We start from the raw sequence: 144,179 nt of genomic DNA on the forward strand, positions 1-144,179 counted from the left end.
GACTGAGTGCTAGTTTGACTGACTGAATTATAATGTGTTGAGAAAAATCAAAAGGCAAATTTGAATTAGAAAGGGGGCCATAACTGACCCTTACTCTACCATGGGCACAGAGAAAAAGAAGTGAGATATATGCTATATGTTTGTATTAACATACTAGAGGTGAGGCAGGGAGTACTATTTCCACTTTGCCTCCATTTTTAGATTTTTCATTGGATTTAAGAAAGTGGAAAAGGCACAAAAAGAGAAAGAACATGCCAAAAGGGGCCCCTCAGGCACTTGCAGCAGCTGTCCTGCAAAAAAGAGAATTATAAAGGAAATATCAGCATAAAAGAGATACAGTATATGTCCCATAATTGCAAAACCATACTGAATTCCCTGTTCATTTAAGTCGGGTTTCACATCTGGTCCATATGTGTAATTGGAAATCTCAGAATTTTCATCAAGGAAGATAAAGATGCCAGATGCTTTACTAAGAGGATTTATTTGTTTGTGAGTAATATGCATGGAAATGTGACAAAGGGAAAGCTATGCCTGGAACTGGGATTTAACACTAGTAAGTGAGAAAAAAAACCTCCTCTGTAAGGGGGTATACAAGAAGTTGTAAATTTTGATTTGATTAACATAATTAATTACTGAAGGCGGAAACAAAGCATAGATGATGTACAGTCAATCTAGAATCTTCTGGGACCTTTTGTTAAGACCAAAAATAAGCATGAGGGAAAGTAAAGATTGAAAGTCTGAATTACTAAAAGCACATTGCTCAAATTCAGGAGAAAATTGCCTCCTTAACTCAATGCTTAAACTGAGTGAATCTACATGATGCCAAAGCATTCAGATGGTTGGATAATTAGAGATGAGGATAAAGGAGAATTTGATGAATGGTGGAATTTTTGACTTGTCATCCAGATGTTTTGACCCAATAATGAACACATATTTTATTGCAGATGATAGTAATTTTGATTCAACATATTACATAAAACCATCAAAAAGGTCAATATTGTATACAACAAATATTATATACTATTATAGTCTAACACTCATCCTTATCAACAATTCTGACATTTTCCATGATGAGCATTTTGCTGCCTTCACTTATTCTTGCCTTGAACAGGCAGGTGAAACAGAACTCTAATCTTACTCAGTGGCCACAGGGTGTGGGTATCCTCGAAGAGGCAGGGGCTCTTGCAATGTGCTTCTCACCAAAAATATCTGTAGTTTTAGCCAAATTGCATGTTCTCATTGAGCCTCAGTTTTCTTCTCTTACAAAATAAAGGCATTAGAATTAATAACTATAACAAAAATACTTTGGGCAGCACATAATAGAAAATGAACTAATAGTAACTTAAACGAATATTGGTTTATTTTTCTTACAAAAAATGTAATCTGGAGCTGAACAGTCTTAACACAGGTCCAGTGGCTCCATGACGCCCTCATAGATCCAAGAGTCTTCCAGATTTCTACTCCACTATTCCTAGATGTTTGCTTTTCACCTCATGGTATAACATGGCAGCTATAGCTCCAAACATTGTTCCTACATTCAAGGTAGCAGTAGGAAGGACAAATGGTATTGCCTGCTGTGCTGGCTCCTTATATTAGGAATATATATATATATATATATATATATATATATATATATATATATATATATATATATATATTTTAAAAACAACATGCATTTATTATCTCACAGTTTCTGTGGGTCAGGAGTCCTGACATGGTTTAGTTGAATCTTCTGCTTAGGGCCTCACCAGCCTACAATCAAAGTGTCAGCTGCACTGTAGGAATATATAATTTTTAGAAATAAAATCTTATTAGACTTCTTCTGACATATCAGTAACCAGAAATATGTAACATGGCCATTTCTAGATGAAAAAGGGGATATAAAGGCAAATGTAGACCTGGGCACATTTTTCACTCCAAACCCAAAGTAGTACTATTAACAGGGAGAAATTGGGAAATGACTAGTTTAATGCATGTTTCCCTCACAGGGATTACTAAAGTCCCTTTCAAAACTCTATGATGGGGAAAGTTAGGATAGATAAGGTTTAGTGGAATTGCCAAGCTGGTGTTAAGAAATCATTGTTCAGTCCTTAACAACTATTTGGAGAGTTGCCTGAAACTGAGAAAGAACCCTTGGGTCTTCTCACTTATGACTACAGAATAGAAGTTTCACCAAAAAAAAAAAAAAATTACATGATTAGAACACTAACATAACAGGATAACTTCTAAGTTTTTGGACAGATTATCGGCATTACTTCTAGAATTCATGGGCTTTGTGAGAAAATTCCTACACAACTTTCAATTAACAGTTGTCAAGATGGTGCCTTTTTTTTTTTTTTTTTTTTTTTCTTTTTGCGGTATGTGGGCCTCTCACTGTTGTGGCCTCTCCCGTTGCGGAGCACAGGCTCCGGATGCGCAGGCTCAGCGGCCATGGCTCACGGGCCCAGCCGCTCCACGGCATATGGGATCCTCCCAGACCGGGGCACGAACCCGTATCCCCTGCATCGGCAGGCGGACTCTTAACCACTTGCGCCACCAGGGAGGCCCAAGATGGTGCCTTTTTATATGGCAGCCAGATGTATGTTTTTAGCCTGATTGTACTCATACTTTTTCTGCCTTTCTGAAAATGGAAGTATATATATATATATATATATATATATATATATATATATATATAAATCTGGGTATTTACTAGATTTCTTCAATCTTCTATGTGTGTGTTGTATGTGTATGTATGTGTGTGTGTCTGATGACTGAAAATAAAACTACTTTGCCATAGGATTCTGAATACTGAGCATACAAAAACAAAACTTAGCTAGAGATTTGGGAGGGTTCAGATATCTTAACAGCTATTCTCTTCTGCTGAATTACTAAAATCAAAGAAGCTCATATTACTGTGGGGAACTTTGGAGCATTCATTTATGCGATCAACAAATATTTATAGAGCAATTACTATATCCTGTATGACAGGAACTGCCTAGGTTCTAAGGGTTATAGTAATGAACAGAGTGGAAAACACTCTTGCCTTCATGAAGCTTATACAGGCCTTTCACAAATTAGCTTCACAAAGGGGACAACTGGAGTGGAATCTGAGGGTACAAACATTAGCTCCTACACATTTATAGAGCATTACCAAACTGACAAAGCACTTTCATGTAGTATACATGTACAACTTCTCTGAGGCAAATTTTCTACATGCAACTTAAAAGTTTAAAACTTAGATACTATAATCTATCAACAATTATTTGGGTCTCTTAATAGAAGACTTTAAATGTTTTCCAATTACATCAGCTTGAACAATGAACCAAAAGAGAATATTAGATGGCTTAGAAGAGGAATGGGGAACCAGGAAATTTGAGGCAAAGTCTTGGCTTTATCTCTAGCTATTTGTGTTACTCTGCACAAGTAACACAATTTACCTGGCTCTCTCTTTCATCGTCTTAAAATGAAATAAGAAGTCAGGAAAGACACTATAAAGTCCCTTAGTTTCCAAACCTAGAGATATATAACAATGTTGACTTCCCTTTATAGGAATACAGAGTGTGGGTGAGAAGGAAAAGAATCAGGAAGTAAAAGAAGGTTTATGGATAGACAAGATTAAAAAACCCTATTTATAACTTCCTCCTCTTCCTGTTTGTGGAGGCCCAGATAGGTAGACCCTGCCAATAGATCACCCAGGCTCAAAACTCGTTCTAAGAAGGCCTCACCTGGAGAGTTACTGTGCCTAAAGGTAAAAGATGAGAGCAAAATTGCATCCATAAGAGACTGTCAAGAATTAAAACATGGAGAAGGATGTTGAAACACATTCTCAAAATAACAAGGGCTTAGCAATTCCCAATTCCCCCCTCCCCCAGCCCCTGGCAACCACTATTCTATGCTTAGCTTCTATTAGTTTGACTGTTTTCGATACCTCATATAACTGTAATCATGCAGTATCTGTCCTTCTGTGATTGGCTTATTTCACTTACCATAATGTTCTCAAGGTTCACGCATGTTGTTGCATATTGTTGGATTTTCTTCTTTTTTAAGATTGAATTATATTCCACTGACATGTCTAGAGATAATGATGCTATATTGTACACTTAAAAATCTGTTGAGAGGTTAGATCTCACATTAAGCATTCTTACCAAAATGACTTTTTAAAGGAAAAAAATTTTACAAGGCCTTAAAGGAGACATTAGAAGCTACGTACGGGGGGAAATTAATGAAAAATGTAAGTGAACAAATGTGGGATCCAGGAGTCTAGGCTGAGCAGATTCAGCAGTATTTTGAATTGATATTTCAAATCCATTTACCAGCTTGGGGCATTTTTTTTTTTTTTTTTTTTTTTTTGCGGTATGCGGGCCTCTCACCACTGTGGCCTCTCCCGTTGCGGATCACAGGCTCCAGACACGCAGGCTCAGCGGCCATGGCTCATGGGCCCAGCCACTCCGTGGCACGTGGGACCCTCCCAGACTGGGGCACAAACCCGCGTCCCCTGCATCGGCAGGCGGACTCTCAACCACTGCGCCACCAGGGAAGCCCAGGCATGTTTTTATAAATGATAAAAATGGAAGCGTTAATGTAGTCAGTGTTTTACTGGAACATTTTAATACTGTGAGTCATACTCAGTTTTCAATAGCACAACTTTCAATAAGTACACAGAGAAATTTTCTACTGAATTCAGAAAGGAAATTCATTTATGTTGGGTATATAATAGGCGTGTCTCCCCCCAAATGGGATAAAAACAATAACAATATGCAAAATGTTTAGACATTATGTTAGATAAATATAAAAGGTATTACATTACATAGATTAAATAAAAATATTTGCTATTTGATAGCAAATAAAGTTGAATCTATTGATAATATTTTTGCCTATGGTAGGACTGTAGTAGAGAAGGATACGGGTATTCTTTAAAATGTTTACAGAGGCTTTGCCTACACATCTAAAGTTATTTTAAAAAGCATTAAATTCAGTCAACCAGTAAATATTTTCTAATTCTTCTATAAATTGTTTTGCTGAATCATGCACAAGTCCCCCCAGATTTAGTGTTTGTTGTTGATTTTTAAATAGAACTTTCCAAATTACACACTAAGAGAGAAGCACCTGATTTTGCTGGGCTTATACCATTAGTTGGTAGTTAACTTAAAATTTTAGAATTAGATATTTAGTTTCTACCTTTTACTTGTCTCGTTAATAGACAGCCCATCTTTTAGGTTCTGTATGAGAATGGCAGATTGTCCTCCAATTATAATAGGCTAGAATTCATGATTCTACTTTATATATATTTTATACATAATAGCTCAGTGTTATGTGTGTGTGTGCAGGTATATGTGTGCATGTGTGTTTCTTTTGGAGAGGGGACAGATTGTTGTGGAGGATGAGAACACTTAAGTCCCCATGTGTGAACCTTCAGGCTGCTAGAAGCAGGAGGCAGTGACAGAGAGCCTGATTTACCGAAGCAGAGTATCTGACATTTTGGGAAGTGGATTAGCTCTTATCTTAAAATTTTCATAAAATAGTTTTAACATCATTTTATATTTGGTAAGTGAATAGAAGGTATCATTTTCACAATGAAAATTAGGAGAAATATTTAACAAAGATGTTTGAGAATTACTAAGCAGTCTGCTAAAACTACTCTGGATTAATAGATTCAAAAATATTATATACACATTTCTTGTAGCTTTTCCTCTATGTCACTGTAAAGACTTTTCTTTGTCATTTGTCTTGGTTAAGATTGCTTATTCTTCTATTCTCCATCTCTCTTCCACCATATTAGCAAGTAGAACTGGATGAAAGTTGTACTGGGCAAAATAAACCATCAGTCTTCTAAGAAAACAAGTCCTCACCTACCTCACAGCACAGAGGAAAACGGCAAAACCATGGATTCAGAAAGCCCTGAGTGAATATCACAAATCCACAACCACAATTTAATTGTGCTACCCTGGATAAGTTACTGTCTATACATTTGTAATTTCATATTAAAATAAATTTGATAACTAAATTGAAGGTGATTTGAGGATTCATGAGAAAACTATTTGAAAAGAAGTATGCAGAAGCTCAGTTTCTTTGAAGCTTAAAAAAGCATCTTTGTAATATTAGTAATAACAATAATGGTAATAGTGTTATTATAATAGAATAGTGATAATAATAGAAATAGTAATAGTACTAACAATTGTTATCTGTAGCTGAAGTCACCTTTAGCAAAGCCTATGTTGGTATGAAAAAAATCATAAGAATAAGACAGTTAATGTTAAAAATATGAAGTAAATATATATTCCTTATTTATGAGGAAGGCCTCATCCAGAAAAGTAATCTAAACTGAGGTGCATCAAAATAAACTGTTAAGTATTCACTTCAGTAATATAATCTGGTTCATTACCATAAGCAGAACCAGGGAGAGTTACAATTTTTTTCCTAAATCTTATTTTCTTTATTACCAAATATTTGTGTTTGTTTGCTCTTGGGAGGTGTGTGTGTGTGTGTGTGTGTAAGAGACAAACTCAGGGCTGATTTTTCCTTCATAGTAGAAAAAAGTATTTGAAAAAGAATGTTAGAGTGCTTCAGGAACAAAACTCTCATGCCTCACACATACTTAAGACAAAATTGCCTGTCTTTGAGATAATGTAAGGTGTCTCCTCCAATAATAGATGATAAGATCTACAAAAACAAAGAACAGTTTTCTTCTTGTTTCATTTTGTTGTTGTTTGTTGTCACTTAGCACCCACCACTTAGCACAATGCCTGATACAGGAATTTGTTATATCTGGTGAATAAATAGATGAGATAATTTCAAATGAGTGAATATCCACTAGAGCACCCACCTATGTAAATAGATGTTGTCATTTACATTCATCTTGGGGACAGAATTGAGTTGTTCCCAAGCTTGTGGAAAGAAGTTCTCTCATCTCTGGGGCTAGGAGAAACTTGGATATAAGACATGACAAGACATGACATGAACACTGAGTCTTCTTATTGGGAATTAGCTCGCCTTCAGCTCAGTGAAGCAACAGGGCTTTGGAAGGTACACTGAGGGTGGATTTGGTCTTTATTTCTTAAGTATATCTATTTATAGTAGCAAAATGTTCAACTAATTAATTAATTTGTTTCATAGTCTGATATATACATCAGACTGTATAATTACATATAGTTATATGTAGTATACATAGTATACATATTTATATACATAGTTATATATTTATTTATGCTTTAAAATTATTACCCAAAGAATTTTTGAATACTATAGCCTTGAACTAGCAGCAGTTAACCTGGAGGCACAAGATTTTAGGTGATTTTCCAAGAGTCAGCTCGGAGTAGGATGACCAGTTGGAGAGACAAGTGAAATATAGGATAAAATAGTGGAGTGCATACATGTTTTTTGAGGGGAAATCTCAGACACTGCTCTAGAAGAGGAACTTGGTGGAATCAGAAAGGATTGGACCTTGAATTTATTGAAATTTAGGTATGAAAGGAAATGTCACCTTATTTCTAAATAAAATTTGGTGAGAAAGTAGATACATTCATGACATATATGACATCCCTAGGAAAACATTGTCTGGCATGTGGCAAATCCTCCTAAGGTAATATTGTTACCATTATTATTTTTGTAATTGTTACTGTGATTGAGGGAGTGCCTAACCAAACAATACATAGAGAAGCATTTATTGAATGTCCTGTACTTTTTTTTTTTTTGCGGTACGTGGGCCTCTCACTGTTGTGGCCTCTCCCGTTGTGGAGCACAGGCTCCGGACACGTAGTCTCAGTGGCCATGGCTCACGGGCCCAGCCACTCCGCGGCATGTGGGATCTTCCCAGACCAGGGCACGAACCCGTGTGCCCTGCATCGGCAGGCAGACTCTCAACCACTGCGCCACCAGGGAAGCCCTGCCCTGTACTTTTGTAGATGTGATGGGTGATACCAAAACTTGATAACACCTGCAGTAAGAAATGCAAATTCACCTCTTCAGATAAAGCATTTGTTCAGAAAAGATCTAACCAACAAAGAAAAAAATGTAAAATTTATTTAGTACAAATTTATTTAGTACTAAATGCTAAGGTAGCTCATTCAGTTTCACTTAGTGCTTTGAGTCCTGTCTGAAAGAACTGGTCATGAGATCCCAGAGAGAAGTCATCTTCTCTCTAGTTGAGGCTATGACAAAGATCAAAAGATTTCTTGTAGTAGTTTTGCTGCCCACAGAACCTAAGAGTTAATGGAGACTTAAAGAGTGACAAATTAGAGGCAGGACATGGTTTTCAGGTCTTACATTTTTTGCCAAAGAAAACAGGTGTCATTTTCCTTTTTTTTTTTTTTTTTTTTTTTAACAGAGACACAAGCAATTGTAAGGAAGCTGTCAAGGGATCCAGATAGTGAAAATTCATGGGAAAAGTGAGGTATCTTTTTCAAGGCCCAAGAGTTGAGAATAAATGTGGTTATTCAATGTTCAGGGTGTTTTAATTAGGAAATGAGCTAACAATTTCCTTTTGAGTAGCCCTCTCTATTGCTGTTTGTCTGAAGCAGAAATGTTCAGAGAGGCCAAATCTGTGTTCATGTGCTGTGTGGAAATGACAACACAGGAGATAATATTTTGCCCAATAAATTCAAGCCAAAACAATTTTTGCATGAATTATGCAAAGAGAATATAAATCTCCTCTTTTCCTTATATGTTGGGCCAGCATTCCTTGAACAGAAATGTTTTATTATATCTTTCCTTTGGATCATAAGACTTGTTAATGGAAAGGCAGGAAAGACACTGGAGATACAAAGCTTTAAATCATTTTTTCTGAAGATATAATCAAAGATTGGTTAAGTGGTATTTCTGAAGTCTTGTTTATGCTTATTACCATCCCAGTATAAAAAGGAAAATGAGTTGACTTTCTTAATGGAGGTTTTAAGAACAGCAAACCTTAAAACTGTAAGCTTTAGTTTATAGGTTTCTAAGTGTAAAAAGTATTTTTCTCTGGTACCTAACAGGTGCTTATTAAAAATGCTTACTGTAAGCTAAAGAAAACAAGTTGTATGGAACTAGAAATCGAAAAAGTGAACTTAAGTATAAACCTTGCACTCTGAATTATCAAGGGGTGGGAAAATTTTCAAAGGTCACTCAAGTTAGAAATTTGTATAAGCAACCTAAAAGAGAATAGCAAGCTTCTCCTTCTGATTTAATAGATATATAAAACCTGAACATGAAGGGTTTATTTAAATAGCTAATACGTGGAAAGTACACAATAAAAATAAGAGGTTAATACAAACATTAAGAAAAGTATAGTTTACAATAGGGTAAAGAGAGAAAACAGAGTAGATTATTCATGTATTTATTCATTCACCAAATATATCTTGGCACCTACTAAGTACTTAAAACTATCATAGGTTCTAGGGACCAAACAGTGTGCCAAAATGAAGGGAGAAAATATGAAATTAATCTCTAGGGGAAATAAGCTTTCATAGGCTCTTCCACATCTACCCAAGACCCCAACTGTGGAATAAAATCTGATGAATACAAGAAGATGTGTTGTATAAAGGCAGTCTGTCCTTCTCTTTCATTTGATTAATTAATTAATTAATTAATTAATTAATTTATTTATTTAGGCCACACCACGCGGCTTGTGGGATCTTAGTTCCCCTACCAGGGATTGAACCCGGGACCTTGGCAGTGAAAGCACTGAATCCTAGCCGCACCCACCAGGGAATTCCTGCCCTTCTCTTTTAAACTTGTGACCTACTGGGTATATTTTATTTGCAGGTTTTAGGGTTCTGTGATGTTAAGGATCTCAGAAGAAATGATAAATCAAAACAAAAATCTGGACAAGCTGCAAAGGACAAGTGCTATTTTCTCTTGGCCTAATGCATTGCAAGTCCACTATCAGTGATCTTTGATGTATTTCTGTCAATTCAGAGAACACAACTATCATAGAAAAAAACACTATTATGTAATCTTCAGAGCTACCAAATATACTCCATATTACCTTATGGTTACAGGATTCTTGATGTTCTTCTACTGTAATGTTGATTTTATTGTTACCAGATGCTTGGTCATGTGCCTTGGGTTACCCAGGTCCACTGGTCCAACAAACAAAACAAAATTGGAATCATATTGAGTACATACATCTGATGAAATAATGATATGTAAGAGAAATAAGAAGAAGAGTTCGAAAGGAGCAAAAAATTGAAGTACTGTCTTATGAGGGTAGGAACATGAATGCCAAGAGGTTTTAAGAACTGAACTCAGCAACTAAAGCATCAAAAAAGCTTTAATGTGTGAGCAAACAGTGGCTACCAGGACACAATGTACTTATATGTTTCACACAGCTTTGTTTTAAGGGATTGGGAGGACTGACTGTGTAAGTGATGAAATGCACATTCCCCTCATGTCCTAAAACCCATCACAGGGATATTTGTCAAAGCCTGTCTGCATAAAATCCGATTTGTAATACATTTTAATATTTACATTAGATTGATCTTGGCAGATGTTTTTTAGTTAATCCCTGTATTCAATAAATCATGCTGAAGAACTTACCTTAGAGCACAGACTTCCCTGTGGCTCAAATAAAAAATAGCTGTGTGTTTAGTAACTTAAGAGAACGTTCAGGCAATCAAATTGAACTTGACCTCACAGCTTCCCACCTTTTCTGGTTCCTACATACTAGTATTACTGACTGTTCTTCTATTAGCCCCTTAAGTTCCTACCTTCTGAAAGATGACAGATAGGAGCAATCAGTGACATATATGGGATAATGAAAAAGAATGTGTCACTTGGACCAGAAAACCATAGGTAGAGTAATAGCTCTGCCATTGATGAGGTGTAGGACCTTGGGAAACCACTACCTCTTTATGAGTTTCAGCTTCAGTATTTTTATCTATGAAAAGGGGATTATAATACGTTCCTTATCTATCTAATAAGGTAGGCGTGATGACTGAATGAGAACATGTGTGGAGAAGCTTTGTAAATTAGCAAGTGCCTTACCTTTGCAAACTATTTGCAATGTGTGAAAATAACATTGCATTTTGAAACTTGAAACGTTAGTACATTTGACAGTGCATAATCGATACTTCAATAAATATTTTGGAGACATTTGAACAACTCTTGTCATATCCTTCAATTTATTTTCAATTCCAGCTGACTTGAGAGAACTCTGACTCCTTGTTGTTAAATGCCCATGTAATTGTACATTCAGAAAACACCAGGGGCTAAGAACAAGTGTTAAGCCACTCTATGTTTCCACTGAGATGAATTTCTGGGGAATACAATTTATAACAAAAGCCAGAACTATGGCCTTTGAATTCCTGATTACAGAGACCATTTTCCCCACCAGAACACAGAAAGGTGTTTAATCACTTTTTTTGGTGGTAAAAACCACATAACATTAAATATACCATTTTTAAGCATACAGTTCAGTAGTGTCAAATATATTCTCATTGTGCAACAGATCTCTATAACTTTTTCATCTTGTAAAACTGAACTCTATAACCACCAAACACTAATTTTCCCTTCCCCCACCTCTTAAAAATCGCCTTTCTACTTTCTGTTTCTATGATTTTGACAACTTTAGATACTTCATATGCATGGACTCATATAGTATTTGTCCTTTTGTGACTGGCTTATTGTGCTTGGCATAACGTCCTCACCATGTTGTAGCATGTGACAAGATTTCTTTCTTTTTTAAGGCTGCATAATATATCATTGTACATATATAGCACATTTTTTTAATCCATCTGTCTGTTGATGGACATTTGGGTTGCTGCCACCTCTTGGCTATTGTAAACAATGCTGCAGTGAACTTGGGTGTACAAATATCTCTTCAAGATCCTACTTTAAATTCATTTGAATACATACTAGAGGCAGGATTGTTGGATTATAGGGTAATTATATTTTTAATTTTTTGAGAAACCACTATGTTGCTTTCCATAAAAGGTACACTACTTCACATTCTCACCAACAGGGCACAAAGGTTCCAATTTTTCCACATCCTTGCCAACATTTGTTATTTTCTGTTTGTTTTTTTTTTTGATAGTGGCCATCCTAATGGGTGTGAGGTGATATCTCATTGTATCTTTGACTTTCGTTTCTCTTATGATTAGTAAAGTTGAAACTTTTTTTCACATATGTGTTGGTCATTTGGATATCTTCTTTGGAGAGCTGTCTATTCAAGTACTTTGCTCATTTTATAATTGGGTTTTTTGGGGGTTTTTTGCTATTGAGTTGTATGAGTTCCTTGTGTATTTTAGATATTAACCCCTTATCACATACATGACTTCTTATAAATATTTCCTCCCTTCCATAGGTTGTTTTTTCCCTCTATGTACAGAAGTTTTTAAGTTTGATATTGTTAAAATGTTCACGGCACCCAAAGTTATCTACAGATTCAACACAATCCATATCATAATTCCAATGGAATTCTTTGCAGAAACAGAAAAAAATATATACTAAACATGCAAAAGAATGAAGTTGAACCCTTACCTTACACATTACACACACAAAAAGAACCCTCAACATGGATCAAAGACTTAAATGTAAGACTTAAAATTATAAAATCCCTAGAAAAAAGCATAAAGGAAAAAGTGTAGGACACTGAAGTTGGTAATGATTTTTTGGATAAGACACCAAAAGCACAGGCAACAAAAGCAAAAATTGACAAGTGGCACTACATCAAACTAATACACACTTTAAATTAAAAGTACAATGTAATAAAAATTATGGTATGAAATCTCACAATATATCAAATAACCACAGTAGAAGGCACTCTAAATTATATAAGGACCTGTTGGCAAGGCACTGGGGAAAATGTTGGCATTAGTTAAGTGAAATGGAAGGAGTGGACATAGCCTGAACCCCTCTGTCATGGTTTAGAGACCCGAGATCATATGACCCAAGTAAGAAGGTTTAAGTAGTCATCCCTCGGTATCTGAGGGGGATTAGTTCCAGGACCCCTACAGATACCAAAATCTGAGGATGCTCAAGTCCTTATATAGAATGGTGTATTATTTGCATATAGCCTACAAACATACTCTCATACACTTTAAATCACCTCTAGACCTGAGAACCAGACTCCCACCCAGCCCTACATTAGGCCAATTACCATGGATGCAGAACTTCAACCAACCCCAGCACCAGGCTTCTCCTACAGCCCCAGGTTTCTTGCCTACTCCAGTGCCAGGCTGGCCCCATTGACCTAGACTTCAGATAGTTCCTACGGACACAGGTCCCCACCCAACTCTATCACCAGGCCAAACCCCTGTGGTCCCAGCCTTGAGGCTTGCTCCTACAGACCAAGATTCCCAGGCTGCCCCAGCATCAGACTAGCCCCTGCACACTCAACCTCCAGGTAGCCCCTTGAGCCCCTAAGTTACAAGCCTCATTTTAACATCTATAAAAGAAAGCACAGAACCTTCTTCTCACATAAACTGTTTGTGCAACCAGCTACTATATCTAAAGATTTTTAGAACGATGTTTGGCACTGGTAAGTGTTCAATAAAAGCTGGCTATTACAATTAATTTATCCTCAATATTTTTGTTTCAAATTTAAAAATTTACAGATGCGGGATTATGATTTATAAAGAAATACATATCCACTTTGTTTTTGTTGCTGTCGGAGATTTGATATCTCACTGCAATTTCCTTATAAGAATAGTAAGACTCTTACTCTCTGGAGTGTGAGATTCCTTGGCCCAGAGGTGAAGTAAGAGAACTTGGTACAATATATGAATGCTGAGGCTCTTAGAAGTTGTGAACCATGTTATCGAGAGGAAAATGTCTGGGCCATGGATCTGTGCTGATTCACATAACTTGGAGAAGATAGGAGTGGCACATTCCCTGAATAACAAAGATGTGTGACCACACGGGTGACATTAACATGGATTATGTGGCACAAGGATACCTGGGTACCAAACAGTTAGAAATTGGGCTTTGGGAACTTCAAGGAAAGTTGTAGTAGCCAGCTGGTATGGACAAAGTGGTGTCTGTGGGCAGCATAGAAATGGAACACCAATCCGCAGGCAGGCCACCAAAGCTTTGACAATACCAGTTCTGTGTCAGCAGAATGGATAGACAACTATAGAGCCCCTTCCCCCAAAACGTTCTGCATTGCAAAAGCTCCAGCGTACATGTGTTTGCTATGAATCAGAATCATAGAGAGAGTTTGGGTCTCCAATGAATGTCCTGCCAGGCTTAGGAAAGATTCATTTTTTTTTTTTTTTTTTTTTTTTTGCGGTATGCGGGCCTCTCACTGTTGTGGCCTCCCCCGTCGCGGAGCACAGGCTCCGGACGCGCAGGCTCCGGACGCGCAGGCTCAGCGGCCATGGCTCACGGGCCCAGCCGCTCCGCGGCATATGGGATCCTCCCAGACCGGGGCACGAACCCGTATCCCCTGCATCGGCAGGCGGACTCTCAACCACTTGCGCCACCAGGGAGGCCCAGGAAAGATTCATTTTGTTAAAGCAAAATAATGTGATTTGTTTTGAATCTGAGAATTGTAGAGTATAATTATCCCCTTATATTAACTACCAAAGGGCTCTAGAAAAATACTCTATTAGATCCAGACCAATGTCCTGTTATAGAGTATGGCCTGCTTCACTTCACGTCTGTTCTTTATTGTGGTGATTGGGTAGATGAGTGGAAATGAAACTAATAATACCAAATGTTCTTTCCGCAAACATCAAAAACAGAGATTCGATGAATTGGAAACATGCTAGGTCTAAGGTTATGTTTAATTAGAATGAAGGAAACCCTGGAGAATGAGAAAGACCCCCATACACATGAGTAACTTAAACATTATATGGTCACATGTGAAAAAAATTGACAACACCAGAAACATGTTGTCATATTGCATCAGGAAGGTTTTACCAGTTAGATTTGACAGAGAAATCTAAAGATGACACAGTGTACTTTGAATGTGCAAAGTGGAAGCTGTTTGCAGAATACCAGCATGCCAGAGTGTGGCAGAGTTTGAATCCCAACTCTGCCATTTATTAGTTGTGCATCTTTGGTAAAACATTTTATCATATTCAGTGTCCATTTCTTCTGTAGTAAAAACTGGGATAATAATGGCCAATTGGGCAGAATTATTATTAAGAGTTACATGGTAAATTCACCTAGGAAAGTCCCTCACTCAGTACATGGCACATTTTAGGAGCTCAGTTGGTTTGATTCTGTTCAATTGAGAACATTCAAATCAGGAGTAAATTTTCTTAAATGTTGGTCAAACATCTGGTTACTTTGGTGTTATCTAGACATGCAGGGTTGTTTGAATGGTTTTTAAAGAAAAAAATTCTTGACTTTTAATAAATAAAGTGATCTCTAGCCTGTGAAATGAAACTTCATTGTGAGACAAATAAAATATTTAATATTGAAGACTGTTGCTCATAATTCACCTTGTGAAAATAGAAGAATATATATTCACACACATATATGTATCAGTTTTTACATCGTCAATTTACTGAAGCCAAATTTAGTTGAACAATCTTGAAAAAACAAGAGAAAATGATTATCAGATAAAATAAATAGCAAAAAAAAAATCCAGTGGAATATTTAAAGTGCTAAAAAAATACTGTCAACCTAGAATTCTATACCTAGTATAATTATTTCTACATCTATATCTATACCTGTTTATCTATGAATATATATTCATGAATAGTTTCATTCTTTTAATTTGTAACTGCATAAAGCAAAATATATAACACAATTTTGGTTGGTTTATTTTATACATAATGTAACATATATGAATATAACAACATGAAAGATAGTGGGGTAAATGGAACTCTACTTTGCAGGGTTCCTAATTAACACCTGTGGTAATGCAATATTAAATCTAAATAGGTTTTGATAATTTAAATATGATATTATAATTCCTAGAGCAACCTTTAAAAATAATTCAAAGAGACACACCTATAAAGCAATAAAGGAAATGAAATAGAATCCAAAAAATTGTTCCACACAAATTTTATTCAATACCAAACAGGAAGTAAAGGAAGAACAAAGGAAAGAAACTTATTACACAGATAGTAACAATGTAGTAAGTGGCAGACCTAAATCCCCCAATTAAAGGAATTACTTTAAATTTAAATAGATCAAGTACTCTAATCAAAAGCAAAGACTGCCAGAATAAATGTAAAAGAAGACAAAACTATATATACTTTTATAGTATATATATACTATATATACTTTTATAAATTCACTTTTTCAAAGATACAAACAGTGTGAAGGTAAAAGAATGAGAAAATGCAAACAAAAATATCAGAAGGCTAGAGTGGCTATATTGATATTAAATTATACAGCCTTCAAGACAGGCTGGGCCTCCCTGGTGGCGCAGTGGTTGGGAGTCCGCCTGCCGATGCAGGGGATACGGGTTCGTGCCCCGGTCTGGAGGGATCCCATATGCCGCGGAGCGGCTGGGCCCGTGAGCCATGGCCGCTGGGCCTGCGCATCCGGAGCCTGTGCTCCGCAGCGGGAGAGGCCACAACAGTGAGAGGCCCACATACCGCAAAAAGAAAAAAAAAAAAAAAAAAAAAAGACAGGCTTATTTATTTAGAGATAAAAAGAGAAAATTCATAATGATATAAAAGATCAATACATCAGGAAGCTATAGCACCTAATAACAGAGCTTCAAAATACTGAAGCAAAAACTGACAGATCAAATGACAGAAACACAGGTATCTTGTTATAAGAAGTATGAGATTAAAGAGCATGTGATGAGTAGGAGGCAAATATGGAGAAGTGGGTACAAGTGTAAGTGTCACCATCAGGATTTCTGTGTTACTGTCATTTTCACTGTGAAAAGGATTCGATAATGAACTTTGAGGGTCATCCATTCATTCATTCATTTTATAAATATTTTTTGAGCATTTATGTTTGGGACAATAAAGTTAGGGTGGTTATGTATTGGGGAATAAAATAGACATAACCTGCCATCATAGAACTTGGTGTTTCTTTTGGCAACAAGCTGATTTACATAATAATCTTTCTTCAGGAAGAGGAATTCAAGTTGTCCTAGCCAAAACAGAGGAGAAAAACAGAGAAGAAATGGAGAGACTGATGACCAGACTGGATGAGACCCTGAGCAATTACAAATAGGAAGAAGGCTGGATTAAATATGCTAGAGGAGGGCTTCCCTGGTGGCGCAGTGGTTGAGAGTCTGCCTGCTGATGCAGGAGACACGGGTTCATGCCCCGGTCCGGGAAGATCCCACATGCCGCGGAGTGGCTGGGCCCGTGAGCCATGGCCGCTGAGCCTGCGTGGCCGGAGCCTGTGCTCCACAACGGGAGAGGCCACAGCAGTGAGAAGCCCGCATACATATATATGCTAGAGGACAGGGAGCAGGATAAACACAAATGGGATATAATCTTCTTTGGTGAGGAAATGACAATAGGATCAAGAAGACATGTGACAGACCATAGAGCTGTAAATGTGGTTGGTGTAATATGAATTCATAAGAGGCTATAAAGGAGAGTGAAATTCACAAGAGAAAATAAAATATATATTATGAAATTAATAGGAGAAAATTAAACATATAAATACAAATACATATATGCATATATATGTATATATAAGTAAATTAAATATGTTTCAGAAACAGGCAAAGTTTTGAGTACAGTTTGGAAAAGTGATAGAAAGCAAGAAGGCTTTTCTTGGCAAGTGTGATTAAGTTTAGGGAAGAACATTACAAAGCAAAGCCATGTGAAATTTGAGTAGAGATCTTCCAAGGGTAAATGATAGCAGATATTCTCTGCAGTGGCTGAGGGAACACAACAGGAAGTAATGTGAAATAAGGTTGGAGGAGAGAAAGGGCTAGGAAAGAGCACCTGATGAATGCTGGACAACCAGGTTTTAAGTGGAAGATAGAAATATGAGCAACAGAATAATGCAAGTAAAAGTGATGCTAGAGAAAAATTATCCTTGCTGCTGTGTCACAGATTTAGAAATGAATTATTATAATAATAAAAGTTGATCAAATAACATTTTTGGATGAGAGACTTTGGTGGATAATTTCCTCACCCTTGCAATATGTTTTCATAGTGAGGGAACATCTATTATTGCAATGTTCTGGTCTCCTTATTTACTTTTTTCCATGGAAAAGGAGATGACTTATTTGATTAGTGAAGTTTATAAAAGGTACTGAGCATGCATGACGGAATTCCCTTTTCCCTTTGGTATTCAAATTCTTAAAAGAAGGCCCAGTTCATCTCTGACCCTCCATGACATATGTTTGTGAGAGTAGATTTCTAGGAAGGAATTTGTGTGGGTAGGTATATATTTAAATTTGGTTATAATATTAGACAAGCTACTGTTACCATACTCCATTTACTTGACCTCTGTGTTTCTCAGTATTTTTGAACTTCGATGGGGAATAGGATCATTATTTACTATCTCCATCAAGCCCTAGGATAAAAGAATTAAAAATGAAATACAGGCTATTTCTTAAAATACTCCTGTTTTAGCTACAGTCTTGAATGTCTAATTATTAATTGGCAATACTCTGGAAAGAGGTTAGCATTACTTACATAAATTTGGGATTCATTGCTTATTTTATTCATCCATTTTGTTCTCTTTAGGGAGTCACCATGTTCTAATGGAGGCATATAAATTGTCTAGTGAAGAAATGAACAAAAAGTTGCAAAATACAAAAAATTGGGAATTCACTATGTTAAGATAATATTTAGAGCTATGAGTGATCCCTTTGTCCAGAAAAGAAGAGTGGGAAGATAAGAGGACCAAGGGAAGAACTCTGAGGTTGAAGTCATGGACTGTGGGGAAGGGAGTGAAGACAGGAAGTGTGTATCCATAGAATGGAAGAAGAGTGGGGTGCAAAGGACATGAGTGGTACTAAGGAAGTAAGAGAAATGGAAGAAAAGGTAAATAGGTTAGAAAAAGTAATCTAGGCATTTGCATATTTAAATGTAGACTAAGAGTGATGCTTAGGTCACAGATATGGAAACAGAAGTAGTTACTGGAGTAGAGTGATGGTGACAACCACTGGTGCTGAGGAAGATAACCACTGGTGCTGCATTGATGAGTTATCTCAATTACATCCTAGTAATTCAGGATGACGGCAAGGTTTTGTGTGAAGTGGTTAGATTTTAGCTATATTTAGCTATGTTCTTAAAGAATGATTAACAGTCACCATACCTTAATTCAGTTTTTGCTAAATGCCAAGCACTATTCTAAGGCACTATTGAGTCAACAATAAACCAGGCTGACAAGGTTCCTGATTTCCTTAAGCTTATATTTTAAAGGAAGCATGAAATATTTTGTGAATAAACAAGAAAAAATGTCACACAGTGATAAGTTCCAAGCAGAAAGTTTAAAAAGAATGATGTGATGCAGAGTGACAGTCTGGCTTCTTTAATTGGTACCTAGAGAGGCCTCTGTGCATGTAAGGAGGTCCCTTAGGTTGATAAAAGATAGTGATGGGTTGGACAGAGTGTGGGATGAGCCATAACAGAAGATGGGTTCTGGTCCTCCAGTCCTGCAGTGCCAGGCATCATTCCACGAAAAATGGATCTGCCTTTCCCTTCTGAGAAAGCAACCAGCAAAAGCTTCTTAATTTGGTCTTGCTTAGTTGTGAGCAAGTTTATATACATACCATTACATTCCCTACAGAGTGGAACTAGATGATCAAATACATTTAAATCAAGAAGAGGAATAATTACTCAATCTCTTTGGAATACTAGGTGCCTACATCATAGCAAGTTTTATACTGTAGTTCAAGTTGGGCATATTTTCCATTAACTTTAAGAAATGAGGAAATTGAGCCCTTGAAAAAAAAATGAGTCATTTAAGGCTTCATGTTGATTCTGGGGCTCAGCCCAGGGCAAGGCTAAGCTTTCTGATTCTAGTGTAAAGCATTGGAATAGTCAAACTCCTCTAAGCTGAAGTGACACTCTTGACTAATTTTGTATTACGTATTGAATGCCTATATTGTAGTGGCCACTGGATGGATTGACAAAGAGAAATTAGACAAGCTGTTAGAATATCCAATGGCTGACTAACCCCTAAAATAGATTCAAGGAAAACAATGTCAAATACTCAAAAATACACTATTTGGACTACATTTTAAAGGCATATTGTGGGCACATCTTGGAGAACCAAAATGGCAGCTCATCAAAAGCATACTTATTTGGGCTTTAGCCACAGAGAAAATCTGGAATCCAAAGGCAATCACTCTAAGCACATATGGGTTTGTTTGCTTTCTTCTTTCAAACCCTCTCTGCTTTCTGCTTAGTTATCAAAGGTAGCCTCCACCAGCAAAATCAGGGTTGAAAATACAGACTTATAAAAGAGGGAAACATCAGAATCATGTTTCCCAGATTATTTACAGGTAGTAAAACCAAAGACTATCTCTGTTTCACCAAAGGCAATAAGTGCTTCAGCAAACTTTGCGATCTCCGCTAAAAATGTGGCTTAATTGTTAATAATCTGAAAGCCTGGCAGAGACTTAGATAATGATAGAATGCATGGACTCTTTTTTTTTTTTTTTTTTTGCGGTATGCGGGCCTCTCACTGTTGTGGCCTCCCCCGTTGCGGAGCACAGGCTCCAGACGCGCAGGCTCCGGACGCGCAGGCTCAGCGGCCATGGCTCACGGGCCCAGCCGCTCCGCGGCATATGGGATCCTCCCAGACCGGGGCACGAACCCGTATCCCCTGCATCGGCAGGCGGACTCTCAACCACTTGCGCCACCAGGGAGGCCCTGCATGGACTCTTGATGTTTATTTTTACAGATTACAAAGGGGGCTTGAAATCATTGTATAAGGGTTTTGATGTGTTTGAAACCCCCCCCAAAAAAAGCAGGAAATTGGGTATTACGAAGAGTCCTTCGCTGTCGAGCACAAAAGATTTAAGTAGAAGATATTTCACTTGACTCAGAGAAGGCATCTGATAACCCTCAACAAGAGGAAAGGAGTGGGGAAAGAAACTGTTCAGAAATGTATATAAACACACAATATATTGTGTGTTTATTTGAGGCTCCATAATAAACAAAAACAAATTAGACTTGATCTGTGCCCTTGAGAGCTTATAGCCAAAAGAGAAAGTCAGACCCATAAGGAGATATTTCGAATAAAAGATGGGCATGGGTATAATAGAGGATTGTTGAGGTTGTTAATGGAACACAGAGGGGTCACGTAAACTTAACACAGAGAAGTCAGGGAAGATTTCCTTAGGAGGCTATGTATTGATATTAGCTAGAGTTTGTTCATTTTTCCTCAAATTGTTTTTTTTTTTAATTAATTTTTATTGGAGTATAGTTGATTTACAATGTTGTGTTAGTTTCAGGTGTACAGCAAAGTGGATCAGTTATACATATACATATGTCTGCTCCTTTTTAGATTCTTTTCCCATATAGGTCATTACAGAGTATTGAGTAGAGTTCCCTGTGCTATACAGTAGGTTCTTATTAGTTATCTATTTTATATGGAGTAGTGTATATATGTCAATCCCAATCTCCCAATTTATTCCTCTCTTATCTTTTCCCCCTTGGTAACCATAAGTTTGTTTTCTACATCTGTGACTCTATTTCTGTTTTGTAAATAAGTTCATTTGTACCATTATTTTTAGATTCCACATGTAAGTGATATCATATTATATTTGTCTTTCTCTGTCTGACTTCACTTAGTATGACAATCTCCAGGTCCATCCAGGTTGCTGCAAATGGCATTATTTCATTCTTTTTTATGGCTGAGTAATATATGTACCACATCTTTACCCATTCATCCATTTATAGACATTTAGGTGCTTCCATGTTCTGGCTATTGTAAATAGTGCTGCAATGAACATTGAGGTGCATGTACATTTTCCAATTATGGTTTTCTCCAGGTATATACTCAGGAGTGGGATTGCTGGATCATATGGTCGCTCTATTCTTGGTTTTTAAAAGAACCTCCATACTGTTCTCCATCATGGCTGTACCAATTTACCAACAGTGTAGGAAAGTTCCCTTTTCTTCACACCCTCTCCAGCATTTGTTTTTTGTAGATTTTTTGATTATGGTCATTCTGACTGGTGTGAGTTGATACCTCATTGTAGTTTTGATTTGCATTTCTCTAATAATTAGTGATGTTGAGCATCTTTTCATGTGCTTTTTGGCCATCTGTATGTCTTCCTTGGAGAAATGTCTATTTAGATCTTCTGCCCACTTTTTGATTGGGTTGTTTGCTTTATAAAGTAAGTTAAAATGAAATCATAGTATCAATGAGTGTTTATAATAGGAAAGAATCTTCAAAATCATGTACTGTTCCCAGACTCAGAGAGGTTTAATTCATGAGACCAAGAGTCAATGACAATGGCCAAAATAAATTGAGCTATTACGTGGCATGTGAAGTTCCAAACACATTTTCACAGGCCCCCCAAGGGTAACCAAGCTAACTGCTTAGTAATGTATTTTGTTTGATTAAATTTCATTAATACTATTATGAAAAGTCAGTGAAGCTAGTGAGGAAAGAATCATTTTCCCCCCAAAGGGTGTGCTTTAGATGTTTAATAGGGCAATTTGACTATGCTTAAAATGTAAAATTGTCTTTCTTTTTCCCCCAAGAAAGTCCCTATCTGCAGCTGTCAAAACTGACTTCATTCAACCTCATTTATTTAAATGTCTACTGAATTCCCCCAAGCCTCTCAGTCAACAAATAAATTTGGGGCATAGCAAGACTTTCCTCAAATGATTTTTAGTATAGGAAGAAAGGAAAGTTTTGCATATTAGCTCAGAAACAATTGAAAATAGACATATAAGTACATACGTATTCTCCATATATTAGTTCTCAGAGGATTGTGCCAATCTATTTAGTACTCACATTCCAGAACATACTTGGTATCTGCCCCCTCCTCATAGGAATAAAGGATTCCTTCAACTCAAATGCTCAGGCCCAACAGTTTGTGGAAGATGTGTGCTTATATGCACAAGTAGCCCACTTTGACATTAAATGTACATTTTTGAGTTTTTAGCTGGTTTTTGACTTTTGAAACAATTAAAGAAAAATCCTCTTTTTTCATACATTGTATTGGTTTCACACTGGTGCCATAATGAATTACCAAAAACGTAATGGCTTAAATCAATACAAATTTTTATCTTATAGTTCTGGACATCAGAAATCTGAAATGAGTCTTACAGGGCTAAAATCCAGGTGTCAGAATTCTGTTTATTCTGGAAGCTCCAGAATAGAAGCTGCTTGCTTTTTCCATCTTCCAACCTTCATACCTTGGTTCATGGCCCTATATCACTCCAACCTCTGCTTCAATTGTCACGTGTCTGTCTCTGATTCTGACCCTCCTGCCTTCCTCTTTTAAAAACCCTTGTGATTACACTGAATCCACCCAGATAATCTGGGATAATCTCCTCATTTCAGTATCCTTAAATTAATCACATTTGCAAAGACATTTTTGCCATGAAAGATAACATACTCACAGATTTTGAGTCTCAGAATGTGACCTTCTTTGGAGATCCATTATTCAGACTACCACAGACGTCAAAAGCTAAGTAAGAGAAAAAAAAGAAAAATAAATAACTTTCAAGAAATTAATAATTTTGAAAGCAATCACTTTCAAAGGATTTCTTCCATTCCTTTTTTTTCCAAAGAAAAGAGAAAAAAACCAGACATCAGAGTACCTTTACAACCAGCACAATATGAACATAATACAAAATAATGTAAGATTTTAAGCTTTTTCCAGAAAGTAAATGAACTTTTGCCAAGTAAGTCATAGTTTCTAACTTATAGTGTGGTCAAGGACAAACAAAAAGTTACTTTGCTATATGAGGAAACTAATATACACATAAAGAAGAGCTCATTTTAAAACACATTATCTGCCAAAATAAAATAGCAATTTTAACCTACCAACTTGAAATTACACAGAAATTTCAAAAGTAATTTAGAATTGTGAGCTGGAAGGGATTACAGGCAACGTAATACCCTAAATGTGCATGACAGATGCTTATTTGTGCCAGAGGTCAATGCTCAGTTATATTCTGTATGTCATCAGCTGAGCCAGACAAAGGGAGGATGCTACTGGGGGAGAAATGGATTGAAAGAGGAAGATCTGATATTAAGATACACACACAAAAAAGAGTGAATATTAAATAAATTTTAAGAATCTCTAAAAGAAACCAAAGAGGAAGAGGAAGAAAAGTGAAACAAAACAAACTACCAATAATTTTCTACAGGGTCAATCTCTAAGTATATGAAAACAGGTAAGACACTGGTATTTGCTGAGCATTCTATGATGCATTTGACCCTAATCCTGCATTATTTAATTTAATTCTTTTGGAAGCCCTGTGGGGTAGACTTACTGATGCCCATTTTATAGATGAGGATGCTAGAGAACAAAGATCTATTGATGGGATGAAGGTCACAAAGCAAATTTGGCAGCAGCCAAAGGAAAAAAAAATCTAAATTGGGTCTTTTGCTTCCAATGCCCTTTTTAGCATGCTATTCCTGCTATTTCCTGCTGCTTTAAATTTTCTGGAAAAAATGCTTCTGTATTATGTTTTTTGTTTTTGTTTTTGTTTTTACATTAGAACACACAACTAAGACATAGTATTTTTCTCAGTGTAACTAAAGTCAATATTTCTTTTAACTGTTGTTAGAAATGATATTGTGATGGGTAGATAGGGTACCTAATATGCTGAAAAAGCTAACTTTTGCCTATATTCTCAAAACAAACCCAAAAACTATTCAAGAGTAAAACACATCAAAAATTCCTACCAAGTGCCCAACACTGCTCTAGGAGTTTGAAATCCGATAATGAACAGGGCACGCAGAGCTCATGCTCATGTGGTGCTCACTTTTTAAGTGGGGAGGAAAGGCAATTGATTATATTAAAATTGAGAATAAGGGGAGATGAGTATTATGATAAGACAAGTTTGAGTTATGGTGGGTATGCAGAGCAAGGGCACCTAACTTAGTTTCTAAAGAATCAGGAATGGCTTCCCAGAAGAAATGGCACTTGTCCTGAGACTCAAGGGATAGTTAGGAATTAGCTAGAAGTAAAGGTAAATGTTGGTTAGGGGATATTATCTAATTAAGCTTTATATTTCAAACTTTTAGGTTCAGTGAGCACTTGATAAACTGATTTTAAGAAGGAAATTTAAAACGATGAGTACTATTCATGGTGGCAGTTAAGGTATATGATTAAAACCTGAAGCCGTGATAAAAGGAAACGCAAGTTCTCCCCCATATCTTTCTCAAATAGAACTGGATAGGGCCTGCTACAAGAAACTCTGAAAAAAATCACTTTTTAATGTTTAGTAGCATAAAAGAACTGTGAACTTTGAAACACTATAGACCTTAGGCTCAATAAGACGCTTTACTTCTTTTTAAATTTCCAGTGCATACCCAGCAATTCACCCATTGTTTAATTAGTGTCACTATGGCTCTATAAGGGTGTTGTCCACGTGTTGCAAAGATGGAAACGTTCTATAAATCTGCATTATCCAATATGGTATCCAATGCCCACATGTGGCTATTGAACCCTCAAAAAGTGGCTAGTGTGACTGAAGAGCTACATTCTAAATTTTATTTAATTTTCAGAAATTTAACAAATATCTAAACAGCACAGACCTATAACATGAGGGGATAATAGAACATATTATTTCCAAGAAGAATCTTAGGTGAAAACGTAAAAGCATTCAGATGACTATATAGTTCTATAGCTAATATATTTGATGTTGAGATCAAGGGAACTATCATGTTCTCTCACAATAGATATCAAAGTGTCAGAGTCAAGGACAGAACATTACCTGGGAGACAACACGTATGCAGTCCTGTGGCAATTTATGAGGCCTAATCCTTATCTAAGTGCCAGCAATGTACAGTTGTCTTGGATTAAGCTCTATATAGATCCTTAGTATCTACAGATTTTTGACAAATGTTACAATCTCTTTGAGTGTCAGTGCCCTAACCTGAAAAATGAGGATATTTAGTAACCACAAAAAAATAGCATGTGTTATCTGAGTAGTTCAGTATCTCTCATATATTAAGCCCTTAAGAGAAAGGAGTTGATTACCCTTTCCAGAATCATCTAAGTCATTTGGAAGGAGAATAACTTGATCTTTGGACCTTATTTCATATTGCAGATTCATTTACAAGTACTTTCTGACAAGTCAATGAAACCTGAATAGGAGCGACTATTAAGATGTAGACAGTGAGGAAAGAATAAGACAACAGGTTAATTTCAGACTATCCCAAAGAGCCAAAATGGAACAAGAACTGCATTTATCTATTACAAATCATGGCTGAAGTTAAGCTGCTTTTAATCCTTGGAACTACTCAGACTTTCCAAGGGGAGGAGAAGTTTTACCTAGAAAACTGTGTGTGGGGAAAACCCACACAGCTCTAGGTAAAACTTTGCAACTGTTTACAAGACAAAAAGGAACTCTCTATAGAAACCAAATATAAACAGCATATGTTATTAAACTCAAAACACATGAAAGAATAAAAGAAAGTCACGTATATTTTCTCAATGTGACAGAGTCTGAGGCAAGTCTTGGGAGAAGTTGAATAAGGCCACAAAAAAGGCTTTAGCTTCTTTCAAAGATCATTAAAATAGCCCCCTTCCCCACAAAAGGATTTTGCCTCTTTAATATGGATGCCACTCAGAAGCCCATAGAATACATTAAATTCTTAGAGCATACATTCATTGTATGTGATGGAACGTAACTATAGCTGCACGATGTGAATTTATAACTGGGTAAGGAAGGTCTTTCCTGCTGAACCCCTTGAAATAGATGGGGATTGTGTCCTCGACTTATTTTTCATTTTAAAGGTTTCATTACAGTTTCATTTAAGAGGATGGTGAGTATCATTTATTTTGGAATTAGTCCTCATGAAAAAAGTGTGTCATCCTGTGCATTGGTTTTCTACTGTTACCACAAATTTGGGAGGTTTAAAACAACACCCATTTATTAGTTCAGAGCTCTGTAGGGTTATCTGCTTGGGGGTTCGCAAAGCTGATGCCAAGGTGTTGGCTTATTGTAACCTCATCTGGAGTTTGGCGTCCTCTTCCAAGTTGTTCTGGCTGTTGGCAGAATTCCATTTCCTCACTGGCTGTCCGGTAGGGCCTCTCTCAGCTTTTTAACGCTACTCACATTCCTTCTCCAGTGGTTCCCTCCATCTTCACACCAGTAACAGTGAGTCAAGTGCCCCTCAAGCTTTGAATCGCTCTGATTTCCTCTTTCTACCACTGGCCAGAGAAAACTCTCTGCTTTTATAGTGGCTCATGTGATTAGATTAGGCCCACCCTTATCATAAGATCGACTCTGCCGTGTAATATACGTAATCACCAGAAAGATATATTTATGTATTCAGAAGATTAAGGCATTTCTGGGGGACTTGGAATTCTGCCTGTCACACTGTGTATGGAACTCACAGGATGTCTTCTGATGAAGGCATGTAGTATCAGCAGCATTAAAATACTGCCCACAGAGTTTGCTCTTTTATTTAAGCAAGCATTACAAAATGTAACCCATTTTCCTGTACTACATCACTCCCAGAAAACTGAAGACTAGCTTCTGGGTTAGTTTATCTAATTCTGAATATATTAATTTAATCAAAATCTATTTAGCCACACTAGTGGCTAAGATATATACTGCTTTCTCTAGATACCAACTTGAAGAAGACAAGGTTTGTGGCCCATAAAGAAGTTGTATTTTAGTGCAGGAAATGGATACACAAACCACTATGACAAAATGTGATAAGTGTTCTACTGAAGGTCTGGATGAACAGCCATCCCCTAGCAGCTCTTAATAGGTGAATAACAGTACCTCAGATGCAGTGTGACAGAGTGTAAAAAGCATACACCTTGGAGACCACAGAAGGGATTCATAGACAGTTTTCCCCACTTACTAGTTATTCAGCCTTGAGATATTTGCTTAACAACAGTTTAGTGGAAATTACTAAACATACTTCATGTGTTTGTTAGAGGATTATAAATAATATGACATATGTAAAAGCATGCAAGTAGCTCTTAGCATTTATAGGTTTTTTCATCTTTCAGAGAAAGTCTTTGTAACATCTACCTCAGTGTAAACCACAGAAGTTCAGACAGAAGATGAGTCAAACAAACAGCTTTGTTTTCAGGCTCATCATGATTGTCTAGGGGAAGATCTTCCCCAGAAACTGCCCTACCTTTTCACCCCTCAGGCTTTCATTTGTGGTATTTCAACTAAGATTTGCTGAATGGTGCTCTACAAGTTAATATGAGTATGATATAGAACAATAAACACTTGCATTTTTTTTGCCTTTCAGAAGCTTTCAGATTACTCACAGATAATAACCACCTAGCATGTGATGAAAATTATCTTAAAATAACAAAACACCAATTAACAACACATGTTGGAAAGCGACTTAAAGACAGTTGGTCAGTTCTTGTATGTCAGATATCTCTTGAGAACTCTTATTTGCACTATTGACTTGCTTATCAGATTTTTCTTCACAGGCAGCTAAAAAGATATATGTCACACAGAATCTTTGAATGACTCCAGATTCTAAATTAATGGGGCTTGAATCAGTAAGATATTCATCAGCATACATGTTCTTCCAAGTATTTTTCACTTGGGTTGTTTGTGAAATTTCAGAATTCATCCCACGGAAGACAGGCTCCATGTGAGGCTTAATTCTGAAAATTATGAACTTCCTGTGTTTATAGTAAACACTGGGAATTTGAGAGGACCGAGCTCTTTGTCAATCTCATGATGAGTGACTTTGTAAAGGTGAACAGATCCAAAAGTAAGATAAAGCCAGGAGAGCTGGATCATGTATCTTAGTTGCCTAAACTTTATCAGTCTGTGAGATTTAACTGTGAAGGTTATTCACAGTTAACCACGGCAGGAAGCTCACAGTAACTTGCTGGTCTTGGATTTTAAAAGAACCTCAATTACGAAAAAAAAAAATCTTATCGGATTTCAATGTTTCATTTTTCATTTTAAATCATATTTAAAAAAAACAATTTTTAAGGCAGTATATACATGACATATGAGCTCTACTTTTAGTCTTCAAGACGCCCTGCCCCTCACAGTAATCCCACTGATCCCTTTTATTCTACTTAAAAGGTGATCAATAAGGGTTTAACACAGAGCAGTTGAAGAACATAAGGATGTTTCCATCATTTTTATTACCTGGAGAAGACTGCTAATCCACCCTTCATTTTTCCACAGATAAGAATATATAATATATATTACATATATATGGATCTATATATATGTATGTATATATGTATGTATGTATATGTATATATATATATATATATATATATATGAAATAAAATGGACTTTTAAATATATCTAACTTCTCCCTGATTTTTTAAGGATTAGTCAGTGCTATACCATGTTCCTATTAATTGTCTCTGAAAACGATTATATCTCGTACCTTATTTTGAATTATTTCTTTGTTAGAGTATCTCTTCTGTAATTCAGTAAACTCATCCAGGGTCCATTAACTATATTTAGAATTCTACTGCAAACACATAGCTCAGGGCCTTGATTAGTAAATGTGCATTGAACTGAAATGAAATTATGGTCAGAGTTCTCAGCAGTAAATTTATGTGTCTGAGTCAATCAGCCTGTCAGTATGTACCTATACCTTGATTGGCTTCTATAAGGTCCAACTTACTGATACATTTCTGGGTCTAAAAAAGAAAAAAAAACATTAAAATTGCTAACTTTTATTATAAAAGCCTGGGAAGTATGTTGTCTTAGTTGAAGCTGAATTTTAGAGGAAAATGTCCCAGATTAAAGCAACACTTTGGCATAGCTACTCTCTGTTATCAGAGATTGAATATAATATTCGTGGCTTCCTCCTTTTTTTTTCAACCTCACAGATTGTTACCACTTCACTGATAGGAAGCGTATTTTTCCATAAGTGTCACTACTAGCAAGTATAAATACAAAATGGTAAAAATATAAAATATTTTAGGAAGACAATTCATCAAGTAACAATTAAAATGTACTAGGTAATTTATCTATGATAGGATTATTTAGCAATACCACAGATTCCCAATACATACTGTACAGGGGCAGCCTATTTCCTCATCCATAAATTGTAAAGAGATTGAGTTGTCTGATAGATTTCACATTAACTGTAACTACATATTTAAATAATTATCCTTTTCAGAAAAAAATACCAAGATGTCACTCTTCATCATAAAACTCTACAATTTCAATTCTTGTGTTTTTAAACTAAACCTCATAGCCTTATTTTCTACATTTTCGGAAGAAATTCACTTATCAATAATTATTCGCAAACAGTTGCAACAATCCTTTAGAGTAAGAATTATTAATCTCAATTTTAAAACTTGGCTTGAAAGAGCTGTGATTCCAACACAGCTGTTTTATATTTCAATATCTCTTTTCACTATACCAGCTATCACATGGCATAGCTAAGTTACTAAGCTACTCATAAAGTGACATCCCAGACTTATCAACATTTAAAACCATATACCTACACACTGCAAGCAATTTTTATTTTAGTTTCTTGGAGAAAATGGTTCTTGAGGTAGTTTTCAAAGTTTATATGTCATGTTTAGATTAATTAAACATCCATCCACTAAAGACTTAGAACTGGGTAAGTTGTTGTATATTACTGGGAGTATGTTTTCTTGTTCTAATTTGAATTTTTTAATTTTTAAATTTCTATTTTAATTTTCAACCTAATAAATAACCTTGCAGATATAAGAGACATTGATCATCTAGAGGTACATTAACAAGAGCAAGAACGTCAGTCTGAAAGTGCATGTTACTCTTTGAAATGGAACTAATAAGAAAAGATGCCTTTGTCATAATTCCTGAGTCTTCACAGGGCCTTTTTATGCTATAGGGCAGGAGATGGATCTTGTGGTTTCAAGTTGTGTAAGAGGTGAGCTCATTGACTCCAGAAATGAGGGTGCTAATGGTGTAGAGAGAACCTCTTCATCCTTAGGCACTTGGCATTTTGTCAGTCCAGGTTGGGACTGGCTCCTGTGGAGCTTCAAAGATATGAGCAGGGAGAAGGGGGCCTATTTTTGATGGATGATTGTCCTCCAAGAAGAATGATCCACCCCCACCATAGTTAGGTGGAATAGGAGTTTGTTACATAGATTTAGAACTTTGAACATTTTTATCTTAAAATATTTTTGATATTTATGAGATTTATAAAAGAAGTCGCCATATTTTAAAATCTTTCATAGAAGGTTTATTAGGCAGCTTGTTGAGTTTGAGCATTGTGCAGGAGGGGTTGCAACTCTTTCTCTCTTAACTCAGCCCAACTTCCCATTGCTTATTTTTGAAAAAGCCCTACGGACTCTAGTCATCAAATATTATTGAAACCCCATGTAAAATAACCAGAACATTTGTATTTTGTTTCCCTATGGATTATGCAAGGGTTTCCAAAATAATGCAAAATTTTTTGGCTAGCTTGTTTTGCACTTTGTGAACCTAACATTAAAACAAACCCACAAAATAGTTTTGTTTTGTTTTGTTTTTTCTTCATGACATATGAACCTAGTACACCCCTGGCTTTGTCAATTAGGCCACTAATAAGGAAATGATAGGAAATGAAAGGCCCAAAGAATGGATTTTCTTTACAACCAAACAAAATGCCCATCTAGCAAGTGGAATGATTACAGTCAGAGAAGCGCTTGTAAAACAATGTAGTGTAATCAGTGAAGCATGTGCTTGAAGGCAGACAGACTGGGGTTTCAGAATTGCTTTACCTTTCACTAGCCATACAGCTGACAAATTATTTGTCCTTTCCAAGCGCCGCTATTATTTTTTCAGGTATAAAATAGGAATAATGGCAATTTTCATTCATTTATATTCTACATGTGTTGAGTGCCTATTACAAGCTACATACTCTCTGGAGCCAAGGAAATAGCAATGAAGAAAACAGACAAGAATCTCTGCCCTTGTGAAAGGCACCCTTTATTGGGGGTGAAAAAAAGATAAACATAACAATTAAATAAATGCATAGTGTCCTGAAAGATGAAAAAGAGGTAAATCTGTAAGATAGGCTGTACTAGTGAAAGTTATTTCAAGTAGTGTGGTTAGAAACAGCCTTACTATAATAGTAACATTGGAGAAATTGTTTTGAAGATGAGGGAGTGAATAGATCATAGCCAGGTGAAGATATTTCAGGAAGAGACAATGTGGGTCTGTTTTTTTGGCCACTAAGTTGCTGTTCTCCAAAATAAGAACACTTTGCTCTCATTTGCAGTGTCCCACTAGGATCAACTTGGATGTAGGCTTCAGTGAACCTGGATTCAAGGTTATCCTTCCAATAGGGATGGAGTTAGAGGTCTCTCTAAGAGGGAGATGTTGGAATTAGAAGAAAAATGTATGGCCTATGACCAACATCCATCCTATGTATCATAGCAGAGAAACAGTTCAGAAATGGAGAAATGGAATTTTAAATTCTTAGATTGGCAATTTTCCTAATCTATAAATCAATCAAGAACAGGAAAAAGAAGGGGGAAAAAGAAAAAAAAAAACCTTGATGTTGTTCTGAATGAGTGTTTGAAATTAAACAGAATCACAAACACTAGTCTCCGGTGATTCTTTTTCTTCACAAATAATTTTTTTTTTGATTTTCCAGAAAAATCCATGCTAAAAAAGGCCACATACTGGAAAGTCTAGTTTAATATCAATACTATTAAGTTGAATATTGAGTCAATTGTTAAATATTATTCAACTTAATATCACTATTAAGTTGAATATTAAGTTGATTCTTAAATATCAAATATGGTTAGATCCTATAGGATAACCTTCATTTTTAATTTGTAGGAAAAGCTTATGAAATGCCCCTTGCCTTACTTATAGGCATCCGATAAACTTATCTGGCTATTTCTCCACTGATAATTTAATGGGAACCTGCTGTGAATCACTTTGTAAAACAAATCAAGTGCTCTGAATGCTTAGATACTTATGTGTCGGATTTTTCTAGAATGAGGAATATCTGTTTCTTCAGCAAGAAGGACAACTCAGTGCTATAGGAAAGTAAAACTAGTCACTTTATTTCTTTACTTCACTCTGTCTTGCTCAGGCTAGTTCCTGTGTGGCCCAGGGAGGATCATAGTTGAAACAACCATTAGAATGCATTGCACCCATCATTGGGGAAGTGACTGAGGACTGGCCTGCTCTTTGCTTTGTTTCAGCTTTCTTACCAGTCACCCTGGTGAATGGAGAGGGTGGATTAGCAGCCCAGGTTAAATAGCTCATGTCCAAACCATGACCCTGGGAACACAGAGAAAGCCTGTTCCACCACTCTGTCGCACATGAATCCAGCTGTGTGTGGATTTTGCTCTATGCTTCCCCATGGATTTCCCTTCCACCTGTCCCCAGGATCACTGCTTTTCCTTCCAAAACATGAGTACTTGATCCTGTCCTCCAGCTTAACCTAACTCACTTTCCCTGTGTGAGCTAAATTTGAAGGAAGCTCTACTTGTGTGTGCAAACATAATAGAAGCAAAAGCATACTGGAGAGGGTGTAGAGAAAAAGGAACCCTCCTGCACTGTTGATGGGGATGTAAATTGATGCAGCCACTATGGAGAACTGTATTCAAATTCCTTAAAAAGCTGAAAATAGAGTTACCATATGATCCTGCAATCCCACTCCTGGTATATATCCAGAGAAAACCTTAATTTGAAAAGATGCATGCACCCCAATGTTCATCACAGCACTATTTACAGTAGCTAAAACATGGAAGCAACCTAAACGTCCATCAACAGATGAATGGATAAAGAAAATGTGGTATGTATATATATTTATGTGTATGTGTGTACACACACACACACACACACACACACACACACACAATGGAATATTACTCAGCCATAAAAAAGAATGGAAAAATGCCATTTGCAGCAACATGGATAGACCTAGAGATTATCATACTAAGTGAAGTCAGACAGAGAAAGACAAATATATGATATCACTTACATGTGGAATCTAAAAGGAAAAAACAAGACACAAATGAACTTATTTCCAAAGCTGAAAGAGACTCACAGACACAGAAAACAAACTTATGGTTACCAAAGGGGAAAGGGGGGAGGGATAAATTAAAAGTTTGGGATTAGCAGATATAAACTACTACATACAAAATAAACAACAATGTCCTACTCTATAGCACATGAAGTATATTCAGTATCCTGTAATAAACCATAATGGAAAGGAATATGAAAAAGAATCTATATACTATATTATAGATATATAACTATGTAACTGAATCACTGTGCTTTACAACTGAAACTTACATGATATTGTAAATCAACTATACTTCAATTTTTAAAAAGCAAAGTCTTTCAGTTTTGTACTGGACCATTTGTTGCCCCATTCATATATCTCTCTGTGAATTCATACTTAGCATTTATATCTGGCCACTTTTAACAGTGGATGCACCATAAATAGCATGTCAGCCTGGAAGACTCAGATTTATGTGAGTCATTATGCAGATGCTCAGGCTGCTACCACCTCCCCACATTCACCACCTCCACTTCTTGGTCTTAAATAAGCTACCATGATAAAGCCACATTCTACCTATTGGTATGGTCTCTAATATTTATTTTATTTTTCACTCACTTATAATGCCAAGTTATAAGAATTATGCATGAATGTTATTCTTAAATCTGAGAGCTGTGTTTAGAAGATGTTGTTAGTACTTGCTCTAGGCAGGGCATTTTGTAGCAGTGAAAAGAATTCCTTGGTCAGAGACACAGTGATTCGTAGTAAGCAGACATCTGTGTGTGGAAGTAAATTTGATATGACATGAGTGAGACACCAACAGTTTCTGCCCAGCCTTCTTTCTATCTTAATGCTATTGTGTCACTCATTTCCACCACCACCCCACTCCCCATGCCAGTCCTCCATGTTACCTAGGAACTTAGGAATGCATCCATCAGGGCTCAATACTGTACCATAAACAGAGATGCAGAGAGGCTTCTGTCAGCTTCCTGGACACATTAGTCTCTCTCAGGAGGAGGACAGAGAAAATAATGGTCCTACAAACTCTAAACCCCCAACCCACAAATTGTTTTGATTTGAAACCCTCCTACCAGATCCACCCAATAATCTGTTGGGAGTTGAAGTAATAAAACCTCTGGTGAATTAGAAACAAGTAGAATAAGCACCTCTCTCATTGAAGACCACAGAGGCTGAGAATTTCCTTTCAATACAGTTTCACACAGGCCCCTTTGAAACAATTTCTGGTCAAAACACAGCAGCCGGGCTTCCCTGGTGGCGCAGTGGTTGAGAGTCCACCTGTCGATGCAGGGAACACGGGTTCGTGCCCCGGTCCGGGATCCCGATCCCACATGCTGCGGAGTGGCTGGGCCCGTGAACCATGGCCACTGAGCCTGCACATCCGGAGCCTGTGCTCCGCAACGGGAGAGGCCACAACAGTGAGAGGCCCGTGTACCATACAAAAAAAAACAACAAAAAAACAAAACAAAACAAACAAAAAACACACACACAGCAGCCCATGTGTATGGCACAGTCATAGAGTAAGGTCTTTCGTACTATTTTTAGATTAAACAAATGGAAATGAGAATTTGCATTAACTTTCCAATTCTTTTTTTATTTCTCCTTTCTAGTAAAGTGGGATTGGATAATCAGGGGTCCCTGTTTCCCAATCTCTTGAATTGGCACTGAATGACGTTCTGCTAAAATACTCAAGGAAGCTTCTGTTATTGTCTTCTCAAATGCATCTTAAGTTGACAGTTTATTACTAAAGTAGACAGAACTTTAGAGATCTGAGTTCAAGCCACAAGCAGACTTCAAATCACTTCACCTTTCTGAGGGTCAAGTGACTTATCTATACATGGGAATAAAGGTAGTTTATTCCCTACCACTCTCACAAGGTAGTTGAAAACACTAGATGATATGTTTTATATGTGTTTAAAAACATATATGTGTGCATGTGTGTGTGTATAATTTTATTAGTTCCTTCTTTAATGGTAGAACTGACTTTGTTCTCCTAAAGTAAGTGATTTAACCTCACAGCTACTGAATCTGTAAAATGGATTGGATTAGATCAGTGGTTCTCAACTGGGGCAAGTGGACATTTGTCATCGTCTGAAGACAGTTTTGTTTGCCACAGTTGGAGGAAGTATGTTACTGCCATGGAGCGGTAGAGGCCAGAGATGTTGCTAAACATCCTACAATGCGTAGCACTGCCTCCACAGCAATTATTTAGGTCAAAATGTCAATAGTGCCAAGACTGAGAAATCTTAGATTAGATGACCATTGAAAATGTGTATCAACACTAAGAGCTTTTCTCCCCCCTGATATATTATTGCTTCAATCAATTACAAATATTTGTTGAGTACCAATGGCTTCTCATTAAATTGAAGAAAATCTGAAATCTTGGCCATGACCTACAAAGTTCTATGTGATCTGGCTCTGGCCCATCTCAAGCTACTTTCAGCCACTCTCACTCTGCTCTAGCCATGCTGGCCTCTATGCTGTACCTTCAATATGGCAAACTCCTCAGGGATTTGAATGTTCATTGTACTAGAAATCTTCTTGTCAGGTTTCTGCTTGTTTAACTTTCTCTTTTATTCACATCTCTGCTCAGATCTCACTTTATCTGAGAGATTTTCTCTAACCATCTGATGTGAAATGTCATCATGCTTCATGTTTACCCCCTTATGTTTTTGTCACTGTATTTTTGTTCACAGATTCATTCCTAGTGCCTAGTGTGGCAAAGGTGCTCAAGAAACATGTTCTCAAATTAATAGCTTGGGATCCTGTGCCAGACACTTTTTTTTTGGTCTGTACTATTTCAATTCTTTTTTACTTTTAAATACTGGTTTTAATTTTATAATTGTAACATGGAAGATGTCAGACATTTTTTAATACAAATAAAATTTAAAGGAAAAAAGATCTTATAAGGATTACAAAGATTATTGATTTTCTCCTCATGGAGGAAAAAAATAGCAGTTCTTTTCACATAATTATTATATCTACAAGGGTAATGTTGGTTTAATTAACATTGTAGGAAAAAGTTCAAGTTTGTATTTATTTTGGAGCTAGTGATTGACAGAATAATACTTTTCCGTGTGCTTATTTTATTTGTTTTATTTTGCTTTGGTTTGTCTCAGAGTGCAAATGTTTCTCTCTCTCTCTCTGACATAGTATGTGGAGTCCTGACTTCTGTGAGAGCAGGGCCAGATCTTAGTTCTGCTTGTGTTCAAGTTCTCGTCTCTAAGGCAAAGATTTCACAGCATTCATTAATTTGATAATCTTCTGAATCAGTATGATTCATTTGGTATTTTCTTTTACTTGCCTCTTTATTTACGTGAGCACAGTTAGGAGCTGCTGATAATACATGAAGAACTTCCTAGGGTGTGGTTAATAAAATAGTCCTAAATTATACTAAGAGTCAAAAATGACTTTTTCTGGAGATTTTGTATATCCTCTGGGGTAATAATTTGTGTGCCAGAAATATCTAATTGTCTCTATCAGCTTGTCTATAGATATTAAGAATGAATAATTATTAAGTTTACTTCTCCAGGTTTAACCTGACCTACCCTATAGTTGCAGGAATATTCTTTTTTATTCTGAGAGCTCCTAGTTTGTCTATGTGTCTGTCCTGCCTGAAGGAAACATTACTTGGCTTTCTGTAAAGTTGAGGGTCCTTTAGTGATAGACCAGATAACAAGCCAATTACCACGGAGGACATTTTAGGTATCAATTTTCCCATATAAATTATCTATATTACCCAAAATTTCTAAAATAAACCCATGTTTCTTCTACACATAGAAAACATATATAAAAAATAAAGATCAAGAGAATGAGAAGACAAGTCACAGACTGGGAGAAAACGTTTACAAAAGATATATCTGTTAAAGATTGTTATCTGAAATATGCAAAGAACTCTTGAAACTCAACAATAAGAAAATGGACAAACTTGAGTAAAAAATGGGCAATATCTCTGAAGTGATATCTCACTAAAGAAGATATACAGATGGCAAACAAGCACTTGTAAAGATGTTCTGCATTATATGTCATTAGGGAATTACAAATTAAAACAACAATACAATACCACTACATACATATTAGATTGGCCAAAATCTAGCACATTAACAATACACAAATGTGGAGCGACAGGAACATGCATTTATTGCTGGTGGGAAAGCCAAATGGTAGAGCCACATTAGAAAATAGGTTGGCAATTTCTTACAAAATTAAACATAATCTTACATCACACTATCCAACAATCACCCTCCTTAGTATTTATTCAAATGAGTTAAAAAGTTGTGTCCACACAAAAACCTGCACACAAATGTTTATAGCAGCTTTATTCATAATTGCCAAAATGTGGAAGCAATTAAAATGTCTTTCGGTAAATGAATGGATAAATCGACTGTGGTACATCCATACAACATAATATTATTCAGCACTAAAAGGAAATGAGCTATCAAGCTGTGAAAAGACATGAAGGAAATTTAAATGCATATTACTAGGTGAAAAAGCTACATACTATATGATTTAACTATATGACATTCTGGAAAAAAGCACAAGTATGGAGACAATAAAAAAATCAGTGGTTGCCAGGGGTTGGGGGCCCGGGAGGGATGAATAGACAGAGCACAGAGGATTTTTAGGGCAGTGTAACTATTCTATACGATACTATGATACTATAATGGTAGATACATGCCATTTTGTATTTGTAAAAATGCATAGAATGTAAACACCATAAGCATATTCTAATATAACCTGTGGATTTGGGTTATAATGATGTGTAGGCTCATTGATTATAACAAATATACCACTCCAGTGTGAAATATTGATGGCAGGGTAGGGTGTATGTGGGAGAGGGGAGCAGGGGACATAATAGAAACTCTGTACTTTCCATTCAATTTTGCTGTGAGGGCTTCCCTGGTGGCACAGTGGTTGAGAGTCCGCCTACCGATGCAGGGGACGCGGGTTCGTGTCCCGGTCCAGGAAGATCCCACATGCCGCGGAGCGGCTGGGCTCGTGAGCCATGACCGCTGAGCCTACACGTCCGGAGCCTGTGCTCCGCAACGGGAGAGGCCACAGCAGTGAGAGGCCCGCCTACGGCAAAAAAAAAAAAAAAAAAAAAAAATTGCTGTGAACTTAAAATTGCTCTAAAAAATAAGTTCTGTTAAAAAAAATTAAGCATAGAAAGATAAAGGAAAGGTATAGGAATGTTTCCCCACTCTGGGCACAGCATTTGGGAAAGAATAGCTACCATCCATTGAAAAGTAATGCAAAAGGAATTTGGCAAACAAAAGACATAAGGAAAAACAGGTTCTGGTAAGATCTCTAATTAAGTGGTAAATATGGTCACTTGAAGGAGTATATTTTCACTGAGGTGGTCTACTAATTGAGCAAAAGACTTAATTTTGAATCTTTTCTTAAATATCAAGCCAATACCCCAAGTTATCTTTAGCTTCTCTTCCATTCTCGAGCCAGGTACATGGCATCCTCCAAATGGAGGCTAAAGACTGAGCTGCTTGATTTTTCACAGCGACTGAGTAACAGGCTTTCTGCAAGGGTGGATTGATTTCTGGGTCACTTTCCCCACAGGCTTAGAGTAATCCCTTGCACACAGTAGAGACACAATTAATATTTTTTTTAAAGTGTAATATAAATTTATTCTGTGACATTTTCCTCATTGAAGATTTTTAAAATAGATTAAAATAATCAGTGTTTCATAAAAAATAAATACATCAGAGGAATTTAGTTAACACCTCTAACATAGATGGCTTGACTCTGACTATCTACTTTTGTTTTCATGTCAAACATCATTTTTAAAAAAGTAATATAAAAATGATAGATTGCTGCATTCTACATGTCCTGTGTCTCAAACATTTTAAATCAACTTCCAGTTTTTTTTCTCAACTCTGTATGTTAATGGCATTTGCTCCTGTTTTTAAATGGGAAGAGTATCCATTTTTTTAACAGAGATATTTAGGTCTTCTTTTTCTGAGTCTTCAAGAAAATGCTTCATGCCAAGTTTGAATAGTAATTGAGGGTCTGGTCCAGAAAGCAGTAGGCAATTACAGAGAGCCAGTGGTATGCATCTATCAAAGTGCTCAGCTCAATTTCCATGAGAAGGGTGTGTGCATAACCATTCTGGAAACTTGGGATGACCATGGAGGCTACCTGCAAATTTCATCTGCTGCTGAAACACTGGACTGGCTCTGACATCCACACAGACTTTGCAGCAAACTATAGTCCAATTTTGTCAACTTCAGCCTCTAATATTCTATTGTTCGATCAATCAAACATATACTCTTGCAATGAAGACTTTCTCAAAACTGCCAAACTATCTCAAGGATAAATGGCTCAAATCACTGTGTGAAAAATCAAACCTAAGAAATCCAATAAATCAATCAAGCTGGTCTTTTATTGCAGCCTGCCCAAGTACTGCATGTTCTATTTCATAGCCCAGAAGGAAGAAAAGTTGATGAATATCAGTTACACTATGTAAAAGCTCAGTGAAGATAAACATTTGTCCATTTGGAATCACACAGGAAGTGCTGGCTCAGCACATATACTAAAATTGGAATCACAAAGGCATTTATCGGGGGAATCAACCACATGAATAATCTCAGAGATCCCTAGGATATCTTTACTGTGCTCAGTTAGATGATAAACCACTTCTTGTCCTTAACAGTGGTATTGGGTGTTTTTCTTTTTCTTTTTTCTTATTTTATTGGCGTATAGTTGATTTACAATGTTATGTTAATTTCTGCTATACAGCAAAGTGATTCAGCTATATATACATATTATTTTTCATATTCTTGTCTTTTATGGTTTATCACGGGATACTGAATATATTTCCCTGTGCTATACAGTAGGACCTCGTTGTTTATAAATCCTATATATACTAGTTTGCATCTGCTAATCCGAAATGCCAAGGGGGAAGGGTGTGAGGGAGGGAAAGATTGGGATTTGGGGCATCTTTCTTAGTTAGCATATCATTTTAAAATTCTTCTATCCATGTTTCATGTTCCAGTACTGATAAAATTCTGAAATGTTCTTTTCCCGATTATAGTAGTTTGCTCTTTTCTATGACTGGACTTACCTCCAGCTGAGTAAAATAAAACAACTGCAAGTAGCAATCCAAGTAATAAATTCTAATTTTTGTCTTCCTTATACTTTCTTTAGATAGTTCCTTCTGATTAGGAGGAAGTATTTGCCACCATTTCCTTATTTCCCTGAATACTTACAATGATTACAAGTAGTTTCCGCACTCGTTTAAGAATTATCAATAAGAGAGGAATCGGACAAGTTGAAACTGTGACATGTGGAAACTCCTGATGTCTCTTATGGGAGAACAATTTGGAGGACACAATATTGAAAGAACAGGGATGAACACAACTTCTTTTATCAGTAGGCTTGAAAAAGAGTCATTCTATGAAGTAATTTTTGTGTAGTCATCCAAATTCCCTTAGTTTTGGTACTCTAGAGGCATTCTGTTCTTTTGTTATTGAAAATCCTATGGAAATAAAAGTTTCCAAGCAGAAAAGTCAACTTATCACACTGATTTATTCCCAGGCCCTGATACTGACTTACTATATGGTTCATTTGCACTAAATGGCAGTCTGGTGAGGTTACAGCTAGTGTGTTACATTTTCTCCAGTTGGTCAGCGAATTAAATCAGAAGAAAACACAATTTCTATTAGCAGACTACAATCCACAGATGAAGCGTTTCTTTCTTTTGCTTGATTTATCCTAACAGTGGCAAAAGTGATGAGTCCCTCAAATTAGTGACTGTGTTTGTTTATTTGCTTTTCTGAGTGAGTTAGTAAGCTTTGCAGTTGTCTGTATCTTTTTCTCCCTTACTGTAAACTCAATGAAAGAAAGGATTTTGGCTTGATTCCCATTAGAACACCAACACCAGACACAATACCTGCAAATAATAGATGCTCAGTCAATATGTTGAAGGAAAGAATGTATGAACAAGCAAAGCTGTTTTTTTTTTTTTTTGCAAATCTGATTCTTGAACGCTCATTAGAGCACTATGGTATAGTCAATTAGCCTTGAACTAGAAATCAAATACTCAGATTCAAGGCACTATTCCATCCGTTTTTATTATCTATCCTTTCATAAATCTTGAAAGCTCTGAGACTCAATTTCCCTACTTGAAAAATGAGTAGAAATCAATCTGAACAGCTAATTCTACTAAGACCTGGAGACTCTATCTACATAAAGCCAATGAAAGCACTGTGAGTTTTAAGCTGCTGTATAAATGCGTGATCAGACATGGCGTGTCACACTGACATCAATCAGGGAAATAATTTACAAAGTGAGTGGGAAGTGTCAGGAGGTGGAGAATGCTTAATTTTCCAGACTTCTTAGGGCAGTATGGTATATAGTAGGAAAAAACATTTGATAAGCTACAGGAGCTGTAAGTGCAATCCCTTACCACTCCCATTCATGTTCCACTTTCAAATAATGCCCAATAAAACTTTCTTGTAAGAAGAAGTTCTCCACTGGACTTCCCTGGTGGCACAGTGGTTAAGAATCCTCCTGCCAATGCAGGGGGCACAGGTTAAAGCCCTGGTCCAGGATCCTGCCGCGGAGCAACTAAGCCCATGTGCCACAACTACTGAGCCTGTGCTCTAGAGCCCATGAGCCACAACTACTGAGCCTGCATGCCACAACTACTGAAGCCTGTGCACCTAGAGCTCGTGTTCTGCAACAAGAGAAGCCACCGCAATGAGAAGACAGCACACCGCAACAAAGAACAGCCCTGCTCATCTCAACTAAAGAAAGCCCACATGCAGCAATGAAGACCCAACACAGCCAAAAATAAATTAATTAATTAATTTAAAAAAAAAGAAGAAGAAGGTCTCCACTTAATTGCAGATCTTTCAAATATAGAGTGAAGTATAAGTATGGAGCCAGAGGTATGTTGCTTGAGGCACAGAGGGTGAATTTTTTTCTACAACTTTCCCTAGAAATTAATCAAAGAGACAAAATTTTATTTCTTTAAAGTAAAACTTTGAGATGATGGCTGTCTACCAAAGATGCCAAATCAAAAGGCTGCCTGGGATGTACACATATTGTAATTGTCCAACCTCATATATAATCATGTCAGAATCATATTGGACGATATCAGACCTAAAGAAAATCTCATCTTTGTTCCATAAAGTCAGAATATATTAATGTAGGTGAGACCAAGCTCAATCTTCTTAGCCAAAAAGTTAATCTCACATGGTAATGTGGAGACAAACCCGGAGTCAAAATCCAGTATTCTACCTCATGCTGTACGAAATGTTTTACAAGTGATTATATTTTAAGTATTGATTCAAAAGCATTGAACAGATCAGTTCTTTGTACCATGTTTTTCCATTCCTTTTTTTCCAAATGGATGGCCTACATTTAAACTAGGCCGATGAAAACTGGTAACAGCTTGCTAATGGATGTCAGAATCTTAGCTCATTTTATTCAAGTGTCCCTTCATTTATTCCTTAATTCATCAAACATGTATTAGATGCCTAAATGGTCCAAGCATCTGGAGTTGCATAGGGAATTACAGTAAATACAAACAAACATTGGGTGTATGTGTGATCTGAAATGTTTACTAGTTACGGTCTGAGATAAGAAACATACCAATAAGTAAAACATTTGGCTCTTGGGCTAATTTCCAAGACAAGTTCGAAAAAATGTCTATTTTCTGTGTTCCTTCTTCACAACTGTGTTGAATCTGGAATATAAAGCCACTAGAGATTTAACCACAGTATTTCATTTCTCTTATACAAATTCAATAGAATACTGACATTCAAATTATGCCTACTCTCACTTGATACATTTCCAAGATTACCTGAAAATTTTAAAACAGTTTGAAACAGACTCTCCAATACATTAGTTCATTCATTCAGCAAACATTTACAATACCCATTATGTGTCTGGCACAGTGAATAAGTACTGGGGGGTTAAAACACAAATGAGACTGCTCCAGAAGAACTCCTTATTTGTAAAAAATATGGCTAACCTAATTTAGAATTTACTATATGACTACAAAGATAAAATTGGGAGGATGTTTTGAAATACATTTCTATGGCTATGAAAAATTTGTCCAAGATCTTTGGCCCTCCTTACAATTTTCCTCCCTAGCAGCTTATTTTCTAATAAGTTTTCTACCTTTCCCCTTCTCCTTCTCCTTTCTCTTCCCCTTCCCTCTCCCCTTCCTCTTCCTCCTCTTCTTCTCCTCTCCTTCTTCTTTTTCTGCTTCTTTTTCTTCTCCTCCTCCTTGTCTTTCTCTTCTTCCTTCTTCTTTTCTTTTTTTAATGGATGACCCTCTATGTCTATGACTATATATGAACTGGACCTTCATCTGTGAGTAGATTTAGATCTGTTTCCAGAATTCTTTGGAGCTTTTCATGGAGACTCCTTGGGGATGACTAATCCAGTGGCATTCCAGGCTCACTTTCTTCGCCTGATCTCTGGCAGGTTCACAAAGAACTGCTATTTAAATTGGGGCTTTGAGAAAGATTTCATTTGAAAAAAAGGGTTCTTAGATATCTTTAAATTTTAAAGTCACTCTCTTTCTTGTCTAATTTTCATCTTTGGAGGATAAACTGAGGCAAACAGAGGAGAAGTGGTAGTATCAATACTATATAGCTACCTAGAGAGAACTATATTTGAACATGGGTCTTTCATTCTCAGATGCTGAGCCCTTTAGGTTATTCCAGGCAACAGTTCTCCTCTGCCACATTGCCCACTGCAGAGGTAGAAATCTCTGTCTGGACTTGTAAAGACAAGAGTGTCACCATGTGCTGTGTGTTTCCCCTCAGGTGTAGACTTAACTACCTCTTAACTTCCTTTTAGCTTTAATCAAGAACACTCTGTCCATAATTTTCAAAATGTAATTCAATTTAGAAGACATGAACTATGAATTTACTAAATTGACTATGCTAGTCTTGTAAACACTAGGTTAATATATATATATAATCCTTGAAAAGGAGTTTCTTATCAACTTCTTTAGGGATTGGGGACACAGATATGCATACATCTTCAGTGAAACCAGATCTATATTAGTGTCTTGTTGTTATGAGTTGAATTGTGTCCCTCAAAAGACATGCTGAAGTTCTAACCACCAGTACCTCATAAAGTGGCCTTATTTGGAAATAAGGTGATTGCAGATGTGACTTATAAATTAAAGTGAGGTCATACTGGAATAGGGTGGGGCACTAATCCAACATGATTGGTATCCTTATAAGAAGATGGCCATGTGAAGACACAGAGATACAGGGAGAACACTGTGTGAAGATGGAGGCAGAGATTGGAGTGATGCACCTATAGTCCAAAGAATACAAAAGACTGCCAGCTATCATTAGAAGCTAGGAGAACGTCATGGACTAGATTTTCCCTCAGAGTCCTCAGAAGAAACCAAACCTAATCTTGACTCTCAAATTTCAGACTTCTAGCCTCCAGAACTGTTAAACAATAAACTATTGTTTTAAGCCACCCAGTTTGTGGTATTTTGTTACGGCAGCCACAGGAAACTTATACACATGCTCAAAGTTCACAGATGAGGAAGCCGTTATCAACTTTGCCATGTGTCTGGCACTCTGCTGGGAGAGGGTGACATTTGAGTTGGGCACTCAGGAGGAAGTCGGAGTCGGCCAGAGAGAAAAGGGAGCATGTGTGTTTATAGAACAGAAGAAAGCAGGAGCAAAGGACAGGATTTGGAAAGGTCTTGGTGTTTGAGTAATGCTGAGTAGCTCTGTATAGCTTCAGTGTGGAACATAAATTGCTTGGTGCTTGGGCAAAGACTGATGCAATGCCCTTTTGCAACAAGAGAGTTTACTTAAATCAAGAAAAACTTCAAGTTTTGGAATCACTGTGTGTTTTTATCTCTCTGTGTGTGTGTGTGTGTGTGTGTGTGTGTGTGTGTGTATGAGTTTAAATATGTACTTATCCCCAGATGGTTTTTCTTTCTTTCTTTTAATTTCTTTTTAATTATGGCAGCTATTCTCCAAACATGTTTTTGTTTATCTCAAACTAAGTATACAGTTTCAACATATGGAGCATATTTTGTTTTACTTCAGTTTATCTTAAGAAATCAGCTTTCCTAACTCTTGTTGGCAGTGAACCCAAATGATTTCTTACTTTTTCTTTCCCTCTCTACTTTCTCCTTTTTTCTTTTCTCTAAGTTACAATTTATCTCAATCTCCCTCACTCTCACTTTCTCTCCATTCCTCTCTCCCTCCTTTCGTCCCTTCTTTCCTTTTTTCCTTCCTTCCTCCCTGCTACCTTTCCTCCTTCCTTTCTCCCTTCTTTCTCTTCCTTTTCCTTCTGGGAGGTCACAAAAGATTTCCCATGTTGATGAACCAACTCATTTCGTGGCAGAAACCAATAGTTCCTTGGCTTGTGGACATTTAATCAGCCTAGAAAATACATAAACTGGAAATAATGTTAATAAACAAGTCAGGGATAGTATTTGCTCTTTCATTTATAATATTATGAACCTGGCATTCTAGTCTGTTCATAATCTGAGCCCAAACTATTTTATCACTCTAGTTTTGTAGCTTTTTTTTTTTTTTTTTTTTGGCTGTGTTGGGTCTTCGTTTCTGTGCAAGGGTTTTCCCTAGTTGCGGTGAGTGGGGACCATTCTTCATTGTGGTGCACGGGCCTCTCACTATCGCGGCCTCTCTTTTTTGCGGAGCACAAGCTCCAGACACGTAGGCTCAGTAGTTGTGGCTCACCGGCCCAGTTGCTCCGAGGCATATGGGATCTTCCCAGACCAGGGCTCGAACCCATATCCCCTGCATTGGCAGGCAGATTCTCAACCACTGTGCCACCAGGGAAGCCCTCACCCTTAGTTTTGCATGATGTGTTTTCAAACCTCAGTGTATTTGGATCTCCTGTTCTTCTTTTTCTTAGGAAGCTTATTTTCATCCTCTCAGCCTACTGCACTCCACTTACCCTTCAAGATCCAGCTCAAATATCCCTCCCTTTAAACACATTTTATGATGCTCACTGGCAGAATTAATCTTTTTCTCCCCTGGATTCTTCTAGAGCTTTGTTCATTCCTCTATTTGCTTTATTATGATTGGTATTTATTTTCATACATGTCTCCTCCATTAAACTGAGGTCAAAAATGGTTTCTCATTGTCGCAAAATCTGCTATGTCCAATAGGCACAAAGCACTTCATAAATTCTCACTGAAGACATGCTTGACTGGGAAGAGATTGCTATCCTCATACAAGAAGCAAAAAGCTTGTCTTTAATATCCATGCAACTCTTCCTTAAAATCATTTGCAAACTTCCCAATGTGAAGAGCACTAGAAATGTCAGAAACTGGGCATTTGAAGAGAAAGCCACTTAGAAAGCTGAGTATAATATTGATAAGGAAAAATAAAATAAAATAAAATATTGATAGTGGAACTTATCCTTTCTTGGTGTGTATATTCATGTAGCAGAAACTGGGCATTCTAGTGGACTTCAAATACAGTGTAGGAGCTCAGTGATATATTCATGAGTGTTTCTGCAGTGTCACTAGAAGAAAAAGTTTTACCACTCATACCAACCCTGAAATCAGTTACACTATGCTGAGATAGTTTACGAGTGCAACTGTGCTGTAAGCAACTCATGAGGTCTGCCAGAAGAATGAAAGTAGAAGTAGGGGCACATGTGTCATGTATACTTAATGTCTGTACTCCCCAAAAACAGAGCCTATGTCTTTCTTCTTAAAACCCCCAGCACATTACTTGACACATTGAATATGATCTACAAAGGGTTTTTGAATGAATGAATGAAGATTGTCTAACCTGATACATAGCAGGAATGCAAAGTCACAATCTTCATGGTTGCAGCTCTATAATTCCTGCATCTGTCCATTACTATTAGCATTTTCAATGACTTTGTGATATAAGAAACTTTTAAAATTATATTGCATGACCCTTAATTTCAGCAACTTATTTCCAGCATCAGTGACCTTGATCATGACCTTATCTGTCCTTTAAGCATTACTTAATGGAAGTCTGTGCACTGAGTAGGGATAATGGTCCATGGACTAAGTAAGCATAGGTTCTGACTATGTTACTTACAATGACTGTAGTCCCCTATCCCTAACCACCTCCTTCTAACAAGGGCCTTGGAAGTCTCAGTAATATAAGCTGCTAAGGGGAAAAATGTGGAGAGGATAAAACAGATGAGGTGGGTTCTGGTCCCAAGTAGGGAGGTATAATGGACAGTAGCATGTGTGGTGGAGGGTCTGATAGAGGAGGAGGAATAGAGGTGTAGTGGTGGTGTACAGGGACCCATAGGCACCATGGATCAGCCTCACCACACCACCCCCTGCAAGTCACTGTTCCCCTCCCTGGGGTCCTCACCTTCATTTCTCATGGGCAAATTGAACAGTTTCTTATCTTAGAGCAGTAAGAGATATTTACATGAGTATGACACATTATCACTGAAGAGCTTGTGTTAGGGTGTGTTTCTGCCACATGAGGACAATGAGATTTTGTTACCTGGGAAAAAATTGTAACTTTCCCGTACCTGGGTGTTCCCATCCTCATTGGAAAGGTGATGTGTGAAGGAATTGAGATTACAAATGAGGAAGAGTTTATAGAATGTCAAATGCTACAGAAATACATCTTGATTATTATCTTGATATTGTCCTTAAGGTAGGATAGGATTGGGAGATTGGGACTGACATATATATACTATTGATACTATGTATAAAATAGGTAACTAATGAGAACCTACTGTATAGCTCAGGGAACTCTACTCAATGCTCTGTGTAATTGACCTAAATCAGAAGGAAATCTAAGAAAGAGGGGCTATATGTATATGTATAGCTTATTCACTTTGCTGTGCAGTAGAAACTAATACAACAAGGTAAAGCAACTATACTCCAATAAAAATTAATTTTTAAAAAAAAGGTAGGATAGGATTTCTTAAATGAGGAAACTCAGTCTCAGCCAGGTCAAGGGCCAGAGATGAAGGAGCACACAGTATACCAGCAGCAGAGTTCTAGAACCTGGTCTTGCTACTTTCACCCCAGTCTGTTTATATTTTTGCTTCCCCCATGCTCATCCTCAGAAATCAGGTTGTCTCTGATGTAACAATGTATGAACTTTAGTTAGGAGGTGTTTTTTCATTACAAAAGGGTAACCTTACCTGTTACATTCATGATCATTTAGATAGCTTGTTTTCCTTTAGTTTAAACCTAAAATTAAATAATCTAAATAAGGAATATATTTTTATAGTTAGAAGGGAATTTTCTGGTTAAACGTCTCACAGAGCTGGATCCTGAGACTCTGAGTGGTTGATAAATCGCTTACCTGGTGACAAATGAACTATAGTGGTAGCACCAGTGCAATAGCCCCTTGCCCATGCATGTCACCAGGCCCCGTGCTGCCTTTCCTTTACAGAGCGCCAAGTTAAATCAAGAGAAAACAATCTTCAGAAGCAACATTAAACACTTCATGCAGTACCTGACAGTGGACTCCTAAACCCCCGACACAGTCAAGCCAAGAGTCTTAAGAAGTTTTACATACATATTTGGAAGCTGTATTCAGCAAGCAATTGTTCTTAGGTGTTCTGAGTGAAAGAAAATAGTTTTGATCGGGAAGGAAATGAGTCGCTATCCCCATATCGTGCATTGGAAAGAGGGTGTGGTGCAGTCCTCACTAGAAGGCAAACCTGGGAGGGAGGTGGGCAAGACTCCCAGGAGGAAATTTTTTGTCTTTGCTGCAGGACCACTCACCTACCAACCCATCAGTCATCAACTTATATGTTTCTCTCCACTGCTTCCTTCACTCTCCAGTGGGGAGAATTCTCCTCTGTCCTCTGGCTCATGAAACAACCTGGGTTTCTCTGACTCTCCCCACTTCAGCTAAGAAGCCCACATTTATGGTTAATCAAACTACAAATGCAGAATTGTCAGTCTGAGGGTGGCTTCTTTAGAAACAGCCAGGGGTTGCATATTTGATGCTTTGAAGCACATTTTCACCCCAGGAGTTAAGCTAACGTCTGTTGAGAATTGTCTCCAGCTCTGTCACTGTTGAAACAGAAGCTCCTCCATAAACCCCAATTTTATGCCATGAAAAGATTCCACTCTATGCTAAGACGTTAAGAATAGTTTGGGGGAAAAGTTCTAGTCATTTAAAATAAGAAATCAACAAAACTTCCACAAACCTTCATGTTAACATAGTGATTCCTAATTTACAAAGCACTTTCTCCTGGCTAGCCTTGCCCCTGTTTGACTTTAAACCACAGAACAACTGCATTGGTTAGAAAAAGTTTGTTGTGTAAATCTCCCTTACACTCCATCCAGTTCCAATGACAAAACTCGGGTCCTTGAAAAAGCCATGCTCCTCTCACCACCAACATCTGCTCCCACTATTTTCTCTTTCAGGACTTCCCAAGGGAAACTTGCCCACCCTCTCCCCCTCTATCCCTACTCCAAACATTCCTTATGCACATAGGAATGAAACATAGACTCATGTTTCTATCTTCCAGAGTATCTGAAATCAGTTTCTGGTTATTCATTTTTCAGTATGATTATTTTAATATTTGTCACCCTATAAGGTTACACATCGTTTCTGTGCTTAGCTTACTATTATATCTTTAGCATATGTCTAGTATATAATAGTTCAATAAATACTTCAGAATGAAATGAATGACCACCACCCACCTTCCTTTTCAACTGAGAAGTCTGAAGCTCAAAGCAACATGCCAAATGTCATGTTACGAATAAGGGTTTTTGATGTCAGAGAGACATGAAATCTCCAATTTCAAATTTTAGCATTGGCATTTACTCATTTGGGTGATTTTCTTTAAATCTCTGGTTCTCTTTTCTTTTATCTGTTAAATTCATATAATAGAAACTAAAAGGATTGTAAGTTCTATAAGAAATAAATTCCATATAGTGTTTGTGTACTTTAATATACCCTTAATAAATCCATTCATATCTTTTAAGTCAATTAGTTGGACCACTGATCCTAGGCTATGAAGCTATTTCTATATATTTCAAAATCATCAATATCTCTTCTTACAAGAGGAAAATCTGAAGCAGAGGGCAAATAGTCAGTGCTAAAAGCAATTGTTTCTCTTTATCTTTTCTCTTTTAGCTCATAATGCAGTGACAGAAAAGACTGTGAAATAAAATTTTCAAGGCAATAGAAATGGAAGCAAAACTAATATTTATTTAGTTTATTTAGCATCTTCCTAAATGCCTGGTATAATGCTTGTTGCCTTGTCAGTTATTCACATTAACAAGGATTGTTTGAAAGACAAGCCCAAGATGGAGATGTTTAGGAGAAAATGAAGAGTTCTCATGGTAAAATCAGAGAGTGAAGTCAGTGTTTTTACTGGCAGATTTGCTAAGGTATGGAGCTAAGGAAACAGCCAAGATATTAGTTAAAGAAGTTGTCTGAAGAGAAGGCTTATGCAGTTTAAAACCAAAAAAGGAAAGAAAATGAAAGAACAAAAAAAGAAAAGAAATAAAGAAAAGTAAGCATTAAATATCTAGAGATGTTCCACTCAAGTTTCTTGACACTTAATCTTGTGTTTGATCCACCAGGCCACCTGTGTTGCTCTATAATATTATTATGTCCAATGTATAATTTATATTTTCTGTATTGTATTCCAAAGCTATTAAAGGCAGAACACAGACCAAAGATATATATATATATATATATATATATATATAAATCTCAGCATAGAAATAGCAAGGGAATATAAAAATATTACCCTTCAAATATCCTATTTCAGGCTGAAAATGAAAGAAGGATATTGGAAAACCCACACGTATATGACTTAATATATATTATCTAGTTCATTTAACTTCAAAACTGCTTTAATACAGCTACATTAGAAGCAGTAATTATACATATTTAAAACTTTGGCTGGAGAGAGCTGACTGAGAACATTGACATGGGTAACAAGACGTTTGTGTAAGAGAACCTGCAGGGGACTTGGAGTCAAAAGGAACTGGGATCAAATTCTAGCTCTGCCACTTATGATCTCTGTCATACTAAGGTTAGAAAATGAAATCTGGGGTTAGTAATGCCTACATATTAGGATAGATATGATTAAATAAGGTTAAAATAAGATTGAAAATAATAATTATTGAAAATAATATGAGTAGCTTCTATATACTAATACTTGTAATACAGTCTACATTTAATAAATACTGTCTTTTTCTCCCAAAAGAATTTGTTGATTTTAAATAGGAGAGAAAAGATAAAGTATCTTTGAAATACTAAATGATGTGCAGCAGCCATGCTGCTGGAAACAAGAAAGTAAATGTGCTTTGCTTATCAGAATGGTGCCACTGTCATCTACCATGCACCTGTTTCTTTCCTTCTCCTCCACCTTTACCTCAACTATTGAAGGAAAAAAATGATGGAGGTGTTGTCAAGGCCGACCTTATTCTAAAGGAGACTGAGGTCATACAAACATGTCCAAGCAAGCTGGTGATCTTCAGGAAGGAAAAGAATTCAAGCATTTTTTATTCTGCATATATAGACACCAAAGTCATTATATTTTTCTTGACTTTTTGCACTGGCTAAAACATCTATTACAATATTGAATAGAAGTGACTGAGTAGTCTTCTCTGTTCCTAACTTTCAAGGGAAAGAATTTGGGTTTTTTACCATTAAATGTGGTGTGAAGTATATGGTTTTCATAGATGCCCTTTATTAGACTAAAGAATGTGACTTCTATTTCTAGGTTGATGAGACCTTTTTTTTCAGGAATGGATGTTGGACTGTGATACATGTTTTTCTGCATCTACTGAGATAATCATATTTTTTAGCCTGTTAATCTGGTTAATTAAATTGATGAAGTCAAATATTAAAATATTAAGCCAGTCTTACATTACTGGGATATAACAATTTTGATCATGATGTATTATCCTTTTATATATGATTTGACTTAAGTTAGAAAAACTATATTAAGAAATTTTAGATGCATATTCATAAGGAATATAAATCTGTAATTTCTTTTTCTTATAATTTCTTTGTCTGGTTTTGGTATTCAGAGAACACTATCCTTATAGAAAGATTTGGGGTGTGTTCTTTCTTCAAATTTCTGGAAGAATTTTTAAAGAATTGTGCTTTTTCTTCCTTAAATACTTGATATAATTCACTATTAAAACAGCATGGCCTAGAGTTCTCTTCGTGTGAGGTTTTTCACTATATTTCAATTTTTAAAATAAATATAGCGCTATACAGGTTATTTATATTCTGCTTTCATGAGCATTGGTATTTATTGTCTTTCAAAGAATTTTTCCATTTCATCTAAGTAATTGAACTCTGCAAGCATTTTTAATTACTAAATGTAAAAAGTAATTATGAAAAGCAACCCAAAAGCTTTTGAAATTTTATAAAGAAATAGATTATGGTACTTTACTGTTTAAATCATCCTAATACTTTCTATTGAGCTCCCTACTGAATTCAAATTTCATATAAATCATGTAATGCAGCCCATTAATTATCTTAAAATTTGAAGTTTGCATGACCTGCAAGTTCCTCTGTGATCTTATCCTTTTTCCCTTGGCACTCGGGCTTTCTGTTTCCCATACCTACAAAGTTATCTCCCACAGCAGAGACTTCACACAGTCATTTCTTCTGCTGAAATATTTTTTCTATGATTATTATATGGCTGGCTGCTTCTCAACATTCAAGTTCCAACTCAAATATGACATCCCTAGGAAGACTTTCTTAGCTATGCTAGTTAGAGTTGTGGGCTTACTATGCACTGAAGTAGTAAGAATTCTAAGATGACCCACAGTTACCCATACCCACGTACAACCCACTCTTTTTGAATGTGGATAAGACCTGTGAATATGTTAGAATATCACTGTCATGATTTATGCCATGTTGTTTGGTACAAGTGAATATGCAGATGTTATTAAGGCTCCTAGTAAGTTGACTCTGAATTAATCCAAAGGGCCATTTTCCTGGGTGGTCTTGACATAATCAAGCAAGTCCTTTGAAAGCAGAAATATTCTTCTGTTTATATAGGAGAGGTAAAAAATCATTTTGTGAGAGAGTCCACAGAGAGTCATATGGCATAGACCTCAGGATGGCCTCAAGATGCTGAGATTACCTCTGGCCAATAGCCAGTAAGGAAACAAGAACTTTAGTCCTACAATTGCAAGGAACTGAATTCTGCCATCAACATGAATGTGCTTGGAAGAGAACCCTGAGCTCCACATAAGACTATAACTCCAGTTAGCATCCTGATTTCAACTTGATGAGGCCTTAAGCAGATGGCCCAGTTAACTCATGCCCAGACTCCTGATCTAGGAAAACTGTGAGTTGATAAATTGTTATGCATTAAATTGCTAGATTTCTGGCAATTTGTTATGCAGAAATAGGAAATGAATACACCCAAAGCCACTCTCTATTACACTGCATTATTTTATTTTCTTTATAGCTTAAAACTTTGAAGTTATATATTTTCTTGTTTATATCAGTATTTACCCCAGAATATACATTCTACTAGAAGAGCAATTTTGGTTGTCATTCTGCCAGGTTGATTCTTGCCATTCTGGCTATTTGAGAGGTAGATTGGAGAGAATTATAAATCTGTTTCTGTTTTTCTGTTTAAAAAAGAGAGGCTAATATATACTGCATAATATTGAGATTTTTCTCAGTGGGACAAAATAATCTTTCTTTGGTATTCTTCAATTTACTAAATAATTAAATATGAGGGAAAGTCTAAAAATTCTTCAAAATGAGAGAACCAAGCCAAGATTTCACAGAAATCAGAGGCATGTAGCTCTGTTATTTTTCAAATAATACAATTGTTTATAGAAGCCATGCAACATTTCAGAACAGAATTTTATTTTGCATAATGAATATACATAAATTTTTTTTTTGGATTTTTCCCTCTGTTGTTATTGTGACCACATGTGGTGATGGTGCCAGAACATTCCTCCCTTGTGTGTTTCATGCCCAAAGTGATCCTCATACTCAGGGTTTCCAGCATATCTGTCTGTTTTGTGAATTCTTGCTATTGTTATCCTGAAAAGGTAATCACAACCGCCTGAGCCAAAGAGGAGGGAGAGAGAACCACATGATTGCCTTTTATCCTCCTACGGGAAGAATTTAACTCCTTTACTTTTACTGAACTAGCAAGCAAAAAATACACTGATTAATTGTTCTTAAATCATCATACTTCCAGTTAATATATCCCTTTGGGTAAAAATTCAAGTCTAGAACTTTGTGGCCCATTATATTCATATTCAAAATCTTATAGCTGAACAAAGAAATGTTGCATTTGTTATCACCTTGAATTCAAATGTACTGAAACATCCAACCTGTACTCTTCCTGAGTGTCTAACATCTGTGGCTGTTAGCAACTGCAAACTTGTGAAATAAGCAATATCACCTTCAAATTCCAGGTCTTCAAAATGTTACTAGATTATATTGGATAAACATGTTTTGCCTTCAGCTGGTCAAGCTGCTTGGTAAAAGCCCTAATCCCCAAACTCTCCATTTAAACCAGTTTCAGTAACATCATCAGAAACCATTCCAAGATTTCAAACATGGCAAACATCTTCAAACATATGTCTACAAGTACTAATATCTTTTTTGTATGAGTTAAAGGACTCTAGAAATTACTCTATTCAAAATAAATATATTTCCCATTGATCCTCATTGGTACCTAAAATATTACCATTAAATTAAAAAAAAAATTTTGTGCTCAATACTTACTGCTTACAAAATGATGGGAAAGTAATACACCAAGTACCTTGTGTGTTTGCAATTTGTCCCCTGAAACAGAAATATAGCTTAATCTGGTAGGTAGAAAAGCATATTGGGAAGGGAACAACCAGGCAGTCCAGGTTTAAATCTTGTATTCATTTCTTACTGAAATGAAAACTTCTGGACCAGAGTATCCTCACATGTTAAAACCTAATTCAATAACGCATCTTACAAGACTGTCATGAATATGTTACATAATGTAAGAAAAAGACCAAAACAAAACATGATTATTAGTAGCTATTATTGTTTTTATTTTAGGTGACCTGCTAACATTTATTGAGTGTTCTCTATAGACAGTCTATACATACATAGAGATGGAATAGGTTTGTTTTATGTGAATTCCAGGACAAAATAAGAATCAAAGAAGAAAACCATAGGGAGAAACAAAATGTACTTCATTCTAAAGAAAAGAAAAAATAAATTATTATTAATCATTTTAATATTGTTGTTATTACTTATTGACTGACTCCTTTCTATAGTCAGGTTATTGCATTAATTGCTTTCATGGATTATCCTATTAAATTTTCACAACCCAACATTTATTACTATTTTTTGGAGAATCACACTGACTAAGTTCACAAGGAACTTTGCAGCTATGATCTGATCTCACGTATGTTGAATTACAGGAAGGTGTTGACCGGAAACAAATAGACTGCCAGATATTTCTCCAGCAAAGACAGGTTTATTCATGATCAGCAGAGAATTGCAATTTGGGGTCTGCAACCATGAGACACAGGCAAGTCCTCCACACAAAGGAGAATGTTTTTATACAGAGGAAGAGGAATTTGGGAAGTCTATCTTAAACAAAGAGCCTATGGCTTTTCATTGGCTGAGTCCTTGCAAAGAAAGAAGAGGAGTCTTTGCTGTAGGCTTTGCTATGTTCACAGGGTGTGAGAGCTCCCCCTTCTGGTCTCCCAACCCTATTTAATTGAGGTTTCTTTTTATTAATTTTTTTCCAGGGGATAACAATGGGATCTGTAGTACAGCTAACTTGGAGGTACAAGGTAACTCTCAATTAGACTTTATATAACCTCACTTAAGTTGTTAAAGATTTATTAAAGTACAGAGTCTAGACTCAATGTCATGGAGGTCTTACTTGACACCAGGACATTTATTTCACGGGGACATTTGGAGAGTATTGGGGATGTCATGGTAATCACATGGTGGTAAAAGTTGGGAGTATTTTGTGATATTGTGATTTATAATAAGAAATGCTTATTTGGTCTTTGTCCCCTCTTCTGGCACAGACCTCCATAAAAATCTTGGAACTTCCTAAGTGATAAGAACAATAAAAGTGTCTTTTGTTATGTTAGTGAGGTGGCTTTTGGAAAGAACTTAAGGATGAGAGCTGGTTGCCAGTGGATCCAATCATGTGATTATAGGGTTGGAACTTTCAATCCCATCCCTCTGACATTTAGGGAGAGAGAAAGGCTAGAGATTGAATCAATCCCTAATGGCCAATGATGTAATTCATCATGCCTATGTAATGAAGGCCTATAAAGACCCCAAAGTATGGGGCTTAGAGAGCTTCCTGGCTGGTGACTCTGTGGAGATGGGGGAGAATGGTGCACTTAGAGAGCGCATCGAAGCTCCATAACCTTTCCCCGTACCATGTTCTGTGCACCTCCTTCATCTGGCTAATCCCGAGTTATATCCTTTCATAATAAACCTATAATCTAGTTAGCAAAATGTCTCTCTGAGTCTTGTAAGCTGCTCTAGCAAATTAATTAAACCCAAGGAGAGGGTTGTGGGAACCTCAAATTTATAACCAGTTGGTCAGAAGTATAAATAACAACCTGAGCTTGGGACTGGTGTCTGAAGTGTGTGGGTGTGGGCAGAGGGGCTACTGAACACATAACCTGTGGAATCTGATGCTGTCTCTGGGTTGGTAGTATCAGAATTGGATTGAATTCTTGGACACCCTGCTGGTGTCCCAGAATCGCTTATTGGAAGTGTGAGGGAACCCCACCACCACCATCATATGGGAAGTGGGTCTTAGAACACCAAAATAATTTGCAAAAATAATTGAAGACAATAAGAGAAGGACATAGCTGTGTATCAGAAGATGACCATACATACCATATGGACCATACCATATGATGACCATACCATAAATACATATCTAATGACGTTTAAAGAATACCATGAGAAGATTAGTTTTAAAATGACTTAGAAAGTATAAATAATATTATAGGAACTGCAATAAGTCTCTAATAGAGTAGTTACATTAAGGAGATAAATAGTATATAGATGATAATTTTTAAAACATGTCATGTGGCATGAGATCTAGAGTTACATGACTTGAATTTGAAAATTTATTTTGCTATCTATGTTATGCTAGCTATACTATGCTGTATCTATTTTACTCATCTTTGTGAACTTAGACAATCCATTTCACCTACCATGAATAAGTTTCCTTCCCTGTAAAATGAAAATATTATCTTGACTTATTTATGTAATTACTGACCAGGGTAAAAAAGAAAACAAGATAGCATATATGAAGATACTTTATAAATAACCCAGTGATCTGCAAATTTATGGAGTGCTGAAGATGTTGATGATCATGGTGGAGGTGATATTGCTACTGCTAATGGCCAAGCAATTCAGATCAGCATGACCCTATAAATAAGTTTATTGATCTGCAAATTGAATCATCTATCTATCTATCTATCTATCTTATCTTATCTACTTATCATCATCATCATCTCAGGGGCCAGAAAGGCCCCTATAATTGTCAAAGATTGGGATTGATTCTGTTCAGCAAGTATTTAGTTAAGCTTTAGTCAACTATATCCATAGAGGGCAAGAGATCACCCCTGAAAACCTGGAAAGCTGGCTACAAAAGTTAAACTTGATCGAGATGACTTGGGTACTTTTCTTGGTGGACCTGGTGAGTTTTTGCACATCTGTGTAGATTGGGCAGCTGCCCAAGGGGTGTGGCTTTAAGAGTACCAACATGAACACATGTCATGCAGATAATTTTCTGGTCTTTTGAAATGGTGGTATTGAGACGATATTAACGGAACTTCAATATCAACAGATTTGCTTGATTGTCCTTCTGGTTACAAACATAGAGATTTAATTGTTCCTTTCCAAAAACAATTTTTAAAGAGAGAGGAAAATGAAAATCTTTAGTAGAGAAGAGAATATTGGAAGAAGGAGTTAACACTTTCAGAATGTAAATATAGGTTGCAAAGCAGGAATTAAGTGGAAAGAAGATACTTGAATCAGACAGCAATTGATTCAATTCAAGGATTCACTAGGATTTAAATTCCTGAATTTTAGCATTGTTTTGGACTAGATAATCCATCAGAATAAAAATGTCCATATTTTTAAAATAAGTAATCATAGTACATACTTCACTGAATTGGTGGAGATCAAAAGAAATAGTATACGAGAATTGCCTTCTACAAAGTATTGTTTATCCTGCCTTACCCAAAATAATTTATTTTCTTTTCAATTCTTCCAAAGTCCCAGAAATTATTTTTGTGGGTCTTACATTCTTTTAACACACAATCTTAATTAGGTTATTAATTTTTATATTTATAATAAATATATTTTATTTATCATATTTTCCTATGTTAATATTATTTTATTTTTATTGCTATCATTTAATTACTAAGCATTTATTGATCCCATTATTAGGAATTGTTGCATTTGTATTTGAGTTTAGGATATGAGAACAGGACATAAAACCGGAGATGTTTTGGGAAAATGTGTTTTAATTTGATGGTCAGATATTGATAATGACTGAACAGTACTCTTATAGCTTACATTTGACATTTAGTGGAAGAAGAGTCTAACATGTATTGTTCTTCCAATATGACACTTTTTTTGCATGATCTGTGAAAACTTACAAAGTCATGAAATTTTAGGTTTTAAACCTGAAAGACACTTAGGGAAACAGTTTGTGTAACCCCTCAATTTATAGGTGAAGAAACTAGGGCCTTGTATTTATAGATAGTGTCTATCATCCAGGTTACAAGATAGAATATATAGTATGATATGTACTTATGTATAAATAACCATAGATAAAAACAATCTGGAAGATAATATGCAACACACAGGGAGATCAGCTTGGTGCTTTGTGACCACCTAGAGGGGTGGGATAGGGAGGGTGGGAGGGAGGGGATATGGGGAAATATGTATACATATAGCTGATTCACTTTGTTATACAGCAGAAACTAACAAAACACTGTAAAGCAATTACACTCCAATAAAGATGTTTAAAAAAAAAAAAGTAATATGCAACATGTTTCTTGACCCCAAGGCTATCATCAGGAACATTCTTCCTCACTCCTCCTTTGCATTCTTTAAGTAAAAACCAATAGAAAAAAACTTCTTCTTACTTAAGATTTCTGCTCAGTTGCCCTTCCTTAGAGAGGTCTCTGAACCTTCAATCTACATTTAATACCCACGCCTTTGCATGGTCTGTGGAATGGAATGCAAATAGGACTTCTCTAATGTCAGGTTTTACATGTTAATTTAAAAAATAATTGTGGAAAGAACACAACCTTCACACCGACCTTCTTAGTAAATATTTAAGTGTACAATGTATTATTGTTTACTAGAGGTATAATGTTGAACAGCAGATCTCTATAGCTTATTTATTTTGCTTGATTGAAATTTTATGCCCATTGATTATAATTTCACCTTCTCATGTATTATTCTCTCATTAGTATATGTATCCCCACTAGACTATATGCTCCAATAGAGCAAGGGCACTGCCAGGTGTTTCTCACCATTGAATTTCCAGTCTTGAACATAAATATTGGCTCATTGTAGATGCTTGATAAATATTTATGGACTTAACAATACATAACAATCAAAATACAATCAAATGCCATTTTGAAAACATCCTAAAAATTCTAGAATTTCCAGAGCAATTTTTCTGACTACATTTGTCATTCTGATGGTCTTTAGAATCATGTCAGTCCCCAGTTTATTCCTAATCATAAATAATTCTGAAAGAAATCTGAGATACCTTTTCTGACTGTATTGCAGTGCAACTGTGCACACATGCATGTGTGTGTGTAAGTGTGTGTGCTGAGAAAGAAAGAGAGAGAAAGGGAGAGAGAAGGAAAAAGGGAGAGAGAGGGAGGGAGAAGAGGAAGAGAAACAAAGCATTAGGAAGCAGGGGTTAACTTTTTGCAAAAAAGGGAACAAAATAAATATCACTTATGGTAAAACACTAATATTAAAGACATTACAACTTAATGTATGGGGAATATGTGGATAATAGTCATTAAATTTAGCCTCACATATATAATATATATATGAACCTATATAATATATGAAAATGGATGTGACAATACAATTTCCCCCCGCTATCCGAAAGTAGAGAGTTCCTATGAAACCTTTCCTGAACCAAAATGGCATAAAGTGAATAAGCAATTACCTTAGGACACCCCTTGCTAACGAATTCACAAAATAAATTGAGATAAAGCACAAATGCCCAAAGACACAGCTTAAAGCTGTGGCAGCTCAGTGCTGAGAAGCTGAGCGTAGTTCCCCGGGGAAGGAGCTTGGCGGGACCACTCTCACTGCGTGGGGTTTGCGCTGCCTCTATAGCAGCTCCCTGCAAAACAAATGCTGAACACTATTTTCACTTTTTGCCTTTTGTTTTTTGTAAAAGTGAAGATGCCCTTTGGATGCCCTTTCTTTCAGTTAGTGAAAATAGGTGCTAATGCAGATATTTCATAAAAACGAAGTGATGTAAAGCAAACCTACAAAAAGAGGGGGATACCTGTGAAACAGTAAGGAAGAGAGCAGGGCACAACCTTTAAAAGAATGGTACAGCCCTAGGCCATGACAAAGACTGGTTAGAACCAGCTGGGTCCGTGATGGCAGAAGATTTTTCTTCCAGTAGACCTTGAGCCTCATTATACACTCATTGTAATACATTAGCATGCTAACTGACACACCCACCAGTACCATGACAGTTCAGAGCTACCCACAAAAGGCCAAAAAATGGGCAGTGGCTCAATTCCTGGAAATCCCTGCCCTCTTCCCCGAAATAATTGGAATAATCCTCCCACTTGCCTGTGAAATTATCCAGCCCATAAAAACTAACCACACCATAGTTTGAGGCTCTCTAACCTCCTGAGATGGCCCACACTGTCTGCGGAGTGTGTTTCTCTCTAAATAAATCCACTTCTTACTTATCACTTCATCTCCGAATTCTTTCGCAACGAGGCAAGAACCTTAAATTCACCGAAAACACCTGTAACTGCTTTGACAAATATAACAGTAACTACTATATTACTTTTTGAAATTTACTCAAAGATGCATGTCCATTTTCTCATTCAAATCTCTATTCTTATTAACCCAATTTCAAAACAATAAACTAAGGGTAATAATAACTTATGCAGTGCTTGCAATGTAGTCATATACTCTTGCTAAAGCATATTCATGTATAAACTTATTTAATCTTCATGAAAAATCTTACAATATAGGTATACTTCTTTTCCTTAGCCTGAAGTAGGAACTGAATCTTAGCTAAATTTAGTTTAATGCCACAAAACATAGTTGCTTACCTTAATACCCTTTTTGCCTCCTTCCCACCTCCTGTGGGAAATGTAGAATGGCAACAGTGGAACCAGCCTCTGTAGAGCAGAGCCAGGGCACAAGTCTGGATCCTTGGATAACCTTGTGAAGTGGAAACATTTACTCACATTGGACCAACCACCTAATTTGGGGCTGTTACATCTAAGGGAAAGAATTTTTTTATCTTATTTAATCCACTGTAATTACAGGACATTACTTTGTGCTCTAACAACAACAACAAAAAAACATGGCTTCTACCAAGTATTTTGGGGAAGGCTAAAAAGTTCTTAAACCAGATAGAACTGAAGTTTCAGCTAAAAGAAAATCCTCATAAGCAACATCATGTTCTTGTCACAACAGCAAAATCCTGGCTTATCATTTCTATAAGGAAAAGGTATATACTCTACTGAATGTACCATGTCTCAGAATCTCAGTATTGCAGGCTCATATATCTACTTTTGTCATCATCACACAAAGAACAGACACATCTGTTGAGATAGATTAAAATGGTCCAAGATCATGAGATTGGTGTATAAAAACAATGTCAATTTTTGAGTTTACAATGTGAAGTCACTGTCACACAGAGACACTTGAGACACTTGAGTTCATGTAATCAATTTATTTTCTTTGTAGAGTCAAGATAAACAGGATGCCAAATTGTAATCAGAAGCTACTGCACAGTTTTATGAGAACTGGATATACTCAAAGTCTATATAATCAGCCCCATGAGTCCCTGTAGGCAGATGTACACCGGAAGCCAAATCTTAATCAGAAGTTGCTTCGTGAACATGGAATCAGATGTAAGGAGTTTGATGATTCAGGCGTCACGTGGTATATCTCTCAATGTGATTCTCTTGGCAATAGGAGCAGATAAGCTATGGTCCATCTTCAGCTAAAATCATTGTGACTATGGTAATCTATCTCCACTTCCAGATTTGGAGTGGCTTAATCATGAGGATAAAAAAAACTCAAAGTGAAAACAAAGGCTAACGATTTCCCTTCACTTCTACACTGTTTCCACGTCATGTTTTTTGCCTCCTTTTCCTTTGATTCCTCTTTTGATCTACTTATTCTATTTTTAGCTCTTATGTTACTTTGAACTAATGTCATACTTTTGCTACAGTCAAATGAGTTGATTTACTGCTTAGTTATCAAAGGGCGATCTTGTTTCAATCATTTCTGCATCTGGAGGGCCCATTAATAGAGGGCCCAGGTACTCACAATAAAAGAAAGTTTTTCAGAAGTTATTTTTTTTTTTAACTAGGGTAAAGTTGCTTTACAATGTTGTGTTAGTTTCTGCTGTACAACAAAGTGAATCAGCTATATGTATAAGAGAAATATTTAGGTCAGGTACTATGAATTACCAGAATTTTATCACTCCTTCTTAACCCTATTCTGAGATTTAACTTTGTTTTCTTTTAGCTTTCTTGTGGCATTTGACTGTGTATTGCTTTATAATTTGGAAATTTTTATACCTTTATACCTTTATACCTTTCAGTTTACAAGTGGCTTAAGGGGAATGGCCATTGGTAATTTAACATTGCAGTTTCTTCAACACTTAAGACAATGTCTTAAAAAATAGGTTCAATTAACATTTGAATAATTAATTCAGTTAAAAAGTTAAAAAGTTAATAAAAACAATTGAGATGAAAAGTGTGCTAAGTTCTTTCTGTCCATATCCCATAACTAGAGGAGCCTGGTTAACAGGATAACAATGTTTCTAAGTCAATACATATCACTTTATACAAATGCTGCAAATTATTCAGAGGATAATAAAAATTCATATGATTATGCATTACATCATCATATGTTAACATTAACATCATGATAATGGACTAAAATGAGCACCTAAAATATGTATTATCTCAATTATTTTCCCCAAATGTTTTGAGGTGTAGTATTATTATCCCTCTTTACAAATACAGAATCCAAAACATAGAAAGGGAAAGTCATACAAAATCCTGTAACCTGATATTTCTTTCTCTTTTTTTAATTGAAGTAGAATTGACCTACAACAGCTATGTTAATTCCAGGTGCACAACATAGTGATTTAATATTTCTATACATTATAAAAGGATCACCACGATAAGTATAGTTACCATCTGTCACTCTACAAAGTTTTTACAGTATTACTGACTGTCTTCCCTATGCTGTATAGTTCATCTCTATGACTCATACTTTTTGTAACTAGAAGTTTGTATCTCTTAATCTCCCTCACCTATTTCACTCATTCCCCTCACCCACCTTTCTTCTGGCAACCATCTGTTTGTTCTGTGTATCTGTGTCTGCTCCTGTTTTGTTATTTATTTATTTTTTGTTTTTAGATTCCACGTATAAGTGAAATCCTACAGTATTTGTCTTTCTCTGTCTGACTTATTTCATTTAGCACTATATACTTTTGGTCTATCCAAACTGTTGCAAAAGACAAGATTTATTTTTTTATGGCTGAATAATATTTATATATGTATATGTATTATATGTGTGTGTATAGATGTATATGTATGTGTATATATATATATATATATATATATATATCACATCTCCTTTATCCATTCACTTATAGATGGGCACTTAAGTTGCTTTTATATCTTGGATATTGTTTAAAAAAATGCTGCAATGAACACAGGTGTGCATATATCTTTTCTAATCAGTATTTTTGTTTTCTTTGGAAAAGTATCCAGAAGTGGAATTGTTGGATCCAACGGTAATTTTACTTACAGTTTTTTGAGGAAACTCCATATTGTTTTCCATAGGGGCTGCATCAATTTACATACCAACCAACAGTGCCTGAAGGTTCCTTTTTTCCACATCCTCAACAACACTTGTTATTTATTGTCTTTTTGATAATAGCCATTCTGACAGGTGTGAGGTAATATCCCATTTTGGTTCTGATTTGCATTTTCCTGATACGTGATGCTGAACATCATTTCATGTGTCTGTTGGCCATCTGTAAGTCTTCTTTAGAAAAACGTCTTCTCAAGTTCTCTGCCCATTTTTTAATCAGGTTGTTTGGATTTTTGATGTTGATTACATGAGTTCTTTGTATATTTTGGATATTAAACCCTTATTGGGTTTATTAATTGCAAATATCTTCTCCCATTTGGTAGGCAGCTTTTTGTGTTGTTGATAATTTCCTTTGCTGTGAAAAACCTTTTTAGTTTGATGTAGTCTCATTTGTTTATTTTTGCTTTTGTTTCTTTTGCCTGAGGAGACAAATCAAAAAATAAAATTGCTAAGACTGATGTCAAAGAGCATAGTGCCTATGTTTTCTTCCAGGATTTTTATGGTTTCAGGTTCCACATTTAAATCCTTCATCCATTTGAGGTTCTTTTTGTACATGTTGTGAGAAAGTGGTACAGTTTTATTCTTTTACATGTAGCTGTCCAGTTTTCCCAACACCTTTTATTTGAGAGGCTCTTTTCCCCATTGTATGTTCTTGCCTTCTTGCCATAGATTAATTGATCATGTAAGTGTAGGTTCATTTCTGGGTTCTCTATTCTGTTGCACTGATCTATGTGTCTGTTTTTGTGCCAGTACCATACTCTTTTGATTACTGTCACTTTGTAGTAGAGTGGGAAATCGGGGAGTGTGATATCCCCAGCTTTGTTCTTCTTTCTCAAGATTGTTTTGGCCATTTGGGGTCTTCTGTGTTTCCATACAAATTTCCAAGTTATTTGTTCTAGTTCTGTGAAAAAATGCCTTTGGTATTTTGATAAGGATTTCATTGAATCTGTAGATTGCCTGGGATAGTAAGGTCATGTAAAAATATATATTTCTGTACATAAATGCAGTCTCTCCACCAGAAAAACACCTCCTTTTCCTGACTTCTTAGCTTTAATAAAAAGCATTCTTTCTGCCATATTAAGTTGATTTCTTGTTTCATTTATTTTTCTTTTGCTAGATTTTAAGTTTCATGAGGACAGGATAAGATATTTGTCTTGTCTGTTGTTGTTTCCCTGAAAAAAAAAGATCCCACAGTGCCTAAGGCATATTAGTCACCCAATAAACATTTGTTGAATGAGTCAATAAATTTAGAGTTTCAGAAAAGTGTAACAAAGAATATTTTATCCATTTAAAAATTGAGGTGGAAAGAGAAATAAAATGATGTAATAGATTTTTATATTAGTGGTTAATATTTGTGTTAGATAAAATTCTTCCATAGGGGTTTAGGAATATAAATTTACATTATGAGTAAGTTTGATTTCTCATAAAATTATCATACTAGATTATTAAATTTAATTGCAGGCAAAGAATCTGAGAAGAAATAAACTGCCTTTAATCTTCTAGTCTCTCAAACTCTGACTCTCACAGTGGCTGGAATAAAAAAAAAAAAGAGAGAATTTCAGACAGTGGTGGATATTATCAGATATATTTTCCCAACAGGATACAGGTAAACACGTTTGGAAACTTCAGCAGGAAACCTCTAGCAAAGATTTGCTGCCATATTAGACCTGGGAAAGAGGATATTGGGCTAATCCTTGTCTGATATTTATGTGGGTGTCCTTAAAAGGGAGGAAGGAAATGGACTTTTTCCACAGCTGAATTCCAGATGTATCCAAAGGAACACATTTTACTCCTACTGATGTCAACTGTCTCCTAACTCCTTTCACTAATTATTACAGATTGGGCATTGTAAACCCATGTCATTTCAGGTAACCACTCTCAATGTTCTTGGTGTATGGTGTCTCTCTGATCTCTGCTTCTTAGCTTAATAATAACAAGAATAGGAAAAATAACTGCCATGTAATGGGCACCTACTGTTTGGCATGTCTTTGCATACATCACCTACAGTAATCCTCATGGCAAACCTGGTAGTAGTTACTACGATCTATATTTTACAGATGATGAAATCAGGGGCCAGAAGTTGTTTGTGTTCACAGAGTTAGTGACTCTGTGAACTGTTTAGTTCAGTAGAGTCTCAAGCTGAGGGTTTCTTGTAGCAGTGTTTCCTACAAAACCTAAGAGAGAAATCCTTAAAGAATGAAGGTCAAGATTAAGTGTGAGCATGTTAATTTCAGTTTTTTTCTTTCCAGTCTCTGTGTCTATGTAATGTTGAAGCAACAGCTCCATTCAAACCAGCCTTTGGACAACTGAACCATCCAATTAAGTGATCAACCAACTTAAAAATAAATGAATTGTCAGTTTGATATTTAGAGTCAAAACATACAGTTTACAAACAACATATCCTTGGTTTCATTGGTCTTAGCATTGCAGGTGATACATAATTATTACATAAATTAGAATTACCATGACTTTTGTGCCTTCCGTATCTTATTTGGTCTTCTTTACATGACTTCAGAGATTTGATGGTTAAAAAATAGATATTTATCTTGTCCAGCCTAAAATGTGTTTTCTAACCTGCTATCTAAGAAAGGTTTCAGACCTAAGAGGCAAGGAGATGGCCAAATCAAGCCTTCTTTCAAATGTTTGGGTTTTGAGACAGCCAGTGCTACTTGCCAGCTGGAATGTAATTGGATTTGGGAAAGGATAATTTTCACCATGAAACTTGAATAAGTCATTACTTTAGCCTTCAAGACCCCTGATAGAGATCTAATCCCAAAACTCCAGAGAAAAAGAAACTGCCTCTTCTAAAAGGAGAATGTATTCACTGGAGATCTGATTTCTCAAAGAATGTGATTCTAAAGGATTGATTAGTAAGACACAGGTAATGCCTTATGCCATGATGATTCTCTAACCATTGATGGACAACTGTTATTTTCATCCTGCATTACTCACAGTATAAATCTCTGCCTGGTTGCCAGTCCTCACTTTCTACTGTTTTCCAAATCCAGAACAATTTCAGCCTCACTTGTAGGCCTGACCTGTCTTTAGGGATTTTCCTAACTCAAGATAGAAGAGATATAACTTGGGACTCAGCCTCCAGTTCTGATTGGGTACTCAGTTCTACTATACTTCTGAGACATGGTCCATATTTGTTCCTCATATTTGGTAACAAGATTCCTCTTTTGTATCTTGTACTTGTTTTTATATTTGGGGACCTATACCTCTAAAACTGGGATCTGAATTTATTCTTTTCAAGCCAGCTTCCAGGAACTAAAGCTCTGGCCCTCGTTCCTTGCCCATATGCCTAAGGCATTTTTACTCAATTGCAGATTTTCTTTGATACCTACCAAGCTACCCAGATTCCTCACAATTATTTGCTCTGCATTCCCATCCCCTCAGTAAACCCCGCTATATACTTCCTCCAATCCCTATCTCATAATAAATGCTTCCTGAATACCATTTTTGTAATTAACTTTTTGCATCTGTGGTTATGTTGATGGACTGGACTTACTCGTGGTACATGTGGCTGCTCTCTTTCCTGTGCCCATCTCTCCCAGAGCACTTGTGTTTGCCCTATTCCATTGCATCACTCAACTTTGGGTAGACATATGACACATAGGGTCCCATAAATCCTAACTGCTGAATATGCAGACAAATATCCCATCCTGGTCAGTGTGTGGGATTGCATAATCCCACATGCCATATAGCACTGCTGGCACAGTTCTTGCAGGAACAATTCCTCTTCCTGGAAATAATCACAACCAGAAGCATTAAATTTTGCAACACCTTGGGAAACCACTTGAACTATTCTGTGAGAGTGAGGAAGATATCAAGTATCAGTCCTGGAATCAACTTTTCTTAGAACAAAAAAACTGTGTTTGTGCTATCCTGATCACAGCAATTTTTCCCTGCATATTTTGAAAAAACACATATGCTTATATTATTTTATATATTTAGGTGTATAGTGTCTAAATTTCCAAATTCAAATTAAGAGGATATTTGAGCAATGGAGGTGCTTGCTTCTCCTGAGGTCTTTAAAATTGGGATAGGTACACACTTATTTGCGATTTAGAACAAAGGCAAAAATTCTACCCAAATTTCTGGCCCCATATCAAGCCCTGTATCTGTAGGTTGCATTTTGTGGTGTTCATTTTGGCTCCTGAAGGTCTATTTTACATATAGAATTTATCATTAAAATTACAAAAATTATAAATAAGTTAATATATGTAATATATAGACACATTTATACATATATATATACAAATATGTGTGTGTAGTCACAGAACATTTTACCAAGTGCATTTGCATATAATATTTCATTAAAAGTCTCAAAATTCACTACAAATTAAATATTATCTCCATTTTATATATACAGAAGCAGAAATCTTAAGTGAGTTGATTAAAATCTCTAGCAAAACCAGGAGCTGATTTCAGGTACCGTAGTTCCAAATCTCCCATTGTTTCCTCATATTCCACTTACCAAGCTTATTACCTTAGCATCACCTCTCCCTATTAGGGTCACCAGTACACAGCATGTTACGCTTTGAAATACATGCTATAAAAGGAAGACTCAGACCAAATCTTCAACAAAGCATTCAGTCTGGTAAATTGTAATATTTTATATTTCAGCTATCCTTGAGAAAAAAATTATTAACTGCCTAGATAACCTAGGATGGAAAATTTTATTTTTTCCCCTTACTTAGAATGGGAGAGGAAAGTAGCAGAATCGCCAAACATCTGTTCTTGAAAATGAAGTACTGACATTTCATTTCTTTTTTAATTTAGTTTTTCAGACAACACATTTTGATTGGTCATTTATTAAGTATTAGGCACAGTGATAGAAACTGAGAATACAAAGATAAGAAAAGGACAGCATCTCTTCTGCGGTTGTTCATAGTTTAGTGGTGAAGGTTGTAATGCTTTTAATAGAGGGGTCCACAAAAGTTCTGAAAACTTCAAGGGGGAGAATGCCACTCTATTTTTGGAAGTATAAAAAACTGAATTGAGTAAAAAGTCACTTAAGAAAGGAAAAGAAGAAAAAATATAAATCTGTTGAGTAAGGAATTCAGATTGAAGGAAGTCCACATATTAAGGCTTAAAATAATGCAATTATAAAGAATATTCTGGAACTGGTGTGTTATAGAGAAAGAAGGATTATACATCAGTCTGTAAGTTAGTTTAGGCCAAGAAGAATCACAAATATCATCCTGAGATTTTTCTACTCATTCCAACAGTTCATACATGGAAGCATTGAAGGAGATCCTGAAATCTTCTGGCCAAGTCCCTAAATTTGATTTCCCTCAAAAGCAGAGCCCGAGACAAGGATTTTGTTACAAGTAATTTATTTGGGATGCAATCTCAGGAATCAAGGTGAGGGAATGGAGAGGGGAGAAAGGGAAAGGAAGAAAGCCATTAGTGGATGACAAAATGAGTTGGTTACCACTGTGGCATAGGGGCTCAATCTGGCTTGGGATTCACTGGGAGATGCAGAATAGACCATAATGTTGCCCTACCAAGCATGAGGAATCTGGAACATTCATCTACATTCTCTACTCTTCATCCACTGTGGGTAATTCCTAGGGCATTAACTTCCCAGAACTTCTGGCTTGACCTAAACTAAGAGCATTCTCATTAGATAAGCCTTTAGGTGGAGAGATAGAGGACATGTTAGCTCATAGGAGAGCCGTGCATAGGTGATCTCTTAGGTGGGCCTGTAGTTTTATGGGACTACAAAGAGGATCATATTTATTTCATTACAAAGTGTGAAACTAGCCTATTCTATCTGGGAAGCCACAGTGAAGACCCCCTTAAAGAGGCTGTGAATTTTATGTCATTAGGGTTTTCTTCCTTGTCATCTCCTTCAATGAGTCTGCCTCCATGGTAAATCTGAAACATGCCCAAACCATATCATCCATGATAGAATCCCACTGCCTGCTGAGAAGGTTAGTTTTTAATATCTGGGGTATCCTAATTGCAGTCAGCAGGCTTCCTTTGAATGCCTATGGGGCCTGGGAAAGCAAACTGTGTTTGTTATTTGTCCTCCTTGGGATATACAGTATCAAGAAACAAGGCCCACCTTCCAAGGCTTCAATCTCTTTTCTTGCTCCAGATTGCAAATGACATCCTTGTGTGGGATGCATTAAAATCCTTTGTGTCCTGGTATCAGCCGGAGGCCTGCTCAGTGTACACCCTGGCAGCTCTCATAATGAGGAATAATAGGCAACATGTTTCCTTAAGATTTGTTATCTTTTCTCACTCAGCCCCAGCCAATGGGTCTGCTGGGCATTTTCTGAGCCCTGCTTTGGTGCAATAATGTAGAAGGCGAGATAGTAGAGCAGAATTTGTTATGGGATTCCAGCTGTAAACCTAACATCTGCTGAGTATTCTGTAACTTTCTTTGAACATAATTAAATACAATCACCAACCTTCCCCTTGGCCTCCCACCATAGACCCCATTAGAAAAGGGGAGGAAACTGACATCAAACGTATGTGGAAAATGCTGAACAATGAAACTAATTCAACCTCAATTTACCCATCCATTTCTGCTAAAGAAGCATTTGAATCATTATTGTCCTGAAAGCTTTTCTGCTTTGCTCCTTCCTTCCTCCTTCCCTTTCTCTCTCCTCTCTTCTCTCTCTCTTTCTTTCATCATTTTCCTAAACAAATATTTATTCAGTACATTCCAGTACCCATGCAAGATAGACATCTGCCCTTATAAGTTTAAAGTTATTTAAAACAAGTTCAGAAACATAGTATCATGATTAGTGGGAAAAGCATTGACTTTGGAATCAGATGTACCTGGGTATAAATGCTTCTCAACTATTTCCTAATTATTTCAATTCCCTGGGTCTCCTTTCCTCATGTATAAACTGGCAAATGTTATTTTTTTAAACTCACAAGGTTGTTGTGAAGTATAAACTAGTTAACAAACCATAACACATGAAGCAACATATTACAGCTTTTCTTTTTTCTGCTTGTCTCAGAACAAGTTCCTTTGTTCTTTGAAAAGAGTTAGACACTCCTTGTTTTCTGAATAAATGAGGAGGGGAATGTTAATCTTTTAACATTTTAAGAATATATGACTCTCTCTGGCCAGAAGAATATATTCCCATATTCATAGAAACAAACAATTTCAGAGTCAGAAGGGACTTTTACTCTATATAGATGAGAAAATAAACAACTTTAACGAATATGCCTCAAGTCATACAATTAATTGAGGGTTGAGAGTTGGCTGAAACTCAGGTCTTATGGCTTCTCTCCCAGTACTCCTTCAACTCGCTGCTCTAGAGAGTCAATTTGAGAATATAGGCGACTGGCCCAAGGTGGAAATGGAGGGTCTGTTGTAATCTCTCTCATATCTGCTACTAGATTCCGTTTTCTTTTAAAAATATGTTTGTAATGTAATTATGACATTTTTGTGGTAGAGAACATTGATTGCTCATAGAGCAGTCATCCCCAACCTCTTCTTTTCTGAAATAGCCTTCATTCCATATAGAAGCTAAAAAGGATAGCTTCTTCCTTTCCCAGTCTCTTCAAAAGCTAAGATATGGGTATGAAATTAATGTCAGATGATGGTACATGAGGGGATGGTTGATGCTGCATGGGGGGAATGTGTTCTGTTACTTACAACTTACAAACTGTTTATTAAAAATATATATGCAAAAATAGTAAAATTAATCTATAATGTTAATATTTCTATTTTGTTACATTTGTTTGCATGTCTTTGCATATACACACATCTATGTGAGCTCAAACATGTACATACATATATATACATGGTCACTTGTAAGTAGTATTTCAAAATATTTTTTGTATGGTATTACCAATTTCCCATACAATTTAAAATTCTTCTACACTATTATTTTGGCTATACAATACTCTAACTTATGACTAACTGGATGTTTATTTAAGCAGCTCCCTACCGTTGATCATTAAAATTATTTCCAACATTTTATATTATAAACAGCATCTTCATGACTATCCACGAAACTAGAGTTGTCATTCTTTCCCATAGCATATTAGTTTTCTCAAAACTGAATTTATAATGGCATTACTTTACTGAGAAGCCTGGAAAGAGCAAGTTACTTTGGATAGTTTTATACTTTCTAAAGTGCTTTTATATTCATTGTCTTTTGACCCTCACAGTGATCTGTTGAAGGTGATTGGGTAGCTATTATTAGCTCTATTTTTTAGGTGAAAAAACTAAGGATTACTGTTTGATTGGCTTTCTTAAGAACTAAGCTAGCATGTGGCATGTCATTAAAGGTTTTTTTGACTCTAAAGTGTAGTATCTTCTATATTTCTTTTCTTTTTATCTTCTTACCTGTCTGCTTTCCTCCCTTTTTATTATTTTTTTGACTAAAGAAAACATTATCTCTGCCCTTGAGTTGCTTATAATTCACTGGGGGAGAAAGGCAAGTAAATTGACATTTACATTATCTTGTGAAAAATGCAACTATGGGAGAATGAAGGAGTAGCTCTTAAATCAAACAGGAAAAGCTTCCTAGGAAAAGTAAAATTTAAGGAGAGATACTCCATATCAAACTCATAATTCTCATTGAGGTGTTTAAAATTCCCTCTAATCAATTATAACCTCACTTTAAAATCTCCACTTCTTTGGAATTACGATATTACATTCAAATAAGGCAGAGTCCCTCCCTGTCTTTGGCCATCGACACTGCCCTCATCCTAAACTCCTTGACTATACCAGCCCTCCTTCATTATGTATACAATCTGTTGTCTTATGAATACTTATTCCACTTAATATAATCTTCCCAAACCACCCCCCTCTCTAAATCCTACTCATCACATGAAACCCAGTTCAAGGTTTATGTCTTTCATGAAACCAGAATCAACACCTATGGCTGTGCCTGAGAAATACAGAATTCTCATATAGTTGGAGAAGACTATAACCTTCATTCTGTAAAATTTTCCATTCTCTGACCACAATTAAAGAAACACTAGATTGCCTACTATTATCAGTTTTTGTGCCTTGGACCAGGGCTACAGAGATATTTAGGGTATGGTCATTTCTAAGAGAAGGTCATTGTAATAGTCCAAGGATAGTGAGATGGTAACCTTCTGAGAAATGAGTTCTATATGTGTCCCCTTTTCTTCCCTTCTACAGATTTCTGTCTTTCTAGTTTTTTGATACAGGCAAGTATTAAATAATAGTGGTCTTGCATTTGAGTTTTCATAATCTTCTCAGAAGCTTAGAAGAGCTTCACAACTAGGACAAAATATCAGAAGGCTGAAGAGATGCCACTCAGAGGAGATTGAACAAAGCTGATATAAAAGGAGGCTGCCTGAGAAGGTGTTGACTGACAAAGACGTCCATTCAATGGACTTTGCCTTTGGAAGCCACTTCCCCTGGATTCTCAGAGATCTCTTTTTTTTTTAATTTAATTTTATTATTATTTTTATATGGCATTTTCTTATTAGTTATCTATTTTATACATATTAGTGTGTATATGTCAATATCAATTTCCCAATTCATCCCACCCACCCCCCACTTTCCCCCCTTGGTGTCGATACGTTTGTTCTCTACATATCTCAGAGATTTCTGATAATGCTTGGCAACACTGCTTTTGGAAATGGTATTTAGATTTATGTTAATAGACCTCACTGTAATTAACATCTATCAAAGCATTCAGGGGAATTTGGAAACTTTACCTTCTTGGCATGAGATCAATGCAATAGAGAAAAGGCATTTTGGTTGACAACTAAGCCATAGTCCCAGAAATATCACTCAAGAACTCGGGATTTTGGCACTGAAAACAAAAGTACATAAATATATTGCTGAGAGCAATCTCCATAAATTGGATCTGAGTTGCCAAACAATGACAGAGGGCCAAAAGATAGGCAAGTTATGCAGACCATTAGAAGTTAAGTGGGCAAATATAAATTTAAAAAATTGATTACAGAAATACTTTGTTTTCTGAAGAACCTGACCTGTCCACACAGAGAAATGCATTTAATTTTATAATAAATACTTGCATTAGTAATCTATTGTTGCAAAAAAAATTACCACAAATTTAAGGGATTAAAACAACACAATTTTACTATTCCAAAGTTTCTGTGGATCAGGAGTCTGGGCACAGCTTATCTGGATTTTCTGCAAGGCTGTAATCAAGGTGTCAGCTGGGCTCCATTCTCATCTGGAGGAAAGACTGGGGAAGAATCCACTTCTTCCACTTTGTGAAGAAGTTCACACAGGTTTTTGGTAGAATGTATTTCCTTTTGTAGGATTGATGGCCCTAGCTTCTTGCTGGCTGTCAGTGGGAGGTTGTCCTCAGTTCCTAAAGGCTGCTCATAGTTCCTTGATATGTGGGTTTTTCCAACTGGCCTTTTAATTTATCAAGTTGACAAGGAGAATCTCTACAGCCAGTTGACTAGTAGAGTCATATATTTTAACATAATCATGGGAGTGATGTCAGATTCATCCCTTTTGCCATATTTTATTGATTAGAAGCAAATCACAGGTCCCTCCCAAAATGCAATAGGAGGAGATTGAACAAAGCTGTAACCACCAGGAGGCAGAGATCATGGATATCATCTAGATCCGTCAGCCACTATAAGGAATAAAAGATTCATGGTTGCGTATGGATACACTGAGCTCTAAACTCAAGCATCATTTTTAAATCTATACCTTTCCTCTCTGGACTACTGCCACAGTTTCTGAATTGGTCTCTTAGCTCCTAATTTTACTCCTAAAAATCATCCTCCAGAGAACAAGGTTTATTTAAAATCCAGTTTTAACATATCACAGACCTGCTGGTTGCTCTTCCCTCTCTAGTTCCCACCTGCCTTCAGATTAAATCCAGAATCTTTAGAATGGAACCATAGTGAATGTATACAGTACATCTCTTCAGTTTTACTTCTAGTCTCTTCAGCTCTGCTTCTTATCACACTTCTTATATTACCCTGCCTGTAGTATGCTATTTCTCTTCTTAGCCTTTGCATATGATCACTACTTTCCCTCAAATAACTTCCTTACCTTCCCTGGCACTTCCTTCATCTGGAAAATTTTAACTTGTTCTTTAAGAAAATGCTGGCTTCGTCTCCTGTAAGAGGCCTTCTCTGTTATTTCCTTGCAGTTTCTCAAATTTTTAATACTCTTTGCATAGCTGAACAGTTTAGTACCAACCCACTATGTTATGTTGATCATTTTGTTTTTCTGTCTCCTCCAACTTATCTCTAGACAAATTCAAGGAAGAATTATGTTTTGCTCACTTCAAAGTTCTGATATTAGCATTGTACAATGTCATTTGAATGAATGGATGAATTAACAAAATAGTCCTTGTCAGTAAATATATAATGTCAATCTTGGCTTCAAGATTTTTTTTCTTGAATGCACATCCTTTGTGCATCAGTATCAGTATGTTGTAATTTTAGTAGTAGCATTTTTCCACGTTATTGGGTGTTTGAATTTCACCTATAGTTTTAGAAAAAATTTTAAAAGCCATGAACGTTGGATTTTTGAGATACAAGTTGCAGATATTCCCCCTTAATTTATCTATCATTTAATTTTGCCTATTATGTTTGACAATAGTTTTAAAATTTTTTATGAAGGTAAATATATTCTTTTGATTATTTCCATGTTGTTATCTTCTCTGGTTGACACAGAAAATTAAACAGTTCATGTGCCAAAGTGGAAGAGGGAAATTTACTCATTCTTTGGTTAACACTGATACCATAATCAGAATAGACACATACGATGTAGTGGTTTAAATAAACATATCTTACAATGCCTTGCACACATCAGGTGTTCAATAAATATTAATTGTGTTCCTCCATTATTTTTAGTCACACACAATACCCATGTATTTGTAGGCAAATACATACAAACATTGAACACAAACTCACCTATTCATATATTCTTAATTCAGAAACCGATCATGTTTAGGGGTTTTCTCAAAATATCATATTTTGCTTTTCAACATATATGGCTTAAAACAACAACAACACATGTCTCTCCATTCAGTGGGATGGGTCTGCTGAGTGGTTCCTCTGCTGGGGTCACCTGGGGTCACATATGTGACTTCAGCCATCTGGTTAATTACCAGGAGCCGGATGGTCCAAGAAGGCTTCACTCATATGTCTGGTGACTGGGGCTAAGTGATGTCTGGCCTCTCTCTCCACATGGTCTCACTGTTCCAAGAATGCAAGTGCAGAAGATACAAGGACTCTTGATGCCCTTCTCAGAAGTTGTACAAAATCACTTCCACTGTATTCTACTGGTCACAGCATATCACAAGGCCAATCCAAAGTCAAGGGCTGGGAAAAGAGACTTCTTGTGAGGAGCTGCAAAGAACTTGAGGTCAATTTTGATCCACCAAATTGTATAGTTGGATTTTTAGACCAAGTCCTAAAGGGGCTCTATTCAGTCACTTGAACAAGTATCAGAATATAAGAGGAGCTTAAATACAGCCCTTAGTGAGTCAAGGAAACTCCTTAAAAAGTGAATATTCTCCTGTTCATTAATCATTATAAAATGTTTTGTCGTGTTAGGTGCACCCTACACATATGGGGAACACTTGGAAATCTTAGGTTTTACACCCCACCAACTGGTTTCCTTTTAAACTCCTAACTTTATGTATAGATATGTAGGTACTCATATACATAAAAATATATAAATGTGTATTGTTTACATATAAGCATACTGTTATTCACAAACTGTATATAAATGTATTCCCATAGTTAAAAATATTTTAAAGTTTCAATCCATCTCCTTTATTGTGATTACATAGAGGGGAAAGTAATTTATATAAATACAGCCTGAAAGCCTTTCAAAAATCCCCTATAACATGGTTTTTGGCTTCTCCCATCATTTGTTGATATGATGTGTATGATAAAAGGCCACACAGGATTTATATCTATATATTTTTTTAAATCACATAAAAAAATAAAAGGAAAGGTTGGACGCTTTTTGCCAAAGTGCCACATTATGAGATATTTCAGTGTAGGGTATATTAGCAAAAACACGGAGTGCATCTTTGGGTAAAAAGAGCACAGATCAGTATGGAAAGACTTTAAGAGTTATGATTGATTTTTTGGAAACTTCAGCCATGTGCATTGCTAATCCTTTGTAGTTTTAATTGACCCTCGCCCTATATCTATCTTATTTCAACTTCCTGTATCCCTAAGCGTGGCTGCAAAACATATTGGGCTGGCCAAAAAGTTCGTTCGGGTGTTTAGTAAGATGTTATGAAAACCCGAATGGACTTTTTGGCCAGCCCAATACTTTGATCTGTATATACTTTCTTTCTTAAGGAGCAACTAAGCAATCCTGTTAGGCCAGAGAAAATCATAACTAACAGTGAGATACAGAATGACATTAACAGGAGATTAACAAAGAACAGAAACTATTGTTTATGATGCAACCCTTAATTTAAAAAGCATTCATGAAGAAAGAGTTTTAAAGAAAAACGAGATGAGCAAATCGACCACTTTTGAATTGTATCTATCACAGACTGTATATGTCAATATATCACAGATTGTAGTGTAGATTCCTCCAGCTTCTAGGGCAACAGTTGGCAAATTATGGTCTGTGTTCCAAATACAGCTCACCCTCTGCTTTTATAAATAAAGTTTTATTGGGACACATTCATTTGCTAATGTTTTCTCTATTGCTATTTTAGATATACAATGCCAAAACAGAATAGTCTTGAAAGAGATCACGTAGCCAGCACCACCTCAACAATTTACTGTCTGCCTCTGCATGCAAAAGTTCACTGATCCCTGCTGTAGGGCCTTGGATTTCTTCTGGCAAAGTGAATGAGAATCAGAAGCTGCAAACAGGGCTTCCCTGGTGGCACAGTGGTTGAGAGTCCACCTGCCAACGCAGGGGACACGGGTTCGTGCCCCGGTCCGGGAAGATCCCACATACCGTGGAGTGGTTGGGCCCGTGAGCCATGGCCGCTGAGCCTGTGCATCCAGAGCCTGTGCTCCGCAACGGGAGAGGCCACAACAGTGAGAGGCCCGCAGACCACAATAAAAAAAAAAAGAAGTTGCAAACAAAAGCAGGAGGCATTTGTGGTTTACTGGGAAGAATATTTTTTATCGATCATTGTCAAAAGGTTTGGGTTTGAATTTTGGTTGGCTATCTGTTGGCTGTGTAACTCTGGACAAGCTATTTAACCTGGGATTCTTCTGTTTCCAAAGTCTCTGCTACTTTATCTCTAACCTTAAAATGGACATTGATAAACATCCTGGAACAACTTTCTGAGCTGTAAAAATGCTGTATATATGTGAATTACTATTAATTATAGTAACTATTTAATACTGTTGACCAAAATATTTTTCTTTCATAAGCTTTGTAAAATGGCAGTCCTCTGTCTTCCCAGAGTAAGGTATGGTTGCAAAGGTGGTTTTTGCCAATGAAATAGGAATAAAAGTATCACTGTGTCCCTTTGAAGGAGGAGTCATTTGGTAGGATCTTGGAACATATTAACTAAAAAAGAAGAAAATCCAAATTAGGTGTTAACTTTAGTTAGTAATAATGTACGAATATAGGTTCATTAGCTGTGCCAAGTGCATCACACTCACGAGCGATGTTAACAACAGGGAAAATAAGGTGTCGGCTATATGTGAACTCTGTCCTACCTCTGCAAGTTTTCTGCAAATACAAACCTATCCTCAACTCAAACGTTTCTTGAAAAGATTATCTTGACCAGAATTCCTAGGGACTCATACATTTTTTCTCAATAATCAGGGCTTTCGGGGTCATGCCAAGGTTGAGAATAAAATATTTCCCTTGCCCTTCACATATGTGTTAGCTTTATTAATTCATGCAAATGTATTAATTCAGTCAAACTAATGGATACTGTTAAATAGCTGCCTTACAACAGACCACATAGCAAACACTGCGCCAGGCACAGGAGGCATGGATTACAGAGTTTAATCGAATTTTATTTTTTTACTTGTAAAGAATAATAATCCTTGGGTCATTCTGAATTGTACTTGTTTTTCTTCTACTATCATTACTATAAAATATTTAGAAAGTAAAATCCTCAGTTTTTAAAGGGTATACGACTGGGTCTACCAGTTTTTAAAGGGTATTCTCTGTAACAGGAAGAGTTCTTAGATTTTTTTCCTGCCAAAAGGAATGGATATAAACTTCAACCAGTCATCCTGGCTCAAAAGCAGAACAGAGGGGTCATTGTTAAGAGATGAAGATGTAATGCAGAAAGAGAGAGAGCAGATCAGTGCAGCAGACACAAGTAAATGCAATTCCCTCGTGATAAGTAATTGGCAGCAGACATACTGCCGAATGTACTGAAGACAGAGAGAACCTTCTTAAATTCAGTGAATTTTAAACAAAGACCCCAGAGTAGTTAAAGACAGAGAATGAGGACTGAACTTCAAATGATTGCAAACTAGGGGATTAAGTATTTTCTGAAATCCCTGATATGTGCTCTAACACATAAAAACAGCACTGGAAATGCAAAAACAACTGAGGCATAAGGAAATGCAGCAGAATGTGCAAAGTAGAAGAAGATAAATGGGTTACAATTCTTAGTGCTGAGCAATTTGAAACTGTTAACACTATATATCATTTATATTTTGTTTTGTGAACACACACACACACACACACACAGATTAACCCTATAGAGGACTTTATAAAAATCTCAATTCATAGTGTGAAGTTCAATTAATCTAAAGTAAAAAAAATCTCCCCATGAAACATACTGTGTATATACAGGCTTGTTGGGACTCATCTGACTGTTCCCTTTAAAGCTGTGATTTAAGTTTTGCCAGATAACGTGCTCTGTGGTTTTTTATGCATTCTCACCACAGCACTAAGAGTTTGGAATTAGGAAACCCCATTTACAAATGAGAATTCTAGTTCACATAAGTAGATTAAATTACCAAATATAAGATAGCAAATTAGCATTGGATCCAGATTCAAACCCATCTTCCTAACAGGTATGACCAAAATTCTGATGGTCAGAGTAGGCAAAATTAATTCTGATCCCGTTATCTCCTATATAATCTGCTTTAGCCATAATTGTGCCTGTGTGGTACACTGAACGAATACATATAATTCTCACCAGTGAAACTGATCACAATGAGCTGGTTAGAAACAGTAGAGTGGAGAGTCTGATTATTTGCCATGGTTTCTCGTGAAACACTAATGTCGTTAACCTGGAATGTGTGGACTGGGGCTGAGTGGGATGACGGGATGGCTGGGCCAACAAAGAACTTTCTTGAGAGATAGCAACTTCCTCGAGAGATAGCGCATCCTTGAGAGATAGCACAATTGAGTTAGCACAGTGATGCTTGCATCATCTAGTCGGATATATAAATGTCTTATCTTCCCAATCTACTACTTGTGTTGTCCTTTCTCTTCTCCAGCTTACTGATTTTGGGGGCATTTTTATATTGAAATATATCAACAATTTAAAAGCATATGGGACTCATTTGAATGGTTAAATAATAATAATAAAACAAATACTTGTATAGCCAATACCAAGCCAACAGTTTTGTAGCCATTAAGCTATCTTTACCCATCTCTTTTCCTCCCTACAAGAGGTAACCCTAATCCTGAATTTTGTCTCAATCTTTTCCTGGCTTTTCTCTGTAGTTTTACCACTTACTATGTATTTGTGTTTAATAAATTATTTAGTTTTGGTTGGTTTTAACCTTTTATGTAAGTAGGATAGTCTTACACACTTATTTTAGCCATCGTATGTTTGAGATTCATTTCTGGTACTAATGTATAAATTCCTGTTTCCTGCAATTACTATTTCATTTCACGAATGCTTCAGTTTATTTACTCATTTAGCAGTGCTAGGCAGTTAGGGTTTTCCCAGTATTTACTAATAATGACACTGTTGCTGTGAATATTCGGATGCCTGGCTCCTGATCCATGAAAAAAATCTCCCTGCAAGTTTACCCAGGATATGTACCAAAGAGAGGAGCTGCTGTGTATCATGGCATGTACATGTTCAAATTCACTAGGTAATTCCACATTTTCCCCAGAATAGTTGTAGCAATGTGTGCCCCACTAGCAATGGGTAATAGTCCTCCATTGCTCCACAGCCTCATCAACATTTTCTATAATCCACTTGCATAGTTTTACCAAATTGGTCCATGTGAAATACTGGCTTAGCGGTTTAAATTTTTTATTTCTCTGATAATACAATTAAGCAAAATTCTGTATGTTTATGGTCATTTGTGTTTCTACTTCTAAGGAATGCCCACTTGTGTCTTTTCTCATTTTATTTTCATTTCTTTCTTTCCCATAAATTCTTTGCATATTCTGGACAGGAGCTCTCTGTCAACTATATGTATTAAAAGTATCTTCTTCCTGTATGTGGCTTTATCACTCTCTTTGTGGTAACTTTTGATGATTAAGAGTTTGTGATTTAAATTTAATGTGGTTAAATTTATCAAGGTTTCCCCTTATGTTTTATATTTTTATGTCCATTATAATTTCTTTCAATATCCCTTTCGGAGGGTTGTTTCTGGTTTGTAAAACTATGTTCCTCTATTGCGTAGGTAATATTTATAGCTACCGAAGCCTACTTAAACTCAGTATTCAAGTTTTCCTTTCAGTTTAATCCTTCTCAAAAATTGTTCTGACCTTCTCTTTCCCACTTTCCTGTCTGAACCTTCTTTGTGAAATATTACCATAACTAATTGAAAATTATTCTAAATACCTCTAGAGTCTAAATTAAGAATTACTTCATATTGGCTTAAATATCAGCTTCTTTCCGCCAACTATCCCTCACATCCGGTACACTTCCTGAAAGGTCAGGAACTTCAGGGTTCTCCTTTCTTCTGAAATCATAGCAATCAGGCTCCATGAGTTCCTTCATCTTGTCTGTGGAGGAATATTTTATTTTAAAAAGAGAGAGAGAGTGAAAGAATGAAAAAAGGTTTTCTTTCTAATCCCACACAGAGAAACATTCCTTTTTGTAGCCAGATCCACATCAAGATGCAATCATTTGTTCTGGTTTTTAATCACACTTGACTGAATTGTTTACCTTAAAAATGGTACAATTAAAGATATTTTCAGGTTTCTATTCAGCCATGCAATGTGGCTCTCAGCCCAGGCTTGCTCCTAACCACAAAATCTTCCACCAAACAATAGATGTGCAGAGATGTTTGAAATACTGATAAAAGATACAAATAATCTTCCACATATTTTTTTCCTTGTTATGAAGTGAAGAAGCAGTACTCTGGAGAAGTCTTTGGGTTGCAATTTAGAAGATACATACATTCGTCCTTCAGTATCCATGGAGGATTAGTTCCAGGGCTCCCCTGGATACCCAAATCTGCAGATGTTCAAGTTTCTTATATGTAAACTGGCTCTGGTTTCCATGCAGAGTGGTTAAATCCAGGCATGGAACCCACGGATACTAAAGGTCGACTGTATTCTACCCTTAGTTCTCATGTTAGAATCACTCTCTGTGCCTCACTTTCCTCATCTACCAAATGGGAGTGTCGAAGTAACAGTTTTAAAGTCTTTTGTTGATGTTGTTGTTTAAATATGTACTTATTGTTTTAACTCTGTTTCTGGAAGACCCCATATTTTCAAATAGTCAGTCACTATATGTCCTTCTTATTAGGTAAGCAGTTTTATTAATGGATGAGGGGCAGTAAAGCCCTTCAGACCCCTAGTATTTGGGAATAGGGTTGGAGGCATTTCATCAGGTTGACTAAATATAACCAGGCATAGTATCTTACTCCAGAGCCTGACCTCCTTTACTGCCGTGGAAGAAAACAAACTTAATTCTGTCCAGCTGTTTTTATTCTAGCCATATTTTCGTTGTCAGTGAGCTCAGACACAACTTACAATATTATTTTCAATATAAGTTGGCCTTGACTATATATTGGTACACCAAATTTCAGATTCACTTCCAAGGAAGAAAGCGTTTTGATTAAAACATGTTTGAATTTCGACCTTTTTACTAAATCTTTTTCTTTCCTTTTTTTCTCCTCCACACAAATATATAAAACAAATGTTCAAGTCCAAGACAGAGATAATTCTAAACTTCTTTTTTTCTATGTGGAAAGTATAGTGTGAATTAACATACAAATGCTTACTACGGGATAAGAGCTTAATAAATAGCTTCTTTAGTCATTCATCTAAAAATTTTTATTGAAGATTAATTTATGAAAATTGTGGCAGGCTAACTTTTGTCCCAGCTATCATAAAACTTCTCATGGGAGACAAAGACAATAAACTGGTTTTAGTGGGCATTATTGCTAAGTCTAGAGCTGTCTAAGAAATAGAACTTCATTTTCTAGAGCTTAATATTTGTTTCCAAGTCCCATTCTGCTGGAAGAAAATGGCCTCAGTTCTTCCCAGGGTTTTATGTCTCTAGAGTTATGTCACTGATATTTGGTCACTGTGGGGACAGCACTATGGTCCTCAGCCCTGGTCTGGGTAGCTCGAGGATTACCATTGTCTGAAATTTATGGCACTTTTGGGGTTTGTAGTTTTTTTTTCTGTTGCTTCTGTACTGTGTTTGGCACGAAGTAATGTTTTGGTAGAGTTCCCATTTGCCTGGTCATTCTGTACAACCATTTCACTCACTGAGTCTTTATTGTTTCCCCAGCAGAGCTGCCAGGAAGTGGTCCTCTGATACCTCTTCATCTTGCTACTCACTTTCCCCACACAGGACCTAAGAAATAGGTCAGTTGGCTGGAATTTCTTTCTACTCTTGGGTGAATTTTTCTCCTTTCCTGTTTCCAGCCAAGACACCTGTTCTCTAAAGAGATCACATTTGAAACTAAAGAAAGAAAAGTGTTGAGTCATTCACAAATTGAGGGAAAAACATTTGAGTAGGTTCAGCATGGTCTGGTTGTGTTTGGAGAATTATTCTAAATATACACTTTCAATTCTTCCTTCTAATGTTCCCATGAGATGAGCACTTATAATTTTATTGATTAAAAATTAAAGCTCACTTTGTTAAGGCATGCCAAAAGCTCTCAGCTAATATACAGATATAGCCATTTTAATTATAAAAAATCATAAGATTGAAAAGAAAAATAGGTGGGATAGGATAGAGTGGGGAACCTGACCTTGGAGGAGAGGAAGAGAGTCCCTGAGAATAGATATATACCTGAGTCTTGAAGAATTGAAGAAGCAGCTGAATGAACAGTTGAGAGAAAAGCTTCAGATTGAGAGGATATTGTGTGTGAAAACCCTTATATGATAAAGAAGTGAAATGTTTGAATTCTAGTCATTAAGAAGACTAGAATTACACCATCAAGCATGCAGGTGAGTGGGCCACAAAGTGAGCCAAAAGAATAAGGCAGCAGACCTACCCTTCAGACAAGGATGAGGGTTTGGAACTTCAGATGGCTTTATGGTTACCTTAGTATATGATTCTAACTTCACCATAAAGCTAACACACACACACACAAAAAAAAAACCAAGAAGCAGAAAAAGAAGAAAACCTGTATTAGTTTCTTATTGCTGTTCTGATGAATTTGCACAAATTTAGTGGCTTAAAAGAGCACAAATGTATCTTCCAGTTTTTGAGGTCAGAAGTCCAAAATTATGTCTTTATGTGATTAAAGTCAAGATGTCAACAAGACTGTATTTCTTTTGGAGGCTCTAGCTAACAATCCATTTTTGCCTTTGCCTGTGTCTAGAGGCTGCCTGCATGCCTTGACCCATGGCCCCCTGCCAACAATGACATCACTGTGACATATGATTCCACTGTCTTGTCATCTCTTTCTCTGACTCAGCCTTTTGCCTCCCTTTTGTGAGAGGCCATGTGATTGCATTTAGTTCACTTGGATAATCCAGAATAACCTCTCCATCTCAAGATCTCTTTTACCATGTAAGGTAATAGTCACAGGTCCAGGATTAACTCACAGGCATCTCTGGGGGACTATTAAAATACCTACCACAAGGCCTACATAATTATAAAGATTTTAGAAAAAAGACTATTTATAAAATCAAATATATTATGTTGTGTTGGTATAATGTTAAAAGCTAAATAAATGGACTACTGGAACGCTATTCAGGGGTAAAAAATATGGACTGGAATAGATAACAATGAACCAGATCTTATTTTACATAATGATTTACTAAAATATAAAGCATATACTGAAGAATGAAAATGGGTTAGGTGACTGAGGGTTGATTAAAGACCTTTATTTTTTCTCCCATAAACAAAACTATTTAGAGAAATAGGATAGTATCAAATGAGAAATACTTACTCCTTTATTAAATAAAGAAACCAGATAAAAGAGTGATAATTGATTTAGCAGATGTATTGGATGTCTTCTCTTTGCCCTGGAAAATCTACTTTCTACCTCTTCCCACTCTGATCTCTATTCTAGGACCTGACTTTCAGGGACTAAATCAAAGAGTGTCCTTGTCTCCTGACTTCTGGTAGGGCTCATCCAATAGGGAGCCTCAGAAAGAAATTTTTAGGGTTAGGGGATTTATTTTCCCTGGCACTGTCCCTGTGGGGTTGCTATGGGCTGACTCATTCCTACATCAAAGACAACCCTCCCTAAAAGCCTCTCTCCTATTGGCTTCTCCTCATTACTCTTTTCCTCCATTCCATTGGGTCTCGCCTATCTTTTGTGGTTCTTTACACTGTACCCACAGCTTTGTTAATTTTATTAGATCCTCTTCAAATGATCTAATTTTTTTAAATCCATCTGTTTCTTGCTGGGTCTCTAATAGATGCAGCAGAGCAGCATATATGTTGGCTTTTCAACCAACAGAAATTCATTTCTTACAGTGCTGAAGGCTGGGAAGTTCAAGATCAAGGCACCAGTCCATTCGATTCCTGGTGAGGGCTCTCTTCCTAGTTTGCCAAAAGACTCCTTTTTCTGTGTCCTCATGTAGCAAAGAGAGCATCTCTCTCATGGCTCTTCTTGTAACAGCACTAATTTCATTCATGAGAGCTCCATCCTCATGACTTTATTACCTCCAAATGCCCACCGCCAAATACCATCACACTGGGGATTAAGGCTTAAACATATGAATTTGTGGGTGGCATCAACATTTAGTCCATAACAAAAACTGACTGAAAGTAGTTCACAAAAGTTCAGCTGTGTTTAGAGAAATGACATGATGCCCTTGCCCAAATCTAGTCTTTTCCTAGTCTTCACTGTCTTAATAAATAGCACACTATTGAAACCATGCAACACAGATTGGGACTTGAACCCGTGGCCTTTTAACTGAGATCACACACCTGGTCTCTGGACTTAATGAAGCTCAGTTTCTTGATATCTTGTCGCAGAAAGAATTCAGTGAGAGACAAAGTGATAGGTAAGAAGTGAATTTATTTAGAAAGAAACACAGACAGAGTATAGGCCACCTCAGAAGGCGAGAGCAGCACCAGGGTATGGGGTTGTCAGTTTTTATAGAGGTGGGTAATTTCCTAGGCTAATAAGTGGGAGGAGTATTCCAGCTATTTTGGGGAAGGGGTGGGGATTTCCAGAAATTGGGCCACCGCCCACTTTTGGCTTTGGAACTGTCATGGTGCCAGTGAGTGTGTCTTTTAGCTTGCTGATGTGTTATAATGAGCATATACTGGGGCTCAAGGTCTAGTAGAAGTTGGCTCAACCACCATCTTGGGCCTATTTGGTTCTAATCAGTTTATGTTGTGTCCTCGGGCTATGTCATTCTTTTAAAGGTTGTGCCCTGCACCCTTCCCTCCTGTTTCACTGTTATTTATTAACAAGTCATAAATAATTTTATTTATTTATTTATGTGTTTGATTACTGGTATATTTTCAATCTAGCCTCTTAATATGTGTCCTCTATGGGGAATGATACCTTATTTCTTATGTTCCCTGATGTTATACAATAGGTATCAAAAACTCTTTGCTGAATAGAAAAGTAAATATGGTATTTTGGTTTCATGAGTGCCGAGTATTTCTCTCTTTTCTATCTTCCCTGTGGCACCATGGGGGGTCAGAGCAGTCTTGATTGACACAGCACTCCTGTGCAGATAATGGGCCCTTTTTCAAAAACTTCTCTCAACCCATTGCTATGGCTGTGTCCCTACTTCTAATCATCTCTATCCAGAGGGACAGAAAGGTACCTTTATTAAAGTTTCAGGGAGTTTTCAACTGATATCAGTGTTGAAATGTGAAGAATTGATTGAAATGAAAAATTTTCAGCTCTTAGACATAGAACAACTATTCTATTTATCAGTGGCTATGTAACAAACCACCACAGAACTCAGTGCCTTAACACAACAACAACTTAGTATTAGCTTTCATAGTTCTGGAGGTTTGGAGGCTCAGATGGACATTTCTCATTTGGTATTTCTCATGCGGTTCCAGGGAGGTGGCAGATGGGTTTGGGGTCATATGGAGGCTTCTTCACACACATCTGCTGCCTGAGCAAGGATGCTAGACAGCTGGGGCCTGGTGCAGCATCTTTCTATCCATATTCTCCACTTTTCTAGCATGGTGGTCTCAGGGTTCCGAGAAAGAATGTTCCAAGGAAGTGGAAGTTGCCAACATTTAAGGAGTTTGGCTGGAAACTGGCCTCGTGCCATGTTTATAATATTCTATCGGTCATAGCAGTCATAGATCTCCCCCAGATTCAGAGTGGGAGGAGTGTCATTACAGTTGGATTCTGATTGGTCCCACCAAAAAAAAGGGCAATCTGCAAATGAATGTTTACTCATTGTGTGGAGCACATGTTGGGGGGAAAGGCAGAGGCTGACAATTAGCACCTGATGAGGTTAAGTATTTGTGTTTGAATTTGAAAATATCACCTAGGAAATCAATGAAATCTTGGTAGTTAAATTCTCAAGATATGAAGGAATTATATTTGAGCCTTCAAATTATAAACACAATAGACATTTAAACAGAAATCTATCCATTGAGACAATTCAAAACCTGACATGTCGAGTCCATTAGGTTTTAATACCTTTAATTTTCAGAAATCCAATCTTAGCTGATGTGTAGTGGAAGAAATAAAATACAGTGCTTGATTTGAACAGTTCAGTTATCAAATTATCCCAAATAAAAAAGTCAACTTGTATTCCTGAGTTATATTCAAACAGCACTCTTCTCTTTTCTCAAGGTAATTTGAGAAGATTTTTCTGTTGAGAGCTGAGAAAGATCTGCTCTCCAGTACAGTCATAACAGGCAATGTTATTGGTTGTAAAATGTTCATTTAGAATGGCTTGTAAAGAAAATATTTATGTATCTCAATACATAGACTACATTTCCTTGTAAAGTTATCTTTGAATGTTATATAAGGAAGCCTAGAGTGACAACCAAACAGATATTTTACATATGGGAAGGCTGAAGAATTGTTAAATGCTGACCCAGAATGGTCACTCTCTCCAGTAGACACAAAAATGTGAGATTATGAAATAAGCTATGGAAGAAGAGACCATTTGAGTTATTGGCAGGAGCTGAAACAACTTATTCATTGGCAATTATACCTGGGAAGTTCCAGTATCCTTCCTGCCAAGCAGCTCAAATAATCTAAGTATTCAGTTGAGCAACTATGAGTTACCACTGTTGCTGAGAAGGAGGTAACTTCCAGTGGATCTTGACATTGGACCTGGAAGATCTCTCCAGTGCCAGCCCTCTAATTCAAATTTTAATGTGTATCTGACTTATTTGGGCATCTTGGTAAAATATAGACTCTTTCTTAGTAGGTCTGGGTTAAGTGCTGAGATTCTGCATTTCTAACAGGCTCCTGGGTGATGTGGGCACGGCCAGTCTGTATACCACATTTTAAGTAGCAGGACTCCAGTCAACATATCATTTTAATGAACTGTCACAATTGTAAGTAAAGTTGAGACTGAAGTTATATTTTATGACTCCAAAAGTCTTGTGAATCGAGACAGTAAGCATCATTATGGAGGTTAAATAAATCATAGATAAAGTTCAGAGTTCTAAAGTTCAGAGTTCTAAAGCTGTTAGGGATTCCTTGCAAATTGTTTAATAGCTTAACTGAAATGGAGAAAGATGATCCAGCTAATCAGTAACGTCACGCTGTGCAATGTATTTGTGTTCTAGACAGCCACTAGTGATCTAAGATGGCTCAATGCTTTGAGAAGGGATTATCAAATTGTTAAGGACAAAAGGACTGATGACATCCATGAGTTTTCCATTAGAGCTGATCATAAGTGTAGTGATAAAAATGTAGGATCATTACAGTGATATATTTAGAACCTTATGGCATACTTCACTCTGATTATAAGAGCTCACTGTGTCATTTTTATGATAAAGATCTCATTTAAGAAAAAAGATATCACATACCATTCTTGTTTTGGCAAGCCACCCATACTGCTATTAGAGGAGAAAAGTTAGTGTGAGATAACAAGTCTGCACATAACCATGCGTATCTGTCAGATTCTTTCTCATACACACCCTTTGTGGTGGGTTGAGTATAACATAGCCTCAAGCTATCTATCACTCTGCCCCTTAATTAGACAGGAAAATTGGCGTGTACATAAGAGATAGTATAGGATCTCACATTAAGATGTGTGCTGGCACATGCGTGAGTGTGTGTGTGTCTGTATGCATACGTATCTATGTATTAATCTATCTATATATCTTCCTATATTTAAGGCTTATATGGATATATAGAACCTTTTTTTAAAGAAGGCTCTGTAATCTGAATTAGATCACAATAAATCAAGAGAGGTGACGGAGAGACTTTTCAGGATTGGCTTAGGGAAAAGGAATTTTTCTGAGAAATTTTATGGAAAACTCAGTTATTTGTGTGAGTCTGTTTTCCCAGAGAGAGGCTGGGGAAATAAACCCCTAACTACTCAAGTCTATCCAGAATGATCCTCAGCTCTGGTTACATGAAAAGGATCTGATCTCAGGACTATAATTTCAAAGTGCAGGAAAAGGAACTTGTTTCCAGATACTTCCTCTTCTATTACTAATGCTAATCTTTCATCTCACATTAAGAAACAAATTGTAAATGTCAACACCCCTCTTGCTAATTGACTTATTTTACTTCAAAAATTTGATTTAACTTAGTATTTCTGAATTTATTGAGGAGTACAATGTGTCCATTATTGTTCTAGCTACCGTGGAATAGGAATGACTAATACATGCACTTTGCCTAGGTTCTCTAAAAGTAAAGTTCAGGGCAAGGATAAAAGCACTGATGCTACATTTGACAGCAGGACCCAAGCTCAATTGATAGGTGTTAAAAAATAGAAGTGAAGCAAAAAAAGATGAGAATAATCCATTGAGTTAAACTGCCGGCTGCTTCCTTACTATAAACCTCAAAGAGAAACCACTGGATTCTATGAGGCTTGTTTTCTAGCACACAGAACTTTGTCTGGAGGGGCTACATAGAAAACTGCATCTAGGAGTAGTTCATAGAAGGAAGAAGGAGGAGGAATTTCACTGCCTGGATCCTTCCTGTCTCCTGTTTAATGTTGGTTAATGTTTACCCCATGGAGATGGGATTCCCTCAGACCTCCAGTTCACTTCACCTGAACCTTCAGTGACCACTCAGTAAGGCAGATCCCACGTTCCCTAGTGTCACATTTCATCCAACTCCAAAGAAGAAGGGTACGTGGTGCCAACAGAGCTCAACCTGAGGCTCCAAATTAGACTCCACCCAACTAATTTGGGAAGCTCAGTTAAGGTGCTGGAACAAGCGGCAGTGGTTTAAGGGTGAGGGGGGCGGCAGGTGATGCCCGGTCCAAATGAAGCAGTCAAAGATATCAGAGATGGAGCAAAAGGCTTATGATTAACACAGTTGTCTCCTTAGGGTACCACATCTCATTCCTTCCAAAACATCCAGCTACTATACTACAGTATCAGACATCCTTTTCATTTATTCATGTTTTATTTTCTGAGAGGGTGAAGATCACTTTTGCTCCTTCCTTCAAAAGATAATTACATGCCACATCAGATATAGAATCTCCTTCAATATGTTACCTAGTTGTCATGTCCTGGAAGCCAAAGGTGGAAAAAAACAAACAAATAAACAAACTATACTGCCTGCTACCGAGGTAGTTTTAAGGCTGTCATTGGCATTTATTAAGTCCCTCCTCCATTACCCATTTTAGATTCTCCTCACCCTCAGGCAGTATTTGGTATTTACCATATCCTGAAGGAAAGTGCTCTAAGCCAGCTGATTGTCCTCCAGCTGTGCCTCAGCTGAACCACCAACAAGCTGTTTTATTATTCCATCGGACCAGCTGTTTCTGTGTGATTGGGTACACGGTCTTGGGCCCAGAAGTGAATTTCCTTATTAATAAAAGTGTACCTTGGCCCAGAGCAGCATTACGTATGAGAATATATTGATAAATAAGGCATTTTGTAAGTCTTTCAATGGTGGAGGCATTTCAGGCAAAGAAGTACCTGTACGTGAAGTATAAATTGAATTCTCTAACAACAAATGGCTCCGCACTCTAAAGCCATTCTATTTCTGGCTGCTTCCTTTGAGGAATGTTGTAAGTCTCTGCTGATGTCTGGTTGGGCATTTTATAGTTGCCATAGTGATGAGTGGATTAAGATGGCATGGAAGTCTGCACCATCTGCTTATGCATTTATTGATGCCTTTCAAATACCTCAATATATACACTATTATCTCAAACATATTTCCATGGCATGATGGAGTTGCTGCTGTGCAGACTCAATGTTAGGACTTAGTGGGTCTAAGAGCTCTTAGGTCACTTAGTCATTTAAATGTCCATGGTCAGGTGCTCAGTCTCTACTAGCACATCAGGAGCCATATTTCAAATGGAGAGTGGTTTCCTACTGTAGAAAGCATGACGTTGATGTGGAATCCTATAGGTTTGCATTATGATGTTCTTATTGGGCCTATTAAGGACCTATAGCATCCTTATTCAGCACAGACACCTCTTATACTATCACACCTGTTGGATCATACTGGTTAAGGGGTAGAGCCAACTTCAAACTAGCAGCTTCTCATGTTACCCAATGAAGCATCAAATATTCTCCCAGAGTTCAGTTATCTTTTACTTTTAAAATATAAAAGGTCCACCGATGGTGGCAGGAAGTATAAGGTATGGCAATTCATACTTTCGAGAGGATTGCTGACAAGCCCCAGACCAAAGAACCCCTAAATTTTTAATTAGCATAGAATGTATGTCTTACCAGAACATCTAAGGATTCAATTATCCTGATATCTATATATGACCAGCTTGAGATCCTAAAATCATTTGACCGTAACTTCTCATTGGACAAAGATTTTGAAGGACGTTATTAATAAAATGAGTAAAATCTTGTTGTGTCTATGCTTTGAGATTTTTTTTGTTTCCTGTCATTGGCTTGGAATTATTTTGTTATTGTGTCTAAGCTTTGATGAGCTCTCAAACTGGGCAAGGAATAAAATCTATAGGGATAACTTGATCTAGGAATCAAGACAAGGTTTAAGAGAGTGTCTAGAATCCAGTGACAGAAGACTGTGTGCACACCCTGGCTATGGGGCATCTCTGAAGTTCTATGTACCTCACACATTATTCATCAATAAAATGAGACTACATGATCTAATTGACCAGGTGGTAGGGTTCATGTTGATCGCAGGAATAAAAGTATTTGAATACTTAAAACATGGTAAACATGCAAGAGATTAAATTGGTTACTAAATAAGCTGTGTTGAATTTCCCAGCTATCTCTTTGTCTAAGAACAAACCATCACTTGTTCTGTGAAGGTATTTCTTGGGATACGTAGGATTAATGCGAGGTTATTCAGAAATGTCCACGTTGTGGAGGCCACATCACTTTGACAAGATAGGTGACTTCCTGAATGAGAAAGTCATTTGTGCCATCAATGTTCTGGATAGAGGTAGTCTTCAAATAGAAAACCTGCTCTAAGATACCAATCTATTCATAGGCCACAGCAGGAAAAGAGAAAAACACTGAGGTATTTAAATGTTCAGGGAAAAGGTCCCTTGTTCTAAGGAACTACGTCTGCCATGTGGAAGGTGACCAGGACCTATAAAGTAGTGATAGATCCAGACGGAAGATGTCATGCTGAAAAGTAAAGTCAATGTATTTATGTTCATTGGCTTTTCTTCTCTATAGTTATCTTCGCTTCCAGTGCTGTCCTAAGATAAAGATGTTCAGATACAAAAAGTGGTATGCAAAGTCAGAGGATAAGCTGTAGACAAATTAGAGAGATAGGCACATCTTCTCTGTTTCTCTACACTAAGGACAGGCTGATCTCTTAAAGCTGGGGCAAAGTTTACTAAGGGGGTATGTAGTCCTCAATGTGGAGTCTGGAAGATTGTGAGAATCAGGAGCCCTCTGAAAGTTCTTTTTTTCACCCTTTGAATAGAAAGTCATCCCTCATGGCATTAACACTAGCCTTTTACAAGAATTTATCTCAAAAAAGGCAGTAAAGATATTTGTTTTGGGCCCTAGCCATTGACTAAAACATAATTACCTCACCTGATAAACCATTGTATATTTGCCAGGAAGTCATATAAAAGATAGCAGTAATGAATGATGAGTTTTATTTTTTCCTCTATGTATCTCAGAGTTGGAAAGATATCTATTGATGGAGGTCCAAAGGTTGTAAAGTTCTGGTCAAGGCAGTCTGATGTAAAATTGTGAATACCCGATTCCACTTCACGTGCCCATTATATTTTTGGAATCCACAGAAGAGTTGTGTAATTTCATTCAAAGTTCACCACATCTCTCTATTACTCCCATTTTTCAGATGAGTGAACCAAGGATCAGGGAGAGCCACTGACTTGCCAAAGTCAACTAACTCTTACATGTAGAACCAATCAAGACCCTAAGCCTTCTGATTCTGGATTTTATGACTTTCCCGTATATATCAGCTATTTCCACAGTAGTAGCTGGGTGGAGAATAAGAGATGAGACCAAAGTCTGTGCTGAAACTTAGTATCAATATAAACATTTCCCTAATATGGCCTTAGAGACTCACAAGTCTCTAAGTCACACACCACAAGCAATTTTTCCCTGTTGACTGGAAACTATGTGACATATAAGAAAGAAAATAGAGCACAAAGGATCTATAACAGAAATCCAAGCACTGACACTGAATCCAGAACTCCTACTGTACACAGTCGAAAACCATGCCTAAAGTATATTAGAGACACCATTTCATTCCCCTCCCCTCTGTCTCTTGTCCTCTATGTATAAAATAGTCAGTGAGGGAAGCCGGGAAAAGGGGCTGCCTTCAGATTCCCTTTCAATCTGGAATGAACATTGTACAAGTCTGTACTGGAAGAACTGTGAGGAATCAGGGTGGGGAACTGAGAAAGGGAATTTGTCCTTGTTCTGCCAAAGCAAGGTGAGTTGTTGACTGTAGTTTGTTGGGGCTCCACTAAAATCCAGGCTGTGCTGGTGTGTTGGCCTAGTGGATGCCCACGTGCTTTTCCTGACACCTGAAGGAGGACACTGGAAACATAGCAGAGGAACAGGAATCTGTGCACAGATTAGGTTTGAGCCAGTGCCTGCCTATGGCAGTCGTTCACAGAAAAGACCTACATGTCATGCAAGAGAAGCTTGAAGGGCCCTTGGCTCTAGGTCAGAGCAGCAAGGGATGCAAATGTTTGGTGACTAGTTGGAGTAAATAAAATCTTTCTTGTAGGAAAAAAAAAAAGTATTTGGCAGATCCAGTGCCCACAGGATCTCAGAGAAAAAAAATGTGCAGTTAATCAGACAATTCTGAAGCAGACTCTAACTCTGGCATTGACCCTAAAATCAATGCCATCTTGTTTCCCCTCTCAATTCCCTCAACTGCCTCTTGGATGTAAATTCACTGAGTATATGCATCTTGTTGAATCGGGATTAGCTAATTTGTATTTTTATGTTACTTTAGCTTTGAAGAAAACATACTTGGGAACCTAGTAGGAAGATCAGGGTTGAAAGTATAGCCAGCAACTAGCTGTTTTAGATGAGGTATTTGAGGACCATGGGTGTGAAAGACTATTTCCAAGGTCATCTAGACCATTAGTGGCTGAGCTAATAATAAGAGCTACATGCATAGGGTGTTAATAGGCACCAGGGCCTGCAAAGCACTTCACACAATGTTCTCTTAAAATTACATCACAATTCATCTTCTGCAAATAAAGAATATGAGAATTAGAGAAGGGATTTGCCTAAGTGACAATAGTCACAGAGATGACTTTCAGCCCCAAGGTGTGATATGAGCCAGCCATGCTCAAGCCTGAGTATGAACTGAGTTCTAGGTTAGATTTCCAAAGCACTCAGTTTGCTGACTACTTTTCAAGAACAGAACTGGAGAGGTATGGTCCCATAAGAGATTGGTTACTGGGTAAAATTAATAGTTAGAAAGAGAGAGGAAGAAAGACTTCCCTTCTCAGTTTTGCTTTTCCTTTCCCTCTCTCTCTCTTCCCCTGCTATGTATCCTCAAGCCAGCTGGCTTGGATAATGATTAAGTTAAAAAACAAACAAAAAAAAGCATATTCCAGGTGTTGGAATTCTATTTTTCAACCTGTTTAATATTTTCCCTAACTTCATTTCGTTTGGAACCCTTCTATTTTTTTATATGATCTAAGATTATTAAACATCAGAAAGAATCTTACATTTTCAGGACTTCCCTGGTGGTCCAGTGGTTAAGACTTCACCTCCCAATGCAGGGGGTGCGGGTTTTGATCCCTGGTCAGGGCCCACATGCCTCGTGGCCAAAAACCATAAGAAAACAGAAGCAATATTGTAACAAGTTCAATAAAGACTTAAAAAAAAAATGGCCCACATCAAAAAAATCTTAAAAAAAAATAATCTTACATTTTAGAGCTCTGCATTCTCTCAGCTCCTGGATCATTCTTTGAAAGCATAGCCTCTGTTATGTAACTCCTCTACTAAATAGACTCTCTCCTTTTCCTTTTGATCTCCAATTTAGTGCACTACTCTTAGCCTACATTTTAGGACCCTCCATTATATACACTCATCCTCCTTCTCATCTGGATCTTCTAGTGCCCTGTGACTAGGTGTTTCACATAGGCTCTCTGAACTTTTCAGAATTACATGTCTCATTACTGATCTCTGAGACCTCAATTATGCTATTTCCTCCTAACATACAGTTGGCTCTCCATATCCAAAATTTCTATCCGTGGTTGGTTGAATCTGAGGATGGGAAACCCGTGGATAACGAGGGCTGACTGTATTCATTGTACTAACCTGTTATATATAAGGGACTTGAGCATCTGCGGATATTGGTATCCATGGGGGCTCCTGGAATCAATACACAGAGGATACTGAGGGAAGACTAATAATAAATACTTCTTTCCCTACTTTCTCTTCCACATTCTCTTTCAGTTAGACCCCACATATACATCACACCACAGCACAAACACCATCTTCCACAAGCAGCTTTTCCTGTCTCATCTTCCCAAAGTGGGATTTGCTAACTTCCTTTTGTGAATTACCATAGAACTTCTTTCCCTGTTGAATTACCATTGGTCAGGTTCCCGGATAAGCAGAGTCTGAGATGGGGACATCCATGAAGGAATTTTTCTGGGGAGTTCTCTAGGGGTCAGCAGGCCTGGGGAAGTGAAAGAAGAGCATTGGGCTGTAATAGTGTCTCTGCAAGGGCCACAGCCAATCCCTTGGAGAACTTTGGATCTATGAGGACACTTCAGAATTGTTCTGAATTATTGTAAGAGGGCCATGGCCCTAACATCCCCCTGGGGCAAGGATCAAGGGCAGTGCCAGATAGGCAGGTTTAGTGTGAACTGTGAACTCCTCAGGGAATGAAGGCTTCTGCCTGAAGAGGAAGGGGGAGGGGTAGAAATATCAGTGTCACACACACACACACACACACACACACACAATCCAGTACATCAGTTTCTGTGGAATCTAGCATGCTCTGCTTTGCAGGCCATGTCTTTGGGTCTTGGAAACTAGAAATTGTGTCCTAAATACCTCTTGAATGCCTTGCAGCTGTTAGTTTAGTACATAAGAGGTGCTGGATAAATAATTTGCTGAGATGAACTTATTTTGTGCTCTTCCACAGAACTTTCACTTTAGAGACATATTAATGAGGTATTTCAGACATGTACTATCTCTACTTTACACAGGAGAAAATTGAGGCATAGAGTGACCATTGAAGTTGGTCAATGGCACAATTAATTAAAAAGTTTGAATAAACCTAGGTCTCGGGGCTCTCAGGCTGATTGTCTTTGCAAAAAAAAAAATTTAAAAATCAATTAACAAAATATAAATAGTAGCTCAAAAAGGGCTACAATCAGTTCAAGAGTTAATAAACTTGCTACCTAAATGCCTCAAAAATTTCTGCTTCTGGACCTCCCTGAGGTGCCTCAACTTGATAAGTTATTAGACTTCCTTTTGGCACATGTTCACATGGAAAGAGCCAGAACTTTCAACTGAGATTTAAAACAACTTTGGCCTATTGCCCAGGGTTCATACTGTGGAGAGAACAAAAAGCATCCTTCAAGCCTCTTTAAAACAACCACAATGAGGAAGATGACCCAAAAGCACAATTCCCGAAATCATTTTCAAGAGACTCGCTACAGTCATAAAATCAGGTGAAGTCGTAAAGAAGCTTTCCTTAAAACAGCAATATCTCTTTCCCTCTCCCATTTCTGTTCCCTGCCCCACCCGCTATAACTACATTATTACACCCACCCCACCACCATAAATCATAGCTTTAGCAGAGAGAGACACCTGCAATGTAGCCTATTTCTATGAAAACACTGGCAAGCACCGCATTGCCGGGCCCCAGCCATGTGCATGAATCTGTTTATGTTGCACAGATGTGGCTTGTTACTTAGAAGAGTTTCTCTTTCATTGTCATGCCTGAGAACCCCAGATGATTAGGGCCAAGATCAGATCTGGCTCTGCTACCTGCAATATCAAGTTCTGGGCATTGTCACCTTGGCTGGTTACCTCCTTTTCTCTGCATTATTGATGAACGGACAGAGACATGTACATAGAAATCACATATAAGCACTTGTGCCCTGGCCTTATTTTCTGAGTTGTTAGAACAGTTCTATTATTCCATTCAATATCAGGCCAGGGGTCCGTAAGTGAGGCTTTTTCCATGTCATACCCTTGCTCAAAGGCCATCAAACACTCCTGACCATAAGCATAATACCAAATCCTTAACCTAGACCTCCTGACCCTCCACAAACTAATTTCAAGCTGCTCTTTAAGTTCCATTGTCTACTTCTCTATGGTCAAGTTCTACATTCCAGCAAAATCATCCTATGGGTTCTTATATTAGAAGCACGTCCCAAGATTGCCAGTTCAGGTCTCCTCAAAATACTCTGGCCAATGGCATGCACTTCATGATTCCCCAAACCCTGAACATGCAATTTCAGAAACCAAAGTCTGTATTCTGTCGATAGAGACAGTTCAACAGATTTCAAACTCTTGCTTCTCAATTTACTGATATGTTTCAGTGGCAATTAATGCACATGCTAGAATTGGAGATGCCACTCACAATTTTCTCATCAACCATATTCATAATTTATATTTCCATGTAGATCATACACACACATATACACACACACCTTACATTTTCCCACTTACATGGCTTTTCGATGCTTTTTTTTCCCCCTGCAGAGAAACCACTTCTTACCTACCCTGGTCGAAATTCTACTGAGACTTCAAAGTCCAACTCAGATGCCATCTCTTCCTTGAAGACTCCTGGTGGCCCGCTCTGTGGTCCATAGGTGGTTTACATGACTTTCTGCCTTGTATTATTGTTTGTGCTACATCTCATGCTGTCTCTGTTAAACACTAAACTGGACAAGGGCGGAAGCCTAATGTCAACCATTCTTCTGTTCCAACAATATCTGGCACAATTCACTGGACGAAGTCAATGTTCAATGAAAAGTTGAAAAAGCATTAGTCATATCTTCTAATAGTCACTGAAGTATATACAAAACAAATTTGGGAAATACTTCAAAATATTTTTACCTATTTATTGAAGTTTAACAAATGTAAAATGTACAACTGTTAAGTATATAGGTTGAAAATTTGCAGAAAGTGGTGAAAGGCTTGTAACCATCTCTATGATAAAAATGCAGAACATTATTTACACTTGAGAAACAGCCACCTCCCCTTGGCCCACAGCAACTCCCCAAACTAATTACTATCCTGATTTCTCTCACCTTAAAAAAATTTTTGTCTGCTCATATGAGTAGAATTGTATGGTATGCACTCCTCTGTGTGTATTTTTTTGTTTTGTTTGTTTTTAGCACATTATTATGATTAAAGATTTTATTCATTTTGTTGCTTTGTATAATCTTATCCTTTTCATTGCTAAATGATCTCCTGTTGTATGAATATGTAATGATTTAATGATGTTGATGGACATTTTGGCTGTTTCCAGTTTTGGCAATTACAAATAAAGTTGCTCTGAACATTTGTGTACATGTCTTTCAGTACAACATGTATGCATTCTGTGACATATTTGGCAAGGGCTGAAATTGCCAAGGCACTGTGTATGCATAAACTCAGCTTTATTGGCATTAACTTACAGTTTCCAGAATGATTTTACCAAACTGAACCACCATCAACATTGTGTGAAAGATCCTGCTGCTTTATTTCTTCACCAACAGGTGACTGTCAGATTTTTTAAACTTTAGTCATTCTGGGGAGTTTATAGGGGTAGGTTAGCATGGTTTTAATTTACATTTCCCTGATGATAAATAATGATATGGTATTCTCTATGACCACTTGGATAACTTTATTTGTGAAACGCTTATTTAAGTCCTTTGACCCATGTCTATATATATTGTACTGTTGCATTTGTTTCATGAATTTATAACACTTGTTTATATATTCTGGATACAATTTCTTTGTCAGATATATGATTACAAATGGCCTCCTCCACTCTGTGGCTTGCATTATAGCTCTCTTCATGGTGTTTTCTTGATGAATAAAAGTTATTATTTTAATTAAATCTAGTTCATCAATCTTGCACTTTATGATTAGTGATTATGCATGTATGCATGTCTGTTTGTGTGTGTGTGTGTGTATGTGCTCTCATTCAAGAGATCTTTGGGAAATTTATGATAGTGAAATTTTTCCTCTATATTGTCTTTTAGAAACTTTCTAATGTTACCTTTCAATTTTAGGTCTAAGGTACATCTGGAATAAATTTTGGTGTATGGTATGAGAAAGGTGTCAAATTAACTTTTTCATAAGATATACAATTAATCTTGAGGTATTTATCTAAAAGACCACTCTTTTTCCATTGCTCTGCCACAGCACTTTATTGTAAATCAATGGATGCTTGGGTCAATTTTGGGGTATTATGTTCCATTTGTATATATGTCTATCTTTGTGCTAAAATCATAGCTTTAAAGTACTCTCTTATTGTTGTTTTATTTTTAGATCTGTTAGTGCATGTCTTCCAACACTGTTCATCTTTTAGATTTCTTTGATATTTTTAGTCCTTTGGATTTCTATATATATTTTAGGATTTAGTGTGCCAATTTCCACAAAAATAGCCATATGTGATTTATAATTAGAGTTTCATTGATTCTATAAATCAGTGTAGGGAGAATTGATATCTTTTAAATATTACATCTTCAAATATATGAATCTGATATATACATCCATCTATGTAGATGTTTAAAATTTTTTCACTTAGTAATATTTTATAGTTTTTAGTGTAGAAGTATGGAATGACTTTTGTTAAGTTTAGTCTGAGGCAATTCTGGTTCTATCATAAATGAAATGTTTTCTAATGTTCAATTTCTTCTTGTCTGTTATCAATGAATAGAAATGATAATTGAATTTTAATGTCACCTTATATCCAACAACTTTACATCCAGTTATTACATTTGGCTTTCTATCTGTAGAATTCCTTTGCATGTTTAATATATACAATTAAGTTGTGCATGAATAATGACAGTTATATTTCTTTTCAATTTTCACACTGTTAATTTATTCTTGCTTTGCTGAGCTTGTAATGATATAAAACTATTGACTTGATGTGATATTACCAGGTATCCATATCTAGACTTCATGGATATCTTTAATATTTAATAATTAAATAAGATCTACAGGATTTTTCTTTTGGCAGCTCTATCTTATCAGATGATTAAGGGAGTTTCTTCTTATTTCTATTTCTATTTTGTCATGGATTTATCATTGGTGATGAAATTTATTAAAGGCTTTTTACATATCTATTGAGATCTTCATATGGTTTTTATCTTTTTATGTTAATTTATGATTTATTCTCAAATATTAAACCAACATCTCATTCCTGAAATAAACTCAATGTGATCATAATATAATATTATTTTTCTGGATTTCTGGATTTAATTTTCTGAGACATTGTTTAGTTTTCCTTGCGTGCATGCTCATGAGATGTTGGCCTATGATTTCTTTCACTTTTTTGCATGGTTTTTGTCAAGTTTTCTGTTAAGGTCATGCTGGGCCCATAAAACAAGTTTGCAAATGTTTCTTATTTTTTTGTCCTCTGGAATAGTTTGTTTAAGACTGGTGGCTTTTTTTTTTCCCTTAAATGCTTAGGAGAATTCACCAGTGAAGATATTTGACTAGATTTATTTGTAGAAATGTTTTCAATTAAGAATTCAACAATTTTGTTCATATTTTCTATTTCTTCCCATGTTTGCTTGAGCAAATTTTTAATCTAAATTGTCAAATGTATTATAATGAAGGTTTCCCAATAACTATTTTATTTTTTAAGCTGTCATATATGTAGTGATGGGTTCTTTTTCATTCTTTAAATGAATAAACATTACGAGCAGTTTTAGGATTACAATATTGAGCAGAAAGTACAGTGAGTTCCCATATATTCCTTGTCCTCACATGCATACAACCTCCTGCAGCATCAACGTCCTGTGTCAGAGAGGAACCTTTATTACAGTTCCTGAACTTACATTGACACATCATTATCACTCAAAGCACGTAGATTACATTAGGGCTAATGCGAAGTGTTGTGCAGTCTATGGCTTATGACAAATATATAATGACATATATCCACCACTGTCGTATTATACAGAATGGTTTCACTGTCCTTAAAATACCCTGTGCTCCATTTTACCCCTCCGTCCCCTCGAACCCTTGACTATCACTGATCTTTTTACTGTCTCCATAGTTTTGTTGTTTTCCAGATTGTCATATACTTGGAATTATAGAGTACGTAGCCTTTTCAGATTGACATCGTTCACTTAATAAGCTTTAGGTATTCCTGACAGAGAGAATAGCATCATATTTGCCATTTATAATATATTTTTCACTTACTTTACCTTTCTTTACTTTCTTTACCTTGGCTTACTGTCAAAAATATAGCCTCCAAGATAAATCTGGAAGAGATACCATCACTCCCTTTTTGACAGATGAAGAAATAAAGAATTGAGTGTCAGATACAGTAAGTGACATAACCAAGTTTACATAACCAGTCAATCAACAGATCAGGGACTTGAACTTGTCTGTGTTTAGGACTGTTGCCAGAACCTCCAAGAAGGTCTTACTGGTGCAAGGCAGGGAAAGCAACTTTGTTGATGGTCATGAAAAGCAAAAACAAAGTACCTCAAGGTGTTGAAATGCTGTAAACAAATCTGAAATTAACAGTAATTAATAAATAGAATGATGAGAGTAATAACAGAGGGTGTTATATGATTTTAGAAGACTTGATTGTCACTAAGTCTGTGATTTCAGGGTTTATGACCTTAGGCAAGATCATTGTATTCCTTAATTATCAGTTTCCTCCTTTGTGGGATGGTGACAAATGACATCAGCACCACCAACAAAAGCAAAAAAACATGGATTGCTCTAAGAAAAAAGTGAAACTACATATGCAAGAACACTTCAAAATTATAAAAAATGTCACTCAATCCCTAGCTAATTTTACGCCAATTATTGTCCCTCTTAGTCTTGCCAAAATTTTCATACTTTAAAAAACAGTTGTTTCTTGTTTCTATAAAACAGATTCCTATATAATAGGAGAAGTTTGACTTTATATCTCTTTGCTTATTTTCGGTATTGACTGAGCACACGCGTCCATGGGCCACAGACTGGTGGAGTAATAAACCTGGTGCTTGAAGAATTATGATTTCAGGTGGGGAGCATGAAGCAACTGCACTGACATAAGTCTGTGTTCCTCCAAATATCCTAAATCATAAATATTGTGGTGCTGAAATTCAGCAGAGACATTACATACACTCTATGCCAAATTACTGTTCAAAATAATTTCCCTCTAGAATTACTGAAAGTTAACAATTGAATGAGCTAAACTATTCTACTGCTATTATCATCTTTTAAATAATAGTTAAAATAGCATTAATGTAATATAATGAATCTCACATGAACTCATTTTATTAGAATTAGTCCTGTTGACAAAGAACATTAAAACAATATTCAATAAGGACTTCAATAAATGGAAACCTAAATAAAATTTTTCTCCATATTTTCCAATTTAGGTAGTAGAAGAAATAGGAGGGAAATAAAAAAGAAAGGAAAACAAACAAAAACCAGAAAAAGAATGAAGAAAGAAAATGTTGATTTTTTATGGAGGATCCATGATAAGAATCTGAGATTGGATGGGCTCAAAATTTTGGCACATATGAAAAAAATATTCTGAAGCAATAATATGAATGGCAAGTGTTTTCCTCTTTATATAGAATTGGGCAATCATTGTTGAGTTAAGAACAATAATTTACAGGAGATATTACAGAATCACAAGATTGGACAGGAAGAAGGAGGGTGCCCTGCATGAGAACAGTATTAAAAATGCTTTCTATTCATTAGATCATTTAAACCTTACAATTACTCATTTTGAAAGTTATTATTTAACCCATTGCACGGATGAAGAAATGGGGTCCTAAGAAGTTAAATTATCTGTCCAGGGTATGATGGAGCCAGGATTCAAATCCATCCAATTCTGCTTGAATGTAAGTTCTTGCTTGTTTGTTGATATCATACTGAACTAACAAATGTAAATATAAAATTCATAAAATTTAAATGGAAAGGAGTTTGTGTTTTTTCACACTGAATGCAATATGAAGCCATTAAAGGACTTCAAATAAAAAAGAAAATTACATAAATTACTAATATCAGTCAAAATGGAACCTAGGATGAATTAGGTATTCTATTTTATAGAAAATAATGTTATTTTTTAAATATGAATTATGTGTAATGTATGTGTATGTATGTGTAATGTAGCTAAATGACCGGAAAGGAATAGGTAAGAAGCATGATAAAAACAAATAGATATTTCTAAATTAAATTCTGAGATCATCTCAAAATGGATGAATCTGTGAAAAAGAGGGGATTGAAATCATATTAGCTTTCTCGACTTAGTGAATTAGATACAATAGAAAAACATAAGTTGAAATAAGTTTGTTACTTCTCTTAAGATAACTAGTAAAGAAAATAAATAAAAATATAAATTTCATGTGCTTACATGAAAATAAAATACAGAAAACTTTATCAATCCAAAAACATGTGAAAAGCAAGATAAAATACTAGAAAAAAAATGCTAAAATGCTAAAAAGCATGTCAAATAAAAATCGTTAAATAAAATGGCCAGAATAATTTCAACTATGCCAATAAACAAATTAAAGGTGAATGGATTATCTGTTTAGTAAAAATAACATCACACTAGTTAAGGAAACAATATTCAACTGTATCCTATATATTGTATAAAAGATAAAACTAAATAAAAAATTGTAAAAAAGAAACATAAAGGCTGAAGATAAAGGGATATATATTAGTCAGTCTGGAATGACTTGGTGGCTTAAGCAACAGAAATTTATTTACCAAAGTTCTGGAGGCTGGAAGTCTCAGATCAGGGCACCAGCCATGTTGAATTCTTGTGAGACGCCTCTTCCTGGCTTGCAGGCAGACACTTTCTCCCTGTGTTCTTCCATGGGAAAGAGAAAGAGAGAGAGAGAGAGAGAGAGAGAGAGAGAGGGCACTTTCATGCCTCTTCTTATAAGGGCACTAATTTCATTATGAGGACCCCAACTTCATACTTCATCCAAATCTAATCATCTCCCAAAGACCCCACCTCCAAATGCCATCACATTGGAGGTTAGGGCTTCAAAATATGAATTTGGAGGGGACACAATTCAGTCCCTAACAGCATGTAAACAAGTTATACTAAGGGTGATATCAGTAATAGTATCAGTCAAAATATAATTCAATATGAATTAAAATAATCTATGTTAGGGAATATCCTATCATTATTAAATGATATAGCTCCTTGTTATTAGAAATGAAAAATATTTGTGACATGTTTTTAAGAGAAAAACACAGGTCATACAGTGCAATGTGTAACATGTGGTTTGATTTATATACATAGATATGCATTTATTATTATATATAAATATATAAACATAGTTGAAAGGCACACCAAACTGTTGACAATATCTATATGGCTGGGTCCTGGCAGGAACTGATATAAAGTCCCATTAGTTTCTGTATCATCACGAGGTGATGTCAATTCAGTCACATTATCTCCTAGAACATAAGCTTTAACATAACTTAATCACCACCCGTACTCTTCATATATAATAGCTGGAAAAGTGGGACTTTAGAAACAAAATAACATGTTAATTCACCGGTTCTCTCCACCTTTTCCAGCTGGTATTAGGCTTAAATTGATAATTATAACTTCCTTCTCCTACCACTTGTTTTTTTTTTTTTTTTTTTGCTGTACGCGGGCCTCTCACTGCTGCGGCCTCTCCCACTGCGGAGCACAGGCTCCGGACACACAGGCTCCGCGGCCATGGCTCGCAGGCCCAGCCGCTCCGCGGCACGCGGGATCCTCCGGGATCGGGGCACGAACCCGTGTCCCCTGCATCGGCAGGCGGACTCCCAACCACTGCGCCACCAGGGAAGCCCCCTACCACTTGTTTTATATCTCCTTTCCCCTCTTACAGCACCTCAACTAGTCAAAGTTTCTTATCTGGGGTTGACCCTAAACTTTACTTCCAAAAGATGCAAATCCTGAGAGGTCCTATTTCTATTGCATTAAGACAGTTTCCACCAGACCATTATTATCATAGGCACCACAGCAAATCACCTGCATGCCCCCTGCGATCCTCCATGCCATACCATGTATGAGCAACTTACTTCCTCTTGGTAATTGGGATCAGTCACCCAGTCCTAGAAAGTTATCATTTCTTAGACTATTAGTTCAGCAGTATGCCAGAGATAGTCCTCACTTCTACTTTATTAGAAAAATGGCAGTTAACCCTGGTGCAATATCCTCCTTGGAAACAAGAACCTCTGAAAGTATCATTTACCAGAGCAAGGAAAGAAAGCAAAAACAGTAGAGTATCAGGTGAAATAATGAAAGTGGCCCCTCCTAATTGTATCCCTTTCATTTTTTAGTGTTATTTTTGAATTCAATGTTTTATATCCTTTGTTAGGCACATAGGGTGAGCATTTTGAGGTGTTTCTAATGTGTTTTTAATATCATTAGAAAGCACAAATTTAGGACTTTCATAACACTTGTGTGGAATTTGAAACGTTTATCCCAATCCCTTCCTGGTGAATTATTAGATCATTTTAAAATAGTTCCATTAAGACTAATGCTCCAGCGAATAGCATTCTACATAAATCTTTATATATAATAGGCAGTATTTGGTGTAGAGAAGGTGGCAATTGATTGTAAGGGAAAAGAGTACTAGGAACAAAGCCATGAAGGCAAATGTCATGATACATTTCGGAAAACAATGATTCTCATGTGTCTAAAGTTTGTACAAGAGTGTGGGACTTAGCCTTGCAAAGAATTTGCACTGTGAGGGTGATAAAATGGATTTGTGAGAGTTCATATGTCATAGTGACAGTAATTAGAACAGCTGGATTGAATCTCTGGCCTCACCATTTACCAGCTGTGTGAATGTCGGTGCATTCATTTTCCCATATGTAAAAGGTAGGAAATTGTACTGACTTTATTGGGAATTTATGAGGTTAAATGAGACCATATAGGAAAAGTGTTAAATATCTGCCATATAGAGAGCTATCAACAAATGTTTGCAATGATTATTATCATTATTATGAACTTCACCATTGTTATGTGTCAATTTTACTATTGATGCCCACTTAACAAGTTTCATGTCCAAAGTTTCCATTAGGCTATGAAGAAAAAAATAACGATAACATTGTTAAAATAATTTTTGCTTTGATATCTGGTAGATTCAGTATCAAATTACTCACTCTGTGGCGATGGACGTCTTATTCAACATCTCTGAAGTTCAGTTTCTTCACCTGTAAGATAAGGATGTAAACATCAACCAACATATGATTGCTCTGAGAATAAAGTAAGGTCCTTATTAGAGCACCTGATCTAATAGACACTTGATAGATTATAGTTTTGTTATTAAAAATATTATTAGTATTTTTGCAGTTGTTGCCTTTGTGTGTGTATGTGTGGTTAGCATGTAAGTCTTCCTTCAATACAATGATTTCAGTGTAATCAGGACTCCAGAAATCCCAGAAGGGTCTCCACTAACAATCCATCTTTATTTTACAATGAAAGGCTCAGAGGAGAAAAAGGGCCAACACTCCAGAATTAATATCTCTGAAGGATAGTTTCCCTTCAGTCAATTGAGAGTCAGTTGTAATAAAGGAAAAATGGTTACTTTCCTGAACAGTTTTGCTAATCATCACAGACAGATGGAACATCAGGAACCCTTGCAGGGAAAAGAGCAACGGTCAGATGGGGAAATGGCGGCTTTCGACACTGGCTGCCAGGGCCACCTTGCCTGAGATTTAGACCTTTGTTTGTTTGTTTTCCTGCCCACCGGTTTGAGAGTGTGAGTCGGTGATATTTTGGCCTCCTTCAATCAAACTTTCCTTCCACAAAAATGGGAATGACCTGAAGACCATCTTAACTACCCCCCCAAAATTCCCTAATCAGTTTCTAGATAAAGTATCTTTTCCCGGCTCCCAGTTTCCTTTGTTATCTTCCAAAGAGGCAAAAACATATGCTTCATGAAATCAACAATTAATTCCCACTCTGTGGCTTTTTATTGTGGGACTAGATAAAAAAGGGAGACAAAGTCAAGAAATCAGTCTCAGCTGAACATCGTCCAGCCCTAAGTGGAAATATTTTCTACCTGTGTGTAGGAGGCAGATCTCACTGCTGTGGGCATCAAGAGATCACCAACTCGCAAGAGGAACAGCTTCTCTCCTTTTATTACAGCCTCTACAGAGGTACTTGTGACAATGTTCCATTTATAAAGAAAGTGTTCTGTGGATATTTGCATATTCACTTGTAATAGTAATAATTATAATAACGGGTAACTGTTACAACACTTTCTATGTAGCAGCCTCTGAATTAGTGTTTCCTAAGATATCTGTGATAAAGGATCAGATTTTTTACCAAATTAACTTAAATTAAATAATATAAAAATGAAACAAAAAGACATTCAAAATGCATTTTGAATTATTAGATTTAACATACATAAAATTATCACCAAACTCATTAAAAATTTCTGAATGTTTATTTAAATTTCCACACTTTTCATGGAATGGTTACAGATTGTGAACCAGCTCTATTTGTGAACCAGCTCTATTTGTGAACCATGATTTGGTGGTGCTGCTCTAAACAGAGTGTGCATATTATAACGTGATTAATCCTTAAACTACCTTATTATGTAGGTGCTTTTATTTTCTCCATTTTACAACCAAGGAAAATGAAGCATGAGGCATTAAATGACTTATTCAAGGTCATTCATCTTATAAATGTTAGGCAGAATATGAACTCAAGATCCAGAGTTTACACTCCTAACCACTATACTATATTGCAGAAATAAAACTTTCTGATATGTTTCTAATACCAAATAATCAAAGACAGAGTTACCGCAGTTCTGTATATTTGTGTCACACCCTGTACTGTCTAAAGTACTTTTATGTATATTTGATCATTTGATACTGACAACAGTCCTGTGAGTAAAGAAGACAAGAATCATTTTCTCCATTGTCATATGTGGACACTTGGGTCCCTGAGATGTTAACTGACTGGTCTAAGGTAAAAGACATGATTTGAGCTGAATGTCCAGACTCCTCATCATCTGTTTTATAAGAATCATACAGTAAGGAATGTGTGGTTTAGACAAGAGAGACTAAGGCACCAGGAACCTTTCCTACTAAAAGTAGCAAAAATCTGTATGGTGGAAATAATGAAACATAAGATGCATGACTGTGATTATAAGAAAAAGAAAACAGTTGCTAGAAATCAGAATAAAGATGTTACTTAAAAGTAGAAAGCTAGGCATGTGACTTGAGGCTCTGGCTGCCTTGGTGCATTTACAGTTGGTTTACTCTAGAATAACTAGAAGTGGAGATAGAAGTGAAGCCTCATAGATAGTTAAAGCATGGGTATAACTTTAAGACCTTTTGTTTTCTAATATGATCTTCAATCTATATAGCTTTTGCATTCATGTCAATTAATTTTTGCAAAAGCAATATTAATTAGAGTGACTATATCCATTTGAGATGAAGATACTGAAAATAACAGGGTTTAAATAGATCGCCAAAGCTAAGAAGTAAAAGGGTTGGAATTGAGTAGTTTTCTTTTGGCTTGAAATCCCAGATTCTTTCCTATTTGTAGCAGTGTCTACATAATCTTCCTGTTTTATAGATACTTCTATGATTTCCTGGGTCATAAACTGCAGGGACAATGGAGGTAATGTATAGGGTGGGTAGAAATGGATTAGTAACCGTTTAAGGAAAAAGAATTTAAATAATAGAAATGTCCTTTACAAAGAATATGAGAGCTAGGTTATAGCACAAGTTTTACTATCAACTAATCAAGTAACTGTAGGCTAAATTTTAATTTTTTCATTAAAAGAAACTTGAGAGCTTGTTATACACAAATACTGAGATAGGACAGGAGGATAAGCTAAATGGTATAGGGCCTTAGTTTTTTCATGGGATTCATGGCCTATTGCAGTGGGTTCATTAGCCTTTATGAATAACATACTCCTTCAAGAATTTATTGAAAACTTTGGATTCTGTCTACAGAAAACTGTAGAGGTGACATAGACTTGTACATACAATTCTGCTTACAATTTCAAGGGTTTATAGATTGTACCACTTTCTGAAATGAAAGGCATCCACAGGCGCTCTAGGAAGCTCTAAGCATCACCCAGGTAAATCATTCAGTTTGAAGAGGTGGAAAAGAAAAAATGTGTAAGCCAATTGGTAATATTAAAGTTATGGATTACTAGATCCAGCAGTGGCCTACAGAGGAATGGTGAGCTCTGCTAACAAGAAGTCGGGAGCAGCTTCTGAAAAGTGGAGATGCTTGGGCTAGATCCTCAAGAATGAGCTCAGAAGTCACGAAGTCTCTTTGAAATTTCAGATTCTTAAGTTGTAAAATACAGGGTTAGAAGATCTCTGAGGTTTTTTTCTAGCCATGATATTTTATAATTTTATGGGGTTCAAAAGATGCTCATAAACTGATGTCCTCCCACCCACTGACACCTCTTGACCCCAATCTTTAACACCACTATTATGCTATGGTCTTTCTCCCAAAAAGGCATGGTCAGAACTGGTTTAGAAGAAAAAGGAGATATGCTATAAGACTTCCTTACATGTTTGCAAGAAAAAGTCCACGACTCTTGAATAGAAACAGGAAAACCCTCTTTTTCTCTCCAGTTCCTGTCTTGAGGAGGCCTCAATTGGCAGATCTTTTGCCAGTAGGTAAGGGAAAGCTTCCATCTATGCTGCTGGAATTGTGGGCAGGATCACCAGAGTGACCACGTAGGGCAGGAACACATGAAAACATTTCTCAGAAAACAGCATTTCTCCCTTCTCAATTAAGACAATGTTTTGTTTTTGTTTAGGAAACATAGAAACTGAGAATGAACAAGATGGATTGGGTCATCTAACCTTTCCTCCTGGGAGTAGACGAGTTGCTGCAGCATATTCATTCAATTCTTTTCCAATTTCACATGGAGACTCCAGGGGGGGTTTTCACCATACTCTCTGGACGATCACTGTGTGCTCTAAGTCAATATTGCATGAGGATTGTTATGACATTGGAAGGAAAAGTGAAAAGAACCTCCAACAAAAACATTTGTTGAGGGGGCCAATTTAAAAGGAGTTAACTCTGTACATAGATGTTAAAACTGAATAAGCATAAGGGGCACTATATTTCCCTATGCTGAAAAAAGTAGTTTCATAATTTTGATTAACCAAAGATAAAAATGTAATTATGCTTCTGTTTCTTAATTGCAAGTGCACTATCCTGTGTGTCTCCAAGACTGCAAAATTATTGAACTTTGTAAGTTTCTTGATTTTTAAAAAATTTTGGTTTTTTTAAACATACTGAATATGATAATAAAGGCTTTGAGCTTACAAGGAATTCATTATCATGTGTATGTTCTAAAAGGTTACATGTATCTGTATTCTGAGTTTTGTTGAATATTTGCTCTGTGCCAAATTGTTATGTTAAGCATTTTACATGAATTTTCTATGTCACACCTCATAAAACAGTGTGATGGATTTTATCCCTTTTCCAGGTAAATAACAAAGAAATAATCAACAACTGAGCTTTACAAAAGCTAACCAATGTGCTCAATTTCGTAACTACATATGGCTAGGTGGAGTTTTGAGGTCAGTTCTGTCTGATTCCAAATCTCTGAGCCACTGTCTTTTACTTTACATTCCCCATTCTACCTAGCAACACGTTAAGTAATTATCAGGTATTTAAAAAATGTTTTTCAATGCACTGTTCTTTTAGATAGAGAAGAGCATCATTTGCTATTGGATTTTATGTTTATAGGGACCTTGCTTCAGTTTAGAAATATATAGAGTGTATATTGCAGGTCCCCCCCCATGACTGACTTGTATACCTGCTCCCTTTCTTTGACCTTAGGCATGTCACATAACACTTATGTGTCTGCCTCAGTTTCCCATCTCTAAAATGGAAATTGAGTACATCTTTCATGAGGTTGTTGTGAAAATTTAATGATTGGATATGTGAAAGGCAGTTAGAATATGGTTTAGAATTAACATAAAATTAAATATTAATTACAATATATTTTATTAGTACATAGTTATGGTTATACTAATATCTTCATTAATGCTTTCATTGTTCAGTATATGCTTACTATTTATATTATACTATATCCATGTACTTTATTTATATTAATTATTACTATCAGTACATATTTCACCCCTGATCATTTGATCTGAAATCTCTTCATACCTGTGTATTCCTTTAGATCCTAGAATCTCTTTAGTTTTGTACGGTCTGCTAATTGAATGGAAATACCTCTAAGAGGAATATTAGTTTAGTCTTTATTCGCAATCTAATTGTGCATTAATATATCAAGTTGTGTCCTTTTCCACCCAGAGTCTGGAGAAGGAATTCCAGATGGATGAATTTAGCAGCATACGGTAGACACTTGAAAGAAGATGCAAGGGGGAAAAATGGGCTAAAATTAGAACAAATAGGCTGCCTAGGAAAAACGAGCCTTCCTTCTTCACGGTTTGGTTTGTGTATTCCCTGGATTAACTGATAATTAATATGTGGGGTGATTGTCCTTTCACACATGAGAACACAACTTTCACTCATCCCCTCTGAGTACAAGTTTTTTGGATTTTTTAGCAACTTCAAGGATCAGGCAGTTAAGTTAATAAGCTGACATTAAAGTCTTTTTCAGCTGGAATTCTATAATTATATATTGTATCCTATAATTATATATTGTATACATTTTCAATATTATTTGAAAAATAAAATTTATTTTTATTAAAAATGAAGTCATATTCAATATTAGTACTTAAAATTTATGCTCATAATGGAGTATTGGGAAAATGCATTAAGTGGAAACAAAGGAAAATAGTCACTTACAGTGCCAATATTCAAAGACAACCACACAACACTTTTTTGTATTTTTATTTTATTTTTTTATTTAAGTATGAAGGTTTGTCCTGTTCTCTTGCTCTGTTACTTTTTTATACATATGATAATTTTGTATTTTTTTCACATATTAAATATTATACACATTTTTCTTATTGTTACATAATGTGTAAAACAATTTTAATGGCTGCATAAACTTGTCCAGTAGACGTGGTTTCCATATTTTATTTAACCATTTTTCTAATTGCCGCACACTTATTTTGTATGTAGTTTATATATTATTTTGATTTATTGTACTTATAAATAATACTATGATGAGCATTTTGTGTATAAACAAATGTATTGAGCCCTGAATATGTGCTAAGTCCAGAGCCTGGCCCTGTGGGATCAATGCTGAATAAGTCATGGTCCAGCCTGTGAGGACCTTATAATACATTGGGAAAGACTGACAAATAAATCAGTAAACACCTCTCTCTGTGCAACTTGGTAAGAGCTTTAATCTGATGTTAAAAATTTGCTTTTGAAGCATAAAGGAAGAGCATTTACCTCCAGCAAGGGCTTGAGACAACTACCTGGATGGAGTAATGCCTGAACCAAGATTGAAAGTTGAGTAGAATTTAACTGGAGAAAATAGTGGGAACAGACTAACTTTTTTTCAAGAGGAAAAGAGATTGTGCAAATGTACATAGCTCTCTGAGCAATACAGACTAGCCCAATATGAAAAGAGAAAAAAAAATAACTAGTAATAGGTTACATATCTTATTTGCTAGATGCTGTGTTAACCACTTTACAATCATTAGCTTATTTAATCCTTATAACATCCTTCTGTAGTAGATACTATTATTATCTCCATTTTTAGATGAAAAAACTAAGGCTAAATCAAATTTTGTAACTTGCTCAAACAGATACAGTGAATATGCAATGGATCCTGGATTTTACCCCCACAATCTAATTCCAGACACCAGGTTCAACCATCATTTAATTTAGTGGTTGGAGATAATATTGTGAAGGCCTCAAGCATTAAACTGTGTCCCCAAAGCAAAGAGAACAACTTAAAGATCTTCAGTAATACAGTAGTTGTCAGTAGATCTTTTGATTTAGAAATATTGCTAGGCAATTATAAAATTTATATGGAGCATGTAAAAATAAATGAATGGGTCTGAAATTAAGGAAGAGGTTTTTTAAATATATAGGAGAAAGTTTAAAAAGTAAGATAGAATTTATTGGGCTTAGTTATAGATTGGCCATGGATGTCTAAATTCATTTCTTTACAAGAAATTCCTAAAATACATGTGTTTGTTCATAGGGTACACATATTTTTGAGAATCTTGAGTGCATTTTCAGAGGTTGCGTGTATGTGTATGTGTGTGTGTATGCCAGTTAATAACCTAGTTTTTTCTCAGCCAAAATCCCTTTTATAATCTGCTTTGTGATGCTGGGTCTGGTTCTCTATAAGCCATATTCCTCCTTTGCCAGCTGGATTTCTGTAAGATATTTCACCCTGGCAGGAATGTCTGGTTCTAGTATTCAGCATCTGTGGTGTGTTTTAACTCCAAGAACCAGCCTCACTGCACACTCTGAGAAGTAACAGCACCAGGTGGGTTCACCTGTTGTCTTCAGTCTGAAGGTCAGCTCTGTAGGGTGTCTTCTCCAAGTTTCAATGCCCCAACAACTTCTTCAATTTGTCGCCAACTCTAGGAAGGGTAGTACATCTTTCAGTTCCTTATCTCTGTGCTACCCACAGTATATTTTTTTTGGCATTTGTCATTCTCCACCTCTTTATATTAAATATGCTCTGATAAAATAACTGGTGTGAGTTTTATATTCCTGACTAGATCCTGACATACTTTTTAATTAGATGGTGACTATTTCTCTATTAGCAGCAACATATTTCTGCATTAATTAAAGAAAAGCTTATCACAAGTAAAATATTTGTAGAGGATGCTTTAAAGAGAAAAGTCCTCATAAGAATTCTATCACCTTCCATTTTTTCCATTAGTCAATACTTAACAATGAACTAGTATTCTTACCAATCTATTAACTAGAAAACATTTACATAGCCTATAGCTTAGAACCTAATCTGTTGATTTTTATTTTAGTGGGCCTTTAAATTTGCATACATATCATCCAGACATAAAAATCAATTCACTTCTTTGATTTATTAGGTTTAAAAATATTTCCAAAATCAAAGTTGTTTGGTTTGGAATTACTAATAGTAAATTTGCCTTTGGTGAAAATACAGAAGATAAAAAGATGTTTAAACCTCTAAATATTATAATAGAATCTGAAATTATGTTAAAGTGAATGATAAATTTAAATGAATCAGAAAACTAGGAGAGATATTGATAAGTTTCTGTTCATTTAAGTACTTCAGCTGGGTCTAGAAAAATTTAAGATAGATAGCAGAGAGGCCATGGGTATCATAGAATAGACAAATAGAGCTGCAGAATGTTAAGAAGGGAGTTAAGCTGCAAAAAAATACAGAAAACTGTATTTTTCCTCATTTTAATATTTTAATACTGGTAAGTGAATTATAATTTATATAATTATTTAATATAGAATTTCTTTATTTTCCTTTAGAACATATTATTAGATTGCTGTTGCATTTTAACATTTGAATGCATCTTAAAGTCAATGACATGTGATGAAAATGAATATATATATTTATGATCATTTATCCATCATTTTGTATATATTTAAAATTTTGACTACCCCCTTACTCTTATTGATATGAGTGATTTATTAATAGCACATATCATGTTATCTTTTTTCTACCTATGTCTTCTACAGTAAGAAACTAACCTAACTCAAGGAAAGAGATGAAAAACTAAAAAATAAAATAAAATAAAAATGTTAAGGGTAGGATATAATTTGGGAGGGTATGAATATATGTAATTTTCCATGAAGGCTGATTTTCTATAAATGTATTTTCCCTTCCCAGTTATTAGGAGTTAAGGTCCTTGAATTAATCATGCTAAGTAAATTGCATTTGAAGAACTAAAGAACATCTAGTGAAAAGTATAAAGAATAAGCTAAAATGTGTTTAAGTAGATTTTCTAACATTTTCTTCCTTCGACTTAATTATTTTCAAATTTTCACATATCTCTGGGATGCAGGCACCTCACCTTGGAGACCATTACATTGCAAAGATCATGAAAAGATTAGTATAATGATTTCCTTTATATTATGACTCTTGCATTAACAAGACTTTGAGTTAGTTATTAATATTTTTTTTCCCTTAGAACTGATGTGGAGGAAAATTTGGGATAAAGTTCAGTTGAGAAGAATGAAAAAAATGAGTAAAAAATTATCTCTGCTTTCTTGAAGCCTAAAATCTAAAGGAACAAACTGACATGAAAACACTGGAGTATAAAAAAGGCTTAATAGAATATACAAGAAAGAAAAGAACAAATAACTTGCTGTATGAATATAAGGGAGGAAGAAAATAATTCTGCCTGGAGGCCCAGAACCTATTTCAAAGAGAAGTGCCACATTTTCCCACAATATTATCAACCCAGTCCAATCCATACACTACTGTCTAAGTTGTTAGCAGTAGATCCTAGGACATTCTTTATCAGAGACATGACATTTTGATATTCTGGAATAATTTAAAAGGAACCAAATATGTCAGGATCACAGAATTTTTGTTAATTGTATTGAAAAATGGAAAGAATCAGCCCAAGAGTATTTTTACATAAACTAGAGAAAATCCTTTCTCTCACTGCTATATTTCACAATATCACTTCAACCTCAGCCTATTCTGCAGGACATCATGATGGGAGAGGAAATGTCTGAAACCTAAAGAATAAATCTCAGTTCTACAATGTAACGGCAGTAAGGAAAAGTGAAGAGTTAACTTTGACCAAAGGGGTTTTCTAGTGCCTCTCAGTTCATACCATGCAGTTAACTGTCAAGCTCATCTAAACATTTCAATATAGAAGGAAACAGACATTTCTGTGTATTTAATAAGAAAGTGGGAAATGTCCATTTAATTAAACAAATATTTATAGAATCCAAAATATGCCAAGAACTCTGATCAGAACTACAATGAAGACCTAACCCTTTTTCCAAGGAACTTAGAATTTACCTGAAGATGCTTCGTATCTAGAAATCATCTGCCTGTCTATATCTATATTCCCAGGAAAAATCAGTATGGATACTTTAACTTCTGTTTTAATTGTATTGCAAAGTATTGCTCATTTAAGTGCCGGCTACACTTATAGACCCACTCCAGCCAAGAAGAATACTAGGGGGGTAGGGAAACTGACTCTAAAAAAAAGGGGGGAGCTTCCCTGGTGGCGTAGTGGTTGAGAGTCTGCCTGCCGATGCAGGGGACACAGGTTCGTGCCCCGGTCCGGGAAGATCCCACATGCAGTGGAGTGGCTGGGCCCGTGAGCCATGGCCACTTGAGCCTGCGCGTCCGGAGCCTGTGCGCCGCAATGGGAGAGGCCACAACAGTGAGAGGCCCGTGTACCACAAAAAAAAAAAAAAAAAAGAACAGCCTAATAAAAGATGTTATTGAGTCCCAAGCAAAGTTATAATTCTCCTGAGGTCTAGCTGTTTTGATTTTCAAAAAGTTTTCTTCTTGTTTTTGACCTCCCTGTATATTCTTGCCATAATCCTCAGTTTGTTGTGAACTAGTTCTTGCCAATAAATAGCTTTATAGTTAAGAAATGACTTGCTTTGGGGCTCACTCTCACTTTGTTGTCTTTGTCATGTGATTTTTCCTCTCCTAAGCTCTGTTTGTACTTGATTTTATGGAAGAAGATCCAGAGCAACTCACATTCTCTTGCCTGCAAGAGATGGAGGATTTACAAGGCTTGCTTCAGTCAGTCAGAGGAGAGGTATCAATTGGCCGATTGCTTCTAAGCCATTTTCAAATTGAAATAAGAAATAGCCTTTACAAGTTATTGTGAAAGCTTCTGCTATCCAAGGTTACCACTCTCAGTATTTAAATTTGCCCTTGAGAGCACATCTGTCTGGCTTTTCTCATAAGCCCCATCCCTGTAGCGCTAATGAGAACCTCATGCCTTCTAGTCTGAGAGCAGGATTTGGAATCATTTCTCCCTTGTTAATGTAAAGCATGTCAATCTGGGCCCTATGCAGCATGATTGGCTTTTCTTGCTGCTAAATCTGGCTCGTAGGTGGTTTTGTATCATCTACAAAGTTTCATATCTTAGTATCATATTGATTCTTAATTCCCTTAATACTAAGATACTAAGCTTCTTCTCATATCCTGGTGAGATCTGTAAGAGATAAAGGTGAGCTTTAAGAAAAAGGAAAAGTCGTTTTCCAAATGCCAATCTTTTCCTTGGTCTTACAAATGATTGTGTTTGGTAAGAGATTAAAGTTGGTATGGACAGCCGGCAAACACAGGAGTAGATTTATAGCCTCTAAAACAATACTTTCAAAGATTTCCTTTCAGAGAACATAGCCCGGAGGCACCCCTTTGATTTTTCTGAGTCTCTAAGGAGTTGCTTCAGAAGCAAAGACATTATTCTTCTTTCCTAAAAGATTTTGATATTTTATGGCTTTATATGAAAATATTGAGCAGGAATAAATAGTCAAGGATCTTTGCAGACTTTCCTTGTCTGAATTGTAGGCATTCTTGGCTACAAAAATAAAAAAAAGTAACATCAGCTACTTTTATTCTTGTGACTTTACACAATTCATTATCACAGTTTACTGTGTAAACAGCCATTAACTGCATACTTTCCTGTTCTCAGGAGAAAAATGAGAATTTTTCATTTGGGAAATTTTTCATGTGGGAAATTACGTATACCCACATTTTGGGAGGTGATAACTTAGTAGCAGGGAGAAATGAAACCAGTCATCTACTCTTCCCCTAATATCAAGAAAGGTAAATAAAAGAAAGGTGTCACTTGAGGAAAGCCTTTAAGTCTTTAATATTTTAGGACTTTGCCTATAATATTTTTACTAACTCTATGTAAAATTTTGAAGAGGTGCTCCAAGAAGAGGTGCAATTTTTGAAGTGTTCTGGACTGTTCAGAAAATTCTAATCACTGAAGGAAATTCCTTATGCAACACTGCCTTCCTATAATGTAGACAGTTATCTGCTTCACCCTCTAGAATGTGATCTCTATTAGAACAAGAAGCATTTCAGTTATTTGATATTATCTATAGTGCCTAACATAGTGTGTGCCAGGTAAATAGCAAGTTTAATAAATTCCGGTTGAATTGAAAAATCCTTGTTCAATTGTTGATTTCTTTTTGCAGTATTAAACAGACACAACTTTGTTTCTCTCTATATGAATAATGAATCTAATTCAGTTCTCTGTCCTGGTCACCTATCTAACCAGAGAATGGGGGTGATGGGCTATGCTTTAATGCTATTTTTCTGTGATTGTTGTCTCCACCACAAATTGTGGTTTTCTTGAGTGTAAGAACAATGTCTGTTTCAACTTTGTGTCCCCAGCATTGAAGAAGTCCATGTAATACTTGTTAAGTGAAGGAGTGGAATGATCAGATAGGATAAAACCATGGTTCTTACACAGGGATTAAACTACTGATACACGCATTAGCACAAAAGTCTAAATAATAGGCAGGCACAGTAATAGATATGACAGTTATGGTCCATTAATTGGTATCTCATACAAAATAGATGGTATCATGGATCTATATGGTCCATTTTATAATCCATTGTCCTTGACCTAAACTCATCTCTGAAGTGTTTCAATATTAATATGCACCTTGTATAAGAATCAACCAGGGCTTCCCTGGTGGCGCAAGTGGTTGAGAGTCCGCCTGCCGATGCAGGGGATACGGGTTCGTGCCCCGGTCTGGGAGGATCCCATATGCCGCGGAGCAGCTGGGCCCATGAGCCATGGCCGCTGAGCCTGCGCGTCCGGAGCATGCGCGTCCGGAGCCTGTGCTCCGCAACGGGGGAGGCCACAACAGTGAGAGGCCCGCATACCGCAAAAAAAAAAAAAAAAAAAAAAAAAAAAAGAATCAACCAGGCTCAGCAGCATGAGAAGTGCATGCAGCAAGCAATGAACAAGGCAGAAAGAAATTGCCAGTGGCTGATATTTTTTCTAGCTCTGTGCTGTTTACCTCAACTGTTCTCTTCTGAGAAAGATCCTTCTTTTCATGGTGAGAATAGCTATTATCTGTTGAGTAATTACACTATATCTGATGATATGCTGAGAACTTTACATGAACACCCCTGTGTAATTCTCTTCTCATTCTTACGAGATAAGTACTATTATAACCTCTTTTCAAGAGAAACAAAACAGAAGCTTTGAGTATTCAAGTATCTTATCCATTGCATAGCAAAAAGCAGGCTTGGACTTGAAACACTTTTATTTTTCTGATGTTATAGTGAAAACCCCTGAGTCTTCTATGTTAAATTCTGCTGATGGGGAGGTAAAGCCTGTGCTGTGTGATCATAACAAGTATAACTAGGGTCAGTGCGTGAAAGTTACAGAGGGAAAAGTTCCACTTCAAAGAAAGATATTTCCAAAGACTAGAGCTATCCAGACTAGGTTCTCTTTCTAGCATAATGCCTGATGCGTCATAGGTGCTAAATAAAGATTGATCACATGGGGCAGGTCACCTCCAGATGCAGTGAGATGAGTCACTGTAACTCTTTAAATTGAAGCTGAACAAATCTTTTAGAAGATATTGAGGAGGGGGGCCTTGCATCACAAGATTAAAATTAAATAATCTCTAAGTGGTTTCCAAATCTGTGATCTAATTAGCTTACAACTACATGATAATCTAGATTTTTTTTAAAAAAATGAGAGGAGGGAGGTTGAAAAAGAGAGGGGGGAGAGAAAGAAAAAGAGAGTTGCAAGATCTAATATTCAATTATTTCTAGGAACCAGGAATAAATAGCCTAAATTCTTACAGATTTGCCAAACGTGTTTTGATGGGTCATCCTACCTTGAAGGGAGGAAGCAGGAAATATATCCTCGACTTATACAAGAAGTTGAGGCAGTGATGGATGTAGTCAAGCCTCCCACGAGTCCCCCAAATAATTCATAATTAGGTTCTCCACAAACCCCCTTTCCCTATTGCCACATGTAATGCAATGAAAGCCAGCGCACAGCTTTCTAACCTCCCAGGGTCAGATTGCCCCATCCTCATGTAAAAGAGTATTCTCCTGGTGGAGTTCTTCAAGAGTTTCAGAGTTTAGAAACCAAGTCAACTGTCAGCAAACTTTCTCAAATAGGTTTGAGGTTATATTCAGCAAGCCAGCCATTTGGACAACTGAGAATCAGTGTTCACTTTGCTGTTCCTTTGCCAGTTTTGTGTAACATACACCTGCTTCTGTGCTGATCAAGGTTGACAATTATTCAGTGCTGTTGGATCTTCTTCCAACAGAAGAGGGTCTAGACTATTTCAATAAAATTAATTAAGCTGGCTAATGTGGCATACATTCTAAAGTACTATATTATTTCTGACTCAGCCAATTCATTGGCTGCTTTTCTTGTTTTGATTTGTTTTGATTAAACTGCCTTCACCAGAGAAGAGTCTCTTTGATTTAGATTTTTGAAAAGAGACATCATTCCCTCTAACTTGGACCTAACTCTAAGGAACTTCCAACTTCTTAGCATATAACGCCACTTCCCTTTAACTGTTATCTTTGTTGCCAGCCAACTGTGAATGTCTTGATCATGATTGATTTCTTTGGGACCATGAGTTGATTAAAGTTCCAATTGCTGAATGATACAGGCAGGGAGGCCTTGTCCATTGACTAGCAAGATGTATGATGTGGATACGAATCTTTCCCCAACTCTGGGGAACTTTGCTCCCACAAGACAATTATAAACGTCCAATGATCTAAGAGCTAAAGTTCAGAACATAACAAAAATTTCGTGTTTGGGTAAGAATATGCACACCAGTATTGAAAAAAAAATAAAATTTTTGAATAGTGGAAGCTAATAGATAAAACTGAAATTTTTACTAGTTACTGAACGGCTATCACTTGCAGGGTGCTGTGGTAAATGCTGTGATGTGACACCCAGATCTCCCTTTAGCATGAAGTGCCTAGCTGCTGTGAGTATAGGCTGCTGATAACTCATAGCTGATTACTTCCCTGGGAATTGCTTTAGTGGAAGGAAGATTTCTTGCCCAAGTTTGTAGGCTGTCCAGTAGGCCAGGCCATACCCAATGAATGGACCATGCACGAGTATAATGGGCTGCTCCCTTTGTCTCAAAGTGGGCAACTCTGAAGCTTATTTCTAGAACACCCTGGGTGATGAGCGAGGCCTCCACTGCAATTGTGTGTCATAGCTCAATAATTTCCCTCTGGCCAGCCTTGCTCTCCTACTCCTTTAGAGATCTTGTTGCTAAGACTCTTGCCCAATAATCTCCTGCTTATAAATCTCCATCTGGGAGTTGTTTCCCAAGGAAGCAACTTGATCTAAGAAAAATACTCTTCTTGGTACTAGATGGTAATAGAGTTGGTTTTGCTTACAAAGGTGGATACTGGTGTACCTCTGCTTACTTACAATGGTCTGGAATAGATGAAATGATAAGTAACTATTCTATAAAAAAGAAGCCCACTCGTCCCCCTGCAATGCAGAATTCTGCTGTCCCTTTTCTTTGTTTCCATGGTTTTCCATGCAAACTTATACTTCTATTCTATTCTATTCTAATTTCATTTTGTTGTTGTAAGTCTCTTGAAAAAAGTTGTGAGCATTTTGGAGGCAAGGATTTGTCCGGCATCTGGAATGCTGCCTGCAATATGGCAGGTGCTAAGCAATTTGTGTGGAATGAGGAATGAATCAATGAACAAAAGATAAGTAAGACAATTTGAAAGTTGAATGCAAAAAATATGCATACAGAATGATAAAAATTCAGAGAAGAAGTGGAATTTAGATTTGGCCCTGAAGAAATTTAGCAGTTTGGGGCATATGGGTATTTCAAACTGAGAAAGCAACATTGACTGTCACACAGAAATAGTGATTAAATTACACATTTGTGTCATAATAATGAGAGCCTATTCAAGCTAATTTAAGGAACAAGGCGTCTAGAGACTAGACCTAGAGATTGTCATACTGAGTGAAGTAAGTCAGAGAAAGAAAAATACCGTATGATATTCCTTACATGTGGAATCTAAAAAGAAATGATACAAATGAACTTATTTACAAAACAGAAATAGACACAGACTTAGAGTTGTACTTATGGTTACCAGGGGGGGAAGGATGGGGAGAAGGGATAGTTAGGGAATATGGGATCAACACATACACACTGCTGTATTGAAAATGGTTAACCAACAAGGACCTACTGTATAACACAGGGAACTCTGCTCAATGTTATGTGGCAGCCTGGATGGGAGGGGAGTTCGGGGGAGAATGGATGCCTGTACATGTATACATATGGCTGAGTCACTTTGCTGTGCACCTGAAACTATCACAACATTGTTCATCAGCTATACTCCAATATAAAGTAAAAAGTTAAAACAAAACAAAACAAAACAAGGAGTCTTTACTGAAATACAAGTATTTCTTGGAACCACCAGCCAGTATTTCAATAGCATTCCATGAGGGCTTAGAACCAGAAATTTTAATATCAGAAATATCAGTTGCTTTGATTGTTTCTCTAGAAAACAAGCTCTCCATCTCTTTTGCCTGCTTACTCTTTTGTTTCTTTCCAACCCTTTACCTTCAGGCCACTTTGACCCCTCCATTCAAGAACTGAAAAGAGATTATATGAGGCTGTGACTAGGTGAAGAGAGATAATTGCTCCAGCAGTGGCCAGATAACAATTTCTGATTCAGTTTCTGTGGTCCTCAGGGGTGGTGGGAGATGCTTTGGAAATGGAGCATAAGCTAGTGTATGATGGGCAGAGGAGTGGATATGACAGATGAGGAATTCTGGGAGGCATTTGCTAAGGTGCAAAGCTCATCATGGTTAGAAGAATTTCCATTCTAAATAGGTAATCATTATGGAATTCAACAACAGTTTGCTTTGTCAAATTTTATAGTCCAGGGTGTGTGTGTGTGTGTGTGTGTGTGTGTGTGTATGTGTGTGTCTGTCTGTCTGTCTGTGTAACATCTTGGATTAAATATTTAAATTGTGGCAGCAGACTTCTGTTCAAGATTATGTTTAGATCAAACTAACATTACAACTATTCTGAGTTCCTTGAGTGCATTTAATGCTAGAGAGGCAAAGTCATGTTAAACAGAGGACCTAGCTTTGTAAGATTACCTTGTCCAGGCTAAAGAGTTGCCACATATAATCCTCAAAATGGACAAATTTCAAAACAAGCAGCATCTGTAGAAGCTTTATATGTGCCAAGACCCCAAAATATGAGAGTGAATAAAGCATCACTTTTTATCTTCAAAAACTTAGAGACTAGCATGTGTCAGTGACAGAAGCTCTAGGGGAGCAGTGACACATAAACAAAATATTACAATATGCTAAGTGACGTGACAGAAAGAACAAAGTGCTCTGGGAGCGACTCTCCCTGTAAAGGTCAAAGATGTCTCAACAGAGGAGGTGGCATTGGATCTTAAATAACAAGTAGCATCGGCCAGATGGAGAAGCGGGGGGGAAGGAGAATTCAACAAAGGGAACAATATGTGCAAAGCCAGAGCATCATAAAACATCATGAAATGTTTGTATAATAAAAACAATTTTTCTGAAAAAATTTAGTAGCAAAAACAAAATAGGTTATTTTGGTGTGTGTGAGCATAGTGAAGAACAGGTAGAACAGTGAGACAAGAAGGAGAATGTTGCCAGAAGCCACTGAGAGGTTGTAACTTCCAGTTGACCCACAAGCTGGACCCCGGCAATTGGAGGCTTCTCATCCCCTGACCTGTCCTTGGAATATCTGCTCTCCCTACCATTTCCACAGTGGGAGGTGTCTCCAAGGATGTGGTCTTTCTTTTTTTGGCTGCACCCTGTGGCATGTGGGATCTTAGTTCCCCAATCAGGGATCTAAGCTGTGCCCCCTGCTTTGGGAGCACGGAGTCTAAAGCACTGGACCACCAGGGAAGTCCCAACAAAGACATAGTCTTGAGAGAGTAAGATGTTGTTGAGACCATCAGGAAAGTGTACATGGTTGAACTTTATAATCTATGCCAAACTAGTCAGCTTAATTCATTTTATGAAAAAAAGTCTAGACCTTCTTCTTAGCCTCTATATAAACTTTTAAGATTCTGATAGGCAAATGCAGAGATCCGTTAGTCTTGTGGCTGGCTGACAGAGACAAGAGCCATGTACATAAGTTCCCTTGCTTACTAAAACTACCACCCACTAATCTGGAATGGTTTGCCTCTGTCTTTGGCCTCTCTCTGCCTCTCGTGTACAAGGGCCAGCGTGTGAACCAACAAGAACTTTGAGAAGTTTGGAAGGACAAAAGAATTCCCGTACATCATCAAAGCACTCTGGATGAAAGTTTTGAGGTTACTGGATGCCAATAAGAAGGAGGAAGGAGGAGGGAAAAGAAGGAGAGAAGAGAAAAAGAGGCACAGGGAAAGATTTCCAGTGTGAAACCATTTAAAAGAGGACTAAAAGTGAAAAATACTTGAAAAAGTCTGCTCATTTCCATAGAGCAATAGGAAACCACTCCTCTGCAGTATGTGAATCTCCTTGCTGCAAATGGCAACTCAGATTCTTGTTTAATGATATAAATCAAAGGAAATGTATGCATTAAAAACTTTATCTATAGGATGCCAAATAGTCTGGTCATATTTTCTCATTGCCTTTTCTTTAAGATCTTAAAAATAAAAATAAAAACAAAAATTAAAAGTTAGCTCAAATGTCCTGTGTGCATAATTCACCCTGAACACAATTCTTTTCAGAAGGGAACAAGTCCCTGTGTACCACCAAGGGGCAGCCCGGCATTGTGGAGAAGGGCATGTAATCTGGAGCCTTAAATCCTGGGTTCAAAATCCTAGTTCTTCTCCTTTATCTTCCCCTTGTTGCTGTTGTTGTTGTTTGTATGTTATTATTATTTTTTGATGTAGAATTGACTCACAATATTACATTGTAAATGACTTGATATTGTTATAGATTATGTACACCATAAAAAGTTATTACAATATTAGTAACTATATTCCCTGTGCTGTACTTTACATCCCTGTAACTTATTTATTTTATAACTGCTAGTTTTACCTCTTAGTCCGTTTCACTTCTTTTTTACAATCACCTGAGCAACATATTAGTCTCTCTGTGCCTCAGCTCCTCATTTATAAAATCAGAATAAGAGAAGAACCTCTTTCCTGGGCTGTTGGGATTAAATGAGTTAATATATGTGAAGGGTTTGGAGCAAAGCCTGGCACATACTAAGTGTTAGGTAAGTTTTCTTTATTATTCTAAGGTGAATTTTATTTTATTTTTTTGCGGTATGCGGGCCTCTCACTGTTGTGGCCTCTCCCGTTGTGGAGCACAGGTTCCGGACCCACAGGCTCAGCGGCCATGGCTCACGGACCCAGACGCTCCGCGGCATGTGGGATCCTCCCGGACGGGGCACGAACCTGCGTCCCCTGCATCGGCAGGCAGACTCCCAACCACTGCGCCACCAGAGAAGCCCTATAAGGTGAATTTTAAAAAGCTTTTATTTCCTGCCTTCTTTTCAACATCACTTGGAGTAAGTATAGTTCTTTGTTTCTCCCTTATTGGTTTCTCTGTGTCTTTCAAACAAACCCTATTTTGGGAAGAAATCTTCCAGATAAATGGCTCCTGACTGACTTGAAGAATGTCACTTCCTGCTGGGGAGACAGGACTATTCCTAGTGAGTCACCCTCAGTGACTCTCCTTCCCTCCTAACAGTTCTCAGGTTGCAGCCAAACCTAGAAGAACAAAAGGTTTAAGGTCAGATGGTTGGAAATGCTAATTGTAACCACTAACTTTGGCACCTCCTTGTATATATGGCTTTATACTCTTCATTAGACATTATCCATATGCAGGTCTTGTCTTCCCAAAGAATGTGAAATTTTTCACAGGCAGATTCCTCCCTACTTTTCTATTTGCCATCATACCTGTCAGCCTGTTGGCTGAAAGCAGGTGTCCAGCAATACATGCCAAATAACACTCAATTGTAAAGCTTTGGAATGGAGAATCACTAGTTGACCGATTTATACAAATAGCATATCTATATCTTCTGTTGCACTGCCCGTTTAAACGTTTCAAAGCCCCCAATTTCTTTTAACCACAAACTTAAATTTCTGCATTTTCCACAGTCTGCATAATCAATTCTACTGCACCTATAGTTTACTATAACAACAACATAACAGCTAATATTTATTGATTGCTTACTAGGTGGTGAGCCTTTTTCTAAGAAATTTATCTTAATTTTGTTATTTATTACTCACAATGAGCTTGTGAGCTAGGTAATATTATTACCCTCACCTTATAGATGAGAAAACGGAGGCACAGTGTTTTGAAGAAACCTGGCCAGTTCAGTTACCCAGTTTAGCAAGTAGAGCTGGGATTTGAAATCTCCCCAACCCCCAAAGAGTGATTCTGGTTTTCCCCAGTAAATTACTATCCCAGTGCATCCACAGGCAAACCAGTCTTTTTCAGAAATGTACCATTATCATTCCCCTCTCCCTACTTTTACTCCTATTATTTCCCTGACAATAAAAGGCAGGATATCTCTATGACTCTCTTTTTTTTTTTTTTTTTTGATTTTTCTTTTTCAGGAAATAACTTTTTATTTTATATTGGAGTATAGTTGATTAACAATGTTGTGTTAGTTTCAGGTGTATAGCAAAGTGATTCAGTTATACATGACTCTCTTTTGATGTCTACTAACAGCCCTCCCAATACTCAGACCATAAAGTTTTTCCAATTATCTTAAATATTCTGAACTATATTGTTTAATTAAATACCCTCATATATTTCTTATATATGTTCTACCAACAGTTTCCTTTGCTAGGCTTGTCTCCCTGGAAATATATCCATCCTTCCTCTGCTTTATAGCACTGAGTCCAGTGCTAAACACATATTCAACACTCAATACAGACAAAACGTGGTGGATTCTCAGAGTGTAATTGTAAGCATACTGGATCCTGAATTCCATTATCAAATAGCAACCTGGTGGTATGTTTCCACCCATGACACACGAAAACTCTGACACACTGAAACTTCTTTATCCTCTACCTGTGCAGCTCTCCATGGTGGCAACTGCAGGCACAAAAGTGGTTGACAGACTGCCGTGAATTGAGGAAAGCACACACTAGTGATGGGCATACTTTGGTGTAATTAAATGACACCTACCATAGAGTGACACATCCATTTCCACAGGAGTGAAAAAAAAATCAGTCATATTTAGAGAGTCTGTATCTTTTCCAATATCTATTCTAACCTAGATGATAGGCAGGCTGGAGATGATATAACAAAGAGCCTGGAGTCACAATGAGCAAGGTATACACACCGTCTCTAGAATCAGTTTTAAAAAGTTATTTAGCAGCCTGTCTTAAGTGTTTGCTTTTTCTCTCAGCTCTAGCAGTAAAGGTCTGAATTTCGTAACTGCAATACCCCTGCATCCAGCATGCCTGTCAGAATTCCCTTTGGTAGAAATTAGCATTTATTTTACAAGCCTTTCTTTGTTGGTAGAAGTTTTGGCTGGAATAAGCTAAAGTAGAGAGTGGGGCAACAATAAATGGATTCAAAGTTGAGCAAAAAATTAAACTCTATGACATTGTAAAGCAAACTAATCTATGGTAGAGATGTTTCTCCAGAAGCTTCCATTGCTTTTATATCTGATGTTTTTAATCTAGACTCAAGGCCAAGAGTCCTTGCTACCCCTACTCACTGATTTCTCCTTGTGAAGTAACAAACACACAGAATAGAAATTCAGGAACTGCTTTGTAACAAGGTTGACATGTGGTTAAGCAAGTTTCATGTGGACTTTAGAAAAAAGTTTATACAACCTGCTCAAAAATAACAAATGAACATATATCAAGAATCAAACAAAAACCAGAAAAAGAGAGAACTTCAGAGATTCTCTTCTTAAGTGCATTTATGATGAAGAGGATTAGGTTAGAAAAAACACTAGTCTGGTGGGCTTTCGGCTGAATTGCAGTTTAGCTCAGAGCCAAATCTGTCCCCCTGCCAACTGTATACTGGGCTCTATCAGCGACCTTCTGCCACTTGAAAGGAGTTAAGAGCACATTGGGACATAGGGTTATTGAAGAAAAGTCAAAGGTTGATCTTGGTGGTTAGAAACCATTAGGGATTAGGACAGGAGTGTGAATGAGCAGGAAATTTAAAAAATGGCCTGTGGGCCCTGTCACTTTGCATCTTGTCTTGATTTAATCTCTTTCTGTGGGTTATTCACGCCCATGTTCCATTCCCTCAAGCATTATTCTACTCTTCTGTGTCCTTAAACCATCTCTACTCACATCTGTACCACATAATTGAGACCACAGAGGAACCAAGTAGGGATGATGTAAAACTCTTATGTTTAAAAAAAAAAAGTGTACGTGACTTGAGTTAAAAAAATAAATAAATAAATAGTACTAAGACAGGATTCAACCTTAAAACCCACTGAATCAAATTCTCCCAGGGCAGATGTGGCTTCCGAGGGAAAAGGAAACTTACTGTGTTTACTGTGGAAAGCCCTGCCAATTCTTTTATGCCATCAGAAGTGGCTTATGCCTAAGAGTGTAAATCATCGACTCTTTCAGCTAACACAGTCATTCTCATTCATGCTTCTACATCTTTATTTATGTTTCTTCCCAATGCCCCTCTTGATTATCTTTCCTGGTATTCTGTATTCCATGCCTAAGCAAAACCTCTCGTAGTACTGGAGCGTTGCTTCCTCCGGAAAGTTACGTCTGCTCCAGTTTCGTCAGTCTCTGACTCCTCTGAACTTCCAAAGCACAAGTTATTTTTGCCTTTCGTCCTATGGACACTTCACATTCTGATGTAAACTACGAGTCCCTCTTAGAAAGAATGTAAAATGTTTTTTAAATTCATAAAATCACACACAGGGGATTATAATAGAAACCAATGTATGGAAATACAGTTATCAAAATATTTTAAAAATTTGTGATATAATATATGATTCTTTATTAATGCATTAAGGAAAAGATCTAGTTGAAAGTCTAATTACTGTAATGTCAAAGAATGGTGGCTCGGGCTTCCCTGGTGGCACAGTGGTTGAGAGTCCTCCTGCTGATGCAGGGGACACGGGTTTGTGCCCCGGTCCGGGAAGATCCCACATGCCGTGGAGAGGCTGGGCCCGTGAGCCATGGCCGCTGAGACTGTGCGTCCGGAGTCTGTGCTCCGCAACGGGAGAGGCCACAGCAGTGAGAGGCCCGTGTACTGCAAAAAAAAAAAAAAAGAAAAGAAAAGAAAAAAAAAGTATGGTGGCTTAATACTTTAAAATATCTGCAACACTGAAGTATGATATGACAAACTAGAAGTCTAATGACAATTTGTGAGTGTTGCTAAGACCACCGTGTGTGTGTGTGCATGTGCATGTTTGTGTGTGTGTGTGTGTGGTGTTTTCCTACATTCATAATGGAAGAAAATGCAAGATTTCAGTTAGAGCTTAGTGAATATTCCTGAATTCTACCAGGTTGAGAACCCCTGATTTATAACTTAGAGAAATCTCTTATCATCTGTCTTATTATTGCAACTAGTTGGTAAAATCATGACACTGACACTCATTTTCTCTATACCTTCTTCAGAGAAGAGACTAGTTCTTAGCCCTTTGTAGTAGCTGAACCAGAAGTTTTTGAGCATAATGAAATGAAATTAAACACCAACTTATGTGTAGCTAAAAATGTGCCAAGACAACCACAAGCATTCCCAGAATTAGTTTTATTTTTCTTTGACATAATTTCTATTTTGCTTTGTAATATATGTCATTGCTTTCATTCCTGTCTCTTCCAGTAAATTTTGTATTCTTAGGGATGGAGTCTGCAACAGGTTCTCTCTGTTCAGGTAATGAGAGCTTAAACTCAAGTGGCCATAATAGGACATCTGTGGAATAGGTTAATATAATATAATGAAAAGGAAGAATTGACATATTTCTCAAGAGAGTAAGGAGAGCCAAAGTTTGATGCAAGATTTTGGACTAGAGATTCTTGGAAAATTAGTAGGAAAGCTAAAGTACAGTGAATGTGGTTGGGGGCTCACAACATAATGTTCTTTCATTCCTTTCTCAATTGAAATTACAATGTCTTCCCCCTTTAGAATACAACACAATCTGTAATCATCTGAAATGTGAACTATGATAATACAGAAAATTGTCTTTGAAAATTCTAAAACATGAGTCACATTTACACATAAGTATTCTGAAGAAACCATATTTTTTTCTTTCAATCATAGTAGGTAAAAACAAGATCAACTAAAATCACCGTATTGTGGTGAGATCTATGCTCATATATTGTACTTTCCATCTTTATTTCTGGAAGGTGGCAGGTAGGGGCTTTTGGTGGGAATTTAAAACATAGAAGAAAGGGATGTTGTGATGCTTTCTTCATCTATTCTATGTAGGATTATCCATGTTGGGCAATTAGAATTAAAATATATCTTTCTAGGGAGATAAATTTATGTGTGTTGAATTTGCAGTGTTGAGACCACATGCAGATCACTGGGAAGTTAGAAAAAAAGGACTGGAATTCCAAAGAGAATTAGACAATTGCTTCCTTGTCCAGGAATGTAGATATTTTTCGTTTGCCATATTTTATGTAGTACAAGGTATATTAATCGGAGTTTCTATAACATAGTCATTAAGAGCATAGACTCTGGAATTAAACAGACTGAGTTTATATTTCAACTTACTACCTATAATACACTTAGTATGATATCTGGATCATAAAAGGTACTCAATGAATATATTGTTACTGAATGGTTGACTGAGGTCATAGGCTGTGATAAGGTTTTGAAAATCTTCTTTTCAGAGGATAGTTGACTTCTATAAGGAAAAAAAAAAGTAATGCTTAAATTTGCTGAAGATATTGTGGAAAGAAAATGGAATAAACTATCCTTGTGGAAGAAACCAAGAGTAAGATAAAAGAAAATCAGAAGAGAAATTGTAGAAGGAGTTACTGGAGAGCAGTAATGGAATTATGATAATGTGGTAACACTTAAGTCTTATAGAGACAAAATTTCAAGAAAAATTAAATCTGAGAAATTTCACTGAATTTAATAATTAGAAGAATATTGATAAAAGTGCAGGCTTACCAGAGTTCTGGAAATATGATTGAGGAACATGCAGGAAGTTGAAGCAGTAAATATAGAACAAACTTTTGGTCAGTGACTGGAAATTAAAAGATTAGAGAGTAGATGGAGGTGTGACAAAGTCATGAAAACTTTTTGGTTTTGCTTTTGGTTTTGATTTTGAGAACAAACAAAGGTTAGACAAACCTTTGGATAAGGGGTGGAGAGGACTAAGGACACGAACAAAAGATGAGATAATTGATAAAGCTATGTCTCAAAAGAAATGGGAAAAAGTGAATGTAGAGTCAAATTGAAGGATGACTTTTAGAAAGGGGGAGAGACACATATCTTTCTGACTCAAGAAAGAATGATTTTAAAATGGGTGGAGTTAGAATTGAAGGTCATAAACTGGTAGATGAAGAAATTCCAACCAGATGACCTGAACATATTCACTAAGGTGTAAGATGTAAAATACAAAGAGACGTGCACTGCTGTCCTCCTGGCCCAAGAGCCAACCCAGAAGGGTCAAACTTAGTACTCTTTCCAATAGAAATTCCTGAGGCCAAAGAAAACAGGGTAGTGTGTAGCTCTCCCACTAAGTATGAAGAATGGCGTAAATGAAGAATAGTGACTGAAAGTAAAAGGGACAATGTACAAGGAAGTACTTCAAAAACAAAAGAAATTTCTAAGCAAATCGTGCATGGATATGAGTCAGTTAAATCAGGATTGCCTACCTCACAGTTAAATATAAATTCTAAGAGTTAATGGATATAAGTGTAAAGTTAATTTCATTAGACCAGATGGAGGGATAGGGTGATGGAAAAGAGTTACTTTACTTTTACATGTTGGCATGCCAAGAAGCCATGATTTACAAATGCCCGATATGAAATACAGCTTTTAAAATACTGAGACCCGTTGGACTTCAATAGAATTCTGACACATACGTGTAGAACAGTTCTAATTCCTTCTGGTTTCCCATTCTTCTCTTGCATTATGCAGTGCTGACAGAGCAGCCACATTTCCCAAGAGCTCCCTTTTCCTCAGCCCAGATGTTGCTCCAATTGTGATTTAAAAAAACTGTATATTTCAGATTTACCCATTGTTTTCTTTTCACGATGTGACTAATTCAAACTATGGCTGAAGGTTGACGAGGTCTCTAAGACAAAGAGTCAAGTAACTGCCTTGCTCTTCTGTCCATGAAGAACTTCTCAGGGAGTCAGAGGGGTGTCCCTCAATTACTAGATACTTTTCTTTTTTTTTTTTTTTTTTTTTTTTTTTTTGCTGTATGCGGGCCTCTCACTGCTGTGGCCTCTCCCGTTGCGGAGCACAGGCTCCGGACACACAGGCTCCGCGGCCATGGCTCGCGGGCCCAGCCGCTCCGCGGCATGTGGGATCTTCCGGGATCGGGGCACGAACCCGTGTCCCCTGCATCAGCAGGCGGACTCTCAACCACTGCGCCACCAGGGAAGCCCACTAGATACTTTTCTGTAGCAAGTCAAGTACGAGTTGAGACACATTTTTACTTACAAGTTAATTTTATTATTTTTATTATTCCTGACATGTGGACCATTCTTTTACCTTAGAGGAGAATGCATTATATTAGATAAGTGCCTATTGTAAATTTTATTTTACAGGACATATTTCTTCTCAGACTGAAAGAATAATTCTAATGTATTTGTGCTGAACACTCTTTACATGTAGATAGAGGTGTTTTATTTCTGACACCTCCCTGGGTCAATCAGGTGTGTCTTTGATCTCCTTGCAGACTACAGGCTAGAGGTTTGAATGTAAAATGCTAAGAGATATTTACATCCATTCAGATTACTATTTTTAGAAAAGCATGGATGGTAGAATGGGTAAGGGAGTGGAGGAGAGTAAAAAAATCTAAGGAAAACAAATGCAGACCAGATGTTGGTTGGCAAGTTTCCACTCTGCAGACACTGGGCTTCCAGATGAGGTTAAAGAGCATGGATACCAACCTAATTTAATAAAGAATTAGATGCTCTTCAGTGGTAAGGCCAGTGCTAATTGAGACAAATAATGATGATATGAAATTGCATTTTCTTTTCTTCTTTATCCATGTCCTTCATTTTTATTTGGGAAAAAATAAATATTCTTAGACATGATCAGGATTCACAATGACCCCAACTTGCCTGCGCTTTAAACATCCAAAGACTGTTGTAAAGAAGGCTTACTGTCCCTATGATTTCACTTCTCTGGGGTTCCTTCTAAGGATGGGGGCATGGCTCAAGAGCCCCATAGGAAGGAAGAAAATGAGATAAAAGGGAATACTATACATAATTAACACAAGAACTTGGGTTCATCAATATTCTTTTGAACACATGCTATGTGTCCAGCATGTGTTTCACTCAGGTTCAGAGAAGCTCCATATGGTAGTTATATTTGTTCAGGTTCTAGATGGGGAAACTTGAGTACAGATACACTATGTGATCTGATGAAGTTCACAGTTCTGAGTGGCAGATAAAAATTTTAATCAAAAGCCCCTTTACTACTAGCCCATACTTGCCATATAGCTGGTATCAGCATTGTATTAGTTTCATGTAGCTGCTGAAAAATTACCGTAAACCTAGTAGCTTAAAATAACACATATCTATTGTTTTACTGTTCTCTCATTAAAAGTCTGATACAGGTCTCACTGGGCTAAAATTAAGGTGCCAGCAGTGCCATGTTTCTTTATGGAGACTCTAAGGGGTAATTCATTTCCTTCATTGGTTTTTTATTTTATCTATCATCTATCTATCTATCTATCATCTATTTCAGCTTCTGTGGACCAAGAGCATTCCTTGGATTATAGCCACCTTCCTCCATCTTCATAGCCAGGAATGTTGCATCTCTCCTTTATTTTTTCATCACATTTCCACCTGACTCTACCAACCTACCTTCCTCTTCCACTTTTAAGAAAAATTGTAATTATATTAAGCTCATCTGAATCATCCAGGATACTCTCCCTATCTCAAGGTCCCTAACTGAATCACATCTGCAAAATCACTTTTACCATGAAAGGTAATATAGTCACAGGTTCCAATGATTAGCACTTAGACATCCTAGGACATTATTCTGCCTACCACAAACATATAACCTCTCAACTCCTTTAATGAACCTTCCCCACTACCCCATCCAACACTGTTCCCAGGATTCATCTTGCTATTCTGTTTGTGCCTTTTCTTCTTTACTCAGTTCTGCCTACTAAATGCCATTCTTTTTTTTTTCTTTTTTTTTTTTTTTTTTTTGCTGTACGCGGGCCTCTCACTGCTGTGGCCTCTCCCGTTGCGGAGCACAGGCTCCGGACACACAGGCCCCGCGGCCATGGCTCGCGGGCCCAGCCGCTCCGCGGCATGTGGGATCCTCCGGGATCGGGGCACGAACCCGTGTCCCCTGCATCGGCAGGCGGACTCTCAACCACTGCGCCACCAGGGAGGCCCCTAAATGCCATTCTTGATTCTTATGTTCTAGAATAGATCCATGGTTAAGGATTAATCTTCTTGATTCTCTTTATGGCTTGTGCAAGTGAGTGTGATACTACTTAAGGAGAGAGGGATACAGAATAATGTCTTTTCTGTGGATAGTTCATTACGCAGACAAAATACATGGGCAATGTTGTAACAGGCTGACTTCTGGAAAAGCAGGCTCTGAGATGGAGTTTAACATGCAAGTTATTCATTAAAAAGTTAGAACCAACATCTGAGGAAGGGATGAAAAGGAAACAGAAGTGGGCAGGGAGAGAAGTTAAGCTGTGAAGCGGGACTCAAAATGTCCTTTAATAACCCAGTGGGGCACTCCAGAGCTAGAATGATTCTTCAGAGGCATCTTGAGTTGGGCTGGAAAAGCAGGTTTTTACTTCTGCAGTGACTGCTTTTCGAAAGCATTGACTCTCTCAGTTGCTGAGGCTCGTCCTTTCTTTAAGGAGGATCTGGGTGCCCACGAATTTTCTTCTTTTCTTATGTTCTCCTGTTTTCTCTTCTTTGCTTTGTTTTCTTCTTCTCCCTTTTTATTTTTACTTTGTTGTTTTCCTTCAACTCGCATTTCCTTACCTCCAGTAGTTTGGTGTCTATAGAGTTTTCTGTGCATAAATATTAAATGTGCTCATTTGGGTTATGCAGAGGACACGGGGCAGGTTTCATGGCATACATGGTATGCCCCTTACTCAAGATATTATACAATAGCATATAATCACATCATAAAAGGTAACTATGGCCAAGAGTATATTTAGTATGGTTTATAGCCCTCCAACAAGTTGAAATCTTTTTTTTTTTTTTTTTTTTTTTTGCGGTAGGCGGGCCTCTAACTGTTGTGGCCTCTCCCATTGCGGAGCACAGGCTCCGGACGCACAGGCTCAGCAACCATGGCTCATGGGTCCAGCCGCTCCACGGCATGTGGGATCCTCCTGGACTGGGGCATGAACCCGTGTCCCCTGCATTGGCAGGCGGACTCTAAACCACTGCGCCACTAGGGAAGCCCCAAGTTGGAATATTTTTGTGTTTAATATCTCAGATTTTCCTTTGAGATCTGATCAAAATATGCAATTTTCTTCATATTTTATTCCTTGTTTCCTTTTATCATGATATCCTTCTGCATTTCACCATCCACCCAAAGACAACCATTTTAGTGTACATAATGGGTATAGTTTTGTGGTGTTTTTTGTGTTGTTTCAAAGACAGTATGGTACTGGCACAAAAACAGAAATATAGATCAATGGAACAGGATAGAAGGCCCAGAGATAAACCCACACATATAAGGTCACCTTATTTTTGATAAAGGAGGCAAGAATATACAATGGAGAAAAGACAGCCTCTTCAATAAATGGTGCTACACGTAAAAGAATGAAATTAGAAGACTTCCTAACACCATACACAAAAATAAACTCAGAATGGATTAAAGACCTAAATGTAAGGCCAGACACTATAAAACTCTTAGAGGAAAACATAGGAAGAACATTCTTTGACATAAATCACAGCAAGATCCTTTTTGACCCACCTCCTAGAGAAACGGAAATAAAAACAAAAATAAACAAATGGGACCTAATGAAACTTAAAAGCTTTTCCACAGCAAAGGAAACCATAAACAAGACCAAAAGATAACCCTCGGAATGGGAGAAAATATTTGCAAATGAAGCAACTGACAAAGGATTAATCTCCAAAATGTACAAGCAGCTCAATATAAAAAAAACAAACAACCCAATCCAAAAATGGGTGGAAGACCTAAATAGACATTTCTCCAAAGAAGATATACAGATGACCAACAAACACATGAAAGGGTGCTCAACATCACTAATCATTAGAGAAATGCAAATCAAAACCACAATGAGGTATCACCTCACACTGGTCAGAATGACCATCATTAAAAAATCTACAAACAATAAATGCTGGAGAGGGTGTGGAGAAAAGAGAACCCTCTTGCACTGTTGGTGAGAATGTAAATTGATACAGCCACTATGGAGAACAGTATGGAAGTTCCTTAGAAAACTAAAAATAGAACTACCATATGACCCAGCAATACCACTACTGGGCATATACCCTGAGAAAACCATAATTCAAAAAGAGTCATGTACCAAAATGTTCACTGCAGCACTATTTACAATAGCCAGGATGTAGAAGCAACCTAAATGTCCATCGACAGATGAATGGATAAAGAAGATGTGGCACATATATACAATGGAATATTATTCAGCCATAAAAAGAAATGAAATTGAGCTATTTGTATTGAGGTGGATGGACCTACAGACTGTCATACAGAGTGAAGTAAGTCAGAAAGAGGAAAACAAATACTGTATGCTAACACATATATATGGAATCTAAAAGAAAAAAAGAAAAAATTGTTCTGATGAACCTAGGGGCAGGACAGGGATAAAGATGCAGACATAGAGAATTGACTTGAGGACACGGGGTGGGGGAAGGGTAAGCCAGGACGAAGTGAGAGAGTGGCATGGACATATATACACTACCAAATGTAAAATAGATAGCTAGTGGGAAGCAGCTGCATAGCACAGGGACATCAGCTCAGTGCTTTGTGACCACCTAGAGGGGTGGGATAGGAGGGTGGGAGGGAGACATAAGAAGGAGGGGATATGGGAATATATGTATACATATAGCTGATTCACTTTGTTATATAGAAGAAACTAACACAACATTGTAAAGCAATTATACTCCAATAAAGATGTTAAAAAAATTTTTTAAAGTATATTGTTATTTTGTGCACTACATTGACTACTTCTCTCAAATAACCGAGTAAAACTTGATTCTTCCACTAATGTTGCCGTGCTTTATCCAACCCCAGCAACCAGCACTTAATTACATAAAATCAGAAGTCAAATACTATAACTCTATGCCTTTAATGTTTCTTGCCTTCAACAGTTCTTTTATACCCTCTTGCTAGCTTCCTAGTTCAACCTGTGATTCTCTAACTTTTCAACTGCAGCAACCTCTTTCTACTTCCAATTTCTGCCTACAGTTTACTCCCAATCATTTCCATTCTATAAGTTTCCAAAAGGACAATCATCCTGTTCCACAGGTCTAAATATGCTTGGAAATCTTTAATATGCCTTTGTTGCTTATTTTATTTTCACAAAATATCCTGTTTCTATCAAATATTCACCAAATACAAGACCTTGTAAAACATATAAGTTTATACTACCCAAATGTATCTTTTGTTTTTCTTGTTACCATGTCTGTGTCTATGTGAGACTCTTTGCTTGACATGTTCTCCCTGAATATGATGTATGAATCTTTCTTATACTTCAGAGATTTTCTCCATAATCCCTGCTCTCTAAATCCTCCCTTTATTTCTCTCCCAGATATCTTCTCTCTCCCCCTTCTGTCTCTCTCTCTCTTTCTTTCTCTCTCTCTCTCATACTTATAAGTGTTTGTTTTTACACTCAGGTAGTCCAGAAAATGTTCTGTTTCATATCATATGAACCAATCCAATCAGAATATAAACCCCACAAGGACAAGGACACAATCTTTTATACAGTACACTCTACACATCTTATACAGGGCTCTGAAAACATTAAATGTTGTATAAATTACTGTTGAGTTGCATTGAAAATGTAAATACTCTTGCTGATTGAACTGAGCTTAGCCTAAAAAGAGTTGGAAATTGTGAAATAAAGAGTCATTAAGTATTTAGAAAATTGCCAGAGAAGAAACTACAGCCAGAGTGTTCATCCTCAGAGGTCATATTTGGTAACTACTTGGTTCTTTTCTAAGACACACTCATTATTTTTACAGCTGGAGAAGCCTGAGAAAATGTTCTGGTTTGAGAGATCACCTTTTTCACAGGCTGATGCCAAGCTAAAATAAATTTCATGAAAAAAGAAATATTCCAAAGCAAACCAGGAAATAACAAACAGAAAATGCCCTTTTTTTTTATACTTGTGAGTTTATTTTCTTAGCATTGACATTTTTCCTTTCCTCTAGTTTGCTGTGTCTTATTATTAGGAAAAATTGGCACTAATTATTGGTTTATTCTCTACAGATGCCCATTTTTCATATGTTGCAGATTCTGTAGTGTGATTATTTATCAGAAGCACTTTGCTACAGGAAATCTTTTCTCTCTCTATTCCTATTTGGATCCAGATTGGACATATTTCCCCCCCGCCCTCAAGCTCCTTTCTCACACAGCAGTATATCTGGGTGTCTCATGGTATCAGTGACCATATTTTCTCACAAACAGAGTAGAATTTGGTGACATAAATAAAATTTAGAGTGACAAAGAGTTAAAAAAAAGAATCTATGGACATTAGTATAGAATGTGTAAACTATAAAAGAGCTTTTGCAAAACTCTATTGTAGAAAACATGTATCCTGACTCCACCATCTACTGGTAGATATGGGATATATATCCTCCTTGAGATTAAACATGCTTGTTAGTATTTAAGGTTCTGAGAAGTCCTACATAGAGAAAACCTGTTAAAATATTTTTTTTCATAACCAGGGCTTTATTTTTGCCTTATATTAATTTCCTCTTTTTAAAAATGGACAGTTTATTAGCATTTATAAAATACCTGAGAACTGAAAATTTATACCAAATTAGATTTAGCTTCAGATAAAAATGACAAGAATATTATAGTGTTTGTAAAAGATGGAAGTTTATTTCTCTTTTATGGGTAAATAAGTGCAAAAGTAGACATTGCATAGCTGATATGGTGGCTCCATAGTGTTACTGGGGACACAAGGTCCTATTTTTCAAGTCTATCATTATAACATGTTTTTCTTTTCATGGTCATTTCATGGTGAAAAATGGTTGATGATGTTCTGATGCTTAAATTGGTGCTGGATCCCAGAAAAAGGAGGAATAACAAGATGACAAAACTGGGATGAAATCCTTTTTAAGGGAACTTTCTAGAATTACCACTGGACATTACTACTTACAGTACTTTGAATGGTACTTGGTCACATGGTTACATGTAGTTCCAAAGGTGAAAGAAAATGTAGTCTTTAATCCTTGGTGAGAGAAAGGACAGTTTGGATGTGGTGGAAAACTATCAATCTCTTCGACAATTACTATAAACCTAAAGTGTTGAATTAAGTTACCATTGTGCTGATTAGCCTAATTTTCCAGCCTTCCTTTATTTATAACTTCTGATAGTTTCTTTTCGCATGTGGAAGATAGAATAAAAGATAGAATGAAAGGATGATGCAATATTGGAGGCAGGGAGACCAATAGGAACCTTCTATGCTGTTCTAGGTAAGAAATATAAATGTCTTTGATTGCAGGAGTGTCAATAATAAGTGATCAGATTCAGGGTATATTATGAAGGTACATCCTCCTGGATTTTCTGATTTATTAGATGTACAATATGAAGGAAATAGATGAATCCAAGATAACTTCTAGGTTTTAAGACAAAAAAACTGAGTATAAAATAAGTGCCAGTTACTTTGATTAATGAAAGCTTGTGGGAAGAGTCAATCGGGGCATGTGGAGAAAAATAGCTCTTGTCAAAATACTTCTGAAATGCTTACTGGACTCCCCAAAGCAAGCATAAAATAAAGCATATGCATTTATGACTATAGAGAAGAAATGGTGTCAGGGGACAGAGCCCTGGAACACCCTAAAATTTATTGAAGAGGTAAAAGAGAGATAGAAAAAGATCATGAGAAGGAGCATCCAGTGAGGTTGAAAGTTTGGGTCACACAAACCAAGAAAGGAAAATGTTTTTAGAACAAAGGAATAAGATCATCAACTCAAATGAGTATGTGAGTTTTGGTAAGATGAGGACAGAATATTACCCGTGGGTTCTGACAATAACGGGTTCACTGGTGGCCTGGGTGAGGGAGATTTTAGTGAGACGTTGGGATTAAACGTCCCATTGGAGTGTTCTGGAAAGGGATTGAATGGCAAAGAAGAGGAGTCAGGAAGAGTAGGTGATATTAAAAAGCTTTGTGTTGAAACATATCAGGGACTTGGGATCCTAGCTAGAGGAATCAGGAGGTCAAGATTTCGTTGCATGTGCGTTTTGTTTGTTTGTTTGTTTGTTTGTTTTAACAAGTCTGCTCTTAAAACATGATTTTTTATGCCCATAGGAATGACTGATTAGGAAGAGAGTAATCTGTGACACAATAGAGTAAAAGAAAATGGGTGTACTGGTAAATGTCAATAGTACCAAGATAAACACAGAATTATAATCAATTTTTCCAGACCAGAAATACTTCACATAATAAAGTAAAATGATAACATAGGTTGGATTTCAGGATGTGGTACAATAGTTAAGACTGACTTAGCCCATCATGCTCCACAATTAATGATGTCCAGTTGATAAAGATGAAGAATTTGCCCTGAAAGAAGTTGAGAAGAGTCCAGAAAAAAAAGTGTTATGTTTTAGCTACTTCTTCAGAAGAAAACTGACACAATTTCTAGAGAAAAAAAACAGAAGAGGGAGGTCATGAAGTACTCTCCATTTCTAAAACCACTCTAGGGGACACAAAAGTGAAAAGGAGTTTATGTTTTGAGATGATCTTAATCATTTATAAAAGATAAGGGGACAACAACTATAGAAATGTGGGTAAAGATTCAAGACTGCAGATGAGGCTCTTCTTGAAGTCTATAGTATGAAACTCACTATGAGGATACAAGGGAGGTCAACCCCAGTGAATCTCATAAAAGTGAAATAAAAAATACGTGAAATGTGTGTGAAAGCAAAGATTAAAGCATATCTCCAGAGAAAGTGATACAAATAGTCTCAAAGGAGTTATAATAAAATTAATGACTTTAGAAGGTGAGTTTTTTGGTGTTGGTCCAGCCCTTTCCCCAATTTTGAACAGTTAATAGACAAAATTCCCTACGCACAGTTATCATGTTGCAGAAGGACACTGTGTGACTTGGGGGTATATCTGTGTCACCAAATCAACAAACCATGTCACAGATTCTAATCAAGATCCTTGCTATAATGGCTTCTCTGTAGTTTCTAGTTCAAGGCACCTAAATGGCTTCAGCATACAAATCGATGGGTTACTAAAACATATTTGGAAATAATGTGAAAATTAATTCACAAATTTCATTCAGATCAGTTTGGTTGATAATTTTGTATTCTCAAGTACACAAAAAAATATTCCTTGGGAGTCATTTCTGTTCAGTGTTTGAATTTCATAACACTTATTAGACTTATGCAATCTTTCTAATTCCTCCTGCCCCCACCCCCCACCCCACCCCAGAGTATTTTCACCTTTCACATGTGGATTTGCTTTTGTCTCAGGACATCTCAGGGAGGTGGGTTGGATGGCCATATTCATCTGCATTTTATAAACCAGAAGCTTCTTCAGAATGGGAAGTACTTGAACTCCTATAGCCAAAGAAACCTCCATGAATTGCCTGTGGAAGACCTGTCATTCCAGTTGGAACTACCTATATCTGGTCATATCTGAACTCTTTAAAAACATGTTCTTTAGCAAAATTGCTTCAAATATTAGAGATCTGGCATTTCAGCCATGCACGCTTATACATACAAATACATTGACCTGGAAGACATGTTACAGAAAGGGAGCAAAATATAAATTCATACAGCAGCTACATAATTTATGTGTAAGATTATGTATATCTTTATAAGACATAGAGAAAGTATAGGGCTTCCCTGGTGGCGCAGTGGTTGAGAGTCCGCCTGCCGATGAAGGGGGCACGGGTTCGTGCCCTGTTTGGGAGGATCCTGCGTGCCGCGGAGCGGCTGGGTCCATGCACCGTGGCCGCTGAGCCTGCGCGTCCGGAGCCTGAGCGTCCGGAGCCTGTGCTCCGCAACGGGAGAGGCCACAGCAGTGAGAAGCCCGTGTACCACAAAAAAAAAAAAAAAAAAAAGAAAGTATAGATACTTTAAAATATCCTCAAAGATCTCACTTTATCAAAACTAACTGGACTTTAAATTTACAAATAGTTTTCTCTCATACAACAATTAAAAGCTGCTGTTACTTCTCAAAAAA

At 36.7% G+C, this 144,179-nt stretch overlaps 1 pseudogene; it reads right to left on the reverse strand.

Moving 5' to 3' along the window:
• Positions 1-39,757: 39,757 nt before the first annotated feature.
• On the reverse strand, positions 39,758-82,780 carry LOC132500633 (metalloendopeptidase OMA1, mitochondrial-like; annotated as a pseudogene).
• Between the last annotated feature and the right edge of the window lie 61,399 nt (positions 82,781-144,179).

Source organism: Mesoplodon densirostris, chromosome 13, assembly GCF_025265405.1.
Source record: "Mesoplodon densirostris isolate mMesDen1 chromosome 13, mMesDen1 primary haplotype, whole genome shotgun sequence".
NCBI classification, from domain to species: domain Eukaryota; kingdom Metazoa; phylum Chordata; class Mammalia; order Artiodactyla; family Ziphiidae; genus Mesoplodon; species Mesoplodon densirostris.